General features: G+C 33.6%; 9 protein-coding genes and 3 non-coding genes across 18 annotated transcripts; 6 read left to right on the top strand and 6 right to left on the bottom strand.

Moving 5' to 3' along the window:
- Positions 1-24,160: 24,160 nt before the first annotated feature.
- Positions 24,161-32,198, top strand: LOC126712411 (putative E3 ubiquitin-protein ligase LIN-1). The gene is given in 19 exon segments (XM_050411731.1): positions 24,161-24,324; positions 24,916-25,886; positions 26,006-26,066; positions 26,211-26,618; positions 26,690-26,769; positions 26,942-27,612; positions 27,615-27,861; positions 27,863-28,201; positions 28,810-28,954; positions 29,069-29,326; positions 29,422-29,731; positions 29,819-29,943; positions 30,033-30,152; positions 30,278-30,409; positions 31,010-31,132; positions 31,220-31,330; positions 31,439-31,582; positions 31,693-31,944; positions 32,035-32,198. Coding segments are annotated over 18 exon segments (4,479 nt in total). The 5' UTR covers positions 24,161-24,324; positions 24,916-24,939; the 3' UTR covers positions 32,041-32,198.
- A 1,647-nt stretch (positions 32,199-33,845) lies between these two features.
- LOC126716200 (small nucleolar RNA Z105) lies at positions 33,846-33,917 on the bottom strand. Its single transcript, XR_007652019.1, has one exon. It is a non-coding gene; the product is annotated as a small nucleolar RNA Z105 (small nucleolar RNA).
- Positions 33,918-34,005: 88 nt separating this feature from the next.
- LOC126716222 (small nucleolar RNA Z161/Z228) lies at positions 34,006-34,106 on the bottom strand. The gene has a single exon (XR_007652039.1). It is a non-coding gene; the product is annotated as a small nucleolar RNA Z161/Z228 (small nucleolar RNA).
- A 4,504-nt stretch (positions 34,107-38,610) lies between these two features.
- Positions 38,611-45,506, top strand: LOC126712409 (uncharacterized). Of its 2 annotated transcripts, none has more exons than XR_007651109.1 (13): positions 38,611-38,860; positions 38,967-39,057; positions 39,137-39,329; positions 39,431-39,521; positions 42,521-42,556; positions 42,686-42,784; positions 42,881-43,011; positions 43,098-43,146; positions 43,227-43,316; positions 43,403-43,456; positions 44,417-44,496; positions 45,078-45,175; positions 45,254-45,325. XR_007651109.1 is itself a non-coding variant. In XM_050411730.1 (13 exons), the coding sequence occupies exons 1-13, from the start codon at positions 38,633-38,635 to the stop codon at positions 45,318-45,320; spliced, it is 1,293 nt and encodes a 430-aa protein (XP_050267687.1). In that variant the 5' UTR covers positions 38,618-38,632; the 3' UTR covers positions 45,321-45,506. The 2 variants fall into 2 exon arrangements, 1 of the variants encoding a protein (XP_050267687.1); XM_050411730.1 differs by having other exon boundaries at positions 38,618-38,860; positions 44,431-44,496; positions 45,254-45,506.
- A 1,580-nt stretch (positions 45,507-47,086) lies between these two features.
- Positions 47,087-50,188, top strand: LOC126712408 (tubulin beta chain). The gene is made up of 3 exons (XM_050411729.1): positions 47,087-47,593; positions 48,895-49,164; positions 49,255-50,188. The coding sequence occupies exons 1-3, from the start codon at positions 47,194-47,196 to the stop codon at positions 49,932-49,934; spliced, it is 1,350 nt and encodes a 449-aa protein (XP_050267686.1). The 5' UTR covers positions 47,087-47,193; the 3' UTR covers positions 49,935-50,188.
- Positions 50,189-51,072: 884 nt separating this feature from the next.
- LOC126716266 (small nucleolar RNA SNORD14) lies at positions 51,073-51,180 on the bottom strand. Its single transcript, XR_007652073.1, has one exon. It is a non-coding gene; the product is annotated as a small nucleolar RNA SNORD14 (small nucleolar RNA).
- Positions 51,181-60,813: 9,633 nt separating this feature from the next.
- LOC126712407 (uncharacterized) lies at positions 60,814-62,606 on the bottom strand. Of its 2 annotated transcripts, none has more exons than XM_050411728.1 (4): positions 62,055-62,606; positions 61,798-61,857; positions 61,576-61,650; positions 60,814-61,441 (listed from the first exon to the last, which is right to left on the bottom strand). In XM_050411728.1, the coding sequence occupies exons 1-4, from the start codon at positions 62,439-62,441 to the stop codon at positions 60,983-60,985; spliced, it is 981 nt and encodes a 326-aa protein (XP_050267685.1). In that variant the 5' UTR covers positions 62,442-62,606; the 3' UTR covers positions 60,814-60,982. The 2 variants fall into 2 exon arrangements, with proteins under 2 accessions (XP_050267685.1, XP_050267684.1); XM_050411727.1 differs by having other exon boundaries at positions 61,798-61,860; positions 62,055-62,602.
- Positions 62,607-74,641: 12,035 nt separating this feature from the next.
- On the bottom strand, positions 74,642-78,981 carry LOC126712406 (uncharacterized). Its single transcript, XM_050411726.1, has 4 exons — positions 78,570-78,981; positions 78,193-78,324; positions 78,014-78,084; positions 74,642-75,243 (listed from the first exon to the last, which is right to left on the bottom strand). The coding sequence occupies exons 1-4, from the start codon at positions 78,798-78,800 to the stop codon at positions 74,838-74,840; spliced, it is 840 nt and encodes a 279-aa protein (XP_050267683.1). The 5' UTR covers positions 78,801-78,981; the 3' UTR covers positions 74,642-74,837.
- Positions 78,982-84,627: 5,646 nt separating this feature from the next.
- LOC126694983 (uncharacterized) lies at positions 84,628-85,038 on the top strand. The gene has a single exon (XM_050391561.1). The coding sequence runs from the start codon at positions 84,628-84,630 to the stop codon at positions 85,036-85,038; it is 411 nt and encodes a 136-aa protein (XP_050247518.1).
- A 1,029-nt stretch (positions 85,039-86,067) lies between these two features.
- Positions 86,068-88,981, bottom strand: LOC126712405 (uncharacterized). Its single transcript, XM_050411725.1, has 5 exons — positions 88,652-88,981; positions 88,408-88,519; positions 87,626-87,693; positions 86,981-87,547; positions 86,068-86,389 (listed from the first exon to the last, which is right to left on the bottom strand). The coding sequence occupies exons 1-5, from the start codon at positions 88,853-88,855 to the stop codon at positions 86,252-86,254; spliced, it is 1,089 nt and encodes a 362-aa protein (XP_050267682.1). The 5' UTR covers positions 88,856-88,981; the 3' UTR covers positions 86,068-86,251.
- A 22,261-nt stretch (positions 88,982-111,242) lies between these two features.
- Positions 111,243-117,208, top strand: LOC126712404 (probable alkaline/neutral invertase B). 3 transcript variants are annotated; one of them, XM_050411723.1, is made up of 5 exons: positions 111,249-111,421; positions 111,649-112,152; positions 113,501-113,932; positions 115,638-116,196; positions 116,416-117,208. In XM_050411723.1, exons 2-5 carry the CDS (start codon positions 111,730-111,732, stop codon positions 116,709-116,711), a joined length of 1,710 nt encoding a protein of 569 aa, XP_050267680.1. In that variant the 5' UTR covers positions 111,249-111,421; positions 111,649-111,729; the 3' UTR covers positions 116,712-117,208. The 3 variants fall into 3 exon arrangements, with proteins under 3 accessions (XP_050267681.1, XP_050267680.1, XP_050267678.1); XM_050411721.1 differs by having other exon boundaries at positions 111,249-111,449; XM_050411724.1 differs by lacking the exon at positions 113,501-113,932 and having other exon boundaries at positions 111,243-111,449.
- Positions 117,209-118,972: 1,764 nt separating this feature from the next.
- Positions 118,973-124,637, top strand: LOC126712403 (uncharacterized). Of its 3 annotated transcripts, XR_007651107.1 has the most exons (8): positions 118,973-119,391; positions 120,412-120,611; positions 122,758-122,898; positions 123,212-123,292; positions 124,124-124,248; positions 124,332-124,433; positions 124,466-124,499; positions 124,532-124,637. XR_007651107.1 is itself a non-coding variant. In XM_050411720.1 (6 exons), the coding sequence occupies exons 1-6, from the start codon at positions 119,169-119,171 to the stop codon at positions 124,378-124,380; spliced, it is 819 nt and encodes a 272-aa protein (XP_050267677.1). In that variant the 5' UTR covers positions 118,973-119,168; the 3' UTR covers positions 124,381-124,637. The 3 variants fall into 3 exon arrangements, 1 of the variants encoding a protein (XP_050267677.1); XR_007651108.1 differs by having other exon boundaries at positions 124,466-124,637; XM_050411720.1 differs by having other exon boundaries at positions 124,332-124,637.
- Positions 124,638-126,727: the final 2,090 nt, after the last annotated feature.

The following is a 126,727-nucleotide window of genomic DNA, read 5'->3' as shown; positions in this document are numbered from 1 at the left end:
CCCATACCATGCTATCCAGCTTTTCCCAACCACTCTGACGTGAAGATTGATAAGACGAGTAATTGCCCCAAACAAGGAGAAACTGACACGTAGATGAAGAAGGGAAATCGAATATTAGTATAAAAGGGAAAAAAGGAGGAGAGAGGGGGGAGGAGGGGGAAGGCCCCCGGAGAAAGAAGGAAGAAAAAGGAGGAATGGTGAGAATGTAATGCTCCTCGGACTAATTCCGAGGAGTCAAAACTTTTCAAACTACATTGATGCAAGGCTCTGCTATACAGTCCAAAATCATCTTTGTATGATCGCTCATGAAACCGGGACCATACCGAAACCCAGCGCCCAAAGGCAGGCCTTTCCAAACCCACTCTCTACAAATCATATTGTTCGGACCCTTTACACACGAGCCCAACGTTATCCTTGGGTCGTTAAAAATCGTGTCCCTACAATTGGTGCTGTCTATGGGAAGGGTTGCGCGTCGGCGCAGGTGGCGGTGGAGTCAACTCTCTAGCAAACAGAGGTTCGCGGGGTTTCCTCCATCTCTGGCGACATGTAGTTGTTGCTCCGACATAAACTTCTGCTAGGGGCTACGCCTTGCAGGGCCAATGGCGCGGGCAGCTCTAGGGGCTTCTGGCCTAAAGCCAGCTCTCCCCGCCCTGGTCTAGGGGCTTACGTTCGAAAAATAAATAAATACAAAAGAAAAATTACAAGTTTTGGACAGAACCAAGGCCTTGCATGGTCCTCGGACTCAAGCCTATGGGGAAACCAAGTACACACAGAAAAAACTACAAGTTTTGGACAGAACCAAGGCCTTGCATGGTCCTCGGACTCAAGCCTATGGGGAAACCAAGTACTCAAAAGAAAAACTACAAGTTTTGGACAGAACCAAGGCCTTGCATGGTCCTCGGACTCAAGCCTATGGAGAAACCAAGTACACACAGAAAAAACTACAAGTTTTGGACAGAACCAAGGCCTTGCATGGTCCTCGGACTTAAGCCTATGGGGAAACCAAGTACTCAAAAGAAAAACTACAAGTTTTGGACAGAACCAAGGCCTTGCATGGTCCTCGGACTCAAGCTTATGGGGAAACCAAGTACTCAAAAGAAAAACTACAAGTTTTGGACAGAACCAAGGCATTGCATGGTTTTCGGACTCAAGCCTATGGGGAAACCAAGTACTCAAAAGAAAAACTACAAGTTTTGGACAGAACCAAGGCCTTGCATGGTCCTCGGACTCAAGCCTATGGGGAAACCAAGTACTCAAAAGAAAAACTACAAGTCTTGGACAGAACCAAGGCCTTGCATGGTCCTCGGACTCAAGCCTATGGGGAAACCAAGTACACACAGAAAAAACTACAAGTTTTGGACAGAACCAAGGCCTTACATGGTCCTCGGACTCAAGCCTATGGGGAAACCAAGTACTCAAAAGAAAAACTACAAGTTTTGGACAGAACCAAGGCCTTGCATAGTCCTCGAACTCAAGCTTATGGGGAAACCAAGTACTCAAAAGAAAAACTACAAGTTTTGGACAGAACCAAGGCCTTGCATGGTCCTCAGACTCAAGCCTATGGGGAAACCAAGTACTCAAAAGAAAAACTACAAGTCTTGGACAGAACCAAGGCCTTGCATGGTCCTCGGACTCAAGCCTATGGGGAAACCAAGTACACAGAAAAAACTACAAGTTTTGGACAGAACCAAGGCCTTGCATGGTCCTCGGACTCAAGCCCATGGGAAAACCAAGTACTCAAAAGAAAAACTACAAGTTTTGGACAGAACCAAGGCCTTGCATGGTCCTCGGACTCAAGCCCATGGGGAAACCAAGTACTCAAAAGAAAAATTACAAGTTTTGGACAGAACCAAGGCCTTACATGGTCCTCGGACTCAAGCCTATGGGGAAACCAAGTACTTAGAAGAGACAATACGGGGATTGGACACAACCTGGACGTTATATGACCCTTAGAATCTACCCCGCGAAAGAGTTCCCCATTGATAAGTGGGCTAATCCCAAGGCTGCATGGATTCCCCAGCCTACCCTCAGATCCTCGGTACCAGAGGAATTGGTGCGACTGCAATATAGTGCCATACGTTGTCAGAACGCAGTTAGAGTCTCTCACTGCTCGGTTACCCCCTCAGATGAATTATTTAGAGTTTATCGTTCTCGGACGGTCTCCTCGCACGTATTACGGAATATTCAGCTGTTATCTCGGTTAGTTTCCTGAGTTTAATTTACTATGAATTATCGTTATTATGCCTGGTAATGTCGGTAAATTAGAATTAGTCGGATTATGTTTCAAGGTTTTCTGCTCTAAGTATCATTGAAGAAAAACACACATGGAGCACACCCATTCACAAAGTAGTTGTTGCAAAAAAGAAAAATATTCAAAACAAGTAAATAAATTCCTCTTTTATTAAGACAAAGAAATAGTACAGCGTACAATGAAAAGCTGGAATAAGCTTATATTAAAGCTAACTACATAAGCGAAAAGAAAGATACAAGAGAATAAAGAGAAAGCCGAGGAAGTAGTACAGAGGAGAGGTTGGCTGCTGTTTCAAGACGTTGTTTAAGGAAAACCATTCCTCAACACTTTTACATGCCTATAACTCAGGCAGCCAAAGAACCCAACTCGGGGCCTGCACCATTGAAGAAAAGGCGTAGAGAGCCCGACTTCGGGCTAGCGGAGCTGAAAAAAAGGTGCAGGGAACCCAACTTAAGGCCAGCACCGTTGAAGAAAAGGTGCAGGCAGCCGGAAGTTGATGGGCCTTCATGGAACCACGCCTGCGGTATCGCAGACGGCGCTGATGGCGGAAAACCTTTCTTCTGACACACCAAAAATCTGGTGTGACCAGAACCTGCTTCGAATTTTGACTGAAAGAGGGGAGGGTACCGTTCCCACCATATCCAAGCGGGAGGACACCTTAAATCTGTGCCTCCCCTGCCCAGACCATACCACCTTAAGTCTTGGAAGGGTCCGGTGCCTCTGTGGCGGGTAAGGTTCCTCCACCCCTACCCAAGCCTCAAACATATTGCACCAAGGGAAGACGACCCTGGATGTGGGAACTGGTTATGGATAAAGGGTTATGATTCTGAAAAAAGCAGAAGGGTTTATATGCCAGGAGAATAACCACCTGTCCTACTTATATAAAGGGTAAGGAGGTATCATTTAATTTAATTTGAGCAGATTCCCAAGAAACGCTGCAGACAAGGCAGCTCTGGCACAATTTCCAACGCTATCTGCCACCACAAGATTTAAAGGTCCTCGTGAAGGCGCGCCTCGAATACTGAAATGACAAAGGGCACTGTGCGGATGAAGAATAAAGTAATGCCTCTTAATTCGGCACATCTCCCATGCAAATGGAGGAACACAAGCAGCAGTAAGGTACGGAACTTGAATAAGGTACGGAACTTGAACAAGTCACGAGGTGGGCTCAGCATCACCAAAACCCTTCTTCCCAACTAAAAAGTCGGGAAGCAGGATTTTGAGGGGCTATTGTGGGGCCTGAAATTTGGAATCCCGGCCCACTTCACATTAAGGGCCAAAAGCCCAAGCCGAGGAGCCCTACTGCCGAGGAGCCCTACTGCCGAGGAGGTATGAGGAGAACCCCTTGATGGCCCAATAATATAGCCGAGGACAACCTCATGCTCAACGCCTCACAAAACGCCTGAAGAAAAGGACAAACTCAGTATAAGAGCAGTACAAGTTAGAAAGCTGCCAACACCATAGCGTGGAGCCCAGCACCTGACAAGCCCATACCCCATACCATGCTATCCAGCTTTTCCCAACCACTTTGACGTGAAGATTGATAGGACGAGTAATTGCCCCAAACAAGGAGAAAATGACACGTAGATGAAGAAGGGAAATCGAATATTAGTATAAAAGGGAAAAAAGGAGGAGAGAGGGGGGAGGAGGGGGAAGGCCCCCGGAGAAAGAAGGAAGAAAAAGGAGGAATGGTGAGAATGTAATGCTCCTCAGACTAATTTCGAGGAGTCAAAAATTTTCAAACTACATTGATGCAAGGCTCTGCTATACAGTCCAAAATCATCTTTGTATGATCGCTCATGAAACCGGGACCATACCGAAACCCAGCGCCCAAAGGCAGGCCTTTCCAAACCCACTCTCTACAAATCATATTGTTCGGGCCCCTTACACACGAGCCCAACGTTATCCTTGGGTCGTTAAAAATCGTGTCCCTACAATATATATATGACAACACTAAAAGAAGTAGTCACCAACATATGCAATGCACAGGAAAGTTTGATAAAATAATATTTTATCTTGAAAATTTGATTTTCTCTCACTTTCATTTTGTATACAAATATGAAATTTGACAATTACAATAGTTATTAATAAAAGTTTATTTTGAATATGTTTATGTATAAAATAATAAATATGAAATTTGATAATTATGATAATAGATATTTATTATGATTATATCTTTATATGGAACTATTAAATATATAATTATTGTAATTATGAATAGATATTTATTATGTTGTGTTTGCATATAAAACTATTTATTCTATTATTTTAAAGAAATATGACGTGAAAATATTCTTGTAAAGACCAGAAAAACTGGCGGCCCAAGCCCACTTAGAATAGTGGCTAGATCAGTTCAACCGTGGCCCGAAACAATAAATTTGTAAGAGAGGGAAACAAACAACAAGAGGAAGGCTCTGCGGAGGATGAAAATAAGGAAGAAAAAGAAGATGTAATTAAATGGATGAGCTAATTTCTCAATACAAGCTGGCCTGAGGAGGCCACAATTATACAAGAAATGTTACTGTTCGCTCTCCTCTCCTAGTGTTCTTGTTTTTTTTTTTTTTTTTTTTTTTTCTATATCTTGATACTTGTGTCTCGATCCCTTTCTCTATAAACCCTCTTTTTCTTGTATACTCCTCCCTCCCTCGCATCTCAACCTTCCATCTTTACCTAACAAATCTCCCCTCATGACACTTGTCTCTTTTTACATCTGAAGAAGGTGGTAGAAGAAGTCTGCTTAGCTGTGACTTACACTGTTCAGGTCACTTCCTCATCAGTGCAACTAATAAAACTGTTGCCCACCATTTAATGCGGAGGCAACAGGTTACTCCAAACTGGAAACTTCCCCTATGATCACTGATTCTCTTTTTTCAGATCCTTCTTCCCACTTGGAGCACCTCAGAGTCCTTTGACTCACCCCTTCCTCTCCTCGAGCGACCTTCCTCCTCGGGCCCATGGCATCCCTACACCAATACATACATACATATATATACATATATGTGTGTGTGTGTGTGTGTGTGTGTGTGTATCTCTAAATATATATATAAAAGTAATGGTGAAATGGAAAAACTATAAGTTTTCAAAAGTTTATTTAGCAATATTAGAAGAGGCCAATAAAAAGTCAAAAACTCTTTATATGTAACTCTAAATATAAAATTAAACAATATAGTAAAATAATGATATAAAAAATGAGCTTTTAAAAACTTATGTCCTCTTATTATATAAAGAAATTAATAAATAAAAAAAATCAAAGACTTTTGTTGCAGGACGCGAAGGAATAAAAGGTGATGGTGAACCACCTCCTATTAAAACCCGGCAGGGCTACATCCGTAGCAGAACAAAGGAGAGGAAAGCAACCTTCCTTACGGCAAAATGTTTTCTTTGCCAGACTCAATGGCGACTCTAGAAATTTTTTTAGGGGGGTCATTTAGAAATTGAAATTAAAAAAAATTAATAAAAATAAAACCTAAATATATTTAGTTATCAACCCAAAAAAAAAAAAAAAAAAAAAAACAAAACAGTCGCAAATACATAAAATGTTACAATATCCTTTTATGAGTTTTCATATTTTGAAATTATTACATGATAATTCATTATCAATCGTTATTATCTATTTTCAATGTAGGTAGATATGACCATTTTATTTTATTGAGTTTTTATAATATTTTTGTTTTTATGCAATTGTCACTATCTATTTGTCATTGTTTTTATAAAAATATTTTAAACTAAATGGCAAAACCCATCCCACTTGTACTGTACGAATTATTGAATAACACAACCACACATCCATACATCAATAATACACTAAGTGTTTGCTTAACTAATCAAATGCTTGAGTCTTTCTCATGAATCTCATCGAATCTCTCTTCTCTATTTGACTATCTTGATATCTTTAATTCTAAGAGTAAAGAGTGAGTGCTTGTTAGTTGTGTGCATGTGTTTGATATGTGCATTATTATTATTTTTTGTTATAAAGTAATTTGTGTGAATTGTGATGTGTGTGAATATGTGCATGTATAGTGTAAATATAATATAACTTAATATAATTTAATAATCAGGAAATACAGAGGGTTTGATACATGTATGTGTATTGTTATCATGTTATAATAATTTTTTGTTATAAAGTTGGTGATTTGAGGAAAAGAAAATAGTAAAGTCAATATGTGATCAGGGTGTACAAGATTTAAGCCACGGTGTGTAAAAATATTTTTAATGATAGATTAAACAGGTTAAAATAATATTATATATATATATATATATATATATATTTATAGTGGGGGCCATTTAGTTAGGAGGTACTGTTAAGGCTGTACTAATTGGGCCTAAGGCCCAATCCGAGGACTTTGGACCATCCAAGGATGTTCGGATGAAATTGTAAGGGGAACGGAGTAAAGAGAAGAATAGAGATAATAAGAGATAAGTCCAACGAATGTCCGAGGATAAAAGCCATCTCGGTAACAAGTGTTCGAGGTCAGTAAGACTACCATATCATCATGGACCTTCTTCGAAGTTACATCGCAACTAAGGGTTGAACATTGGACCAGGGTTAAGAAAAGAAAGGTAAACAAATATCTTCAAAATCTGCTACCTTCGCATTAAATGCCTCTCAAGCAACTCTCTGGCCGCATTAATGTGAAAGTGATGTCTGAACAGTGATCAAGCAGCCTTACAGCTACTGGTTGATGGTTCTGGGAGGTGCTGGATGGGACAAGAAGGAGTTCCCCGAATCTAACCTACACGTGTGTAGTAAGGATGACACCAAGATTGTAGTATATAACATGGGAAGATGTACTAAAAAAGAGGATCAGAAAAAATCAAGTAATTTTGAGAAGAAGATTGGGAACTCTTGTATAATCTTATTGTTCAACAAGATAATATCATATAAACACCTCAAGTTACCCCGAGGACAGATTTTCTCATCTTACTTGTGCTTAACAGTCTTAAATTACCAAATTTAATCGTTTTTCTTTTGGAATAGATCTAGTTCTTTCATCCACGCTCTACAAATTTATTGTTTGGGCCGCTTTGGTTAGAACCCAATCCTATTTTGGGTCCAATCCAATTTCAGCCCTTACGTGTGTATATATATATATATATATATATATATTTAATAAAAAGTCAAGTTCATTTGAACCCCTTGAAATACATCTAGCGCAGCCATGTCGCCAGTCCTTGCTTTCAACAAATACATTTAGAATATGTAGCACAATACATCATTGTCATTTGGGTCAAGAGTGAGGAACGGAGGAGAGAAGTGAGGCGTATATATGTTCTAAAAAGGTTTGCCTTTATAGAACTCCTTTTTTGTGTAAAATATTTATGGTATTTTCAAATTTTTGGCATGGCTAAAAAACTTGGTTAGAGCGTAAAAGATTTTTTACGCTCAAAGAAGATAAAGCATTTAGAATAGCTAGAAATACAAGAGACTCAAGCCTTTTTGGTTTCCCTCTCCTCACAATTTCGATCTATTTCATGACAACCCCCTTCTGATGATTTTCGTTTTCCGGTGGCCACTACAAAAAAAGGGTTCTAACTCCTATAGCCGCGTTTACAAGCCTAGCCTAAACAGCACAGCAATAGGCCTATAGCCGCGTTTTTGTAACCGCGGCTAAAGGCTAGACCTATAACCGCATTTTTTAACTGCAGCTATAGACTAGCTTTGATTCGTGTTTATAACAGTGAAAACGCGGCTATAGGTTTTTAAAAAAAAAAATTCAGGGTTTTTTTTTTCCCAGAAAATTCAAAATTCAAATAAAAAAAAATTCAAAATTAAACAAGAATCCAAAAAATTCAAAATCAAACACAAACCCAGAAAATTAAAAATCAAACACAACATAATCACAATACAAACACACCTAGAAAATTCAAAATCAAATACAATGTGCTCCAAAATATAAGAACACAAACCCATGAATATCCTCTCATTCAACAAAACCAACCCAAATCTAACACTAATTCCATTCAAGGAACACAAAAGCACAAGCTCAGAAACACAAAAGAACACAAACCCATTTAAACATAAGCACAATATCAGCAACACAATAGCACAAATTCAAGCACAAATCCAAAAAATTCAAAATCAAAACTCAAATCCAAATCAAGACATAGACACAAATATTGCTAGAATATCCACTTCATTCAAAATTTTCAGCATCTCCTCCATTCTCCTAATAACTAAACACACAAAAACAAAAAACAACCAAAAAAAAAAAAAAAAAAGAGTTACCCAGATGTGAAGAAGGACAAATGAAAAAGAAAAAGAAAGAAGAACCTGAAAAATAGTTACGGTGGAATGAGTGAAGAAAGAAAATATGAAGGCATATGTGGGAAGCTGAAAATTTTTTTTTTTTTTTTTTTTTAAACGCGGCTATAGGTCACCCTGTAAAAAAATTTATGCCACTGGACTTATAGCTGCGTTTTTTGTGTTTTAAAACACAGCTAAAGGTTACCTATAGCCACATTTTAAAAAACGCAGCTATAGTTCATCCTTAAAAAATTTATTCGACTGGGCCTATAGCCGCGTTTTTTACCCTTAAAAAAATTTATTTGACTGGACCTATAGCCGCATTTTTTGTAAATGCGGCTAAAAAAACACACCGGGGCTTTTGTTTCACAAATACCTTACTTAATTATCTTCTTTGGCTATCTTCAATTTCCCTATTTATCAATCTTACTCATTTTGGTTGTTAAAACTTAAAATTTGTTGAAATAATTTACATCACGTAGAAAAATATGAAAGTACGAAATTTCACCTTTTCACAATTCCCTTTGATTGTTCATATTCATTGATCCTTTCCTTCACCAGAAAATTAAAGGACACAAAAATATACACAAACTTGTGGATTCCATTCAAATCAGAATACAGTTACACAATTAGTCCATTACAAATAGAAAACTACAAATCAAAAACAAAAATTATGATATTTCTCTAAACTATATTTGTTTTTTTTTTAGCAATTCTGTTTATTGGTATTAGTAATATCCGTCCCTTACATAAAAAACCAGCAGGGGATCAAATTATGGAGTTCCATTTGCTCTAAGAATTGGCTTCATGTTCAAACCTATTAGATTCACGTATATTCTTGGGCCACGGTATCAAAAGAAAATTTGAAAAAATCAAAAATTAAAATTTACCTTTATGCATCGTGTTAGCATGGCATTATAGTTCCATCTAATAGCAACTGATATTTTAACTTTGATTAAAAATTGAATACTTACACAGACATTTTCTGCTTTACACAGCAAATTATAGTGGTCTGAAGACCTCCAAACATTTTACCTTCTCTTAAAATATCTACCCTATACCAAAAATGTAGGAGCAAACATAATGTGGCTATAATCACATTTAAAACAAATCTACAATGATATATATTCCATCAGAAAGATTAGAATAGTATAAAGGATTGATGTGTTTGAACCACAAAGGAGCTCAAAAAAAAAAAAAAAACTGTAATTATGTCAAGCTTTACTTCTTGCAAACCCATTTTCACAGCCTTCGCAATACAAAACAATAAACCCCAAATCCCAAATCAAAAACACACAAATAGAGCACACATTACACTCATTCACATCTATATACATACATGGCCACATGCCTAGAAGAATAGCAATACCCAAACCCATGGCCAAACAACCATAAACACACACACACACGCAACACAACCGAGAGAGAGATCGCAAAAGGAAAAGAGAGGTTCTGACCTATGATGGCTGAGAGAAAGAGATTCTTGGCAGCGGCGGTGGCGTCGATTAGAGGCGGCGATGGCGGCATGGTGTTGAGAGTGATAGAGAGCGAGGGTTTGTTTGAGAGTGAGAGTGATAGATCGATCTGAATAGGGATTAGGGATTTTTTCCTCAATATATATACCAAGGCCTAAAGCTGCGTTTTTACATATAAACGTAGCTCTAGGTGCTTCTATGGCCGTGTTTGCCAAACACAGCTTTAGGACAAAGCCTAAAGCTACATTTTTACTCACAAACGCAGCTCCAAACACCCCATAAAGCCATGTTTTCCAAATGCGGATTTAGGACATATTTAAAAAAAAAAAAAAAAAAAAAAAAATCTCCTAAACGGGTCTATAGCCGCGTTTTAAAAACGCGACTATAGCCCTTCTCACATAAACGCAGCTGGAACATCAATAAACGCAACTCCAGATCAGCTCTGGAGCTACGTTTAGTAAACACAGCTCGGTGGAGCTACGTTTTTATTAAACGCGGCTTAAACCCGCATTTTTTGTAGTGTTTTGGTGGTGGTTATGCTTTGTTATATCCTCTGTAGGTTGGAATAGATTAGAGATACTATTGTTTTTGAAAAAATTTTTGTAGTAATTTCCAACAAATAGTATAAAATATTTTCAACCAAAAATAAATTTTTTAAAGATTTTTTTCCCCTATGGAAAAAATACGTTGTTGTTTTCTTCCTCCATATATTTGGTTATACTCTAAAAATGATCTTGAAAAAATTTGTTGGGTCATACGTTAGCTTTAATTGGCAAGTTTTTAGACTCGGGTTTATGAGAGGGAGTTGAATTCAAAGCTCCTTCATTTTTTGCTGCTTTAAGAAGGCTACCATTTTGTTCCCTAGTGAAAGTACAACAGTAGTACCGCTGCGCATCCTTGGTGCGGTGGTCACTCCACAAGTATAAATGCTTGTGGGGTGTGGGGGGTAAGGGTCGAGGTTCAAGTCTATAGAAGGGAGTTTCACACACATATACACTTAGATTAGGGTAGAGTATAAATTCTATCTTGTAAAAAAAAAAAAAAGTACAGTAGTAGTAAAAATAGGTAGAGGAGGCGATTTGAGTTGGCGTTTTCCATCAAAGTGTGACCATAGTGACCAAAGGAGTTAATCTTGTACCAAATGTTGTACTGGTTTGACCAGTGGAACAATATATTTTGGTACCAGTCAATACTGATGTACCGTTTTGGGTTTACCGCTATTATATATATTATAATAAAAATAAAACTTTACCATAAAACAATACCTCAATTCAGAACAAATTATTCATGATTTTAGACTTTATACTTTAGCATACTAAAAAAACAAATAATACTAATAAGTTAATGCAAATAAGTTATCATTCTGTCCTTACAAAAATTCAAAAATTACAAAACTGAAATTAAAAAAAGAAAAAAGAAAAAAAGAAGAAGCTTATTTATGTATTAGGCAGTACGGTCGGTATTGGCCAAAACACCCGCAATCGGCCAATATGGCCAGTATTTTAACTGATATGAAACGTTGACATTTCGGTACTGGTACATGTACTAGTACGGTACATACCGACAGTACACCTAGCCCCATCGAGAACACTAGTGAGCATGAGTCGAGAGCATAGAGTTATTTCCTAGGCACTTCCCATTGCGGGATTTGAACCTTAGACCTCCACCTCCTAAACCCTTAAGAGTGAACCCATAATTACTAGACCAACCACCCCGATAATGTAGTAAATGATAGTCATGATTGAGCAATGTGGGAAAGTAATATAAAGATTTATGGCAAGTGTTGGCGGTAGATTTAGAAAACCGAAATGGTTGGAATAGTATAAGGAAATTTATAGTATAAAAAAGTAAGGGTCATGCTAATGAGTGCCCTTAGGGCACTGGTTAAGAATCCAGTTAAAGAAAGTTTTGACATCACTTTTATGGGAAATGAAAAAAGCTGTCAAAACATTAAGTGTTTTTTTTTTCCCATAAAAATTTTCTTTAATTGGATTCTTAACCAGTGCCCTAAAGGCACTCGTTAGCATTTCCCAAAAAGTAATTGTAAGGACACAATTTGTAACGACCCATAATAATGTTGGGTTCGAACGTAAAAAGGCCCAAACAATATCATTTATAGAGCGTGGGTTTGAAAGGCTAGGCCTTGGTCATAAGACAGTGGTATTCCGTGGTGTTCATACATAATTAAATCGTGTTCGCTCTAGGAGTCTTTCTCCTAGAGGCTCTGGTTTTTGGCCATTTTTCCCAGCCTCTTCTCCCGGATTGCTTGTCCCTCTTTTTATATTAGCCTGTGTTCCATATCCTTCATCCACGTGTAGGATTGACTTTTCCAAGACTGATACTTGTCCCATCAGCCCATACCCAGAGTGGTTGGGGGTGGTTGTGAAAGTTTAAGTGCATGGCTCTGTCCTGTGCAGAATGCTTTATTGCAGTTTTGGCAGCCTTTTACTTGTGCTGTTCCCGCACTGTGATCACTTTTCCTTTTAGGGGCATTTATGGCATGCCGAGCAGGAGCTCGACCTCGGCCATTTCCTTAGGTCGTCCATGACTCTCATGATGCGTCCTCGGCGCAGGCCTTGGGCCTTAACATGAAATGGGCTGAGGTCACAAACTCTCTGTGTAATGACCCAAGGAAAAGCGCTAGCCACATCTGCACTATACCTCAAAAGGACTAGTCACAATTGAGGCTCCTTGCAGTTGTTAATAAAGCCCAGTTCAACCCAGTAAATACCCGATGTGGGACTCATCACACACCCACACACATCACACAATCAATCAAATTGGGGCATCATACTCTGACCCCACAATAGCCCCTCAAAATCCTGCTGTCCGACCTCTTGGTCGGAGAGGAGGATTTTGGGTGATGCCACGCCTTTATTGCGGTCTGCTTAGATCTGCCCTTCATCAATGTGGGTGTCTCTTCATCTATCTAGGAAACACACCGGACTACGAGACATTCTTCTGAATTCATCCACGCTGCGTTCCTGCCGTTTCATTATCCAAAACGCGCCTTTAATAATTTCCCTTTACGAGACCATTTAATTTCGACGGTTATTGACGACGTGGGGAATTGGAGTGGGTATATTCTCGTTTACAGATTTTCTTGGAAATTTAGATAGATTGAATGCCTCCCGTTTTTCCCTTCATATAAGAAGAAAGGCAAGAGGTTACTTCTCTTACACAGAGACCTTTTAATCCTTTTAAAGTCTGAAACCCTTAGCCTCCCCCAGAGTTTCCTTTATCCGCTAGTTTACACCTTGAATTGTGATACGTTCGAGATAGGAACGGGAATGAAGGGACCATACCCTTCCCAGAAATGCCATATTCTTCTGAAACTTAAAATGGCTCGGTCAAGGCAGGGATGGCAGAGACTCAAGATACTTCTCATCCTTCTTTCAACCAAAATCCGAAGCAGGGGCTCGTCGCGTCAAACTTTTGGTGCGACTGAGTTGGGGTCACCCATTATTAGTACCAGCCGCTCTCTTATGAGCATAGCTAACATGGCACCAGCGTGTTAGGAGTCAGGACTGATGCAGGGACAAAGTATCATTGCTTCTTCCTCTCTTCCTTCACTGGTGCCTCCTTTTGCCTCCCCTTCTTCTTCTTTCCCATCACCAGATCCATCCTGATACTTTTCCTTCTTCCTCTTCTTCTCCTCTTCTACCAAGGAAGGTCCTCCTCTCAATATGGGTGCTACTAGGGCAGAATTTGGAAAGACTTGGGAGCAGAGCTTAAAAAGACTTCTGGCTGTTTGTTTGTTTGTTTTTTTTTTTTTTTTTTTTTTAATTGTTTTCGTAATTCATTTCCTACATGGGCTTGTTTAAGCCCTTCATTGTACGCTGTAATACATCTTTATATTAATAAAAGTCATCATTGCTTTATTTCGTATATTCTATCTCTTCTTTTTGAAATGGTTATGCCGTGAATAGACGTACTACCCTGTGACTTCTTTTTTATTTTTATACTCTGAAAGATGCTTAGGACCAAAATCCCAGTTAATAAAAAGACCTTACTCTGTGCTTATTGAAACTATCCGACATAATAATGTCGATTTGAATAAATGATACTTAGGGCTGAAATCCTTACTAAGAAGAAAAGGAAAAGATATTATGATGAGCTTATTAGAGCTGTCTGGCATAATAATGCCGACCTGAGAAAACAATATTTAGGGCCGAAATCCCTTACCAAGAAAAAAGATGTCATTATGAACTTATTAGAGGTATCGTGTACAATAAGACCGACCTGAAAATGGGTTGTATACCCCAAACTTGAACGAGGTGATGGCTGAATGCTCGATGCCGACCTGAAAATGGGTTGTATACCCCAAACTTGAATGAGGTGATGGCTAAATGCTCGATGCCATGTAGGCAGTAATCATCCGAGGATATATAACCCAAAATGTACAGCCCCTGCAGGTCGCTGAATAATAAGGCGTTTCGCCATCTTCCTAATAACTTTCATAGCTTTAACCCTTTCTGGTATTTGGTCCGAGGACTGAGCGACTTAGAATTCTTCTTAAGTAGCTGACTTTTCCATAGGTTTGAGTCCGAGGACGATGCAATACCTTGGTTCTGCCCAAAACTTGATTTCTAAGTAGTTGGTTTCCCCATAGGTTTGAGTCCGAGGACCATGCAATACCTTGGTTCTGTTCAAAACTTGATATTTAAGTAGTTGGTTTCCCCATAGGTTTGAGTCCGAGGACCATGCAATACCTTAGTTCTGTCCAAAACTTGATATTTAAGTAGTTGGTTTCCCTATAGGTTTGAGTCCGAGGACCATGCAATACCTTGGTTCTGTCCAAAACTTGATTTTTAAGTAGTTGGTTTCCCCATAGGTTTGAGTCCGAGGACCATGCAATACCTTGGTTTTGTCCAAAACTTGATTTCTAAGTAGTTGGTTTCCCCATAGGTTTGAGTCCGAGGACCATGCAATACCCTGGTTCTGTCCAAAACTTGATATTTAAGTAGTTGGTTTCCCCATAGGTTTGAGTCTGAGGACCATGCAATACCCTGGTTCTGTCCAAAACTTGATATTTAAATAGTTGGTTTCCCCATAGGTTTGAGTCCGAGGACCGTGCAATACCCTGGTTCTGTCCAAAACTTGATATTTAAGTAGTTGGTTTCCCCATAGGTTTGAGTCCGAGGACCATGCAATACCTTGGTTCTGTCCAAAACTTGATATTTAAGTAGTTGGTTTCCCCATAGGTTTGAGTCCGAGGACCATGCAATACCTTGGTTCTGTCCAAAACTTGATTTTCTAAGTAGTTGGGGGAATTAACCCCTCGGCTATGGCACGGGACCTCTGTTTAGGGGGATTAGCTCCTCGGCCAAGCCCCTAGAACCATCCGCGCTGCTGACGCTACGAAGCGCAGCCCCTAGTGAAGAAACGTAGCCCCTAGTGGGACTTTACGCTAAAACACTACACCCGGCTGTTGGAAATGATGTGAGTGATTATCTCAAACCACCACCTGTGCCAAGACACAAGCCTTCCCACAGACGGCGCCAATTGTAAGGACACAATTTGTAACGACCCATAATAATGTTGGGTTCGCACGTAAAAAGGCCCAAACAATATCATTTATAGAGCGTGGGTTTGAAAGGCTAGGCCTTGGTCACAAGACAATGGTATTCTGTGGTGTTCATACATAATTAAATCGTGTTCGCTTTAGGAGTCTTTCTCCTGGAGGCGGGTTGGGAGGCTCTGGTTTTTGGCCATTTTTCCCAGCCTCTTCTCCCGGATTGCTTGTCCCTCTTTTTATATTAGCCTGTGTTCCTTATCCTTCGTCCACGTGTAGGATCGACTTTTCCAAGACTGATACTTGTCCCATCAGCCCATACCCAGAGTGGTTGGGGGTGGTTGTGAAAGTTTAAGTGCATGGCTCTGTCCTGTGCAGAATGCTTTATTGCAGTTTTGGCAGCCTTTTACTTGTGATGTTCCCGCACTGTGATCACTTTTCCTTTTAGGGGCATTTATGGCATGCCGAGCAGGAGCTCGTCCTCGGCCATTTCCTTAGGCCGTCCATGACTCTCATGATGCGTCCTCGGCCCTGTATCTCCTCGGCGCAGGCCTTGGGCCTTAACATGAAATGGGCTGGGGTCACAAACTCTCTGGCCCCACAGTAATAATATAAGAAAAATAGATTGCATGAATTGATAATAAAAATTAAAATAAAAAGAAAGAAAGAAAGAAAAAGGTGACTCAAAGAAAGAAAAAGGTGTTTAAGAGTCTTAACTTAGGTTGAATTTGAGACTCATTGTTGCATCTTCAAACTGGAACTAACCATATTTGCGAACATAATGCAAAGTAAGAAAGATGTGATAATTGTGGGGCCAGGGAACTTATGATCCGGCCCACGCTCTATTAGGGCCCGGGGCCCGTGCCGAGGAGGGTATTTGCTGAGGACGAATGGGGAAAGGCTGAAGTGTCGAGTGGAACAGCCGAGGATGATCCTGTCCTCGACACTCCAGGACTTCAAGGGGAAGAGCAATGTCTCGATGATGGCTGCCCCCAAAAAGCCCCCTGAGGGAGATGCGAGTAGAATGGGACCCACGCGGGGGTACGGTGCAAAACTGGTTCAGGGTAAATACGTCCCCCCCGCATTAAATGCACCCGCCAGCGTCCTGACCATGTTAATGAGAAAAGACGCCTGGACAGGGTGACTTCGATCATCGCAACTAACAGAAAGTAAGGAGGGACAGCTGATGGGACGGGTACAGAAGTAGGCACCTGCCTGATCAACAAGTGGAGGGCTAAGATCAACCGAGAAGGGCTATATAATGTGAAGGTTAATGCACCAAAAAGGAGGCTGGGAAAAATGGTCAAAAACCAGAGCCTCCCAGCCCGCCTCCAGGAGAAAGACTCCTAGAGCGAACACGATTTAATTATGTATGAACACCACGGAATACCACTGTCTTGTGACCCAGGCCTAGCCTTTCAAACCCACGCTCTATAAATGATATTGTTTGGGCATTTTTACGTGCGAACCCAACATTATTATGGGTCGTTACAAATTGTGTCCTTACAATAATCAATACAAAAGCATAATTGTAAAAGACAATATGAGTAAGTGGGGAGAGGAGCCATGACTAGTTGGTACAAATCAAAGTGTGAAAAGATTATGTTTTTTTTGGTGTCTTAATTGGATGCTTTAACATTAGTCTAGTGTAGTACAAAACATAATTGCAAGAAAGACAATGATGTTTAGGGGATAAGATTATGGTCTTAGATTGGTGAGAGTGGCAAAGAAATGACAATCAAATGGTGTTGCTTGATTAAGTAGAATCACTTTCAAACTCATAAATTAGGCTTTGTTTGGTTTGGATACTTGGACTAGGGGGGGACCATTGATGAAACTGCAGGGATGGAGGGATACTTTGGACTGGGGGGGGGGGGGGGGGACCATTGATGAACAGGGATGGATGGATACTTGGACTAGGGGGGGCAATGGTCCCCCCCTAATATATATATTTTTTAAATAATATATACATAGGTACTAATTTTAGTTGTTTTATAAAATCACATTTTGTCCCCCTTAACATTATCATTGATTCTTTTAAGAGTACTACTCTAGCCACAAACTTTTCTATAACATTTTTACAAACTGTTGAGGTAGTAAATTTTTATTGGTTTGCATCTGGACCTATCACTTACATCACATTTTTACTTACTAATAACCACTCATCACATTAATAATTTGTAAAAAAGTTTGTAATTCTAGCATTTTCCTCTTTTTAAAGGTCAGATCTAAAATCTAAAGCAAAATAAACAAGCCCAAAAAAATTATTCAACAAAAAAAATTACCAATAGTAAAGCTAAAAACAATTAAACTCAATCAATCAATTCTACCAAAAACAAACAACCCGACCCTTTAAAAAAATTTGTCCATACTTGGATGCACATATAAAATAAAAAATAAAAAATAAAAATAAAAACCATTAGTTGTTAAGCAACCGAGCCAAAAGCAAAAGCCGCCGCACGCAACCAATAGCAAAACTGTCTCCCCTAATTTCAAGTCTTGGCTCCGTCCTTGGATGAAAGTTGATTTTCAAAATATATTTTCTATATTTACAGGTGTTTGGAGAGATGAAAAATATTGGTTAATTGGAAATTATTTTACGCTTTCATTTTTTGTAAACCACTGTTCGTTTCAACCAAAACTTATTAACCAAACCTCTATCTCTCACCAAAATATTACAAAAGCCAATTGATAAGTAAACGTGTATTACAAGCACAACTCTAAACAAAATATTACAAGCCAACCTCTTAAAAACAAAGGAAAATGTTTTTAAATTTTTTTTTAAAAAAAAAAAGGTAAATAAGAGAAGGCTTTTTTTGAACTATTTATTCCTTAATAAGAACAAATAGACATTTTTTTAATGGTTGACCAAAATTTTATACACCAATTGATAAGTAAACATATAAACGATAAAGCATTACGTATACTTCATCTTCTTTACTTGAGATATAATCAATGCAAATATAAATATACCTGGAACTTTAATTAAAAAGAAAAGAAAAGAATAAAATAAATAAAAGACTTCGGAAGATTCCTGTATCATGTGATGAGAATATACCTTACTGATGACCAATGCGGTCAGAGCCGGATTTATAATATTGTTCCTTGCGTGGTCGGAGAGAAAGAGATGGGTGCTACTGGTCAGAATTGTAGTACCTCAAATTATTTCTATAATTCAACCCCTCTATAATGACCCATTGTTGTTGGCTGACATGTTTGTATGACATTAAAATGTCAATTCACCCAAAAATATTTGGACTTTATTGACATATTATGATGTTTTTAATGAAGAAATTTTGGATTCAAATCTCTCATCTTTGTTATAATTATTAAATTAAATGTATTTTAATTGACACATTCGAATATTTTCAAAGACAAAATTTTGAGTTCAAATATCTCATCCTTATTATAATTATTAAATTAAAAGTATTTTGATTGACACGTTTAAATGCTTTTAAAAAAAAGATTTTGGATTCAAATCTCTCATCTTTATTATAATTATTAAATTAAAAGCATTTTTCTGATTCACACAATCAAATGTTTTCAAGGAAGAAATCTCGGGTTCAAATCACTCATCTTTGCTATAATTATTAAATTAAAAGCCGTTAAAATTGTAGTAGGATGTTCTATATCTCTCTCCGTATATACAAAAATGCTCAAATGTTCACTGTTCCGCTTAAAAGGATCTAAGTCTATTTCTCAGTTAGATCCAACAGTAAATATTATAATGCCACATTGTCATCTTTAAGGGTTGTTTTTTTTTTTTTTTTGAGAAACTTTAAGGGTTGTTTGGTGGTTAAAACTTTGACGTTGGATTTGTCATTTTGTTATTTGTTTCCTAGTAAACTATCTAGCCACGGGGATACTCTCGTGGCATACTCTCTTTGAAATGGTTAATGGTAATGGAAATGGAAGATTCATGCTACTTATTGTTTTGTCCCTTTGGCCTATGCTCATAGACAGTGGATTTCGATCAAGGAGGTCAAGGTACGAATCGATTTTAAAAATATAGTAAATAAATAAATGACAAAATTTAGTTACAATTTTTAAAATTAGTTGTAGTCTTAGACTACAAACTTATTTAATATCTTTTTATGAGAGGCAGAGATGGTGTCAAAACTTTGAGCTAGGGGGCGGCTTTGTTGTTGGCTGAGTGTGATAGTTTTAACTTCTAACTTTGCTACTAATTACTAATCAGGCTTAGCTGTTGAGTGTTTTTTTTTTTTTTTTTTTTTTTTTTGTGGGTAAGAACAAAATTATTTTGGTTTATAATTTTTTAAAGGACAAGGTTATTTATTTTGGATAAAATTTGTTAGTTGAGCTTAATTTTTTTTTTTTTTTTACTATTGATAATTTTTGTTGTTGAGCTATTTTTTAGTTTTACTAACTTTTTTATAAATTACTGATATTATAAGTTATTACTAGTAGGTAAAAAAATGATGTAAGTGGTGGGCCCATTATGCAAATTAATAAGAATTTGCTACAAAACAATTTATAAGCTTATATATCATATAGTAAATAATATCTGATTGACACAAAATTTAACATTATATTAAAAGCGTAAAAAACATGCGATTCAACGGTTAGATTTTCAAAATATGTTGTAATATTTATTTTATTGAGTGAGTTTGTAGAGTTAAGTTACAACTAATTTTGTAATTAAACTTTGTCCATAAATAAATATCCAAACTATGTATTAACTATACATATAAAAGACACAAAAATAACTAATTTTTAATACATTGAAATGCAATTATATATTAAAATGAAATCTAACGATTGTTTTTGTAAGGGTGTGGTTTTGATTCCTAAGCCCAAATGATGAATGGGTTAAGGCCCAAATAGTCCCACACAATGAATTTGTAGAGAGTGGGCTTAAAAGCTAGACCTCGATGAACCAAACAATGTGCACAATGGATTGAAGATATTAAGACAGCAAAATAAAGACAAGTTCAAAGCAAGGAAATCATTCCTTGGCGAAGTCCGAGGAAAATGATTCTTGAATTTAGCTCTTTTGGACTTGGATGCAATTTTAGCTCTTGTTACTACAATGTGTTCTCTACAGATTTTCCGATCCCCTCTCCCTAGAGGGTCTCTTACATTATATAGCTCCTTTTAGATGATCTTGGCCTTTCATTTGTTGATCGTCCAGGCCCCTACTTGAGTGCTTGCCCCATCAAACTCCTTCTCAAGCCCCTTGTGAGTTGGGGCAACCAATACAGCACTGTTCAGAAGTCTTCTCCACATAAATGCAGTCAGGAGGTTTGGTGGGATGCATTAAATATGGTGGCAGCCACCATCCCTCCAGTCATGTCAAGGCTAACCCCCTTCTCGAAACTCTTTTTCTACGGTATGACCTCCTTTGGTAACGTGCCACTAATATGGCCTTACTATCTGAGTATGTGGTCTGCTCGACACGATAATGGACTCATCGGCTATGGATACGACACGTGGCACATGTTCCTTATTTAAATTCTTGTGCCTCACAGTTTTAAATTTTAAAAAATAAGTGATTTCATAATGAATGTCGCAAGAATTTTCCTTCCAATTTATAAAAATCAAAGAATCCATTAAAAACTCATCTTCTATTTTGACCTTACCTTTTGACAACATTCAGAACTGAAAACTGTCACTTTGTAGTGGCAAAAAAACTAGAAGAGTAAGCACAAGTATATCCACTTTATAAACAAGTTGGACGACTTTTGATTTTCTAGTCCTCAAAACCATTAACACAAACAAGAAATACTGACAATTTTTTAAAAATCTAGATGTTGAACAACATTTTGCACATATTGATGAAGTTCCATTTCCAACAGCCTTTGTAAATAAAACTCATTCACTAAAAACAATACCATTGAAAAGAATAATTTATCTCTTGAGTATCTATTATATTTTTTCTTTTTGATATATTTTATAGAAAAATTAATTGGTTATAATTATTTTATTTGTCAAATATTATTAAGAAAATATGAAAAACATAGAGAAAAATGCCTTGACACCTCTTGAACTTTAATGCAGTGGCTATTACAATTCTTAAACTTTTAATTTGGCCAATTTACTTCTTAAACTTCACACATTTTCTAAATAGATATTTCTATCACTTTGATATTAAATACTTAACAAAGTAAAGTAAGGGGTAAAGAGAAAAAAAATAAAATAAAATAAGGTGGTAGAAATTTCAATCAAAGAAGGGGGAAAAAGCATTACTATTCTTTGTGCAATAATTTGTTGTTTTTTTGTGAAAATTTGAGTATAAAATTATCAAAAAAGGATTTGAGTCTAGAGGAGTCAATTTTCCCCCCCTAAAAATATATATATAATTTACCCCTTTATTAAAAATAAAATAAGATAGATTATATATATATATATATATATATATATATTATTTTTATTTTTTGTTGATAATTTGATAATTAGAGAAGAATAAATTTGAACTATGAACGTTACATTAAAAACACCAAAGTCAAATTGTCAAATGAATTACATGCTGCAGACTCTTTTGGACTCAAATTCTGGCTGAACAATCCGGGCATAAATTTGTTTTCAAAGTCGGCTAGTAACTTTCATTCCTTAGACCGGAGTATAAAAATTAATCAAACCAAATAAGTCAAGCTTGGCTGACACAAAAAATGACTTTAAATGGGTTAATTCTAGTGATTCAACCCCAGGACAATGTTTTTGAAAGAACTGTACTTCATATTCAATTCAACCTATACCTAATAAATTAAATACATTGCACATAACTACATGATCTCCCTCAAAGGCCCTCCTTTCATGGGTCAATTTACACCATGCATTTGTAACTAGCATAGCAAGAAGAAGGTAACACACAAAGATAAGAGAATATGGATACTGCAAGCAAATATTGCCCATACAACTAGTTTTTTTTTTGGTAGTTTACTTTACATCATTAGAAGAACGACTTATAGAAGATTGACATTTCCGCGTTGTTAGCTAGAATGGACTAGCGGCCTAGGACTCGAATAAAAAATGTGGATAATTGACCAGTCAAAAAAAAAAAAAGTGACAATCATGAAAAGTGTTGAAAAGTGTCGTACTTAATTGCTTCATTTTTCATGCTTTTGCGGAAAGTTTTGTAATTGCACGGATACTTCCTGATTTTTCAACAAGACATCCCAGGCAAAAGTTAATTATTATTATTATTTTTTTAAATGCTAACTAATATCCTTAGAATATTGATTATTAATTTATTTAAAAAATTTATAAAAAAATAATATTTTAATAGTTTTTTTCATTTCTTATAAAAGTAGTGTCAAAATTTTCCTAAAATATATTATTAACCAATGCTTTAAGAATACTTATTAGTATGACCCTTCTTTTCGTTGGAATGAAAGATAGAAGTTAACTAATGTTCTAAGGATATTGATTCAGGGAATGATTTTAGAAGCTTTTTATGAGAAAATAAAAAAAGTAAATTATTTTTTTATAGCTTTTTATATTGAGAAATATTATGTCCATGACATTTTTTTTTTATAGTTTTCTATATTATTATAATGAAAAAGTAACTAATATCCCAAGGGCATTGATTTAGAAAGTACTTTTAAAAACTTTTTATGGGTTAATAAAAAAACAACTATTTTTTTTTTTATAGTTTTTTATATTGAGAAATGTTATGTTCACAACAATTTTTTAATAGTTTTTTATATTATTATAAGGAAAAAGTTAACTAATATCCTAAGTGCATTGATTTAGGAAATACTTCTAAAAATTTTTTATGGGAAAATAAAAAAGCAATCAAATTTTTTTGATAAATTTTTATATTAAGAAATGTTATATCTACAATATTTATTTGATAAATTTTTATATTATTATAAGGAAAAAGTTAACTAATGTCCTAAGGGCATTGATTTAGGAAATACTTTTAAATGCCTTTTATGGGGGAAAAAAAAAAAGAAACTGATTTTTTTTAATTGTTTTTTATATTGAAAAATGTTATATCTATAACATTTTTACAATAAAATTTTAAATGTCTAGTTGTTGTTGGCTGTTATGGGTGGGCAAAAAAATAATTTAATTATAGATTCAAATTAAAATTAATAACAACTTACCTCCTATAATTTATTATGAAAATATCATAAAAATATCTTGTACGAACAAAGATATAACTTCTCTTTTATATTTCGTCTGTGGTTATACAGCCTGCTGTCAGTTTTGGCCCAAATCTCCCAAAGTGAAATGTGGTATTGTTCGGCCTGGCCAAATTTCATGGGCTACCCAACCAAGTTACAGGTCCAACAAAATCAACTGGACCACAAGAATTGCATGTAGGCCCAAGTGATTTGATTGGCAATGTTAATGGGCTCAATCTCACTCACCTTCCCGCCAAAGAAAGTTGATGAAACCGCACACCAGGCAAAAGGCATTTTCGTCCCTCTGGAACACGATTTCAGGTAAACTTTGACCTGTTTCTAGTGTTTGTTATTTTAGACATGACCAAAGATTTAAGCCAAAAGCTAAATGCTCTTTCTTTGTCCATTTATCTTTTAATAAGATGCTCTCTTGTCCTTTACTAAACGACTATTCAAACCCCCCATTATATTCAATTATTTCATACATACATTTTTTTTATATTGCTAGGAAGCTATTTAAAATTTTAAAACTCAAAAACGTCACACTATTTGAATAGTGTATAGTAATATATAAAAAAAATGTTCAGTCTGCTTGTTTGCCGTAATCAACGCTCCAAAAATGGCCAAAGCCGGCACAGCTTATACAATCTCCAAAAGCCGGCTTTCTCACACTCTTTCTTGTGAAAAATATTGGTCATTGGCCAATCCATACGACCATAGCAGACTAGCTGTGCTGGTTCTTCAATACAGTAAGCACTTTTCTCTCTCTGTGTTTTTATTTTTCCACGTTCATTTTGAGTTTTCTATTATGGGATTCAGTCAATTTGCTGTTATTGATATCTATAGATTAGTAATTATTTTTATGCACTTCTTACTGTGTGGAGACTATACTTTAGAGTTGCTCAATTTATCTTTCAACCATTGGAATACTGGTTAAGCGATTAAATTCACCTTCGTAATAGTTGTAATTTATCATGTTATCAGTGCAATAATTTGAGTTTTTGCGACAGTTGGCAATTTATCATCAACATGGTCTCCAGTAAGGTTTATGAGGTTTTGGTGATGCTAGAATTTGTTAACAGTTTTGTTGTTGAATTGATAAGATATTTTCATTCTTTTCCTCAAGGCTATCACAATCATTTAATGTAGAGCTTTTTTTTACATAAGTGTTTGAGTTTTCTAAATGCCTGAGTTAATCTTAAACATGTGACAAGGAGAAAAATATGAAGTTGTTACAGTCACCTTTCCTATACTTTCTTAGCAATCAAGAAAAACCATTTGCAAACTGAGTTTCATGCTTTAGTTGTTCATATATTAAGTTTGGGAATTTGTTTGTCCAGATTGTCTTCACAAGACAAAAAAAAATGAACATGGATTATAGGTTTGCAATGGACCAGAAGGATATGGTTTGGTTATTGGTTGCCAGTGTTGATAATTTCACCCAAGAGCGGTTGATTAATAAAGAACAGAGAACCCAACACAAAGAACAGTGTGCAGAGAGATTGGCAACTGAAGATGTAAGCTGTGACAAAGACACAGAGGTTCGGTATTCGGATCAAGCAGTATTAGCAAATTTGGACTGGGGAATTGAAGCCCTTGAAGAAGCTATCAACACTTCAAATATGGAAACTAGGCTTGCAAGATTGGAGTATGCTGAGAAGATGTTGCAAGTGTGTGCCTTATTGAACTCTAATCAGAAAACTGCTGGTGTTCCTAATTTCTACCTCTCTGCTTGGGCTCATCTCAACCTTGCATACATGTGGAAATTGCGGAACAATGTTCATAATGCAGCTCTTCATATGCTTGAGATGTTCATCATAGACCCTTTCTTCTCGCGGATTGATTTTGCTCCTGAAATTTGGAAAGTCCTGTTTCTTTCACACATGAGCTCCATTGTTGGATGGTATTCAGAGGAAAGGCATAGGCTAATGATGGAAGTAATTCCTGACTGCGCGGATATGTCCTATACAGCTGATTTGGATCGATACTTCAATGAGTCTTTGATGTTTTCCATGGGGCCAGAAAAATTGGAAAAATTGCAGAAGCTAGATCAGCTTTATGGAGAATCATTGGATGAGAATACACGGCTTTTTGCTAAATACTATAAGGATTGCATGAACTCTGATTCAAACTCGAGCAAGAAGGTGGTTCCAATGTTGCCCATTGCGGAGCCACCAATGACTCCTTTGCATGAAGTCAGCCACTCAATTCCAGATCATGTAAAATTTGGTCCTATCTTGCCTAAGAGTGCTGGGTTTTCCCCAATTATTAAATCTAAGTTTGGTGAAAGAGAAACAAGAGAAGCAAGCAGGTGAGTAAAATTCAAATCTTACTAATACACTAATTAAATAACTTGCTATTGATTTTTCTGGAGAGAATGATTTGAGGCTCTTATTTACTTACATCTTTTGGTGATTTGGCTCCAAGCAGATTAAATCTAGGTTCTACTGCGTCCCAGAATCTGAAGGAGTCCACTAGATGGGATCCTCAGGTGAATATGGAAATTAGAGCAGTAAAATTCACAATGCCATGAGGAAGCTTAATTTTGGGTTTATATCCATATATTTTAAAGTTCTCTACTTGGGCATTTTAGTCTTGGAATAACATCAAGCTTCATTCTTGCTTACTATGCCAGGAGGGGTTGCTTGATGAGAATGAAGATCAAGATGAAGATGACTCTGAATATGAGCCTGATGATGGTTATGTGGATTCTCACTCTGACGATATACCTAGCAAAAGGGCATCTCCTAGTGGCATGAAGATGGCTGAGGAAAAGGAAACTGGGCCTAAAGCACAGACATCTAAAATGAAGAACCAAATACATTCTGCTACATTCTTTTCTCCTATGGATTTCCCTACATCTCCTTCTCCAACTATTTTATCTCCAAAACCAGATGTGCAATTTAAAAAAGAAAACCCTGTTTTGTTATGCTTATTATCCCGCCATATCCCAGATTCATCTGTTTCCAGCTCGTTGCCTTCATCTCCACCTGTGAGGAATGATCACAGCTTCAACTCAGCAGACTCTGATGGTGAAGTCATAGTAGGTTTCAGATTGAAGATGTACTTTTATCCAATTTTTTGAGCAGTGCTAATTAACTCTTTGCAATGTAGGGAAAGCTGAAATTTCGAAGAAAAATCAATAGCAGAACACGGAGTTTTGACAGTGAGAATAGCCAAGTATTAGAATATAGGTATCATCACTTTGTTTCCTTTTTATCATTATTTTGGGAATTCTCTAGTATTTGTACTTTTCTTTTAGCTTTGAAAATCGACCAGCATCTCTCCTACAAGGCTTGATTAAAGACATTATCATTCTATGATTTCTGTCCCCTTAAAATATTTGAATTCCTTTGCACTATGCAGTACTATTCAAGAAGTTGATGAGGGAAGCCAGAGCTACATCTCTCTCCCAATATCTGAGAAGCTGACTACTCGAACAAGACCACCTCAGGATTTTGTTTGCCCCATCACAAGCCACATATTTTTTGACCCTGTTACCCTTGAAACAGGCCAGACATATGAAAGAAAAGCAATCCAAGAATGGCTTGAAAGAGGAAATGTAACATGCCCCATTACACGGCAACCTCTCTCTGCCAGTATACTGCCCAAAACAAACTATGTTTTGAAGAGACTAATATCATCTTGGAAAGAACAGTATCCTGATCTTGCTCAAGAATTTTCATACTCCGAAACACCGAGAGATTCATTTAGATCCTCCACAAAAGAAATCCGCTTGGCCTCCACTCTATACAAAACAAGTGATATATCCTGTGATAAGAGCATAGATGACTATCTTAACTATAGGAAGAAAAGATTTATGCGTGCAGCAGTATCTACATCACCAACCAGTGTAATATCCCAAGCAGCAGTAGAAGCAATTATCAATAATTTAAAACCCTATGGTTCTTGTCTCTCTACTTCAGACAGCTTACAAGAATGTGAAGCAGCTGTGTTGGCAATAGCCAGATTATGGAAGGAATCAAAGGCTGATCCTGGGGTTCAGTCTTTTTTATCCAATCCAACAATTGTAAATGGTTTGTGGAAATACTGTCAGCTTCTCTGAGCAGAGAAGTTCTCAGAACATCAATTTACATACTCTCAGAGCTAGTATTTGCAGATGAAGGTGTTGGGAATACTCTAACAAGTGTAGATTCTGATTTTGATTGCCTAGCTGCTCTGCTAAAGAATGGGCTATCTGAGGCTGCTGTTCTTATATACCAGCTGACCCCAGCATTTGCTCAGCTTTCAGCTCATGACCTTGTATCCTCCCTTGTCCTGACAGTTTTTAGATGATATTCAGTTTGTAATGGAGCCCAAGGATGCTGCCATAGCATTGCTTGAGCAGATTCTAATGGGAGGTAATGAATGCAGCAGGTCCCTCAGTGCCTTCAGTGTTATTTCTGCAAATGGAATTCCAGCCTTGGTCAAGTGTTTGGATAGATTGGAAGGAAGGAGATCCATTGTTTCCATACTTTTATGTTGCATGCAAGCTGAAAAAGATTGCCGGTGCTTGATAGCAAATAGAATTGAATTGTCACCTGTTCTAGAATTATTTCATGCTGGAAATGAAAGTGTAAGAGGCATATGTGTAGATTTTCTCTCAGAGCTCGTTCAGTTACACAGGTACACTTCGCATATTAAATCTTCACTTCTCATTTATGATAAATCTGAAGACTGAAGTACACAATTTTTCTTACTTTGCAAATCCTTCTAATGATTAAAGCTACCAAATTTTGAAATAACAAAACTAAACACAAAACCTTTGAACTTGATTTCATGTTAACCTAATAAGGACAAGTCTCAAAACCTGTGAGTGTGTGTGTCTGGTGTCATTCATTCCAAATAGATGTTTATTCATGTAAAGAATTTTGATAGCAACTACATTGCAATTGCATTGATCAAACTAAAGTTGCTATTGTACCCTTCCCCATAAGAAGGTAAAACTAGGGTCTTAGGTTAAAGAATCATTTAGTGCATAACTTACTGATATAAAAACAAAGTTGCAATAGTACCTAGATACAGTATTTTCACCAGGAGTTATTTGGAGTTAGGTTCTAAAATGATTCCAATCGTACTCCTAAATGGTTCAGTGTATTAGACACTGCACACAAATTTACATGTGTGCTTCTTTTTATGGAGCACATGTACCTTTTGATTTATTTTTCCTTTCCTTGCTCAGTACCCTGCCTAACACCCTCAATGGAGATTCTATTCTTTCTATGCTGTCACAGGAGGACATTCCGCAACCAGATATTGCAGATAATTAAAGATGAAGGAGCATTTAGTACCATGCACACCTTTCTTGTGTATCTTCAAATGGCTCCTGCAAAGCAGCAACCGGCCATTGCTGCTCTTCTTCTTCAGCTTGATCTCTTGGTTTGCCTTGATTCTCTGAAATCAACATTAATAGTGTTAAATTTTTAAATAATGTTCCTAACATACACCACTATTACATCTAACTATAAATTCCACTGATTATCACTTTTCCAGGTTGAGCCACGGGAGATGAGCGTGTATAGGGAAGAAGCTATAGATATATTAATTGAAGCACTCCGGAGAAAGGAATTTTCTGATTCTCAAATGATGGCTCTAGATGCTTTAATATCTCTATCTGGGCGTCTAACTTCCTCAGGGAAGTCCTATACCAAAGCCTGGTTACTCAAGATTGCAGGGTTTGATCAACCTTACCATGCCTTGATGAAGGCAGAACAGCTGAGAAAAGATGACAATGATTTGATGGAAATAATGGTTTGCATATGTCTAGTTTTTGGTTTGTCATAGAGCATATTACTCATTATATTCAACCTTGTATCTATCCTGAATCTTATATACTTACTATATAGGAAGAGGAAGAGGAAGCTGCAAGCTCTTGGGAGAGAAGGGTAGCTTTTGTACTTTGCAACCATGAGAATGGCTCAATATTCAAAGCCTTGGAGGAATGTCTCAAGAGTGATTCCTTAGAAATGGCAAGGTCATGCCTTGTCCTTGCTACATGGCTCACGTACATGCTTTCTACTCTTCCTCATACTGGTGTAAGAGATGCTGCTCGCAAGTCCTTGCTTGATGAATTTATAAATGTCCTCCAATCATCCAAGAACCTAGAGGAAAAGATTTTAGTGACCCTTGCTATGAAAACTTTTGTCAGTGATCCATGTAAGTACAATGCATCAGAGGTAATGCTTACACAGAACGTTTTCATGCCTCTTCAAATAAAAATGAACTCAAACTCTCTAAATTTAGCTGCACTTGAAGCACTGGGGGTTTATGCTAAATGCATCTACAGAACTTTTAGAAAGCTTAAGAGGAATTCATTGGTGGTCAGAGATATAATGCAAGCCTTGATGAATTTACCATCTGTAGATGCAGTAAGTGGCGTGGAGGAGCATTCATGTCCTTGATTTAAAATAATATAGACAATTAGATAACTAAATCCTACTAATGTTGTGTTTCTTAGACAGAGTTATGGAGTTGTTCTGAAATGGTTGAGTTAGATTCAAGCGCAAATGGTGAGGTTCTGTCTTTGCTTCATCTAAATGATCGACTTTTAAGCAGCCATTCTGATGGAACCATAAAGGTTTGCACCTAAACAGAACATATTCAATCTTTTCATACCTGCTCAAGGATACATGCACAACTGCAATTATGTGGGGTTGTTTATTTCCTTCTGCAACAGCTAAGGCCACAATATCTTTCTTGTAGGTGTGGGATGTTGGAAAAAGGTTACCAAGGTTGGTTCAAGAAGTTCGTGAACATACAAAGGCTATCACATGCCTCTATGTACCATCTTCAGGTGACAAACTATATAGTGGTTCCTTTGACAAAACAATTCGGGTAAGCCATCACAAGTTTTCTTTTTTAAGAAAAATCGGTTTTGCATGCTTGTTTTGGCTATTTTAGTTGAAATGGGAATATGGTGGAACATTATTCACACACCAATGACCTCTATTACATAGGAAAGAAGTAGCTCAGAAATCGGAACTGATAATGATAGCCTTCAAATAATCAAATACCCTTTGGTGAGAAAATTATACATTACTCCCAAGTCCAAGAGCATAATAATTTCATACTCTCTCATCTCATATAAATAGTGTGTCCCACTATAAATTTAATTTAACTAGCATTTCTTAGAGTTTTTAATGGAGACGTTTGGAGTTTGAATCCCCCCTCGCCCACTTAATATGTATAAAAAACATATATAAGAGCTTCTTTTTTTCTTTGTTTCGATTGATTTGTTCTTGGTACTACACACTTTTTCATAATAAATAACATTAGTGACTAGATGATTCCAACAAAATGGTGAAGGCAAAAAACCACATGTTCCTATGTTTTATGTATTAGACATATGCTAAACAAACTTTCCTGCAAAATATAGCTACATGTTTGCTGTGTTAATTTCACTAAACAATTGTTTTATGTATTTCTTGACTATAGGTCTGGTCATGTAAACCTGAGGAAATTCACTGTATTCAAGTTCATGATGTGAAAGAGGCAGTATACGACTTGACAGCCAATTCTAATGTGGCATGCTATATTTCTCATGGAACTGGGGTCAAGGCAAGTGCTAAGTGTTTTATTTAAACAGCTAGGACAAATATGCAGCCCATAACAAAAAGAGCTTTGCTGACATTTGTGTTATCACAGGTGTATAACTGGTCTGGGACTCCAAAGCATATAAATTTCAACAAATATGTGAAATGCCTTGCCATGACTGGGGACAAACTATATTGCGGTTGTTCTAGTTACGGTATCCAGGTAAACTTCACAAAATCACAAAACATTGCAATCACGAAACACATCAATGTTAGATAACAGTCACAAAAGCTTATTAATAATTTGAAAGAAAAAACATATATATGGCAGGAGGTTGATTTGTGCAATTACACAACAAACACATTCTACTCTGGTACAAGGAAATTGTTAGGAAAACAAGTCATACATTCCTTGCATGTTCATAAAGACCTCCTCTTTGCTGGTGGGTCTTCAGTTAATGCTATAGCTGGAAAGGTATGCAACTCTCACATCGTTGTTATTATCAAGCATAATTAGCAACGACAGTTTGGCAGCAGAACTGATATTGTGCCATTTTTTTTTTTTGCTTGTTTTGCATATGGAAGGTGTTTTCGCTTTCCACCAAGGCAGTAATTGGATCATTCCCAACAGGATTTGATATCCAACGCATAGCCGTCAACAGTGACTTCATTTATACAGCCACAAAATGTGGGTTCATTGAGGTTTGGGTGAAAGAAAAAGTTAGAAAAGTTGCTTCTATCAAAATGGCTGGTGGTGGACATGCAAAAATTACGTCATTAACATCAGATATAAATGAATTAATGCTTTTTGCTGCTTCCTCTGATGGCAGAATCCAGGTTAGTACACAAAACCATAAACTAACAAAATAATGGAAGACTCAGATATTTGTGGTCATCACTCAGTTCTGATTTCAATTGTGGTTGCAGGTTTAGGCTCTAGACTAGGCTTGTGGTAAAAATGAGTGTAGACTATGTTCCTCTTGTAAATTAAATGTTCGTAACTTCTCTTTCTTTTTCCACACCTAGCATGTTTAAGAATTTATTTATGTCGAATTCAAGGTTGTTGAAAAGAGATAGAGGAATACTGTTAATGCAACCTATGTACACTATATTTTCTGTACAATTTGCCATACAGGAATGCCCATATAGACATAAAGTTGATCTAGGAAGATCCTTGATTGGGCTAAAATAAAAGACAATTAATGGGTCCTTGATTTTAGTCTCAATTAGGGATATTATCCTAAATATAACAAATACATGACAAATACTATACATGTGATATACTAACAAGTAATATCTTTGCTCAAAGTCAAGGTGGTGCAAAGGAAGCCATCTTAAGTTTGGAGATAAGCCAAAAGTCTTGTAACTCAGTAGAAACCTTCTACTTCTAGCACTTTCAATGGAGACATTTAAGACTCAAATCCCACATTCCCATTATTTCTATCAAATTTTCAATAATAAAAAAATGGAGCAAGTAACTATTAAACAGTAAACACCAATTTTTTTTAAAGAAGATAAAATAAATTTACCATAGACATGCAATAAACCAAATCAACCAAAGCAACAAAGATACGACACACAGATTTGGTCAAGAGGTGGAAAACCAAATGATAACCTCTCAAAAAGGAAAAGACTACAATTGGATGGGGACACAAACGGTCTCAGAAAATCCTCTAAATAAGGAACAATTACAATAGTCAATAACTCAAAAAAATTTTGTAGCTTATACTTCCTACTTCTAGTCTGATTAAATACCGTTTATGGCTTAAAAATACTGTAGCAATACAGTGGAACTCACATTTTTTCAGCAAAAAGCACAAACGCAGAGGTGCTCTCTGTTTCAGAGGAATCCAAACACTCACTTCCCATGCAATTTCTGCAAATGCTCCTTTGGAATTCTTATGTAGCAATTTCTTCCATGAACTCTTTTGTTTGCCACAAAGCCAGAACATCTGGCACTTAGTCATTGGAATATTTCTAATAAGATGGAGTGAGTGCCTAAAACCTTTTCATAATGTCACTTTGCCTCCAAGCTAATATCGAGTGATGTAAATCAATAATAATTATCTTAGTATGTAATTAGGATAAAAAGACTTTAATTTTTAATTTTTTTAGATTGTGACTAGGAGATGAAGCATTGCATTGTATCTATCTTATGTGTTGAAACGATGTACATTCATTCATTTTTATGCAGTATATTCATTCATTTTTATGATCTTGATTCTTTTCCTGAAACTGATTTTGGTTCTTCTTTGCTTGATTTAGATTTAAAGATCTCACATAATAGCTAATATCTGTTAATGTCTACTTAGAATTATGGTCATTGTTGTTCTTAATTCGAATGGGTTAAACTAAAAACTAAATGGGAATCATCTTGGCTCTCTGCTACCACTATGGGATTTACTTTACTAACTTGTGACTAGGAGATGAAGCATTGCATTGTATCTATCTTATGTGTTGAAACGATGTACATTCATTCATTTTTATGCAGTTAGCCGACTTCTTTATAAACAAGTAAAGAGGCACTCAGAATGAAAAGGACTTTATGCTTGATTATTGAGAATTTCATAGATTTTCAATCTCACACTTTTAAAATATTCCTCACAGTGCCTCATTATTCATATATAACACAGATTTAAATCAAAAACAAAAAAAAACACAAACCTAAAAAAAAAACCAAAAAAAAAAAGATTGACGAAGGTTGAGATTTTCGAAATCTGATGAGAGAGGCAAGCAATTCAGAATGAGTAGGAGGATATATATCCTGTCATGAATTTAATCGGACAATGATCAATTCATCATCATTGTGCCCCACTCATAATTATGAATAAAATCAAGAATAAAAAACAAACGATTATATAAAGAGAAAAGTAACAAGGGAAGAAAACACAGAGAAGAAACCATCAGAAGTATTGGATTATTGCATCAACTCCGACACTTTAAAAAGTGTCTCAGACGACCGTCGTGAGAATTTTAAATCCAAATTCATCACTTGATTTCACTATTTCATACAAAACAAACTAAAAGATATAGAGAGAGTAAGAGGAAGAGAACTACGGCTTCTGATAAGAAATCTAATTGTTTGGAGGCACAAAGCGATCTCTATTTAAAGGACACGGGCTTCGTCATTAGGGTTTCTGTAATTTATTTGACGATTCTACCCTCCTCAACCAATCGGGTAAGAATTAGGTTATTAAATCCACTAAAGCCCACTTCAAGATAAAAAGCCCGGCCCAATATTTGTACCAAGCGGCAGGTTTAACCGCAGCTACGACGCCGTTTTCCAAATAAAAACAGGCGAGCTGAATTGCAAACTTGCAAGATATCGTCCTCGTTTGGATTTTAACTACAATTTTATTTCATTTCCATCAGCAGCCATTTCATTAATATTTTTTATTTTTTTTATTGAGTGCCGCATATATTTAGTTTGTCCATTATTTATGTAGCCTAACAAAAAAATTAAATTAATTAAATAATTTGCATAATAAAAATGATTGATATTATTTTATTAGATGAACTAAACATGCATGACAAGCAATGTTATTAAACTCAGCTCGAACTAGCTGGTCAGGCCAGTAATCTAGTTACTCAACACATAGACCAATATGGGTCATCAATTGGATTAGATGTGCATAAGATCTGGTAAAACCTGGCAAGTTTTAAGCAAATCATGTGACCTAATTGGATTTTAATGACCCAGTTAGGTTTGTAAATTGTACAAAATTACATCAATAGGTCAATCTCATTGATTTTTTTATTGTTTAATGTGTAATAATGTGGTAATTTAAATAAGAGAAAACCTAAAGAGATATTAAAAAAAAAAAAAAAAAAAACCGTTCTCTCACTTCTTAGCAAATTCACACTATTCTACCCATCACTTTTCATAGTTCCAGTTTCCCAAACATGCAACTCTGCATCAATTTTTTGCTATGAACATATTATTTTTTAATTTCACGTAGTTGTTTAAACCTTATTCTCTCTTCTTTTGTTTACCTTTTTTTTTTTTTTTTTTTTGTCATATTTGTTTATTGCTTTAAGTTTAAGTCTTTAACAATTTTTTTTCTCTTTTTTATCTCCATCATTTGAGATTTTCTTTTTTTAATTTTATTTTAATATGCATAATTTAAAGACATTTAATAAAAATTTTATTTAGCAAAAACTTTGTTGCAATTTTATAACATTGGTTTATTATGCTTGTGAATTTTATAGAATTTTTAATGATAAACCTTATTTTGAATTATAATAGCAGGTTTAATTTAGGCATATGCCTTAGCATTTTCTATTTTCTAGAAAACTGTATCATTTTCTAGTGTTTGGTAACGACTTTAAAAATGAGATTGATAATTTTTTTGGTGTTTGGTATGCAAATTATTATTTTTATTTTTATTTTTTATATTTCTTTTGTAATTTAAAGCATGTGTTTTTATGTAAACCAACTAATGTAATCAATATAAATAAATAACCAAGAATGAATTTGGTTTTCATACTAAAATTTTGATAATAGATGCAATTAAAATTAGTTATCAAATTTTCATGATCTCTACTACTCATCTCGCTCATATATATGGACAGTAACATACATACATACATATATACAGGGCCGGCTTGAGATATTTTGTGGCCTAAGGCGACCATGTTCAATGGGGCCTCTTTTTATATAATTTAATAATTCAATTGAAGTAATTTTCATTTATTGGTAAAAAAAAAAAAAATTTAAACTTGTTTTATCAAAAAATCTAAATCATTTATCAGAGTGTCAAAATATTATATATATATATATATATATATATGATTGTATTTTAACCACTATCAACAGCTAAACAAATAAGCAAATTTACATCCAAAATCACCATTTAATGATAAAAATGAAAAGAAAAAATTTAGCTCTATCGAGTCTCCATTGTTCACAACACCCTAAAATTGTAGCAGTATTCACCAAGCTAATATGTAATAAAAGAGGAAAAGTAAAAAAATAAAGCTTCTTTTTTTTTTTTTTTTTTTTTTTTTTTTTTTTTTTTTTTTTTTTTTTTTTCTGTACATCATGTGGGTCACTTTGTGGCTGTGTGATAAGTTTAGGAAGGGAAATATTAAAAATACTAAACACTTGACTGAATAATGACTATAAATAAAAGGGTGAGGAGGTAACACCTTGACAGTAAATGAAGCTACTTTTTCAATATGTGGCTTCTGTTTTATCTTCTACCACTGCCATAAGAAAATGAAATTTTAGGAAGAAAAAGAAGTAGAGTGAGAGCTTGACACAAATCTGAAAGGTTTTTAAGAGCCAAACCTGAAGGGAGAAAGATCAGAACCATAACAAATTTCAAGCTGCTACATAAAATTTAAATGGGGAGAATGGCAGAGTTTCTAGCAATGAGTATAAAATCTAAGGTTTGAGATTGATTTTTTTGGGTCTTGTTTTTAGTTTTTCTTTATTGAGTTGTTGAGAGAGAAAGAAAGATTTTTTCTGTTTGTGTTTTGGGAGACTGAGTTGTACGCTCAAATCAAAACTCCCAAACAGAGATCGAACCGTCAAGAGCACAGCTCACGAAGAGATTTTTTTTTTCTTTATTTTTTCTTTGAGATTATCAATTCTCCTGCATAGCTCACAATTTTTTTTTTTTTTTTATGCTTTTTCTTTGATAAAAAAATTATTTATATGCATTAATTAATATTTGAAGCTTAATTAATATTTTTACACATAAAGAGATAATTTTATTAGTTTAAATTTAGGGGCCTTGTTTTACTTGGGGGCCTTAGGCAATTGCATCCATTGCATCTAGGGTAGATCCGGCCCTGCATATATATATATATATATATATATCAACCACACACACACACACATATATATCAACTATTTGTCTATATACATGAAATTGACATGAGAATACATTTTTAATAAGTACAGATAGCAATAACTTTTAATTGTCTATTATTTTTACTGGTATACTAATTGTTTACTATGGTCAACCACAAGTGTTTAATATTACTCAAAATTATGTATTCATATAATGTATCTACATAATATATTATCACTGCATAGTATTTGCATAATGTATCTACCAACAAATACAATTCCTCTAAACAATTATCATTTATTATATAACAATATTATTAATTTACCATAAAGATTATCTTATGTAAAAGCAATTTAGAGCCGTATAGGCATTATGTTTAAAATTTTCGTCTTTTACTTCATTCATTCTTACTTCTTCTTCTTTATTTTTTAGCACTTTTATGTGCAAAAAAGAACTACTTGGAATCCATCAAACCAAAAAATTCATAGAGAAAAAAATAAAATCAAGTTTGAAATTCAAAGTAAAGAATTGGGATTTTGGTAGAGAGGAATGAAATAATTACCGCTGCGAATATGTTCTCATTTGCAAGTTGGTAGATAGGAATGAAGTTTTTTGTAACCATCAAACAAAAAAAAATTAATCAATTTTTTTTATAGTTAGATCTTGAACTCCATATTTGCTACTCAATGAGCTATGAGCTATATGTTAAAATAAAATTTGAGATGTTGGGTGAGTTATAAAATTCTATGGTAACTTTTTAGAGTATAAAATAACAAATTTTGTAAGAATCCAGAAACTCAGAGGCGGAGACCAGTTTTTTTTGTGGTACCAAACACTGAAAAATGTGGAAAACTATATTTACAGAAAGTTTTCTAGCGAAACAAATAGAGCGATATTTAATTTTTAAAATCTTTTTATTTGACCCTATGGTTAGAGATGGCAATTTTGTCCTGCCCCACTTAACTCGCCTCTCCCCGCTTCGGCCCGCACGGGTTTTTCCCGCCTCGTAAAAGTAGTGGGACGGAGATGGGGTAAGATTTTAGCCCCACATCACAAGTCGGGGTGGAGATGGGTTTAGACTTTTTAGATCCACCCACCACACCCCTCCCCATTCCCACCCCGCCTCGTGTTGCTAAAAGGTTATATAATTGTAAATATATCAATATTACCTCATTTTATTCTATCCAATACGCTTCTTTGCCTTTATTTTGTTATGTATTATACTATGAGATTTTTTGTTTTTGCTTTTTTTTTTTTTTTTTTTTTTGTGATTGTCTTGTTAAACACTTGGATATATTATTCAATTTTTTCTAAAAATTGATTTGATTTGATGGGATAGATTTAATTGTAATTTCAATTATATTTTTATTAACGAAATAGGTTTAATTAAAAAAAATGTACTAGTTGTAAAGAAAATTAATAAAAAGTAGAGTTTTACGAGGTGGGGCGAGACTTTGGGGGCCCCAAAGGGCGGGGATGGGGTGAGAAAGTTTTCCCATCATGTGAGGCGGGGCGGGGTGAAGATAGGACATGACAAAACTATGCGGGGCAAGGACAAAGACTCCATCCTTTGGCCCTCTGCCGCCTCATTATCATCCCTACCTATGATTCGACCATTGACCTACTAGTTAAAATAGAATTTTTAAAATTCAAATTCTAAAACATCAATGTGTAAAATTCAAAAACTCCCAAACATTAAAGCCTAAAATTCAAACAATCCAAACTTTATGGTTGTAATTTGTAATTTAGTCAAAAATAAACAAATCTCAACGGCGGCGTTTCGCCATATATCCGATTTAACCGCTTATCGCTGCCGTCATCGATTGCCAAAAGGCCCAAAACCCCTCTCTCTCTCTCTCTCTCTACGAGTGACGACAATGGCTTCCGATGGAGTTCCTCCTATAATCGCTGCTCAGCTCAACTACCTTCTCTCTCACTTTCCCCTCAGTGTTAAGGTAACACTCTTCATCTTTCCCTTCCATTTTCTCGGAAACCAAACAGAGCTAAAAAAAAAAAAAAAAAAAAGCCTAGATCATACAAATTCATTTTATTCCTTTGCAGATTGAACATTTGTGGTCCGGTAGCAAGTTCTCCACTGGAGTCATTGACCGCTTCACAATAGTCATTCCCTATTGCCTTGACTTCATAAAATGTCAGTGAGATCTGGTACTTCCAAGTACTTCACTATTTTCTTCTTCGTAACCTAAATTTAGATTTGGTTGAACTTGTAGGGGATTTTATATACAATTCAGAATCGCCAATTTCTGCGCCGGATGTTATATTTGGAGCCGAAGATGAAAATTTTCTTTCATTTCTGGCAAGGAATGATGGAGTTGAAGGTAATGCAAATTCGGCGAAGAATTGTTTATCTGATTGGAATGGCAAGGACCCAACGCGGCTTATGGTTCTTCTTCAACAGCTTAGGTCAGTGATTTCTGTGATTAGTGTTTTTAATTTTTTGAGAGTTCATGTGGTTTAGCTAGTTAGGTTGAAATTTGAAATGCAATTGTTTTTTGGTTTTATAGGGATCAATATATGAACTATCAGAGAAAGCGTGTTGATGAAGTCGATGATGATAGGTTGAAATTTGAAGTTAGCACTATTGCGTTTAGGGAGGTAATGTACAGTTTTGATTTGAATGCTATAGATATGAGAAATAATGTTAATAGTTTTGATGGGAAAAATACGATATGTATGCATAATCGATTCTAAATTTGTGATGAATGTTATGGGATTATCGCGGTTGTACTTCAGGGGCTGGAATTAGTGGTTTACTTCTTCTTTTTTTAGGTGGTAATATTTTGAGTTCATTATTAAAGATCTATGCTTGTGTTTCTGACTTTGTGCAAGAAGCATAGGTGATCGCTTGCAATTGCGTTTCATATTTATGTTTTGAATGTGAAAACTTGAAGGCATCCTTTTCCACCTTTTTCAAGGCATTATATGGAAGAAACAAGGTGGATATGGTGTAAATAATCCATATTAGATTGGGAAATGAGAATGGGTGTTGAAGAGGAAAATGGTGAACAATGGCTTCATTTGTAACTTGACATATGATACGGCAGTGGTGTTGTGATCAAGAATGGGGAAGGAGCCAAGGGTAATTATTTTTTCGTAATCGTGATGCTATAAATGTACAAGGAATCAGTTATTTATTGAACACATAAGCTAAAGTCTGGGTCATTAACAGTGTCTATTCTTCTCTCTCTTCATGCTCTCTGAGTGGATGTTCAAAAATATGAAAATGAAGAAATAGGATTGTTGGGAATCACGGACTGGTCATGTAGGCTTGGCATGTGACCTTCCTGCTTGCTACATGGAGTGTTTTTTTTTTTTTTTGGTGGAGGGTGGTGGGGATGTTGTGTGGAAATACTAAAAGGAAAAATAAAATAGGGTGGGTTTTTTGGTATAAGATGGGAGTGTGACACCAATCATGTGAATTGGACCTTGTCTATATTAGTGAACCATGCTGATGTTGCTTCTCTGTCCATAGAAAGCTGATAAAAGGTTTACTTATGAGCAATTTTTTTTAACATGTGGTCTGGAACTTATTTCTTTTTCTTTAATAAGATACTTTCTTACTATTCTGGCAGTGGATCCAACTATTTTTTAGCCATGTGAGGGTTCTTTATTAATCTCTTTGTTAATTGTGTTAAAGTAATTTGTAATTATCAAATTTCTGCTTCTATTTTTTTTCTCCCCCATAATTTGGTTTTCAACAACATCAAAACCATAGTCCCAAATGTTATGTGATTGGCTTATGGATTCTGAACAAACTAATTGGGATCGTTCAAATGTTATCTTCTCCGTCATTTTGTCCTATTCAAAAGCATACTCTCTCTTTTCATTTCTTCCACTTGAATGAAATCATTCTTCCTCACCAGTACATTAATCAATCTCTTTTGCACATGACCAAATTGTATCAAGTGACTCTCTTTCTTTTCATCAATGGTAGCTGCCCTTATATTTATCTTAGTCTAAACTATTAACATGTATTCTTTTCCATCAATTATCCTATCCAAAATCATCCTCTCACACCTCCTTTTTTTTCCTACTACTGCTACTAGTGTTTTTTAGTTCTTCCCTAACTCTTTTCATTCTCAAGAGCTTACATCAAATCACTCTTCCTCATTGGTACTTTAATCACTCTCCTTTGCACTTGACTAAACCATCTCAAGTGATTCTCCCCTATCTTTTCATCAATGGGAGTGACCCCATCTTTAATTGAAGTTATTCGTTTGTATCTTTCCTTGTATTTCCACTTGTCCATTTTAGCATTTTCATTTTAGCTGCACTCATTTTTTGAAAATGTTGTTTCTTAGTAGCTCATCATTTGGTACCATATAGCATGACTGGTCTTATAGTAGTCTTGTAAAACTTTTCCTTTAACTTAATAAATATTCTATGATCACACAATACTGAGGATGCCCTTCTCCATTTCATCCACAATGCTTGTATACTATGTTTCACATTATCTTCAATCTCAAGCTCTCCACATTCTTGTGAATTGTTAATCCAAAATATCAAAGGTATTTACTTTTTGGTATCCCTGTACATAGGGGTTTTTAGTAACAAGATAAATGAAGATGGAACTATAAAATTACACTCCATGTACTTTGTTTTAGACTTACTAAACCCAGAACTTTTAGAATCTAAAGTTTCCCTCTAGATTTACAAGTTGGCATTGACTTCATGTCTAGTTCATTCACTAAAGCTCTATTGCCAGCAAAAAGAAAAAACACCATGGGACTTTATCTTGAATCGATCTAGTAAGTTCATCATAACCAATTCAAATCAATATAGACTTTAAAGCTGAACACAAACCTATCATTAATGCCACACATATTCTCATACATATCATTAATCAACTTGATATACTTTAGCTTAATATATTTAGGAGGAACTCCTTTTTTTTCTAAAACCTACTACATAACCTCCCTAGGTACTCTAGCATATGCTTTTCTTTTTTATATCAATTAAAACATCTTTATAGGCTTCTTCCATGTTTTGCTATTAAATGTCTAAGTAAGAAATTGCTTCCATGGTAGACTATCCTAGCATAAAACCAAATTTAGTATCTGATATTGTTGTTCCATGTAATGACCCAAGGAAAAGAGCTAACCATATCTGTGCTATACCTCAAAAGGACTTGTCTAGTCACAATTGAGGCTCCTCATAGTTGTAAATAAAACCCAGATCTACCCGGGATATGCTCGATGTGGGACATGACACACACACCCACACAACACACACTCATTCAATATCCAATCAATATGGGGTGTCACAGATTCATAAGTTTAATTTCACAATAATTTGGACAGTTTTGAATATTCCCGATAATTTGATTTCTTTTGTTTTATTTTTATGGTTTCTAATGATATTATTTTTTGTTTGTGTGATTAGCATTTCTATATTTGTGTGTTCCTATTCCATTTTATCGACTTCAATGGCTCAAAATTTAAAAGTTTGATGGGCTCGGTTAAGTTCTTCTATATGTGCTGTCTTCATTTAGTCACCAATTTTTACTGTTTAAGCCCCATTGTTCTATAGATTATGTCTTGAATGGAAAATTCAGCACTTGGAATTTTGCCTTAACGCCCATTACTATCCTACAGGGAATTGAAATGCATTTGAGTTCTAGTGCTGAAAAGGTATCAATTTTAAAGAACATGTTCACATTTTTTCTAATTTAGTCTATGAGCTGATCCATGGTGATTTTAAATACTTCTTATAGCTTTTTATTATATTTGTGGTTTTTATGCCTTTGACTTTTAGCGTAGCCAGAGGAGGTGAAGTTTGCAGTGCCTCTTACAGAAATGAACATTGATAAGATGGTGCACGGGTGCCCTTGGAGACATTCACCAAAGATATACTTGCAGGTTTTATTTTTCTTTCATTTTATCCTTATCTTTTTCTTGGCTCTTAATGTTTTTCTTTAGCATCTTGAACTTTTGTCTTCTTTTTGATTGATGAAGGTTATCTACCCTGTTGGGAGAAAATATGTATCTGCTTCTTCAGCACCTCGTCTGAAATTACTATCTACCTCTGACTTGAAGTCTATCTTTTCTATTGAAGATTTCAAACTTCCTCCATGGTTGGATGGAATGTATGTTATCATATCATTCTGCCTTCATACAAGGATGTGTGTCAACATATCATCATGTTCATAGTTTTTTTTTTTCTCCTCCATAGGTGCATGGCAGAATATCTTCCCCATCTGGAAGAATCTCTTGAGAAACAGGTCAGCTGCATAGTCTTCATCTAGTGAGATAGTTTGCACTTAAAGCATGAATTCATCATATAGTTGTTTTTTTATTGAAGATCTTGGAGGCAGTTTCACTTATTGATGTTAGAAGGCGCTTTATTGAGTCATTAGCCCCTCTGTTCGGAAGGCCGTTAGAAGCTGATCCGGTATGCATACCAGGCGTTATAATGTTTTGCAAAATTGTTTGAACCATTAAGACTTATTAGTTGGTTATCATTACTTTTCTTGACAGATCTTTTGCAGAAAGGCAACATTTCTTGCTGGCTCTGGGGCATTTACATTCCTGGTATAATATTATTTCCTCATTTTTTGCTTATATTATCCCATTGAGCCTTGAGGCCACACTGCGTGGCAAGGAGTTGATAAATGAATTATCCAAAATTTTTACCATAATAATTGCAAACTTCATGACTAATGCAATAGGTTGTGTGTAGTTTCATACACTAGATCTTCAGTTGAAATAAGGTCAAGTTCTGCAAAGCAAGTTGACCACACATTTAGCCTAGGGGAAAATGCAGATAGACAAAGATTAAGTTACAGAACATGTTTAGCATTACCTTGTAGAAAATTATTGGATGGTGTTCTCCATTTGCCTGTGTTGTATCTGCCTTGTTTCTAGTCATTTTTTGGCCATCCGTTTTACCAAAAAAAAAAAAGGTACTCTATATGCACTTAGCAACTAGTTGTTTTCCTAATTTTCTGTAGTTATTGCAATGGACTTTCAGTAAATTTCAATCCATTTATATTTTTGAGATTTTGAGTCTGTACTGTTTTATACTCAACAATTGTTGACATTTTGGAAATTTTTTTTTAATGGCTTATGAATTGTATTTAAACCGTCTTTCCTATCATTCTTCATAGATATGTGAGAAGCCTGTGGCTATTGTTGGACTATGGCACTATCATCTGTATGAGGGCACTAGGCAGACAAATATTTTTTGCAAATTCAGTGGTGTTAAACCTATTTTCTAACACACTGAAAGGATTCATATCAGTTAAATGAATGATAGTAATTTTAGATTCCTCTATGACTAGGGTATCATCTTATTTAAGCATAAATTGGATTGTGCCAGAAAACATCTAGTCATGTAGTGGTTGCAAACTCTCGTATTGGTATACAATTCTTTATTTTCTACCGTGGGTATTTTTATTTTCAAAGGGTTTTGGTATGAAACTTGTTTTATTTTGTGATGATTGATTCTATAGATTAATTTTTGTTATTTGCACGTGAACAAACTCCTCAAAGTCCTGTTACTGTAGGTTCACTTCAGCATTTCAACTCAGTTTCCAAAGCAGCAACCAGGTTTGATGCTTCAAAGTTCTCAGGTATAAGTTTTTCCCCTAATACAGCCATACATTTTAATGTAGCTATAAGAATGTGCACAGCCATACATCTTATCCAATTACATTGCCTGTTAATGGAATTGTTAAACCCCAAGTGCTGAATTATGCCACTTGTATGATTTCATAAACATTTGAATGGTATATGGTTTGGTGGTATCTTCATTAGCCCTACTGGCTTCTTTTTTGTTCATAGCAATAGGTAATTCCTATTTGCAACATATGTGCTAATGAGCTCTATCCCAAATGACACGCTCTCCCCTTCGTAGAAGGCACAGTTGTAAAATTTAGTACAAGGAGAAGTGTCTGACTTTTAAATCATGCACTTTCACATTTTGATTCTGTTGTTTTTCCATTTAGATCACTGTGCAAATAATATCAATAAGCTATTGAGTTTATCCAAAACAAAAGATCGATAAACTTTATAAGGAACCACTGGGCCTTTAAAGCTTAAAGAATGTATTAGGCCAATGTGTATCTGTATTGTTAGAGAAGGCTTTTCATCGGTGACCAATTAATGGTCTTCAAATCATCTCACTGATTAGCTTATGTCAATGTAATTGTAGCATATGAACTCCCACGGTGTACCAGCCAAGTCACCTCTTATTACTGAGTATCCATGGAGTCCAAGATGGGAAACATCAGTAATGGCTGAGAAAATCTTGTGAGTTATTTCAATTACTTTTGGTTCTAGCATTTGCTTTTCCATGCATAATTTTGCTGACATGAATAATTTTTTTAGTGAGTTTTTGGTGGATGAGGCTTTGAACTTCAAGAGGTACTGCAACGAGGCTCAACTACAACACTAGTGTGTAGTTACTGTTCTTTAAGCTCACTATCACTCTATTTGTGTAAAGTTTCTCCGTTGATATTCTTGTTTAATATGATCATATATTAAAGCTGTTGATGCTTATGTATAAGTTACTTCCAGTGCATGATGACCTGATTGTTTCTTTAGCTTGTTGAGGACCAAATTTAATGTGCCTTGCGTACAATGGAATGCCTATCAAAGTGAATGTCAGTGATGGAATCTAGAATAAGAATCTAAATTTCAGAGTTTTCTTGTGATTACTCTGATCTGTCTGATGCTATGAACCAATAGAAAATGCTGATATAAAAGAAAACCCAATCTTCATTGCTGGAACTAAATAATGAACCCTTCTGGCAATTGGTTGTTGAGATTCCTTGATAAGTGAGTTCTTAATTCTCACATGGTTCTTGCAAAGCATTGGGTTTTCAAGCAGCAAATGGAGATTAATAATTTCTTGAAACATAAATTCATTGCGTAAAACAGTGAAGCTTTTTAGGCTAACTGAAAACAGAACTGCCCAGTACTGATTGTATCTGCAATAAGTAAATTTTGGATTTCAATGGGATTCTAGCTTATCTGCAAGCTGGTCTTTCTAGCAGTCACTACTTGCAATTGCGAGCTTGCGCGAAGGAACGGGCAATCATGTTTTGCAATGCCAATAATTGAGATCCAGCAATTGTTCAAGAATACATTTAAAACAAACAAACAAACACAGGCAGGAGATCCACATGTAGTGTTTTTATTATTTTTATTTTTCCCTTCTTTATTAATATATGTAGATAAAATAATCAACCTTTGGAAATAAATTTAAAACAGTAAAAAAAAAAAAAAAACGGTAGGTGTTTACATTGTTGTCAATACGCTCTTGTGTTCGATTGACGTCTTAAATCACAATCAATAGTTTCAATACCTCGAAAGTCTCAAACCATCTCGATCAATACTATTCGCATTGCTGGTTTCAAACTGTTTCAGTCGGCTTTTGAATACTATTAGTTGCGATAGCTATGTCTTGTGAAACAAAATTAATTGAATGAAATTGCTAATTTTGTAAACTCTAAGAAAACTAATTTTAAGTTATCACTTGGTGGATTGAAAGTACAGACTGATTTGAAATTCTATCCTTGAATACATCACAATTTTCATACCAATAAGAAAACTAAGACGTTTACCCTTGAGTATTGACATTTTGGGTAATGTCTAATTTTTGATGAATCGTGATTTTGTGTGATTACCCGTCAACCATATTCAGTTTACACAAATTGCTCTCAGACTAATTGAAATAAAGAGTAATTCTAGAACAACATAACCGAACTAAAGGTATTATATTCACAAAATTTTTACAAAATTTTCATCAATAAATATTAAATTATTAATAACAACTCATATTTTAAAATTTGTTGTAAAAATGTGATCTGCATTTCATTTACCTAACCGAACCGCAAACAATATCCGATTCAGTAGCAGTAACAAAAAAGTGACGCACCGAATTCAACGGAAGAACAGGTTAAAAACGGTGGGACCCAGTCTTTTAACGTGCGCGCGAGACCCAAAACAAGCAAAGAAAAAAAAAGAGAGAGTTAGTTGGGAAGTTCGTACACTGTGGCCGTCACTCACAGTCACACACCCACACACAAAACCCATACAACCGATTTCAGAGAAGTTTTAACCCACTTCAAAAAAATAAAATAAATATAAATATCCCGCTCTCTCTCTCTTTCTCAAATTATTACCATCCTAACCTCCGAGTATATCTGTCTCTTTCTTTCTTCTTCAATATTAATACACACCACACCCACTCTCTTTCTCTCATAGCCTCATCCTCCACTCAATTTTCAACTACCAAACCCTAAATTTTCTTCTTTTTCCCAACAATGAGAGAGATCCTTCACATTCAAGGAGGCCAATGCGGCAACCAAATCGGCTCCAAGTTCTGGGAGGTTATCTGCGACGAGCACGGCATCGATCCCACGGGTCGGTACAAGGGAGACGGGTCGTCGGATCTTCAACTGGAGCGAATCAATGTGTACTACAACGAGGCCTCCGGCGGTCGCTACGTGCCCCGGGCGGTTCTCATGGATCTCGAACCCGGAACCATGGACAGCATCAGATCCGGCCCGTTTGGACAGATCTTCCGCCCCGATAACTTCGTTTTCGGACAGTCCGGCGCCGGAAACAACTGGGCCAAAGGTCATTACACTGAGGGAGCTGAGTTGATCGACTCCGTTCTCGACGTTGTTCGTAAAGAGGCCGAGAACTGTGATTGCTTGCAAGGTTTTCATTCTCTCTCTCTCTCTCTCTCATTTCGCTTCGCTTCAATTTTCACATATATACATAGAAATTTGTAGATCCTCTAATAAGTAATTACTGCATCAAATCTGATATTACTAGAAATGGTAATGAAGGATGAGAGTGATATTGCTTTGTCCTTTTTTGTTTTCTCACTTGTTTTTTATGCTTCAATGTGCTTGCTATATGAATTCATATACATATGTGTGTGTTCTTGAAATTAAGAAGAAGAAAAAAAAAAGGCTCACAGTGGATCTGATAGTCAATGCTTTATTGTTTAGCATTATTGTGGTAACTGTTCGATTTGCTTAGTTTTGTACTAATTTATGATTGATGATGATGACGAGGCTTAGTTGTTAGGGGGCCTGCTTTTTTGTCTGGCGTGGAGAACATGACTTTTTGGTGGTTTGTATAATCCAATAGGAAGATCTATTAGTGTTTTTGTTTTGATTATTTTCAATGATTGTGATGGCCTAATTAGATTTTTTATGCCAGCCGACATTGCTTAATTAGCAAAAAAAAAAAAAAACATTTACAGAGGCAGTAAATTTTATGGCACTCATTCGATTAGCCTTGTGGGTCCTTGTTTACAATGAAAAGGAGGAATCACATAATTAGGATTATGGGATATTAGCAATGGTAAAAGGAACATAAAGTGAAATTATAACATCTGCTTTATTTACTGGGATGCACATACAGTCATACACCCATCTTTATTGATGAAATGAATTAAAGTGCATCTGGATCTACATTTGAGTTAGTACATAGAAAAAGGATTTTGAGATGACAAAAGTGATAATTGTGTTTGATTGTTACTGTTTTGAAAATTAACGATTCATAATTAGTGATAATTTTGTCTCTTGTTGGCGAATAATGGCCTCTTAAAATTGTGTATTTTACAAGACACCCTTATATGTAGTGAACATCTTTCAATCAAGATGACACTGTGCATTATACCTTTTGAGTATAATGTTTGATGATAGCAACAACCTATAATATTTTCTGTAAATATACGAAGCATGACAACTTCAAGCTTTAGACCCGAAGATGTAATTGTAGCAAATTTGAGTTGTAACCTTGGATAGGTTTTATTTTTCTTGTATCCATAACCTTAAGGGGTAGCATTTGGTTGGTGATCACGCTCATGAAGCAGAGGTCACTAGTTTGAATCTCTTTCCCTGCTTAAGAAAAAAGACAAGTTCATTGGCTGGTAAATGGTGTTAATATTAGTTGCTGTATACTAAATTTGCTGGTTAAACTTAAACTGTAGTTTTTATTTTGGCCAGGTTTCCAGGTTTGTCACTCACTTGGAGGAGGTACAGGGTCTGGCATGGGAACCCTCCTGATATCAAAGATTAGAGAAGAGTACCCAGATAGGATGATGCTTACATTTTCCGTTTTCCCATCTCCAAAGGTCTCTGACACTGTTGTGGAGCCATACAATGCCACCCTCTCAGTTCACCAGTTGGTGGAGAACGCCGATGAGTGCATGGTTCTTGATAATGAAGCACTTTATGACATTTGCTTCAGGACACTAAAGCTCAGCACTCCAAGCTGTAAGTATCAAATTGATTTTTGGATTCAATGTCAATATTAAGCACTACCACAGTATTTAAGCTTTCCTTTTTGTACCTCTGGTTTTGTAGTTGGTGACCTTAACCATTTGATCTCTGCAACTATGAGTGGGGTAACATGTTGTCTGAGGTTCCCTGGCCAGCTGAACTCCGACCTTCGGAAGCTTGCTGTTAATCTGATCCCCTTCCCACGTCTTCACTTTTTCATGGTGGGTTTTGCACCACTCACCTCTCGTGGGTCCCAGCAGTACATCTCCCTCACTGTCCCAGAGCTGACTCAACAAATGTGGGATTCCAAGAACATGATGTGTGCTGCTGACCCCCGTCATGGCCGCTACCTGACAGCCTCAGCAATGTTCAGGGGAAAGATGAGCACCAAAGAGGTCGATGAACAGATGATCAATGTGCAGAACAAGAATTCATCATACTTTGTGGAGTGGATTCCTAATAACGTGAAGTCAAGTGTGTGTGATATTCCACCAATGGGTCTGAAAATGGCATCCACTTTTATTGGTAACTCCACATCAATCCAGGAGATGTTCAGAAGGGTGAGTGAGCAATTCACTGCTATGTTCCGCCGCAAGGCTTTCTTGCATTGGTATACAGGTGAAGGGATGGACGAGATGGAGTTCACAGAGGCTGAGAGCAACATGAATGATTTGGTGGCTGAGTACCAGCAGTACCAGGATGCAACAGCTGATGATGAGGGTGAGTATGAGGAGGAAGGGTTAGAAGAAAATTATGAGGACTAAAAAGTGAAACAACTGTGGCAAGTACCTTATAAGCAGAATGAATTTTGATGTGATCAGCTCCCTCTTTACCCGCTGATCTACTACTGGTGTGGCTATCAATGTTTCTCCTTTTTGTTAATTGTTTTGTTTCTCTATCCATGTTCACCCTTTGTCATTACTCAATTGTTTGATTTCGTATTGTATGATGATATATTGATATTGTTGGTTGGTTTTTTCAAGTGTATCAATAAAAATTGTCATATTGCCAAACTCCATTTATAGTGGCCAGTTCGTGATTATTTGTTATCCTTAGAAATGCACTCCATAGTGTCAAGTTTGAGGTGAACCAGAAACAAAATGGAAGTAGTATAGTTCATAAAAACATTTTGTAGTCGGTACTCAGTAGGTGCCTGCAGCTTTGCCATTGTCCAGACATAAGATTGAAAAATTATGAATTTCAAATTTTTTTTTTTTTGATATACTGGATGCTAGGAAGTGTCTACTTTAATCAACATGTTAAACTGTCATTGCTTAACCATATGTGCATGAGCATAGATAGGGATGACGTGGGGTTAAACTATGAGTATTATACACTTAGGGCTAAACAAGATCAAAGTCTTCCTATTCAGTTATTAGATCAAAGCGGTTCTAAATGTTGGGCAGGCTGGGCAACCACTCCAAGAGAAAAGGACATTTGATCAGGCTGGGCAACAATATTGTCAGTGAATACAACAAGGCAGCCTTCTACACCACACACCTGTAGGATATATTGTTGAGGGGTTGCTGTATAAACCTGTTTCATAAGATGATTTTTGAATTTTCACGCCAAACAGCCAACCCTTTTATAAGTCTTAAGACTCTAAGGGAAGGCCCAGAATAGCATCAAAGCCCATATACGTTTTAGCCTGGCAAGGATTTGAATTCTTGACCACAAACATCTGGCGTTGAACGGTCTTAATTTGGGTTTACAGCTGAAAATGGACAAAGCAACTAAAAAGAAGACTCAAAAAACAAACTAGTATCATTTTAAGTGCTTGAGCCGATGGATGCACCTATGGCCTATGTAGCCAATTGCAAATCAATGAAACTATAAACAACACCGGCAGCTACCTTAAAATTTGCTAGGAAAAAAAATGGTAAGCAAATGAGTTATAAAATGGGTTTCAGACATCCAAGGAAGGATTGAGCAGCACAACCTCTCAAGCCAGGCAAAGGCGAAAGCTCTTAGATGGACATTGCGAATGTTTTGAGTGTCTCAAAACAAGCCTTTGGATTTGTCATAATCAGCATCAATATTGCAAATGCACCTAATGTTGTATTTATCCTTTATTTTTACGTGGCCTAACAGTCGTTTTAAATGAGAATGTGGGCTTCTATTATCTCTCTTTGTTTTTTGGCCCATAATAGGATGGACCAATATTATGAACAAGAGGAAGCCCCTACTTTCACCCTTTATAAGTAGCAATTGGCTCGTTGAATTGTTATATCTCAATCTCTCTTCATCGAGTGTTAGGACTTAGGATAGATAGTAGTTCTCCTCTCACACAAGCAAGCACTTTTCTCTTGCGTAGCCACCATTGTTTGACAAATCAAGGGTTCTTTTTTAAGATTTCTATGAGGGCGCATCATCAATCTGATTTCTTCACAATAACATCCTACATGTGATTTCAGAAAGTGTATTTGATTAAATTTTTTGAGTAAATCATAGCTTTCTTGTATATTATTAGCATGAGATTTACATGTTGCACGTTTGGCATTAGAAAAGTCTGAATGACAAATTATTAGTAGTGTGATGGGAAGAAAGAAAACCATGTGATAGACTACGAGACAATATGACAAACCACTGTTCACGAGATAGACCCTCCAAAGACAATTATGACAAACCATTGTTCACCAGCATGTGTGAATAGCTTCCAGATAGATTTAGACAAAAAGTCACTCCTTGTGATAGACTATGAGACAATATCCTGACTGATTCTCCTTCTACAAGTGTCTACCGACAGATTAACTTGAGTTAACTTTACTTACTCAAGTTACTTTTGAAGACAAACCATGATTTATTTCATCTATAAAAGGATAGATGCAGAAGACGAAAGAGAGGTCAAGAATTTAGGTCTATTTCTATCAATTTTTTCATTATCTGATGATTCAATAATATCTAATACTATTATATCTTTTTCTATATCACTATTTATATTTCTTCTTTCTAATGGTGAATTTAAAGTTTATATCTTTTTAGTTAATTTGTTAAATTATTATCTTGTGTCTGTCATAGATCTTTCAATTGATTTTAGTTTCTTGTCAATTTCTTTCTTTAGTCTATCATTTTCTTTTGGACTATTATGTCTCCATTTTTTATTGACCGAGTCTATTAGATTGTCTTTTTTAATTTCTTTCATTATTATACATTTTTCTCTTTCTATATCTATCATATTTAACTTCATCCGTATTGCTTTCATAGAACTACTATTATCTTGTCTTTTTGCCTCTTTTCTTACTATTCCTTTCTTTATTATACATTTTTCTCTTTCTATATCTATTATATCATTTTTTTTCCTGTACCATGTGCATAGAACTAGGGGCTAGGGAGTTTAAAACCATTAAAAACACTTTCATATTTTATAATCGGAAAGAAGACCTCGGGCATCCAAGGAAGGAGGCATTTGGATTTGTCAGCAGTGAACATTATGTAACAAACTAAGTACCATAGACAGTCAAAACCAAAGATAGTCTAGCGAATTTAGCTTCAGAACTCACGGCAGAATATATGTTTTAGCTATTTAGAATAAAAATTCCAAAAACCGAAGAGTTTGGATGCTACTTTAAATTGGCTTAGGAAAATTGTTTTAAGACTTTAAAAAATACTAGTAGTAATCATTTGAAACTTAAGTTATTTAGGACTTTAAGACTTACAATTATAAGATCTTGGCCCAACGTATCTAGTAGTGGGCAAGGTTTCTGTAAACGCTGTATTTAATAAGACTTAAGTTATAATTACACAACGACTGGGTTTTACCGAATACCCGTGAGTGAAATGGGCCAGATTGGCCCATGTGTTAAGGTTGACCGTAGATTGAGAACCAATTTTCCAGAAACATTTTTTTAAATCCAGGATTGTAATCTCTACGATTTAGATGATTTTTTATTTTGTGAGTCAATCAAAGATAAATTAATTAACGTTGGAAAAAAAAAGTGAACAAATATCTTAAAACTACTCAAAAAATAATAGTATTTTTTTTTTTTAACTTTTTAAAAATGATCTATTATCCATTAACTTTTCAAGAACGATTTTTTTTTCTTTTTTATAAGACATAAATTTTATTAATTCAAACCAGAAGAAATCATATCCAAACGCCAATTATGATCAGGAGTTTACAGATGCCTATAAACAGCGATGTAGAATTAAACAATGAAAATTGGTAAGTAACCAAAATCAACAACATAAGAGAGGAGAGAAAGTAGAGTCTATAATATAACGGCAATTTGAGATTTAGTATCATGAAAAGCCCAAAATAAGTTCATTATAAAACATCTTCAAGTTTTAAAACGCTGCACAACTTGTGAGAGAAATCAGAAAAATCTACGAACCCAAAATTAAGGTGAACAATTACAATTTCTTCAAAAATTGATTTATTTTCAATAAAATTAAAGGGAATGAAGAAATCAAAGAAAAATAAATATGAGATGGAGAATAAATCAAAGGGACAGCATCAGAGTCATGGAAGTATAAGATTGGAACATCGCTCACATTAAAAAAATGTAGAGCTTCTCGAAATCCAACATAAAAATTCCTCATCCTTTGCAAACCCTTGATTGTAACAATCACAAAGAGAGTGAAACCCTAATATAATAGTATTTGACCATGGACCTAGGTTGAATTGTGTTTATGTCTTAGGTGGAACTGGAGGTTGCAGACTGCAGACTGCAGTGATGGTATCTCATGCTTCTATGAGGTTATATACAAAACAAAAGGGACAGCGTACTAGGGTTTTGAGTGTTTGGGAATTGGGACTACCTAGTACCATGGTTAACATAAAGTTCAAGAGTTGGGTTAAATCTCGAACTGACTTTAACTAAACAAAGGGATTAGGTTTGGTTAAATCACGAACTCATTTGGATCTTCGGTCAAGGTTTGATGTATCTGGAGATTTGTCATTTTGATGCTTACGTGCTATCAAATGGTTGGCTAACACGAACCAATCAGAGCATCTAGAATTCTAGGCTTAAACTTAAAGGCATGGTGTGACACGTACGCACCTTCGATGAATTGTGGGAGTGTGGCATTTATGCCAACTTTTTGGCACCTTGAATGGTATTCGGACTCGTGACGCCGAGGGCAGAAAGGTAAAAGAGGAAGATATTGTTATTTTTGGTCCACTATTTTAACGAAAACGAAAATTGATTTTTTTTTTTTGAAATGGTTTTACATGATTTTTTTTTTTTTTTGAAGGGAAATTCAATAAAATTTCATTAAAGATAAAACAGAGTGCATGAGGTAATTGGTGATCTAAAATGATTAAACATTTTTTTTAATTTGATTTTTTTGACGGATGAATGAGGTTTTATTGTTACATGATTATAACAATTGTAAATAAATATGACAAAATTGGATTCGGTGTAAAATTGGGTATAGTTAAGAGATTTTTAAACTTAGAGTATTCTCATCAACAATTGCAAAAATTTTAGCATTTACAATCTCAAAACACTATTTTTTCAATTTTAACACCTCATTTTACAATATACCAAACATCAAAACTTCTATTTTTTTTACAACTTTATTTCAATATTATTTCTTTATAATTTTTTATTCCTTTTTTGTTTTTATTTTTTTCATCCTCTCTCTCTAGTCTCACTATCTCTCTCTCTCCCTCTTGTTCTCACTGTCTCTCCCTTTCTCCCTCTTGATGACCCACGCCGATGAGATCGATCAAGTTGACGATCTACGCCAGTCAACTAGATGATCCACGTCGGTCACGTCGATGATCCACGAACGCAGATCCACAAACCCAAACCCATAAAATCGCCAGAACACATTAGACCATGACCCAAAACACCAAATTCATAACCCACACAACCACTGCTGAATCTAACATCAAATCACAAACTTAAATAAATAAATAAAAAGAAAAAAGAAAGAAAAAGAAACCACTGCGATAGAGATCAGCTTGGCTTGATGCTTTGGCCAGGGTTTCGTCGAAGAGGGAGGCAGAGACATTGAGCAGAGGGAGAGAGAGAGAGCAGAGAAATGGGAGCAAGAATGATAGACGGAAGAAACATAAATGAGAAAGAAATAATAAGAAGAAAAGAAAGTGGGCCCCACCTGAATAAAAAAATAATATAAGTTTTTATAATTGGTGAACAATGTGGTCTTAAATATGAGATTGCACTATTCATCAATGCCAAATATTATGGCATTTAAAACACTGATGGAGGTGGTTTTTTAGAGTTTAGTGTGTCAAATGTCAAATATTTGGCATTTAACACACTTGATAAGAATGCTCTAAAAAAAAGAACATGTTAAAATGACAGTTTGAGTTGAATTGGCCTACAAATCACACAGTCGACCCAAATTTATAACTCCAATTTCTTTAATTTTTTGTTTGAATGTAATATATAATCTATTTATAAAACAACTATGATTATCGGTTTTTAAACTTTTATTTTTTATTAATCCATTCATTATACACTAGAGTTATAGAATTACAATTTTTATATTATACGAATGAGAATAGGAATTAGTATTTTTTTTTATGAGATAAGAATTAGTATTTAAAGAAATAGTAAGTTTTTTTTTTTTTTTTGAGGAATGAGATAGTAAGAGTTAGAATGGAATAACTAATCATATGGGTAATCAATATACAACAATTTTGGGGGGAAAGCATTAAAAAACAAATTAGAAATACTCTTCACTCTCAGGGACAACTATTCAATTCTTATGCAATTAAGTCTCTTCACCCTTTGACTCTCAAAAAAAAAAAAAAAAAAGTCTCTTCACCCTCAGAGACTTTTTTTTGAGGGGGATACAGGGAGAGACTTAATTGCATAAGAATTGAATAGTTGTCCCTGAGAGTGAAGAGTATTTCTAATCTATTATAATAATAAAAAATTGAAATTGAGAATTAATCTTGACCTTCCGTTTAAAACAAAATGTTTAAATAAGCATCCTGTCTTGTTTATCATATCAAATTAATAAACATATATTGCAATAAAGAAAAAAAAAATGTAATCATTTACCTTATAAAGATGCTTATGTTCTCTTCCATCTTCACATATATCCTTAACTATATGTAGATGCTACTTGTTCATAGAAACCCTGTAATAAGTCGAAATTTAGTAAGGATTCAAAATCAAATAATATATTTTACCTACCGCATAGAGTGTGGTAGAAAGAATGATTTTCAGATCTAGAAATAGAGCTGCATAATTTCCATTATTTTATTCAATTCTCTTAACAATTTTAGAAAACTTTAAATAAAACTCTAAATAGGACATAAAATGCATGACCAAAAAAAAAAAAAACCTGGCTTTGTTTTTTTTTCCTCACCTTTTAATCTTCCATTTTAGTTTTTAGCACACAATCAATCAGAGATCCATGAACTTGCTTTCGAGTTGGAGATAATTGATTTATAGGATTAAAATTATAATGGGCTTATATATATATATATATATATATATATATATATTGTAAATTACAGATTAGAATCTAAATAGGAATTGCAATTTTACTAAAAATCACCAGATTTTAATTCCTACAAATCTTGCTAGATTTTCACATAATAAAAAACAAAAATGCAAAATATATGAGGGGAAAAAAAGGATAGAGATTACCTTGTTTTCAAAATTCCAAAGCTTTGGGTTCAACTTTTACATATTTAATTTAGAGAGTTTAAAGAAAAGAAGGTTTCAAAGAAAACCTTTGAGCCACCCAACAATGATTCATGAAGGGGAGAATATCCTTTGTGGGTTTTAGTTAACTCAGTTGGTAAAGTTTCTGATAGTTGAATAAGAGATCTGGGGTTCAATTCTTGCTTACACTAAAAACCGATTGGTGTCTTGGTTTGATGATAAAGAGCTATCATCAGGAACAGATACTATAGGTTGAAACTTTCTAAAAAAAAAGAGAGCTTTTAATAGATACAACATCCATTAGATGTAAAGACAGGTGGCTGAGTTCATCTATGCAAACATAACATATATATTTTATATTATCTCTTTGTTAAAATCATATTTATCTCTTTTAGTCAAATTTTATACCGTAGAAATCAAAAAATAAAAAATAAAAATTTAAGAAGAAGAAAAGTTGATATTAAATTATTAAGTTTTTTTGTCTATCAAACTTTATCCAAAATGAAAACTTGATAAGAACAAATAAACGGTTGATTTTGTCTTAAAAATTGCCGTAATTTGCTTTTGATTTTATCTATAAAAAGCTGCTATAATTTAGTGTAGTTACTTGATGTAATTACAGCTTCTACAAGATTGTTGTAATTTTCATTTTATTTTATACAAGATTGCTACAATTTGGTGTAGCTATGTAACGTAACCACGCCTTCTAAATCACATTTTTATTACATGGTATAGTAAAGTATATGATATTTATAATTTTTTTGGGGAGATTTTTGGAATTTTATCAAGCGGCAAATTTAGAGTCTATGAAGCCCAGCCCAAGAAAACCCTTGTATGGTTTTGAAAAAACTGATTGATAATCGGGCCTTGTCCATTCATTCATTATATTTTATCGTGAGAATAGGAAATATTTTACAAGAGAAATGCCTAAACCAATGAGGGGATTTTGTTTTTTGGCCACCCACCCTAAGATTTAATAATCCTACCTCATCCATTCCATGATCACATCATCATTAGTTGAAAAGGCTAAATAGTAAACAGTAAAACACGAGTCTAACGCTCTGTTTGTTTTGCTGGAAAACTTTCTATAAAGATAGTTTTCCACGTTTTTCAGTATTTAGTAACATAAAAAAAAAATTGGTCAATGGAAAAAAATCTTTAGCCAACGGAAAACTCTTATAAAAATAAGGCTTATTTTCTATAGGTTGTTTTCTAAAAAAAATATTTGGAAAACAATCTCTCTCTTATGTGACATATAACTCCTATAAATATTATATTCTTTTTACTCAGGAAACAATATTTTTTTTCGCTCATTCAGCCTTTCTCACAATAAAATCTCTCATTTCTTCTCTTCCCTATGGCCTCTTCTCTTCTCACATATTTCTCTCTCTATCTGTCTCTCTTTTTTTTTTTTTCTCCCTATTTCTTCTCCCCTCTATAACACTGTTCTTAAATAAGGTTTTTTTTTTTTTTTTTTTTCCTCCTCAGAGACCCGTCAACAATTCTATAAATTTTTTTGGTATTTATCAAACTATTTGTACTGGATTAGTTTGTCGGAAAAACTATTTGGCATATGTGGCATTGAACTATTTAAAATGGAACTTATGGGTATAATGGTTATTTTTCTCTTGATTTGTGCCACTATTGTACACTTCCAGTGTACCTTTTTTTTTTTTTTTTTTTTTTTTTTTTTAAATAAAAATTTTTACGTTACTTATCAAAAATATTGTTCATATACATGAACAAGATGAGCATTTGAGATCATGAAAATTGGATAGCTAATTTTGATTGTATCTGTTGTCAAAATTTTAGTTTGAAAATCAAATTCATTCTTGGTTTTTTTTATTATTATTATTTATTTATATTGATTACATTAGGTGAGTTTACACAATACACATATTATACATGTTTTAAATTATACAAGAAATGTTTTAAAACTTGTGGATACCAAACACCAAAAAATGTTCTTAAGCCCATTTTCAAGGTTGTTACCAAACACGGGAAAATAAGATAGTTTTCCAGAAAATGCTTTCTAGAAAATAAACTATTTTCTAGAAAACGTTATTGTTGAAACAAACAGAGCGTAAGAGACAATTTTTCTTCGCAAATATTTTCACAGCTTTGAGATATTAAATTGTTGAGTAATTATTCATTACATAAGACCCATTATCATGTGAGAGAATAGAGTACCACCATATTGTACACAAAATCAGGAGTATTACATAATCAAGAGTATTGAATAATTTTTCTAATAAACTGCTGATGGAGGATAATAAAGTGGTGGATCATATGAGCATTAGTAACAACTTACAAACTCAATAATTTCGAAAAAAATTGTAAAATGATAGTGTAAGTAGTATTGCTAGAAATCAAATCATTAATCATATCAAAAAAAAATTGTTAATCAAAATTATGTTGTAACTAAACTAAAGTCTATGTTTATAACTCTAGATAAAGACAATAGTGTAAAACAATAGGTATGATCTCTTGATAGCTAAGGAAATGATGTAGGACACGGTTTAATTTTTAATTTTTGTAATTATTTAATTTTAGTATTTTTCATGTAATTTTTATTATGTTAGGTTTAGGTTATTTTTGGGTTCCAATTAACTCAACTAGTAAAATCTCTGATGGTTGAATAAGAGATTTGGGGTTCAATCCTCGCCGACACCAAAAACTGATTGGTATTTTGGTCTGATCATAAAAAAATATAATTAGAAGTGGATGTTATAGGTTGAAACCCTCTAAAAAAAGAGTTTAGGTTATTTATTTATTTCTTTTTAGGTGCTTTTAAATTTTAATGTTGTTTAGTCAAATTAGGGTTTTATATGCTTTCGTAACTGCCTTGGGGTTTCTAGTTGCCTTAGATTTTGTTTTTACTATTTAAACGCATTGTAGCCTTTAATGACAATTCAGTTTTCATATTATTATTAATAAAATATAAAATTTTTGTTGAATTTTTTCTTAGGTGGATTCTTTTTTATCACATTGTGGATTTAAGCAACCTTTCTAATCCTTACTACCTAGAAACTGACAGTTTAATTTCTGTTCATAAAAAAGAGCATCACATGTGTGTTTTTTTTAGACTGCTTGACATCAAAAAATCACTTAAAAGTTAAAACACAACAATTTCCTTCCACAGAAACTGTTAATTCAACAAAGTGTTAAATTAACAATTGCAATTTGCTCTAGTGTTCTAAAATTAACAATAATTACAATTTGCTTGGGGTTCACGACACAGCTCTTAACAATAGCAAAGTCAACTTGGATTCATTTAAGATCTATAACTACCTGCTTCCACAGACTCCGCAGCCAACATTTTTAAAACAGAACAGTACTATAGCACTATGCAATCGTTAAGTACGTCTTCTTTCACTTTTTTTCCTCCATCAATAATTTAGTAGAAACTAGCAAAAAAGGATAAAAATTCGAACAGAGAAAAAAGAAGTAATTGTGCCTTTACGATTTTTTTTTCTATAAATAATTTATTTGTTTATTCAAGGCTTAAAAGTTGTAACTATATATATATATATATATATATATTTTTTTTTTACTTTCCTTTTTTGATGTCAAACCATAATTAATAGGCCAAACTAATAGAGCTTCCACGCACTATAGTAGCCTATTCAGGTATTGAAATAACCCACAACCACATTCTACTATCCATTCCACCAAATATAACCACAAGCCCCCCTCATTGTCATTGTTCCCTCAGAAAACACAACCTACACGTGTTAGAGCATTCCCAAAACTAGCAACCACCAAGAAATCATATTAGAATCTTTATGCAATTTTGGACCTGTTAAGGAATTCCAGTAAGCTCAATTACTAAAAATTTTTTACGTCAAATAAGAGTTTTAAGAGTTTTAAGATTTGATCTCTAGTATACCAAATAACTAATTGGTGTATTGGTTAATGATATAGAACTATCATTAGAAGCCTCCAGTTATTAGGAGTGGACATAATAGATTAAAACTATTTCTAAAAAAAAAAAAAAATTCTCAGCACTTGTTATGTTTTAGGTCATCAAAATGAGTCAAATGAGAAGAAGAGATTTTCCAAAACTTTCATACCATTATATTTATAGAATAGAAATATTCCCTCAATAGAAAGGAAACTCCCAGATCTCAGCTAATTTTTACATTTTAGATACGCAATTAACCATATATATATAATACGGTAAATCAAAAAGCAATAAAGAAAAATAAAAACAATGTCTTATATTAGCGGCACTGGAGTTTCTTGACCCTACAGATCTGTATCCTTCTCTGTCTAGCTTGTGCTGCCATAGCCTTATATGAAATCCTGTTGGCCACTGTGAGATCAAAAGGTCCAGAAGAGCCCGCGCCAACAGTGTCCTCTATAGAAACGTTAAGATCAGGAAGACTAGATGGGTCCACATCGTTCTTGACCACGTAGCCAAATCCAGGACTAGTTGGCAGAGAGGAGTGCATTTGGTTAATTGGGTGTTGAAGTTTCTCATCAATTTCTGATCTTTGAACCCTCTGATTCACAATGAACAGTTTCTGCCTAACCACACTGTGAATTTGCTGTTGATGATCTTGATTTTGAGCATTGATGAGAGAGTTGACTGTGGGTTGCACTTGAACAAAACCCTTTGCAAGCTTGAACCTTTTGCCATCTTCCAAATATGGATTTTCCTTCATATGGCCATGACAAAACTGTACAAAACAGTAAATTCGTTAATAAATCATGATTACACTAAAAGGGACCCAAGCCCAACCCCAGAAAAAGTAATGAACAGAAAAAAGTACATCTTATCAATCAGATTATCAGAAAAAGGAAATAGTAATACCTCATGTTTTCTTGCTTTCAACTCCAAATTGAAAGCCTTCAGCCCATCGTAACAACGCATTGCATTCCCTATCTCCTGTTTGGATTTCACAATGGATGTTAGAGAAACAATTGCATCAAACTTTGTTGAAACAAAAACTGAAAAAAAACAAAATTTTCATGGAAAAGACAATTTAACACCCACAAGAAAACAAAAACCTAAAAAAAAAAAAAAAAAACTCACCCTCTTTAGATAATCCCTGCTCTGAGTTAACCCCTCCGTAATCTCCAACCAGTCCTCTCTCTTCTACAACATCAAGAACAACCAAAGCACACACAAATCAATAAACAGAGCATATAAATGACAAACTATATATTAAAAAAAAAAAAAAAACCCTCAAATATAAACTTCATAGCAATTGAAACTAGGAAGAGAAAAAGAAACAGAGAGAGACATAACAAAACCCAGTAAGCAAAAGTCAAAGAAAAATTGAGACATACCCTTTTAACGATTTTGAATTTCAGAGCGTTCTTGGGCTTGTCATCAGATTCACTACTGAGAGAGAATGAAAGAGGGGTCACGGGGCTCAAAGTTCCAGCCTTGACCGCCACAGTTGGAGCCTCAGTCTTACATGTAGGACTAGAAGTAGGACCCACTTCAACACCGCCATGAGTAAACGCCGGTGAAGAAGACAAACTGAAATGAAAACAGCCCAATGATTGTCTGGGAAGTCTCTTAGATCTCCGTTTAAGGCCGACCCATGACTGAATTTGTGGGTGTGTTTTGAATTCAACGAATTGTTGATGAAACTCGAGCATGGTATTAGCAGTCTCAATCTCCTCCTCAGTGAAGCCACTGAGTAAAGCGCTTTTGCTCTGTTTTGCCATTGTTTCTTTCTTTCTTTCTTTTACTCTTTCTCTCTAAAGGACTTTCTCTGTTTCAATAAATTCACCATATAAAAAGAGGACAAGTTGCAGAGAAAAGCGGTAGAGAAAAATAGAGAGAGAAAGAAAAGGGATTGGGTTAGAAATTGAGAGAGAGAAAGAGAGCGTGTGTGTGTGTGTTTTTGTTGCTTGGGGACGGGGATAATTGACACGTGTCGCACATAAAATCTAGGGTTTAGTAGCGCCTGTGCACACTCACTTTTAGTTTGTTCTGTATTTTTTATTTTTGTAATGGCAATTTTTTTTTTTTTTTTTTTTTTTTGGGGAAACCAATAGATTTTATTAAAAGAGCTATTCTGCCCAAAGAGGCTCAATACAAAGTTTGTTTAATTACAACCCGTAATGTCAATTTTGTCTCCCGGTCTTGTCCTATCCAAATTCCAACCCAGGTAAGTTTTCCTTGCCTTTGTGGCTAGAATAGGCCATAGGGTAAGGATTTTTTTCCACGCTCTAAGGGCAGGGCAGAGATGAATTTAGCCTTTTTAGTCCCGCAACACCCCCATTTGATTATTATTAAAGACTTCATTTGTATTGTTAAGTATTTAAATGCATGATATTAAGATTTTTTGTTTTATTGTGATATTTTCTTATTAAACAGTTTGAATAATATTATTTAGTCCTTATTAAAAATTAGTTTGATTTGATATAATAAATTTAGTTGTATTTTCACGTGTTTTATATTAATAAAACAAGTTTTAAATATAAAAAAAATTTAATTTTTAAATATAAAAAAATTAAATAGGTGTGAGGCAGGGTGTGATAGATTAACATGAAATAAAGTTTTGCAGGATAGGGGCAGAAATGAGGTAAGACAAAATTATGCGGATTAGAGGTGGAGACCTCATCCTTTGGCTCTATCCCATTGCCATCCCTAAGCTAGGTGTCTCCAAGAGGCAATTCAACCATTAAGCCATTTAGGTAATCGCCTAAGACCTCCTAAAATAGATTATATTATATCCATTTGTCTTGTTTATTTTTAATTAAGAGCCAAAAATTTAATAAATAAAAATTATTTTTAAAATATTATACTCTTTCAAATATTCAACATTTTATTAATACATTTCATTGTGTTTGTGGTAGTTTAAGAGTGTAACATTTTTTAAGGTTGGATTCTTTTTTATAATCTGTGTATCTCTTATAAAATATTAAGTAACAATATATTTTACATTTGTGTTTAGCTGGCCCTAAACTAGGCCCTATTTTTATAGACTATTAATTTGAGCTAGGTTTGAAAATAATTTGTTTGAAACTAAATTAATGTATTCAATAGAAATGATATTGTTAAAAATTTACAAGTTATAAAAATTTGTTATTATATATTTAAAATACTATACACATGAAAATTTTTCATAAAAATGTGACCATATTTTGCATGAAAGACATTTAACATGCTAATAACATTGTTAATATTTAATGATTTTGGCATGATCATAATGGTGTTAGTACAAAGGAAACCAATTCAATCGTGACTAAAGTTGTTAAAAAAATATATCAAATTGATAGCTTTTTGCAAATAAATGTTCAACAATACTACCATTAGAATATTGGAAGAAACTAATAAATTTTCATAAAATGGCTCACTTTAAATTACTGACTTAGTCTACAAAATGTGTTTATTTGGCCGTAGTTGTCTCCTACTTTCCTCTTTTTTTGGATACTTGAGTTCCAAAATTCCAAAACACATAATTTCTTCAAACGGATACGCTAAGGAACTAAGACATATAGAGGCTGTTTGGATCATCAATTTCCATAACTCATAACTCTGTTTCCATAACTCATAACTCAAAAATGGTGGAACCCATACCTGAGAAGTCCATTTGGCACCACATAACTCTGTTTCCAGTTTTTTGTTTCCATCACTCAATTATCTGATTTTTGAGTTATGAGTTATGGAAACTGAAAACACATTTTAGCTGTTTTCAGTTTCCATAACTTTGTTTTCAATGACATTTTTGTAGTTAAACACACATAGAGGGACCCACTGTTAGGGTCAGCCGTAACTTTTGACCATTTTTTTTCTTTCTTCTTTCACTGGTCTCCGTTGGCTAGGTTCTTTCTTTCTTTTTCTTTTTCTTCTTCTTCTTTCACTGGTCTTCATTGGCTGGTTTTTTTTATTTTTTTGTTCTTTCACCGGGTTCTTTTTTTGGCTGGTTTCTTTTGTTTTTCATCAGGTTTATGGGTTCAGTTCTTTCTTTCTTTTTTCCTTTTTTTTTTTCACTGGGTTTAGGTTTCTGGGTTTTTTTTTTTTTTTTTTTTGTTCTTTCACTGGGTTCTTTTTTTGGCTGGGTTTCTTTTGTTCTTCATCGAGTTTTTGGGTTAAGTTCTTTCTTTCTTTCTTTTTCTTTTTCTTTTTTTTTTTCCTTCTTCTTTTGGGTTCGGTGAGTTTGGGTACTGAAAAAAAAAAAAAAAAGCTGCACCGAGTGACAGGTATGGGGCCCACAAATAGTGTGAAAAATATTGAGTGATGGCAAGTGAGTGATGGTGCCAAACGGACAGAGTATTTTAAAGTGATAAGTGATGAGTGATAATATCTTTAAATGTTTTTTTTTTTTTTGAAATGGGGTTTTGATTAATGGAAGGTTAACACGTGTTAGAAGGTAGAAATATAAGGTTTATATATCGAAGCAGAGTATGCCGGGCAATTCCTACTTTACATTTTTCTTAAATACTTGTAGTAGGTTTGATTTTGATTTTTAATTTTTTTTTAAAAAAAATGTTGATTTTATTTGTTTTATTTTTAATTTTTAAAATAAAATAAAATTATAACGTTAATTTTGTTTTGGCCGGTTGGTGGAAATTATAAATCCTAATAATAATAATAATAAAAAAAAAAAGATGTGAAAGAGGTTGGATTGAGTTTTTTTTTTTTTACAATGACGGTTATTAACCCAAGCCCAAGTATTCTGAAATAAATGATTGATTATTGGGCCTTGCCTATGCATTTACATTGTTTCCCTAAGTTTTTTGGGCACTCCACTTTAAATGAAATGTGTGTTTTTTTTTTTTTTTTTTTAAGTGTGGATTCACTATTTTTAAGTGGGCTATTAATATAATGAAATGACAACAGTAGATGATGTACTTTAATTTAACAATAGATTTAAGATAACCCACAGGTGAATTCTAATATCCATTCCATCAAAAATTGATTGGGCCCATCATTGCTCGCTGTAAGCCTGTAAGTTTCAGAAAACACAAGCCAATGAGCTATACGTGGCTAACCATTCTCACATCTTGGACGAGTTAGGGGTGTGCATGGGTCGGGTTGAGGGGAGTTTTTGACCCAACCCACCATGGTGGGTCAAAAAAAACCCAACCCAACCCAACCCATCACATAAGTCCAACCCAACCCAACCCAACCCACATGGGTCGGGTTGAACCCATGGGTTTGAAATTTTTTATTATTATTATTAAATTGAGTAGAAAAAAATATATTAAAATATTAAAAAAACCTAAAGATTAGTATCAATGTAACTCCTTCAAGGCAAACAACATTAATGACTAAACAACAATAGTAATTTATTAGGATTTGTGTGAACTAATTGGCTTTTATATAGGATAGGAAGAACTGGCTATTTAAAAAAATTTATTAATTATATAATATATTATATATATATTAAATTAGTATTAGTATGAGAAACTAAGGAAATGCTGCTATACAACTGTTTTTTTTTTAATTATTAAATATATAATATATATTTAAATATATATATATATAAATGTCCTACAATTGATTTAAAAAAAATTATTAAATATAAAAATATATATTAAATATGGGTGGGTCGGGTTGGGTTTGGCGGGTTTGTAATTTTATGACCCAAACCCAACCCAACCCGCCATAAATTTTTTTTTTGTAACCCAACCCAACCCACCAAGCCTTAAAAATCGACCCAACCCGGCGAGTCGGGTTGGGTTGGGTCGGGTTTGGCGGGTCGGTGGGTTTTCTGCACACCCCTAGGACGAGTTATTTTAGGTCCTCAAAAACTCTAAATAAGCGATTTTCCAAAACTTTCAAACTATTATAAAATAGAATTATAGAAATAATCCTTCAATTAACCAAACTGTCAGACCCCTCCGCTAATTTACATCTTAGATACGCAATGAACAGAATTGTTATGTCAGAAAATCAGCATGTAAGCAGCCAAGTTAATTAATATGTGATAGCAAAACAAAGACCTAATATGTAATTGAAGAAATTAAAAGCAATCAAAAGAAAACATTTTTGTCATCTTTGCATTCTTTGATCAATCTTGAATTTCATGTAAACATGGTGAAGAAAATAACAATATGAAGTGTTGAAGATCATTGATTATTAGGTCAAGCATTAATATGGCTTGCTAATAAAGAAATTCAAATATACACATAATTGTGTATATTTAAGGTACATAATTTTTCAAATAATTTACACAATTATATATGTTGACAAATGTGCACAATTTTTTAAAAAATGTACAAAATTATGTACATTTAACATACACAAATTTTCAATTTTGTACATTAAATATATACAAATTTTTAAAAAATTGTACCAAATTTGTACATTCAATGTATACAAAATTTTCAAAGAATGTACCCAATTATGTATATTTAATGTATCCAAAAATTCAAATATGTACAAAATTTTGTACATTCATTGTACATATTTTTTTTCAAATAATGTACAGAAATTTATAAATATAGACAATTTTTAAAAAATGTACATTATTTTTTAAAAAAATTTACACACTTTTTCAAAAAATGTACTCAATTTTTTCAAAGAATATACACAATTTTGTATATTCAACTAACACAATTTTTCAAAAAATACAAAAATGAAAATAATAATAATCCAATGTTCAATTGGTCGTTTTATTTTATATATTAAATGTCATATGTATCACATTTGAGGATTTAAATCAAGTCGATCTTCCTCCAAAATAAATAGTTTATGCCCGTTAATGTAAAATTAGAACATAATTGATAAGATTAATTAGCAAAAAAATAATAATAATAAATAAAGAAAGAGTCAACACGATTATATATGTCAACTGTCATGGGATAATTTTTTTTTTTAAGACAAAGTTTAGTTACAAAATTGGTTGTAGTCTAAGGTTACAACTTTACTTAATAAAATAAATTTTATTATATATTTTTGAAAATCTAACCGTTGAATTGCATGTTCTTTAATACACATGTTAAATGTTGTGCCAATCGAATATTATTTACTATATAATCTACAAACTTATATTTTATGCATGATTTTAAATTATAAAAACTTACAATTTAATTAATTTATTGATAATATAGCTATCGATCTTTAATTTTTTATCATAAATTATGCAAGTATGGAGGATATAAGAAGAAGATGTAATCCATAGTGGATTTGTCAAAATTCATCTTCAATAAAAAGATATTGAGTAAGGTTGTAACATACTAACATAAGGATACAACTAATTTTGTAATTAAGCTTTGTCACTTTCTTTATTAACACTTAGTGTCCGTTTGGAATTGCTTAAAAAACCAGCTTTTTTTACTATTCAACTTATTTTTGCTACTATTTATAGATCTCATTATACTATTTCAGCTACCTTTTAACTTTATCTACAATATTTTCAACAAAAATTTTTCAGTTTCAACTAAATAAGTTATTTCCAAATAGACACTTAAAACGACAACCCAACGTAACAAAACCTACGTCTGCTTTTCAGGCCCAGCTATGTACCTGTTTCATCGACTGAAAAAATACTGGCGAATCAATTTTTACACTTTAATCAGCTATGTGCGAATCAATTTCCCAAATGTTGCTGATTTGTACAGCTATGATTAACAACTGAGATTGTTTGATGGGCTATTGTATTTGTGGTTTCCTTGATGATGAGCTTTCGAGGTTCAGTGGCAGCAGGTTCCATTATTTTAAGAGAGAGACTCAGATGTTCACCTGAATTGGACTTTCCTTTGTACAGAAAAGGCTAAAAAAAAAAATGCAAAAGAAATTAACTACAAAAATAAATATAAGGACACAATAGAATATGAATTAAGGAATTAGAGAGGAAAAATTACCTCTTGTTTGCGTGCTTTCAGTTTCATATTCAACTCTTTTAGGCCTTTTAAGTGAAGTTTTACTTTGTTTATTGACTGGTAGAGCCATGCATGACAGAATGAAAAAGTTAATAGTAAGAAACACCAATAAAGAGAAGGGTAAAGTTCAAGGAAATACTAGTTACAAAGAAATGCAAATTGAATGGAGATTTCACCTCTGATAAATCATCTTTGGTTTTCATCATATCAGCCACTTCCTCTTCTAATCGCATCTTCAACTAGGAAATAGATGGCACAGGACAAAACAAAATTGATTATTGCCAACAAAACTCAAACTAAAGAAAAGAAAATGAAATTATGAATGTCATGTTTTATGCTATCTTGGTTTCTATAGAGTATGTGATACCCTGAACTGTTATCAGCAATTAAAGTGATTGCTTTAATTATCTCACATCCCCGTACAATCTAAACTCAATTTGTTTACTTTCTTACCTATCCTCGCTAACGTAACTCGGTTAGACAACTTTCCCAACTGTTGTATTGTAGGAAAAGAATATATAAGAAGATTCATGCGTGTAATTAAAAATACCTACCTGTTGGGTTCTATGGGGAGACGCTTTAGAATTTTAAGGTTTTCGATGAAGTATAACTAAAATAGAGTACAACTCGACACTCAAAAGATACCAAACAGAGAAAGCTTTAGATATTTTGGATCAATAATTTATAAACATTGTGAGATTAAAGAGAATGTAAATCGTGCAGGGTGGATGAAATGGAGAAACTCGTTAGGAGTTTTCTTAAGTTAAAAGGGAATTTTTTATAAGACTATCATAAGACCAACTATGTTTTATGAAACTGAATGTTGGGTTGTTAAGAGAAAACATAAATGAGAGTGTTAAAATAGATAAGTGAAAATACATGGCAATAAAATCTTTGAAATGAGGAAAATTCACTTAAAAATGGGGGACCTATTGATGAAATTAAATACAATGGAGAGTCGCAAGAGATGGTTTGTTCATGTTCAAAGGAGAGTGATTAATGTACCAATAAGAAATATAAAGTTAATTCAAGTTGAGGGAACCAAAAAAAAAATGTAGAGAAAGACACAATAATGTTAGTAGAAGTAACTAAAAGTGACAATTAAATAAGTAACCGAAAGTATGACTTTGGATAGAATGGATAATAGAAAAAGATATATATAGTCGACCTTGACTAACAGGATTCATAACCGACCCCAAAAATTTGGGATACAAGCTTGGTTGTTATTGTTTGCAATTTTTGTCATTGATATACTTATACAATGTGTATATTCCTTGCACTTTCATTTGTTTGAACGGAAATCTAATTCATCCAAACAAGAAGGGGGAGGACCTATGGGCCTTTTTTTTTTTTTTCATAACTTGTTAAAATGATATGTTGTGATGATTGCATAAGAAAAATGATAACAATGACTCATGTAAAAGTAATATTGTGCCAATAATAACAATCACCTCAACAAATTATTAAAAAAGGTTTTATACTTAGTATTGCAGTGTAGACAAAACTTAGGTGTAATTCATTACTTGTTATACTTAAAATACAATAGATGAGAAATTATACCTAAGTTTTATACAATAGTTAAAACAAAGTCTTAGTCATAAAACTTTTGGGTCGGCTAGCTAGCTATAAATCCTCAAACAGATTAGCTAGGATTGGCCACATAGAAGTAGATCTATTCTTAATAGAGTGACTAAATTGTAGTCTGATTGTTCCGCAACCCTCCTCCTTTTCTTAGGTTTGGGACTGACTATTTATAAAATATATATGACAATGTTAAACAGACACTTTTCCTAAGTTTTATGGTTGCAAATATATAGCAAGTGTAGTTCCAGTTCTTTACGCGGAATCTATCATAGTGGTTTAAATCTAGAGGTGTTATGGGTTGGATTAGGATAGATCACCATGCATGTATGCCCTCCATGACCGCTAGGTTTCCCTGATCATGAAGCATAGGCATCATGTCGTACCTGTTATGATGTAAGATGGTGGCGACTAGGGTTTTTTTCTTTATTAAAAAAAAACTTTTAGATCTATTGATTTTGGATGATTACTAGCAGTTCAATTTTTTTACCGCACCAGTTTAACCTTTTATCTGGGTTGATAGTATACAAACCACACTAAAATTAAAATTTGGCGAAGAATCAGATTAACCCCCTCCAAGTCCAACAAATCAGAATAAAAAAAAAAAAATAAAAACAGTAAAAAAAAAAAAAGTAAACGAAATACCTTTTTGTTGTTGGGTTTTTTCATAGGCTTCAAGTGCAAGACCAAAGAATTGGGCTCTCTGTGACAAACAAGATTAGTTGCTCCAGTACTAAATAACCCATCGTTTGAAGGAATAACAGTGCGTAGAGGTTGAGCACGGAGACACTCATCGTTGATTTTCATGGTTGTATTTGTATAGGAGTTTGATGGAACACTGCGTAGTGGTTGAACTCTCAGAGGCTCAGAATTATTTGGAAAAGTAGCTGCTTGGGTAGGAGAATAGGTTTCATCGAGTACAGACCTCTTTCTCTTAGCACCCCATACTGAAACTTGTGGACGAGCATATTCGTTAAGTTGATGATAAAACTCCACCAAAATATCAGCAACCTCTCTCTCTCGCTCATCAAAGTCATTGGAATCAGTCCAAGAACTTGTATCTCGACATGGACTGTGCCTCTGCTCCATTATTGTTTGTGCTTCTGTTTCAAAACACCGTGATATTTGAAAGAGTTCAGAAAAATACTGAGGGCTTTCTAACGAGGGGTCTAGCTTACCTCAAATATTTTTTTAATTGAAACTTTCTTTTATTTTAATGCGAAATTGTCATGTCACCCACTAATTAAATAAAATGTAGAGATTAAATAAAATGTAGAGATTAAAACCCACATTACCCCTTACACTTAAAAAAGTACTGGAAGTAAGCCAAACCCTTCTAGGAAAACTCAGGCGGTGAAAATATTTAATTAAATTTTAAAAAAAAAATATCTGGAAAATTGCCACATCATCTACTAACTAAATAAAAGGTAGAGATTAAAGCCCACTACCCATTGCTATTGTGTATTTAAAACAAAATAACATATTCAATTAAAAAAGTACGAAAGGTAAGCCAACCCTTCTAGGAGAACTCAAACGGTGAAAATACCTAATTAAATTCTGAAAAAGAAAAAGAAAAAAAAAGAGAGAATAATTGGGAAATTATCACATCACCGACTAACTAAATAAAAAGTAAAGATTAAAACTTACTATCTCTTACTATTGTGTATTTAAAACAAAAAAGATACCTCCAGTTAAAAAAGTACTGGAGGTAAACCAAACCCTCCTAAGAGAACTTAGGCGGTGAAAATACTTAATTAAATTCAGGTAAAAAAAAAAGAAAAAGAGAATAACTAGGAAAACAGGAATCTAAAAAATAAAAATCAGAAAAAAGAGAACTAGCGTTAAAGAGAAAAACTAGGAAAACAATTGTATATAAGAACTAGTCTAGTTTAACTAGGAAATCTATACTTAAATTCTTTTCTTTTCCTAAAAAAAAGAGTTAAATTCTTTTCCTTTTTATTATATTAAATTAAATTCTTTTCCTTTTTATTATATTAAATTACAAAATCTGTGAATATGTGATTGTGCGATTCTTCTGGCACAAAAAATTAAAAAAAGTTCTATAAGAACCTTAAAGTATGAAACATTGTTCTATGCCTGTGCATTGCGCGAATTAATTAAAATTTTAATGTAAAAGAAAAAAAAAATTAGTGAGCTACTTATAATTCTAAATTAACTATCGTAATATGTACATATATAGTGTACAAGTTTTACCATATTAAAATACAAAATTACGAGAGATAATTAAAATAAATATTACATTTATTTTAAATGTTTGAAATTTTTGGTAAAGAATTTTAGTTGGAGTAAAATTGTAAATTTCTTAAAAACTTAGATAAAATAATTCATATAAATTATACTATCCTATTAATAAGATATAAATAGAGTTTTAATTGGAATACAAGTTTAATTTCTTGAAACTTAAGTTTCTAAAACTAAAATTTTATCATATATGAGATTGGTAATTTTGGTACTCATTGAGTAATTTGTGTTGAATGTTCCATCCTGTCAAACTTTAAAAAATAAATTTTGAGGATTCTTTAATATATATATATATATCCATCACAATTTCCAGTTTCCAGCAATTTTGCGTATGATCATCAGGTATAAAATCCATTGGATCAGTATGTAGTCCTATGCAATAAGCAACAATCTATTAGATAGAGAATTCTCAGTAAAATGGTGGGATAGCTTCAAAATTGATCTAATCATCAATCAGTTAAATAAGGATTTCCCTCCTCCAGTCTACAATGCCATTACCCATAAGACAAGGTCTCAATCTAGCCTAGAATTCTTCTCAGTTGCGAGAAAATTTAGCAGAGAATTAAAAGATCTTGCTGATCAGTTGCTCCTCCAGGCTTCTCAGTTAGAAGAAGAAGAAAAAGCTTCTCTTGCCTCCTCTGAAGTATCTACCAATCATCATCCATTTGATCCCTTCCAGGATTCTCAAAATCCTTATGAGGGCCATAATTTGGATAGTCCCTAGGCTATTGTAGTAGCACCAATCACTACTCAGAATAGCTCCAAACAGCTCCTGATTTGGTCACTATTCAGCACAGTTTTAGCAAACAAGATACCATTCATAAACATCACCAGCCGACACTAGAAGACGAAAACAGTACTAGCCGACACAAAAAGACAAAAATGAACAGTCACGCAGCTTCGCTGCACTTTCGAGGGTCCCGTCTACTTTAGGTGGAAAAGGATTTCACCCAAGGTACCATATTAGTGTGCAAGAATGATAGCTATTTGCTTTTTTTTTTTTTTTTTTTTTTTGGGGGTGGGGGGGGTGGGGGGGGAGGGGATGGTAGTTTTTGGGTTAAAAAAAATATTAATTATATTTAAAGTAAAGAAAATATTTTAGTAATATCATTGAAACTATCTTAAAAATTAGTATCTCACTTGAGAGAGAGAGAGAGAGATAAGATTTATTAAAATAGAACACAAAATTATGATATATAATCAAAATAAATAATAGATTTTATACTTTTAAGTTTTAACTCTTGGTTTTATAATTTTAGTTTGAAATAGAATTTTTTATTTTTTGAAATTTAGGTGATAGACTTTTTTTTATAAGTAAATTGTCTTAACAATAAAAAGTCACTAAATATTTTTTTTTTCTCAAAAATAAAAGTCACTTAATATTTTGATAGTAGAGTTTAATCCAAGTTAAACTATCTTAACAATAAAGCCACCCTTCCAACAAGAGACTGGGGTTTAACTGTTTGTGAGACCTCGAAATCTTGCCCTCCCAGCCAAACTTGATTGGCATTTTCTTATTGAAGAAGAGTCTCTCCACGGGCCCGGGTGCTTAAGGCTATATAGTTAGTTAACCAGTCTTCCCTTTCTCATTGCAAGGTCAGAAGTTCCTGGTTTAGAAAAGGGCTGCTTGTAGGGCAACCAAACCCATACTGTACAAATGGTTTAAGGAAATCATCAACTCTGGCACTTTTACCTTCTTTATTTTTTGGAAAGATCATTAGCCTTCATTACCCTCTACCATTGTAAAAAATTTAATTTTGAATCGGAGTCCGGCTCAAAAGAAATGACTTAAGCTATAGCCACAGCTCTTTTTATAATTTTATTTTAGTGAATAGCCTAAGGAATTATTTTCCTATTCCCAGCTGCACTGATTTTCTTTTCTTTTCTACCTGCTTTGATTTTCAGTAAATTCAAAAAGGAGATTGCCAGTATGACAGACATTTAAAAAGAAGAAGAGAAATATCTTCGTAGAAAATAGCATGAAAGATAATTGAGGCACTATAGACTTTGGAAAGGAGTGTTCTCATGCAATTCAATTTTGGTTTGAAGTACAACCTAGAAAATGGCCTGCCCAACATTCAAAAATAAAAAGGGCTCACAGGTGTGGTCACTACCCCACACTATTTAGGCATTGCGTTATGGTACGGTACCAATCGGAGCACTAATGGGCCTTGTCACAAACCCACAACTCATGAGCTCATAGGTATGATAGGTCATAAGGGCTTCCTACCACTAAGTCACCGCCCTAGGTCGTAAAACCATCATCTCAATGAGGGCATTGCATTGCCACTATTAGTGTTTACAGAAGTTCAATCAGCAAAGATATTAACAAGTGACAGTAAATAAATGTGAGAGGTCCTAATCAGTTCAGGTTAAACATAATTCAGCTGCTTGAGGCTGCTTTCTCATTTGTTTGGACACATCAAATTTAAAGCTATCATCCTATTCATCATCAGAACTTCCATCAACAACCTTTTTTTGCTTAGACTGCTTCAATAAAGCTTTGGAGACGGTCGTCTTCTTTTTATTAGAAGAAACTTGGGAGGATAGTTTTTTCTTCTTGTTAGCCAAAACAAAGTCATCATCAGATTCATCCTCAGAGCTTCCATCTTCAATCTTCTGTTTCTTAGACTGCTTTGATGCAACTTTTGAGTCTGTTGTCTTCTTTTTGTTCGAAGAAGCTGGAGAGGATGGTAATTTTCTCTTAACACTAACAGACTTAGTACTCTGCTGTAAAGTAGCTACAACTTTGGCTGGAGAACTGAGCTTTTGCTGAAGACTCTTCTTCTGCTTCTTCTCATAAACTTTCTTTGCCTCTTCTTTGGAAAGCAAACCAGATTCCATCATCCTGCAACCAAATTGAATACATTTCTTTTAAATATGCAACCCTAGCTATAATTATATTGCAAATAACAGATACAAACAAGTACATATCAATGCAAGAGGAAGAATCAACCCAATCACATGGTATGGCAAACTAATCTCTAATGAGCAGAATTACTAAATCATGTCAAAGTATGTCTCACATTATAATGAGCATTAAAAGAAGCACTAAATTTGAAAAAAAGACAAGGAAAGAACGCACAAAGATCTAAAAGATGGGGTTGTGCCTGATATGTATGTAGGAAACTAAACTTATCCATTCCAATACATGGAACTACTATGCAAGTCCATAGTTTACTAGTGCTTTCTCTCTGTCTTCTTTTATAGTTAAATAGTAAAAGAACTCACATAGAGAGTGGACTGGAGGTTGAACCAGGTGATCTGCAATATGCATCTACTGACCAAAGAAGTGGATACTATTTTCTTACTGAGGAAAGATATGGTGACTATGATAGAGTACTTAAAACAGAAGCATTTTTTTTCTTTTTAAGTCCAGATTATATATAAAGTGATCCAATATGACATTTTAGAAAAGGATCAAATCATCAAAGATGAAAAAATAAATCACCCATTCCTAATGCAAGATATTCATATCATCCATCTACACTAACATGATTACATTTTGAAATCACATATAGCCAAAATTTCCTCCTGAGGCAACAACAGCTGCTCAACCAACTAGTCCAGCAAGCAGATTGCATATTGCAAAATTTAAGCCTTAACTAAAACCTAAGCATATATATAGCATTATAGCAAGATATTTAGTTTAACATGAGCAGAGATTATGGAGAATTCTGATTGCCTTCCATGTAACCTTTGTAATAGTTTATGTGGACTTGTTTGTTAAATGACAACAATTTTTGGTTTTCAAGACTTTAGTCACAAGGTAAATCCTTTTGTTCCTGAATGCATTAATGGCACTATATAGAGTTTTTGACATCCGTATAGGGCTTGAAGTAATTGAAATGTTATGCTTACCCGTGCCATGATTTTAGCATTAACATTGACTGTTCAAGTTCAAGGGCTGCTATATATTTGCTAGGTTTTAGCTACTGCTTAAATTTTTCAACATGCAATCTGCTTGCTAGACATAATCTCGAACATGAAATTATAGAGGAAGTGAGGGATAAAGGTACACCCACCAAATACAGCCAGATCCATGATTAAAGATGCTCCCTTGCTTGGAGCAAAAAGAGTGACACCATAACAAAGGGCAAAGTGGTGAAAAGATAATTGATCATTAAATCATATTTGTTAACAAATCAAAACTTAGTCCACCCCAAAATATAATGCCTTGAAAGTGACTAAAATGTCTAGAGCAGTCCAAACTACTTACAGCTTGATATACTAAATGCTAATATTAATATCAATCCATCCCTTATGGGCATGCAGCATATCAATAGCATATACACTGAAAAGTTGTGCTACTTTGAAAATCAAAACCTGTAAGAAAGTTTCTTACTCAGCGTGTGTTTGGCATGGATTATTTTTGTCAACTTATTTTACTATTCATCTTATTTTTGCTACTATTCATAGGTCCCACTGCACTTTTTGGTACTATTCATAGGTTCTACTATATTATTTCAGCTAATTTTTACTTTTATCTACAGTATTTTCAGCAAAAAGTTTTTAGTTTCAGCAAAATAAGTAGATCCTAAAGTGTCCATTTAGAAATAGCTTATTTAGCTGAAACTGAAAACTTTTGCTATAAGTACTTTAGATAAAAGTAAAAGTTAACTGAAATAGTATAGTGGAACCCATGAATAGTACCAAAAATAAGCTGAAATTGCAAATAAGCTGAAATTTTCAGCTTATCCCAAACAGACACTCAGACACCAAAAATTACTCATATTTTGGTGTACCATAAAAATAATATTAAGAAGAACTACAAAATAATCTTATTACAGGTACAAACAATCAAACAAAAACGAATACACCAAAACAAACATCAATGAAACTAAAGACAAAAGGATTGAATCAAAAGCAAAGTCCAAAACCTACATATACACATACAATTGGCAAGTTTACAAAGACTCAATGATATGCAGAGTGATGTGTTGCATGATATGATCATTAATTCTACACATACATACAAACAAAGACTTTTTTTTTTTGTTCTTTTGGTAAAAAAGAAGAGGGGGGGGGGGGGGGGGTTGCAACACAAACGAAAGAATAAATAGAAAAAATCTTTCTGCAATTATATATAATACAGAACCTATCCTCTCATATGTCACCCACTAATAGGGTTAACCAATCCAAATTATCAGATAAAGCCTTATACATTGGATACAGCTCATCAAGAGAAGTATCCTATTCTTCATTTCATATTTATAGGGAAGTGACTCGTTTGGGTTACTCATCCTCATTCTCATAATATGTAAAGTGTGAACTCATATGGTTTCACTGCACTCCTCATGCTATTGGTGTTTATCATTCATTCTTAACCCCAACTTCACAATTTTTTTACTATTTGTTGAGCTCGGTTAGACATTGAAGGCTATCCTTCCTCTTCACAAGTACTAAACACCCAATTGCTCTGACTAATTTAAGAAGAGAAGGTGAAAAAGGAAAGAAAAACATGACACATATGTTCTTTTCTTTTAGGCAATCACTCTTCTCTTCTTTTTTTACATTCTAAAAGCCAAGCAAATAATAGAAGCAAAATGAAACTCAGCGTCAAAACTGCATGTCACACTACTAAAAAGGATTTTCCCAATTGGGGCAAAATGACTCACCAGAACTGCGCCATTTCACTGTTCGGGCTGTGCTTATAGAGTGTCTCATAAAAAATCCTCAGTGGGTCTCTCTGAAATTCCACAAAGCAACAATCCCATTACTTAAAAACCCTCAAAGTAAACATCTTGAAAGCTAAAAATGAAAACCAAGTGAAACAAAAACAACATTGTATTTCTACCTCCTCAGGAGGGTCTCGCTTCTGACCAGGAAAATCATAAACTTTCTTCTCCCTCTTCTTTTTCTCTGGTGCATTTTCTACCTCCTTGCTCTTCTTCTCCACCTCCTTTGTTCTCTTCTTCTTCTTCGGTTCCTTCCACAAAAGAAAACAAAACCAAACCAAACCAGACCCATTACTCAAAAATAAATACCAAACAAAACCTCTGGTTACTAAACAAGCACAACATTAAATATTAATCAAACCCCATTTTTACTATATTAAACAAAAAACACCCATTGAATGAAAATCGTTCCTTTCCTATATATAACCAGAAAGCCTATACCTTTTTTTCAAAATTTAAGGCCAAAAAAGAAAGAAAAGGTAAAGACTTTGAAAACCTTGTCGGGCTTAGAAATAGAGTTCCGTTTGGCGATAGGCTTGTCGTCTTCGTCATCGTCTTCGTCTTCACTCTCTTCCTTTTTCAGTTTGGGTTTAGATTTGGCTGAACCACGAGCGCCATTTGCATTTGAGAGTTTCTTCTTGAGGCCATGGAATATCGGCTTGTCATCGTCGTCGTCCTCGACCTCTTCTTCTTCCTTCTTCGCGAGCTTCGAATCCTCCGACGGCATCTTCTTCGGAGAGTCAAAGAATCAAAATAAAACAATTTTGGTGAGAGACAAAAGACAATGCAGATTATGTTTAGGGTTTTTGAATTTGTTAAAACCCTGCTTGTTTTCGAAGGACAATTTTTTTATTTTTTCGTTTTTCTTTTTAGAGGTCTCAAATTTTATTTTTTCGTGTTCAGTGAGTTTTCAAAATCCAACTTCCGGGATATCTTCTTAAAAAAAAACGTCAGGATACTAACCTTTTATTTTTAAATTTTAATTTATATTTATATCTATTATAGCCGATGTTTAAAATTTTTTGAGAAATGATATATCTACAATATTTTTACAACAAATTTTAAGTGGCAAGTTGTTACTGCTTGTTATTGTTGGGGTAAAAAAGTAATTTTAGTGGTAGGTTCAAATTTGAATCAATAACAACTAACCACCTATATAATTTGTTGTAAAAATGTTGTGGACGTAGAACCTCTCAAATTTTTTTGCTGAAAGTGTCGAAAAAAAGTTGAATAGTATAATGGAATCTATGAATAGTATCAAAAAATGTTGTAAGATTCATGAATAATAGTAAAAATAAACTAAAGTTACATATAAGCTGAAAATTTCAGTAAGACCCATTGAATACGTACAGTAATTATGTAATATTCATAAAAAGTATTGGTAATTATATAATACATTAGTTGCATACCCAAGTGATGAGTGGGAATAAATAATTATTTTGTATTGTAATATAATGTATAATTTTTTCTCTAAATTTTTTTGAAGACAATTTGTTCTCCCTAAAAATGAAACAATTTATATTTGGTCCAATTAGGTTTACTTTGATCCAATTTTGCCCACTTGCTTCAATTCAGTCCACTTGGTCAATTTCAGTCTCCCTTCAGTACATTTTAAACTAATTGGGCCTTAAATTAATTCTTATGTAGGTTTTCTTTTTAATTTTTGCTCAAAATTTCATTTTTTCTTAATTTTTGGGTTGAAAAGTATGAAATTTTATTATATTTAGGCTAAACTCTTTAGTTTTGAGTTAAAAAAATACAAAGAAAATACAAAAATAGATATTAGAAATTAGAAATATGAGCCCTAAAAATGCAATAAAAATTATAAAATTCACAAGTCTTATTTGATCCACTTTGATTCTATTCGGTCCATTCTATCGTCTTTGGTTCAATTTCATCCTATTCGGTCCTATTTGCTACATTCTGCCCATTGAAGTTCTATTTGGTCTATTCAATCTTATTCACTCTACTTTGGTTCGATTCGGTCCACAAAGGTCCTATTCTGTCCACTTCAGTCTTATTCGGTCTATTCTGTCGAACTTGGTCTTATTCGGTCCATTTTTTCTAATTTAGTCCTATTCGGTCTATTATATCCACTTCTGACCTATTTCGTCCAGTCTGTTCACTTCAGTCCTATTTGGTCTTATTTTGTCCATTTGGTCCACATTGTTCCATTTAGTCCAATTCAATCCATTTGGATCACTTTGGTTCATTTTGGTCCACTTCGATCTATTTTTGTATACTTACATAATGGGAAAAGATGTGTTTGAGTTGAAAGAACCTAATCTAAATCCAAATTTATTAAAAAATATACAAATATCAAATTTGTAATATCTAAAATTTTAAGCATAACATTTTTGTCAACAAATAAACATGAAAGATCTTTTTATTGAGTCAAACCCAAACTATTTACAAATGACTTGGCTTATTTATGTTGTAGATATGTATGTGTGTCATTGCATTTAAACTTTCAAAAGATGCTATAAAAACATCTCATTCTTATTTTTATTATGGAAACATATCCCTTAATTTTAGGAATCCTTATAGTCCTAGCCTTTCTTCATCATCTTTTTTTATTTTATTTTATTTTATTTAGTGGAAAGTTACACATACATCCCATGAGTTTGAACTCATGACCTCACCCTCCATCCTATTATTACAAGAAGAGGAAGTATTAGTTGAGCTATGACTCATTAGTAATAGTAATCATCATTTTCTTCTTGGTGGAAGAAATCATATATAATATATTAAAGTCAAAGCACAATTATAATCCGAATTAGTTCTAATTATAGTCTAATTTTTCATTAAGTGTCCATTTTAATTTTCTTAATTTTGGTGTCAAGTAACTCATTCATAATACTTAGTACGAAAGCTGAGATAACAACCTTATTTACCTAAGTAAGACTACATCAAACATCACCACTGTTAAATGTTTGTGCGTGTAAGCACAGCTATACAATGGTATTTGAAATACAGCTCCCAACTCTCTTTACAATTTTCTCTGTTGTACTTGCCATTCCTTAAATCTATGCAATGCATGTGAGTATGTCCAAAGTGATACAATTTGGAGCAGCTGCTAATTCTAATTTCTAACAAACACATGGCCAAAAAATCCTTCTTTTATTATTTGACTGCAACCTATCCTATATATAATCTTAAGAGCCTTGCCCTTGCATGCGATTTCGTAGGGAGGGAGGGGGGGTGAGGTGGGGAGGGGCTCTGGATTGACAAGCTGGTGAAGGTGTTTGAGCTCAAGTAGGAAAACCTCAAACAGACCATGTGAGCTAAGCTAGCGTGCATCTTCACTGATTTATTACTTCAATGCCGCAGAAGAAGTGACAAAGTAATTTTTATATATTAACAAATTTTTTCTTAGCTTGATCGGTTATAAGTATCAAAATTTTTCTAGAACAAGCTCACGCATTAAATCTTCTGGAGCTGAAAAGCAGTTCAAACAAAATAATGATTAATGCTCATGCTGTTGGAATTTAACCAAAAGAGTTGAATCTAGCATGTGAACAAATTCAACAATGATATATTGAAGAATAAAATGGTTAAAGCTATGGAGAATGATTCTCTCCATTTGCTTTGACATTAAAGAGACAACCTATTTCATGATGAAGATTTAGTTTACATGCAGTTAAGGTGTACATGGTGATGTTACTTTTATCATTTAAAATTTTCATTCTACCAGGTAAGAAATGATATCTGATTTTAAATGAATTGGTTCCTTAATTACTAAAAGAAATAAAGCCCCTCTTGTTAAATTAATAAATCAATGGTTTGACATAAGAGGAGGATTGGTACCTAAGCCACCAGTGAACAGTCTGAATTGGCCTAGGGCCTGTCTGATAAACGTGTCCACTCCACTCACCACAATTGCCTCAACCTCTGCACCTCTTGTAAGAGCTGTGTATTTCTAGGTGTATAAAGTATAAACCTTATCAAAAACCAGCTCATATGCTCTCAAGGCCTCCTAAACAAGCATGACTAGAGGCAATACATTGTTCTATGTGTTCTTCTGAGTTATTATCTATTTGCTCAGAAAGAGTGAGAGAGAGAACCTTTGAGACAGGAGTTTGATCAGTATTTGGTTCCATTCCAACAGCAGAAGCATTTGCAAGGATCATCCCCTCATATAGTAGAGCTTCCCCTGAAACTGCACCTGCAAGAGCCTTTGCTCTCTCTTTTCTAATTTTTTTTTTGACAAAATAAACAAAGTACCTTCTCTGTCAAGGACAAAACCTGTGTAAAGCACACTTTAGTGAAGAATGAGACTTCAACCACCACAAAGCATTTCCCATAGTCATTTTGTGAAAAGAAACATGAAGAAGAAATCGGGGATGGATGAAGATGTTTCAATTTCTATCTGCGGAACAGTAGTACAGAATGAGATCACCGACATTATTATTATTATTAATGAGGAAGATGAGGCTGCTGAAGAATTTGAAAGCCGTTACCTCAAAGAGTCGAAGGGGTATGGATCCAACCAAGGTTGTTTTCACCTCTCTCCAAATCAGAGCTCGTCACTTTGAGGGCTAATTTCTTCTGGCTATTTTTTTTAGCAAAATTTTATTCCTCATACTTTCTCTTGTATTATAGGAACATTGAGATTTCACCTTTCTCAAAATCAGAGTTGGTCACTTTGAGAGCTTGATTTTTTCTTGCTTTTTTTTTTTCTTTTTTAACCAAAGTTTTACACGTTATACTTTTCTATTGTATTATTTGGAACACTGAGATAGATGACTTTGTTGTCTCATAAAGGGTTGAGTTTCAATTGGTTCTTATTTTGGTGCACTCAGTTAATAATGCTATTTTCATTACCAACTAGTGGTCTCTATATCTAGTTTTGATTATGTCATAATATATTGCCATGATTTCTTCAGAGTTTCTGGAAACAAGAAAATAACAAATAACAAATAACAAATGCAAATAATATATTTTTAAATAATGCATGTACTTTTTAATTTACAAATTTTACATTACATTCTTATATATATAATAATTATATTACATTTTTTTACATATTGCGTGGATTTGTGACTAGTTCTTTTAACTTCAAATAATAAATTTATAGATTAAAAAAAATCTAAAATTTTGAGAAATGTTTAAATTGGTCATTTTGTCACTATTCTATTCACAAGAGTGGATGGAAAATGCATCTCACGAGGATCACATGATTTTTTTTTTTTTTTTTTTTTTTGAGAATTAGGACACCTGATTTATTTTAATAAAATAATTATTTAAAGTAAAATTATTAAATGTTTATCTTAAAAACTATTTGATTTGTTTTAATGTTTTCTTTTCTCCTCCTCCTCTCTATCGCCACACAAGTCGCAACCCCACCATAACCACCTAGTCTGGCAACCAATCCACCTAGCCCACGTGGGTGTAATTAATATTCCATGCTGTTATTGAAGTTTCTTCAGTTGGTTGACAACACCCAAATCCTTTGGTATAAGGCATATTGTATGATTGAATTTAAAAGTTGCATGGAAAACATTATTGAAATTAAGGTTATATTTGGTAATAGCTTTTGTTTTCTATTTCCAAAAACTTGTTTTTGGGGATATAAAAAAAAGAACAATTTTCTTGTATTTTTGAAATAAAAAACATGTTTGGTTAGTTAAAAATAAAAAGAGAGTTTTTTGAAGAAAAAAATAGAAAATACTAAAATATATTGCTACTAAGATTTGAATTCTAATGTTAACTCATTAAATGAGATAGATTTATTAAATCAAATGCATGTTTTCATTGATTTTTGAAAATTAGAAATTGAAAACAGCATTTTGCATGTTTTTAGTTTCCTTCACAAATTGAATTTTGAGAAAATTTTTTGTTTTCTGTCCATTTTGGGTTGCCAAAAAAGTTTTTTAGTGTCAAAAATAAAAAAATTGTTTTCAGAAACAAAAAATAAGGAAAAAAAAAATTACCAAACATACCCAGCTTTTACACTTTGTATACAATGCCCACCATTCGAACTAGGTAGTGGTGTCAATAAGCATAATATATAGTTATATACTGATTTATTTAATTATTAGTATAGATTTATAAAGAGGTTGAAAAATTTTAGTTGTAGCATTTACTATATATATAAGATTTTTTTTTTTAATTAGTTCAAGATTGTCATGGTTAAAATAAAATAAAATGATCAATCTTGAATTCATTGGTTTGTGTACAACCCTTGTTACCAACCTAATTAAGTTCCAAACCTTCCACCAATCAAGGCTTAGATTTGAAGAAAATAAATTTAAAAAATGAAATAATAGAGAAGAAAAAAAAAGTAAGAATATATTCCTTCATTCTATATTCGTCTTTAAGAAAAAAAATTAAAAGACAATGAAGCTGTATATTGGGTATCAATTCCAACTCAGTGCGATGGGCATGTCCAAAAAGAAGGTCGGTTGGGGATGGAATCTAAACGCCAGAATTTATGCCAAAGCAAACAAAGAAACAACCTTTGCATCACTTCCACTATATTAATAAACCCCATTCTCACAATAAGAGAAGCAACAAGCTAGAGAAAAAGCTTTGAGTGAGTGAAAGAAAGAAAGATGGGCTGGTTTTTTAGGGAAAGAAGGGGATGGAAGCAAGGGTGGACAGAGCAAACACTAGCCTCTGTGTCTGCACCTCCTATGCCTCTACTTGCTATAGCTGGTATCATTGTTCTTTTAATGGTGCTCTCCTCTTACACAGGCTACAAGTCACAGATGCACAAAAACCTCATCAACTTTAAGATGTTCCTCTTCGTATTGCCTGTGCTGCTAATCTTTGTCATGCACTCGGTCACCAAATATGGAAGGATTGTAATTATTGCCCCAATTACAAAGACTCCTGTTGTTCATCAAGCTCAGAGCTTGCCTTGGCCCCTGGCTTTGTTGCTGGTTTTGCTTTTGGTTATGGTCTCTTACCAGCCTTATTTTCATTCCAAGTGGTGGCCACCAATTTGGGGGTCATACTACTAGTTCTAAGAGTGCATTGAATGGCCTAGAAAGTCAAAATGTCTTAATTGATTAGTGTAAGAACCTATAATTTTATGGTGTTACTAGTTCTTGAAATTCTAGACGAGTAAAAGATTAGTTAGTGTTAATGGTCTGTACCTTGTAATGATTGGTGAGAATATATAGTGATTGAAGTACTTTATTACAAACGATAAATCACAAAATTTAGTTTTCTTTAAAGATGATATCTGTCTGATTTGGGGGACAAAGAAAGTAGTAAACTTTCCTATCGTTTATCCATGAAACCCCTTTTAGAGCATGGATTCAAGATTCAATTTGGGTCCCAGTCAGTGGCTTCTTCATCACAAACTATGATGCAATGACGAAGTCTTGGATCATAGCCTTCAGCGCCATAACCCATGCAGGTTAAATGGAGTTGCTAATTTGCTAATGATTAATTAAAAGTAAAACATGCATTTCTCTGAGTGAATGCGTAGATTGAGATTGAGTTGGGTCTCCATAGTCCACTATGTTAACATTGTTATGAATATGAAAAATTAACTTTTGAGACAATCTCCAACACATGGGTCCCACAAGTGTGTGAGGCCCACCAAATGCAAGAAGACATTGCATAAGCCGGTTTCAAAAGAAACTATCTCCAAAGAATATGAGTCCCAAAAATCTTAACCGTTCTTCTAAAAAAGACCACACTATTTATCATAATTTGCTAAAGTTGTCAACTGTGATTACTAAACAATCACTCGCATCAATTCATCATTTTTTCTCTACCATTCACGGTCAACTGCGGTAAAAGTTGTGCTAGACTCTCTCAAATAAGCACCACTTCAAACATATCAGGAGTCTAGAAACATGACCTAAGCCATAGCATAAGAAAACTCCGTTTGGAGACCCAATTCTAGTACTAGATTGGGAAGCAGGACATGTCAGAAAAATACTGTGTAATAGCAACTAACTGGGCGTTGCCACTTGAACGACATTTATAAAATCAGGAATTACTCATGGAAGTAGAAAGAATGACTAAAAGAGATCAAAGAGAGAAAAAGAAGAAAGAATATTAACAGATGAATCTACATTACGTTCATTAGAAGATATGAACAAAAAACTTTCCCTAGACTAAAGCTAAATTACATAGAAAGCAAAAGAATATAAGAATTACAACAGTAGCCACTAGTGAACCTCAACAAACCATACAAGTATGACTGCTACCTTTTTCAGTTTAAAGCTGGGGAAAAAGTGGTATATTTTCATTTGCACGTGTCTTCAGCTTGGGAACCTTGAAGTTGGATGAGAACAATTTTGGGAGCTCTGAAATGGGAGCAGAATAAACACCTTTCCTCTTTAAACCTCTGCTTCCCTGGACAAAAAAGAAAGAGGGGTTGGGGTATGGTAGCTTTTCATGTTGTTTAAAAATAGGAAGAATAGAAATATCTTCTATTATTTTTGTATGTATGCTTGCATGCATGTGCCTCATCCTATGGACAAATTACAAACATAAATGTCAATGAATTAGAGAAAAAGATAGGTACTCATCATACTTTAAAACAAAGATGAGTGACTGAGCACTGTAAAGTTTATAACTTTCTAAACAGATTATTTAACCTTTAAACTTTATAAACAAATTATTTAAATTCAGAGATTGCAGTTTTTATTCAGGATATTACAAGGTATTGTCAAATTGCTTCACATATAATTTATTCAAAGTAGGAATTTGTATCATGCACCATAACCTTTTCTTGCTAGTGAGAGCTATTTAACTCAAACATTTTAACAAGATCTTCACAAGCAATCAATAAACAATGCTTTTAGTCAGCTCTAATCATGATTATCTATGACATTTGCAGTGAAAGGTTTCTGTGTCACATGAAGCAGATGAATTATCCAGCAGTTGCAGCAAGATATACTAATTATAGCTACAATGTGGCAAGGAAAACTAATTCTTGAGTACCTTTTCAGTGTCCTTTGCAGAACCAGGGGCTTGTACAGCGGATGATTCCTTTTTGACAATAACATTACTTCTATCCCTGCTGCTGTTCTTGTCTCTCAAACAAGAAGGTCTTGCTCCTACCGGACAACGATTTAACACGGGTGTGACTGGAGCACTTCTAGACTTTTTTAACAACTCCAACTCCTTGGAGAGTCTCGAATTTTCTTCATTCAACTTACTTGAGTCAGCCTCCATCAACTTCACTTTATCTTTTAATCTTGCAATTGTTTCATCCTTTTCATCATTCAGTGACTGCAGTTGCTCCATACTGGCGAGAAGCTTCTTTGCCTTCTCATTTGCTTGTTCAACTTCAGAATGCTTACTCTTTAATTTACTGGTGTAATCATTTTCCAGTATTTTATACTGATTCCATACAAAATTTTTCTCTGCCAACAGTGCAGATATCTCAGAACTCTTCTCTAAGGCAAGCTTCTCATATTCATGCTTTAACCTCCTTACTTCAGCTTCCAATTTCTTAGAATGCCACTCTCCTCCTGGCATATCACTTCCTTTACTCAGAGAAAGATCCTGTGAAAATTGGAACCCCTTAACAACATTAAACAGAAAATACAAAATATATTTCAACAAAATTAAGGCAGAAGATACCTTTGGGGATTTAAGAGAAACATAGTCAAGCAACGCTTTGAAATCTTCCAACTCGCTGTCTGCATCTTCTGCAATAAAAGAAAAGGAAATGCACATGGAGCATACTCAAGACAATAGACATAAATCTCAAACCCACAAACAGTATACTGCACAAAATTTGACATTTATCAAAATTCACCACCTACCACACTGTAAATTAAAGAAGAAAGTCACTCCTAAAAATAAAAGATTCGCAAATCATTACATAAGGAGAGCAGTAAATCCAAGAGTCTATGGAATAACACGTGTGAATGTGGTGGACACAACAGTATAAACTGACTCAATTTTTGAAGTAAATTTACTTAGTGTTTTTATCAAACTTAAATTAAATACAGTAGGCCTTGTGCCTATCATAACTTAGAATGAACCATTCTGTTTGTGTGTGTGGGTGTCTGTTCCATGCAATTCATGTAAAACCCATGTCAATTTAAGTAGGCACAGAAAGACAAAAAGCCAAAAAGTTATGTTTGTGTAAGAGTATATTGTTATTATTTTTCCATTCCAAGCCTAAATTAGTCAACTAAAATATATTAATGTTGCATTTTAATTGCTCAATAATCGAAGGAAGAGATAATAGAACTTTTTTTTTTTTGAGAAACGAAGAGATAATAGAACTGGTACATTCTAAACACAAATTTTATAATTATATTTGTCTGCCACAACAAGCCAGAAAATTTGTGCTTGTGTAATAAAGCAAGAAATCCCCATTAACATATAATAAGAAGAAGAAAAAAAATACTAACCTGATATCAATTTCTCGAGAAAAGCCTCTCTGTGCTTCAAACTCATAACCAGATTTGATTTAAGAATCTCGAGCGAGTGCGTTTTCTCTTGCATTACCAAATCCCCCTTCAACTACAGAAGAAATTACAAGAAAAACCTCAAATTTTGTATTTTTGGTCTCCCAAAACCCCAAACCCCAAATTTCTCGAAAACCCTAATTTCAAAAAAAAAAAATCAAATCTTGGACGAATTGAAATAAATTACCTGAAAAATATGATCTTCGTAGAGGCTAATATCGGAGACCCATCGTTCGTGTTGCATTTTGATACGATCTTCGAGGAATTTCCGATCGTTGACGAGGGTCACCAGCTGTGTTTGTTGGGTCTTCAACATTCGCACCAGACCGTTGAAAATCTTGTCCCATTTTTGCCTATCGGATGAGATTTCAGAGAGTTCTTTCGTAACCATTGTGAATCGCAGAATAAGAACAATAATAAAGAAGACGAAGAAGAGAGTTTGGATCTTTCAGAATTCAGAGGCGGAAAGCAAAATAGGACCGTTGTGATTTGAATTGAAAAGAAATCTAAAAGTGGTTGCAACGGTCAACTGGGGCGTACTTATAAGGAAAAAAAAAAAGCCGACGCTCGTATATGATTTGTGGGCTTTTTTTTTGGGCCCATGATTTTTGTGAAATCTATACGACTTGTGGAACAAAAGGTGGGCCCACGGGTACGATTCTTTTTTTTGAGATAAGAGATAGACACGGGTACGATTCTAAAGAAATATATGTGGTGGGCTAGTGGCCTATTTTAGAAATTGAAAACAATTATATTTTACCGTGTAAAAAATAAAATAAAATTCTAGAATTTTCAAAAGTAAAAAAAATTAGGCCATATTTAGTAACTGTTTTGGTTTTCTATTTTGGTTTTCTTGTTTTCAAGGGAAAAAGGAAAAAATAGGCCATGTTTAATAACTGTTTTTGTTTTCTATTTTCGTTTTCTTATTTTCAAGGGAAAAAAAAAACAATTTTTTTTTCTGTTTTTAAAATGAAAAACATGTTTAGTTAGTTGAAAATAAAAACACATTTTTCAAAAACAAAATTCAGGAAATTTGCTTGGTAGTTGTTTTTGAAAAAGTTGAATTTTGTTTTGTTTGGTTAATTTTTTTTTAAAACAATTATATTTATTATAATTTAAAAACACATTTGCTCCAAAGTATAATCCTTACACCTAGAGGAATTATAAAATCATAGAGGAATTATAAAATCATAAGATACAGCATTATATAGAATTTATGATGGAACCCAAATAGAATTTATGATGAATCATTCAAATTACTAAATCAACATGATACTGCATTATCTATATGTTTATAGTGACTTCTTCATGCAATAAAATCATAGGATATAGCAAACAGGAAATGAGCAAGGGCCCCAGTAACAAACTGTGCTATATGCACAAGCTAACATGCTCCAGAAAACAAAGGCACATCAGATTACGTAAAATACATACCAATGATCTAGCAATTTCGTAATAATCCATAAACAAAGAAAAAAGGAAAAGACCCATACCTTTGAGTGATTGGGTCCCAAAAATTATGAAGCTCTTCAAAAAATTTGACTCACACACACACACACACAAAAGAAAAAAAAAAAAAGAGAGTGAGATAATGAATAGTAGAATCTGATGAAAAACAAAAAGTAGTCATGAAGGACAATCTTGTGAAGACCAATCACTTACCTTACAAGTGGTTCTCTAAATCAAGGTTTTCCTTGTGAGGAAGATCGAGGCACAAAGGTAGACTGAGGAAGTGGAGGCGTAGAGGAAGATATAAGGGTTCGTTAGATATGATTTAGGCACTAAATATTGAGTGAAAAAAATGGAAGCACGGGAAAAGTTTTTGTTAGTCATGTGGATCGAATTAGTGTGCTAGTTCATTAATAGGCCATGTAAACTAGTGTGTTTTCTAAGAAGAGTAAACTCTGAAAAATAAAAATAGCTCAAGACCTATTTTCAATTTCTTTCACAATATGGAAATTGGAAATAGTTTTTGATTTTTTCCTAAAATAAGTTACCAAACAAGTTTTTTGCCTTAGGAAATAGAAAATTGAAGAAAAAAATAGTTACCAAGCATAGCCCTAGATCTTAAGGTTTTTAAAAAGTAACGATTAACAAATTAAGATAAGTTAAAGAAAAGTGAATTTGGTGGCTGGTATGATAGCTTCTTATATATTAATTATTCATTGTCAGGGGTGGCTCTATGTTGTAGTCAGGGGGTTCAAATGAACCCCCTGACCTGAATTTTTTATTTTATTTTATATATATATATATAATATTTTTATTAAAATTTTTTTTGAACCCCCTTACAATACAACTTTGCACCCCCTCACCTTCAAACCTAACCCTTTTTATTTAAAGCCCAGCTTAAACTCTTAAAAGAACAAAAGAAAAAAAAAAGTCCAATAGAAAATTTTGGTCTTTAATTTCAAAAATACAGAGCCCATAAATAAAATTTTGAAAAATCATAAAAAAAGGCCAAATAAAACCTAGTAGTTGCCGCTGCATAGCCTTAAAAACTCCCACTATCCTTCTTCACTCTCCAAACCCAAAGGAAAAAGGCTACCTATGCTTCACACACAAAATTTATCACTGCTTAGCCCCACGATCTGCCGCCGTTGCCACTTAATTGCCGCCTGGATCTGGTTTTGACAATCTATGTTCTTAATCGCCGCCTCCATATCTCTCTCTCTCACTGTGAGTGTGTTTTTGCTTTGCCTTTATCTTTGTTCACGTGTCTTCTTCGAAGCTCCACCTCTTACTCACATGTTTGATGTCTTGCCATATGGTGTATATGGGTTATAGTGTTTTTTATTTTTTAATTGAGTTTTAAGCCATATAAGTGTCTGATTGTGTAGTCACTGTTACTATAGTTTCTATGAATCTATGTGTAGTCATAATTAAGTTTCTCTTTTGCACTTTGACTGTTTGACTGAATTTGTGACTTGTGATTAGTTGTTAGCTATGTGGGTGGGTTAATACATTAACACTAAAGGACAATAAAAATATAAAATATTTAAAGAATTGTAAACTTATAAATTAAAAAATTGCAAAAAATCAATTAACAACAATAATTAATATGTTTATTACATTAGTAAAAAAATATGCCAAATGATCTTATAGTTTATTTTTTATTCTTTTGCTAGAACTATGGACAAATTTGTAATAAGTAAACTCCGTAGGCTACAAAATTCATCTAGCTCTTACTCAAGATTTATCTTCTACTCAAGTTTCTTATTGATCCCCCTAGACAAAAATCCTGGAGCTGCCCCTATTCATTGTTATTATTTTATGGTAATTAAAGGCTCATTGTTAGAATTTACTTTTACATGAAAGATATGTTATATTGTTTAATTGATGCGTTGAGTTGGCTTTCCAAGTTTAAAAGGGTATCAGGGACGAAGGCAAATATCTTCCCCCCCCCCCCCCCCCCCCCAATTTTTTAAATAAAAAATATAGTATATATATTAGTAATTTTGTTCAATAAAATTACATGTTGCCCCCCTTAACAATATCATTGATCATTTTTAAAGTAATATTACGTGCACAAACTTATCTGCAACATTTTTACAAACCGTTGAGGTACAAATTTTTATTGGTTCGCATTTGAGCCCACCACTTACATAATTTTTTTATTTACCAATAACCACTCACCATATTAGCAATTTGTAAAAAAATTTGTAGCTCTAGCATTTTTCTCATTTTAAAGGCCATTAAAAAATTTATTGATCTAAAATGTAAAACAAAATATACAAGCCCAAAAAATATAGCGCAATAACAAAAATTACCAATAGTAAAGTTAAAAATAATTAAGCCTAATTAATTAATTTTACTCAAAACAAACAACCAGCCCTTTAAAAAGTTTAAACAAAAATGATTGTGCTTTTACCTAGCAGAAGACGCATGCATCAAAAACTTAAAAAAAAAAACCTTAGCAACTAAGAAGCAGCAGAGCCAACGGTTATAACCCCCAACTTCAAGTCCCGGCTTTGTCCCTGAAGGATACTTTCTCAAAAAGTTTAATAGGGTATGTTTTTGTTTTATAGATGATGACGTCTGAATATTCCTTGAACTTTATACAGAAAGTGAGATAAAGTTTAAGTTTTTTCTTTTTTATTTTGGATAGGTTAAAGTTAAGTATTAAAATATCAATAAGTTTTGTTTAGTTAATTAGACACGGGATAAAGTTTGACAACAAACTTGGTTGTATCCTAAAACTACAACTTCATTTAAAATCTATTTATTGGATATGAATTTTGATAAATCCATCATTGGATTATATTTTTTTCTTATATACTTTATGCTTGCAAAATTTCCAAGATACAAAATTAATAGCTATATTATCAATCAAATGTTTAAAATTCAAGTTTTTGTAGTCGAAAATTATGTATAAAAAATAAGTTTACATATTAGATAGTAATAAGTAATAACATCTAATTGGTACGTATTTGACATGTGTGTTAAAAACATAAAGAATATGTAATTCAATGGTTAGATTTTCAAAATATGTGGCCGGATTAATTTTTTTAGTAAGAGTTGTCACCTTAAACTACAAGCAAGATAGTAGCCAAACTTTGTCCTCAATCATATTTATTTTCTCTATTTTATATGATTTTATTGAATGAATACCCGGTGTTTCTAATAAGGACAACGTTTGGCTACAAAATTGGTTATAGCACAAAATTACAACTTCACTCAATGTATTTTTATTGGATGTGGATTTTGACAAATCCACCATTAGATTACTGTGGGGCCAGAGAATCTGGGCTCTTGGCCCACTTTGCATAAGGGCCTAAGAATCTGGCCGATGACGATCTTATGCTCGGTACCCCACAGAATGCCTTAAGGAAAGGACGAGCTCAGTGCAGAGATGGGACAAGTGAAAAAGCTGCCAATACAGTAATAAAGGACTCTGCGCCTGACAAGTCCATGCTCTTCACCATGCTGTTCAACTTTTACAACTGCTCCCAATCACTCTAGGTATGGGCTAATGGGACAAGTCTCCACCCCAGAAAGTGAAACTGACACGTGGATATTGAAAGGAAAGTGAATACCAGTATAAAAGGGAAGAAGAACGAAGGGAGAAGGGATCCCCCCCCCCCCCCCCAGAAAAAGGAAGTCCTGAAAGAGGGAGAACGAGAAGAGCATTAAGCTCCTCGGACCTGTCCGAGGACTAAAGCCCTATAGGCCGCATCGATGGAAGTTTTAGCTAGTCACGCCATGCCCACCCTCACATAAACTTCCATAAAAGCCACGACTAGACCGCTGTCTGGTGACCAAGGCCTAGCCTTTTAAACCACGCTCTACAAATTGCATTGTATGGGCCCCTTATGTACGAGCCCACTGTCATGTGTGGGTCGTTACAAATTGTGTCCTTACAATTGGCGCCGTCTTTGGGAAAGGCTTGTGCGTTGGCCCAGGCGGTGGAACGAGAAGTCCTTCTATTACTTCCCGCAACCCGCTGCCGTGTCCAAACGTAATGTTCCACTAGAGGCTACGTTTCGAAACGTTAGTAACACGGACGGTTTTGGGGGCTCTCAACGTCGGATCAACGTCTCACACCTTGACTGAGGGGCTAAGACCCCTCAAACTTAAAAGAAAAACTACAAGTTTTGGACAGAACCAAGGCCTTGTATGGTCCTCGGACTCAAGCCTATGGGGAAACCAACTACTTAAAAGAAAAACTACAAGTTTTGGACAGAACCAAGGCCTTGTATGGTCCTCGAACTCAAGCCTATGGGGAAACCAACTACTTAAAAGAAAAACTACAAGTTTTGGACAGAACCAAGGCCTTGTATGGTCCTCGGACTCAAGCCTATGGGGAAACCAACTACTTAGAAGGAAAATACTGAGTTTTGGACACAACTCGGACATTGTATGGTCCCCGAACTCTGTCCCATGGAGGGGTTACCCATGAATAATTGGATTAATCCCTAGACCGAATGGAAGTCCCGGTCTATCCTCGGATCCTCAATACCAAGGGAACTAATGTGAATGTGTTGGGGCCGGGTACAACCATACCTCAGTCCTCGGATCAAAGGCTAGGTGTTGTCAACACGGCCAAAGCCCTCACTACTCGGCAACCCTCTCGGATGGTTTATTTTGGGTTTCTCATTCTTGGACGACTACCTCACGCGCATTACAGAACACTCAGCTGTTATCTCGGTTAGTCTCATAAGTTTAATCTACTGTAGGTTAGTAGTATTATATTTGATAGTCTCAATAAGTTCAAATTAATAGCTTTTTATTACAAGGTTTCCTGCCCTAAGTATCGTAAAAGAAAAATACACATGAAATACATCCATTCACAAAGTAATTATTGCAGAAAAGAAAAATATTTAGAATGAAACAGAATTATCTTTTATTAAGACAAAGAAATAGTACAACAACGTACAATGAAGGAGCTTAAGTAAGCCTATACTAAAAGCTAACTACATAAGCAAAAAGAAAAGATACAAAGGAGAGAAGAAGAAGCAGAAGAAGGGATGCAGAGAAGAGAGATGCAGCAGTTCCAAAATGTTGTCTAAGGAAACCCTTTCTCAATACTTTTACATGCCCATAACTCAGGCAGCAAAAGAACTTAACGTGGGATTAGCACTTTTGAAGAAAAGGTGCAGGGAGTTGGGTGTTCGTAGGTGGCCACACAGGAAGTTGATGAGCCTCCATATTAGCAGCGCTCGCGATAGGGCGGATGGTGCTAATGATGGGAAATCCCACTGCTGTCGCATCAAAAATCTGACGCGACCAATACCTGCTTCGGATTTTGACTGAAAGAGGCGGAGGAATCGCTCCCACCTCGTGAAAATGGAGAGCTGTCCTGAGCCTCTGTCTTCCCTGCCTTGACCGCGCCATCCTAAGACTCACAGAGACCCAGTGCTTCTGGAGCGGGTGTGGTTCCTTCATCCCCATTTGTGCTTCAAACATCACTCTAAGGTTTAATTGCACTAGCAATGAAAACCTTAAGCACAACTGAAGGATTAGGAATTTGAAGGGGGTGAAGGGTTTGTACGTGAAGAGAGTAACTTCCTATCCTACTTATTATATAGAGGGCAGGTTGGTGGCATTGAATCTACAAAGATTTCCAAGAAACACTATGAACGAGACAGTCTTCGCTCAACTCCCAACACCGTCTGCAACCGTAGAACTCGGGTAGCCTCGTAAAGGGGACATCTTAAAGACGCATCTCAAACAACGAACCGACAGGAGCGCATCGTGAGTAAATGTGGAAGAATGTCTCGTAATCCGGCGCAGCTCCCAGACAAGAGAAGAGACACTGATATTAATGAAGGATAAAACGGGGCGAGTCATGGGTTAGGTCCGACATCACCAAAATCCTCCTCCCCAACCAAGAGGTCGGGCAGCAGGATTTTGAGGGGCTATTGTGGGGCCAGAGAATCTGGGTTCCTGGCCCATTTTGCATAAGGGCCGAGGACGATCTTATGCTCGGTACCCCACAGAACGCCTGAAGGAAAGGACAAGCTCAGTGTAGAGATGAGACAAGTGAAAAAGCTGCCAATACAGTAATAAAGGACTCTGCGCCTGACAGGTCCATACTCTTCACCATGTTGTTCAACTTTTACAACTGCTCCCAATCACTCTAGGTATGGGCTGTGGGACAAGTCTCCACCCCAGAAAGTAAAACTGACACGTGGATATTGAAAGGAAAGTGAATACCAGTATAAAAGGGAAGAAGAACGAGGGGAGAAGGGACCCCCCCCCCCCCCCAGAAAAAGGAAGTCTTGAAAGAGGGAGAACGAGAAGAGCATTAAGCTCCTCGGACGGGGTCCGAGAACTAAAGCCCTACAGGCCGCACCGATGGAAGTTTTAGCTAGTCATGACATGCCCACCCTCACATAAACTTCCATAAAAGCCACGACTAGACCGCTGTCTGGTGACCAAGGCCTAACCTTTTAAACCATGCTCTACAAATTGCATTGTATGGGCCCCTTATGTACGAGCCCACTGTCATGTGTGGGTCGTTACAAATTGTGTCCTTACAATTACATTTTCTTCTTATATCCTCCATACTTGCTAAATTTCTAGACGATAAAAAATCAATAGCTATGTTATCAATTAGCCGTTTAAATTGCAAGTTTTTATAATCTAAATTATGCAGAAAAAGTAAGTTTATGGATTATATAGTAAATTACATCTAATTGACACAAAATATGACATATATGTTAAGAGTATAAAGAACACGCATTTTAATAGTTATATTTTCAAATTATGTAGCAATGTTAATTTTTTTTATGAGTAAAGTTGTAGTCTTAGGTTACACTCAATTTTGGAACAAAACTTTTTCCTTCTAATAATTCAAACCACACTCGTTCTAAACTTACTTCCCTATATATGTATTGAATGCATTTTATTGTTCCATAACAGTGTGCTGTGATGACATCTATCTAATCTCTCATCACAACATTCCCATCTGACCAACTAAGCATGTAAATAAACAATGATGACTGCATTCATTGTGACATTTTTTTTAAATGATAAATTTTGAAAGGGATATTAATCGTAAATCTGTAAAATAAAATAAATTGATCGTAATATTCTTTAAAATATTAAAAATGCCTTAAATGCATTCATCGTGACATGTTTTTTTTAGATGACATGTTTTACTGTGTGCATTCCATTGTAGTAAAAAAAAAAAAAAAAAGCTAAAATATTAAATTGACCCTCTAAGCTTCTTCAGATTTTATTTTAGTTTTTTAATTTTGCTTTCGTTCATTTCAATTCTTTAATTTTAAAGTTTATTCAATTAAAGTTTTTTTCATCAACTTTTGTTATATGTTTTAGTTATTTTTTCAATTTTTTTTTAAATTTTTCTTCAAATTTTTTAAATTTTTCTTCAATTTTTTTAAATTAAAAAATTTAATTAATGATTGAAAAATATTTTCCAGATTTTTTTTTTTCAAAAAATTTTAACAAAAGTTGCACAAATGCTTTAATTGAATAAATTTGAAATTTAGAGGACTAAAATGAACAAAAACACAACTAGATGACTGAAATGAAATATAAAGTGTTGACACCCTATTTTGCAACCTGTATTTAACCTCACATGGAGGATAAAAGGGTAATTTCACATTGGAAATATGCATCTTGATTCTGGTCATTAGATCCTTAATCTCATTTCACCAAAGTGATCTTGATATTGTAACGATTAAATCGACTGGTCATGAGCCCTAATCGGACCATTAGATTGAAAGTTATCATCAAATCAAGTTTTAATGGCTGAGATGCACTATTACAAATTGAGTCCGACTATATGTGATTATGAACAATTGATTTCAATTGGTTATAAATATAATCAATTTGAGATCGATGATGTGTCATAATTTGATTGGTTAGGACTACATTTTATGGTAGAGTCGCACACACCTAATTAACTAGATAGTTAAACATTAATTATTCAATGAGTAATTCGTGCAATTATCTTTTAGTTAGAGTAAATTTAGAACCAATTAAGTCTGAAATGGGAGTGATTGGAGCCATTTAGTGTTAATTGGGAGCTAATTTGGAGACCTATTAATGTTAATTGTGCTGAAACCATTTTCTAACAAATGACCTCTACTCATCATTTCATCGATATCTCTCAGAAAACTTTGAATCTGTGAATGAGGTTAATTTTTCCAGAAACTAGACATCCGGGGCTTCAATTTGAGCACAAGAATGAGACAATTCCGATCAGAATTGAGGTAGATATTATTTTTTAAAGTTGGCTCTACAAGCTGTTACAGCAGTTACGGGAAAACCAAACTTTGCTTGCTCTTCACTCTCATCAATCTCCACATTTAATGCACCAGATTTCCCTAAAGGCTAAAATGAGGTCTAGGCTCATGATTCCTTGTCAACCCTCATTAAATGATCTTCCATTCATATTTCCTCCACCACTACTATATAAACTCCCCCTCTCCTTCATTCCAAAACACACAAAAAAACCCCCCTCTCTTCTCTTCTCTTGAGTTTTAGTGAAGTTGAGTAGTCTTGTCATATCTTGATCTTCCTGAGACTCAAGGTATTGAGTGAGACTCACTCTCCCTCTCCTAGCTCTTTTTTTCCTCCACCCTTAGGACCTCCATCAAGAATCTCCTCCTTCATTATATGGATCTTGCATGAAGGTATAATCCTCTTCCCTAACTGTTTGTTTATATTACCATGATGAGAATTTAAGATTAAAGCATGATAATTCTCTTGAATATGTTCGAATGTTCTTAATTGTTATTATGTGTTCTTCACATGTTCTTAGTTGTTCATCACATGTTCATGTATATCACTAGATTTAATATTAAATTCACATAAAAAATATGAACATGTTTGTTTAGTAATTCTTTCAAATTCTTGAATCTAGGTTATCACTATCCACACACATTCATTATAATTTATTTTTCAATCCAAATGCCATGCTTAATAAATTGAATTAGGGTTTATCACATGCACACATATTAAATTCAACATACAAATTGATTGACATATTTGATGATGTAATATGAATGTTGGCCACCATAGTCTAGAAGACCGGTTTCACCGGGCAATGCGGGTGCCTAACACCTTCTCACCTTGTAACATAGCCTTCGAGCTTAGATCAAGGGTTAGTAGATCAAATGCTTATCCATGTAATTTTTGATTTTTAGATTGTAACTAGGAAACAAAGTCATATACTTTATCTTAGATTGTATCTAGGACCAAAGCCATGTAATTTTCCTATGATTAATGTAAATTCAATTTCAAATTAATAAAATGAGGAATTTTTCATTCATGCTTTTCTTATTTTTCCAATAATTAAATAAGTGGCGACTCCATTGTAAAACCCTTAATCTAAAGGGAAAAATATAACTAGTCGAATCTCCATTTTGAGAGGTAATAACACGACTCCACCCATTCACATGGGTTTGGCCCAACATTCCTATAAAAACGGACCGGGGGCGCGGTCTCTCACATAAAGAAACTTAGAGCGTTAGTTTTGTATTTTAGTCTAAAAATAATTTAAAAATAAAATAAAGTAATTGAGCATGGTCTCAAAACCATGTTATGAAATAGAATGTGAAATCGATCATAATTTTTTTTTAATACCTAAGCAAAAAAAAAAAAAAAAAAAACCCATAGAGTCATTAGGATCACATACTTCACTAGTTTTTTTACATAATCTTTATCCTTATTATTAAGAACAATGAATTAGTCTTTTGGATTATATTAAAATTTTTTTTTTGAGAGAAATTTAGTTTATGGCGTCATTTTCTGATAATCCAAGATACAAATAAATTTTTAGTGTAGGCAAGGATTAAACCTTAGATTTCTTATTCAACCATAAAAAACTTTACCAGTTGAGCTAACTGGAACCTACAGATTATATTTAATTTGTTTAGAAAGAAAACACAAATCTACTAAAAATGTTTTCTCCCATAAATAAAAAATAAGTCAAATAGTGCCAAAGATGTTATTGTGGGGTTATTGTGTCTGACCAGCAAATTTTAGGTACAATGACACGAAATTAGCATTGAACTATTGAGAGACAAGGATCATATTTGAGAGAATAGTAAAGGATGAGACAATTTGACATTTTGGAGAAAGTTCAAATTTCTTTGATTTCTATCAAGAACCTTGTTGAGATAAATTTTCCACACCACATGGCTTCATTTCATTGGCGACTCGCACCACGTCAAAATTATCATGGATTTTGGGAAAAATATATTTTAAAACCCAAAAGAGTCCATATTTACAAAAATGATGCCGAAACCCATGGTCCAAAACTCATGGCAATATAATCTCATCAAGGCTCATAGTTCGAGCTCATGGCACATCTCATTTTTGGCGCATGATCCAAGCTCATGAGTCTCATCAAGGGAATTTGGGAGTCGTGATTTGGAGGGCCAAAAAGTATGTTCAGTAAAGTTTCAGTGGTTCAAAGTTGATAAAGGAAAGCATGTTGCTTAGCATATCTTCCCCAATTCCCTGAACTCTAACGGGTCAGTGTGCAATAGGTAACATTTGGTAAGCCTCTTATATAACATAATACTTAAAATGATAAAACTCTCTTTACATAAAAATTAATGTCCATCATATAATATGAGTTTTAAAATATAATTATATCATTTCATATTAATTATATTATTATTTTCATATAAATCAATTCCAAGCATATGGCTAAATATACATTAGTATCTCATATCTAACATTAAATGCTCTCTTTACTCTCCAAGATTTGGTTAAAATATAAAAATACCATATTTATATCTCTAAGACTTCATCAAACATCAACCAACTAGTCTATTACTTACCAAAATTATATATGGACTAAACATATAAATTTTCAAGAGAGGAAATTTAGCCAAAAATACCAATAACAGCTCCAGAGGAAGCTACAATAGCTTATGCATAAGCTGTAACAGCTTCAGCAGAAGCTACAACAGCTCCAGTGGAAGCTGCAACAGCTTCTGCAGAAGCTGAAACAACTCCAGCGAAAGCTGTAAACAGCTCTAGCAGAAGCTGTAGAAGCTCCAGCAGGAGCTGTAGAAGCTCCAGCAGGAGCTGTAGAAGCTCCAGCAGGTTGACACATGTCCTAAAATGATGTCATTTGCCCATTAATGCCCAATCCTAGCAAATGGCTGTCAGAAACAAGAGGATTCCATAAAGAGTATCTTGCCATTTAACCAAACCATGACTTTAATGCCAAATATTTTTTCCTCCAAGTAAGGTGTCATTTGGATGACATCTTTCAGCTGTAACAACTGTGATTGACAGCTGTTACAGCTATAACATTAGCCTTAAAGTCTTTACCTTTCTTCTTTTGACTAAAAAACAAAGTCCCACCAATGAAACCACTTACTTTGCCAATGATTTTTCCTTATTTGCTAATTTTCCCTTCAACTAAGTTCTGATTTAGTTACATACTTGGCTCTATATAAAGAGAACCAAGCTACAAATTAAAGAGGGCACCATCCATCCCTCTCTCATCTTGAATATTCTAAAATTTCATTCACCTTGCTGCACATACCTCTAAACTCCTCCATACTTCTCCATCTCCCTTACAAAGATATCTCTTCTTAGATAACACTATTACACTACACCTATCACATCACACCATTATCCGTTACCCATCTTTCCCACACTTCATTATGCTGAAACTTCATCATTTTTGCTGCCCAAAACACATCTCCATCTCATTCTTTATTTCTCATACAAAATGTCCCTTCTTAGAAAGCAACATAACCCATAACACAAATAATCTCATGTACTTACTATATTTAACCTTCATATTATCTATCTCACACTTCCATATGTTTTACAAACACATTTCTCACAAAATACCCATACACACCTCTCATATATCTTTAAACTCCATATTTCACAAAGTATACATATACAAGATCCATGTCCAACAAAGTATCTACATATAATTCCTATACATATTACAAACACCATATCTCACAATATATATATATATATATATATATATATATATATATATTTCTTACCATCTCCACACATCTTAAAACACATCAAGCACTCTTCCAAAAACACATTACAAAAGCCATTTCTCATAGAAGGCATATGAACATCAATACTAAGGCTTTTCTCTTTAAAGACACAAAGACTTCATATTAGAGTCATTCTCATTGAAGACATACATTTCTAATACTTATGAAATTAAAAACCCTTCTTATGAAGGACAATATCACTCATGTTTGACTAAAAACTAAAAGAGCATTACATGGGGAAAATAATTTAAGTGCATGATTAAGGAGACAAACTTAACCAACCAATGCACACGGCTGGACATGCTTTTTCTCTCTCCAGTTGCACCCATTTTTCCCTTTTAAACATGAAATCACCATGAGAGGATTCACTTCACCATGTTGCTAAAATGCTAAGTCCACTGATGTTACAGCTGGAGTTGCAAAATATGAAAGTTGCTGAAATGCTAAATCCACTGATGTTACGGTTGGAGCTGCAAAATATGAAGATAAGTCATTATATTTTATCCTCTACTTTATATTACTAAGTATATTTTATTTATTACCATTTTACCGCTAGATGCAAGTTATTTTAATATCATCTCATTATTTAATGAACATGATCTCACTAACACTTCCTTAATGAACATACATATTAATAAATCGATCTACCACCAACACACATATATTATTTGGACACGAACCACCCTTGGACACTTTTTTTTTTTTTTTTTTTGGAAATGAACTACCATAAGACATATATTATTTGGACATGGACCATTGCTAGACATACCTTATTATATTGAACATAAACCATGAACCACAACTAGACATGGACTATTGAACTCATTCCATTGTTGGACATTTGACACCTAATTAATTATTTTTTAATATTGAACATCACTTAATATACATAATAATAACGTATCAACTCACCATTTAATCAAAGCTATCATGCTAAGCATATTATTTATTTATTTCAACCATTATCATGATTCTTAGACTTTGGGTTTCATCTATTTTGTAGGCTTAAAAATACATCGGAAGCCATTGGTCTATGCGGCCCAATGTTAAGTTCCAGGTTGAACTCCTTAAAACAAATTCGGGCTTAGCAAAGTCACACTTCCAGCAAGAGACACGTGGTTACGTGCAAAAACCGCCCCGAACAAACCTTGTAACTCAATTGATTTGTACTTTCTGGTATTTTGAACTGATACATTTAGGGTTTAACTCCCATTTCCCATTGTAAATATCATTTTTTTATTTAAAAAAAAATCTCATATTTTTCTAAAGGTAGGATTTGAGTGGACTTTTTAGGGAAAGCAATAAAGTCCATATCCCAAAGAAGTGACCAAGGGTTGGCCTCTAAGTTTTAACATGCCATCCTCGAGAATTTGAATGGCCACTTGAGTTTAATGTGTTTGTTTCGGCTGTAAAAGGAATACGAAAAATATTTTACACCACGAGGATTGTTTGGATTGGCCGGAAAATTCAGTCAAACGGAAAATGATTTCTGTTGACCGTAAAATATCAACCCCTAAACTCCAGCATGACTCCCAACCCAACCTTCGCCATCGCTGCTGCCGCCTCAAGCTCAAAGCCGTTGCCGTCGCGTTTCAGACTCAAGGATGCTCTTTCTCTTCTATCTTCCTCTTTGATCTCTGATCTACAAACCGATCTCGTCGCTGTCGCCTCCTTCAGACCCACCTACAGATCTCATCGCCGTCAGACCCACCCGCCGATCTTGTCTCCATCAGACCCACCCACTGATTTGTGGTCCTTTACCTCTCCTTTTCTCTCAATCTCTCTCTCTCTCTCTCTCCCTTTCTGACGATCAATGCTTATTTGTTAGAAAGATTGAATTTTTTTTGTTATGTGTTTTTGTTGATTTGGTTTATATATTTGGATTTCCTATTATAATATTTGTTTGGAGGCTGAGAAAATGTGAGAGAATGTGTTTTCTAGAGGATTTTTAGGAACACAGCCAAACACCTTAGAATATTTTCCAAAGCATTTTTTGTGATGAGACCAAACACCTGAAAATATTGTCATTTCTGAAAAATATTTTCACATGAAAATATTTTACATTGAGCCAAACACAGCCTAAACTGGTAGTTTTCCATATGACCTTTCTGAAAATACCTTTCACCCGTTTTTCTCATCAATCCATTTTTTTTTTAATAATCATAATTATTTTGGGCAAATGATTTATGATTTTAACTCATGACTCATGACTCATGAAACTTGCATAAAGAAAATAAACAAAGGTGAACTTTTAAGAAAATAAGTAATTTATTCGTATTATTTTGGATATATATATATATATATAAAAGAAATGTTAACAAATAAGGAGTAAGGGCTAAACTTGACGTGGTATAAAAATAAACTGCACAGAGCTGACTTTATAAGGATGAAAAAGTCAGGATCTTTCAAAAAATGAATTCCTATTCGAAGAATGCATAATCGCATGAAAAAACTCACATTAACCCGCCAATTTAGGATCTAATTCGAAATTTTCCTTGATAGTGGGAAGAAATTGGAATATAATAATATCTATACATATACAAAAGAAAAGGTTGTCTATTGACCAGTTAGATTCATAAATTTCTTGATAATTAATATTTATAGATTCTAATAAAAAATTGTCTAAAGATTTGAAAAATTAAAAATGCATGGGTTGTGAGTCAAGCCACACACGAATCATGCAATCGCGTGACAATCTTGCTAGCGTCCTATAAAAAATAAATAAAGAATCTTGCTAGCGCACGGAGAACTTTTCAAGTTACCAATTAACAATATTAATTGGTAATATAATAGATTTGACGACCTGACGGGCGGAAAATATAATATTATATTATTTACAATATTAATTGGTAATGTTTCAAAAAAAAAAAAATATTAATTGGTAATTCCATCCGAAAAAATTACAGAACTTTTCTGAGGAAGTTTTGCAGTCCATTGATTCTCAGCTTCCCTCAAATTTTTATGATGTAAGACATGTATTATTTAAAAATCAAATTAAAAAAATAAGGGCGTGATGTCCCATGACATTTACAAGGAAGGTTATGGGCCCACTTCAGGTGAAAAAATTATTTGATATTTTCAGAATTAATGTTCTTTTCACATGAATTATTATAAGTTTAACTAATTAAATTTATGGTGAAATATACCATTCATACATGAGCAAGAGGGAAATATTATATTATTGTACTTTCTTTAGGATTATTAATTAATTACTCATTTACTGAGGTTGAGTTTATACATATATATTGAGAGAGAGAGAGAGAGAAAGAGTTACAGTACTATGTTCTTAACATACAATATAGATTTTGTGCTAATAAAATGTTGTTAATCATGCCATCTATCAAATATTTAAATTTCAAGTATTTTGTATTCTAAAATAATGCATCACAGTAAAAAAAAAATGCATGGAAAATGATTTATGGATCCAATATTAAACAACATTTAATTGACGTGAAATTTGGCATGAGTGTTAAGAACATAAGGAACACGTAGTCTAATAAAAATTTATTAGTGGTGTAATATTGTTTAAAGTTATACTAGGTGTCACTTGAACATAACTCTCATATTATATCTATATATATATATATATATATATATAAATTTTCAAAATCTACACACACACACACATATTAATAGTCAAAATTGAAAGAAAATCCAATAAAATTCTAAATTGAAGTCTAATTTTGTGCCACGTGTTTCATCTAATTTTTAAATTTGTGTGTCAAGTGAATTATTAGGTGCAAAAATAAAGAGTCTAAATTCAATTAGATTCTAAAATATATATATATATATATATAGCCAAAGCTGAGACAAAATCTAATTAAATTCTAAATTGGAGTCTAATTTTGCGCTATGTGTCTCATCCAATTTTTAAATTTGTGTGTCAAGTGAATTATTAGGTACAAAAATCAAAGAGTTTAAATTCAATTAGATTCTAAATTGAATTTTAATTGAAATTCAATTTTGTGCTATGTGTTCTATCTAATTTTTTAATTTTTGTGGTAAGTGAATTATTGGGTGTAAAAACTGAAGAGTGTAGATCCAATTAGATTTTAAATCATATATATATATATATATATGATCACGATTGGTTTTAAACATTGTTATTAGTACCGTTTCGGACTCCGTTCCAATTTGTCTAGTGGAATGGAATATTTCGGTACCGACCAATTTCGGCGTACCGTTTCAAGGTGTTTCGAGGTTCCTAAAAAATAATTTATATATATTCTTGTAGAACATAAAATTGTCAATTCTAATAAATAAATAACTAAATATCAAATAATACAAATCATTTAGTCTTAACTCTTAAGTCTTAAACATCAATTTAACATCACACAATAAGAAGATTTACAAGACAATAACTAAATATCAAATAATACAAAACATTTAACATCAATTTAACATTTATGTGAAAATATTATATTAATAATTGTGCAACTTTAATTTAATTTTTATTTCTATACATTGTCTTACATGACAGCTGACACACAAACATTTCCCTTTTTTTTGTCCTCTTTTTTCTCATCCACTCATTTCTTTCACAAGTCCTCTGTCAAACTCTTCTCCTTCTCCTTTTCTTATTTTCCACCAACGCCTTGTCTTCTTCTTCTTTGACCTCTCTTTCTTTCTCCATGTAACCCCAAAGCAGCTTTAGATCCAGTAACTGAGGTCTATGGCTATTTGATACAAACACCTCTCTCTCTATCCGTAGACCCAAAACCAAATCCAATCTCCCTTTCGGAAACCCAAAAACCAATTTTAATTCCTAAACCTTACATGAGCCAGATTATTTTATCTCCGGATGATTTTTTGTAAGTATTTTGGACCTTTACTGTTTTTTTTTTTTTTTTAATTTTTAAATAATAGGCCAAATCTTGTTCCGATCGAAATTTGCATTTCGGCCGAAATTGACCGGAATGACCAGAATGGCCCGAAACTTTCCGAAATTTGACCCGAGGTGGAACGGGGGGGTATTCTGGTACCGGTTTGCATACCGGTACGAAAAATTCCGGCCATTCCGGCCGGAACAGAACAATATCAATAACAATGGTTTTAAATGTACCAGTGCATATGCACGGTGTTATACACTAATTTATATTTAAAGTTAAAGCTCTAAGAAAATTTGATTAGATTCCAATTTTGTGCCACGTGTCCCATTTAAATTTTTGTACCAAATAAGTTATTAGTGCAAAACTTGAGGAGTTTATATAAAAAAAAAAATACAAATACTATTAGTGGCGGCTCTAGGATTTCTTTTTGGGGGGTCATTAAGAAATTTAAATCAAACAAAATTTAATAAAAGAAAACTTGAATATTGAGTTATTAACAAAATAAATAAATAACACCCAAGCACATGTCATTTTATTATTTCCTTCTACAAGTTTTCATATTTTAAAATCATTATGAGTTTATGTTATTTATTGTCAACGTGGGTAGGTGTAACCATTTTATTTTGTTAAGTTAATATAACATTTTTTTTTAAAATTTTTATGCAATTTTCATTATCTATTTATTATTGTCTTTATAAAAATATTTTAATCTGAATGACAAAACTCAACCCAACATGCATTATATTAATTATTGACCCAAAGAGCCACACCCATTCATACATATATAAATAATACATCATGTATTTACTTAACCAATTAAATGCTTGAATAATCACTAATTTTACTAAAATTTTTTTTTAAATCAATAACTTTATGACAAAATGTTATAATAACATGATAAATATACACACATATGTAACAAACCCTCTATATTTTTTAATTATTAAATCATATAAAGTTAAATTATATTTATACTATACATACACATTCACACAAATTACATTATAGCGAAAATAAATAAATAAATAAATAAATAATGTACATAATCAGTGTCAGACACACATATTCACACAAATAATATATAAATTTATAATAAAAAAAGATACACTTACAACTCACAAACACTTACTCTTTACTCTTAAAGTTGGAGATACCGATAGTCAAATAGAGAAGAGATTAATAAGAGAGAGAGATATGTGATTTATGTTGTTAGTTGGTTTTGGAATGGACTGATTTGTATTTAATTTTTTTGGTTTGGAATAATCTATGTTAGAGTGTGCAAAAATATATTTAAAAGTAAATTAAACTAATAAAATAATATTTTATGCGTATAAAATTTTTTTAATCAATTTAGGGGGTTCATTAAGTAATGCGGCCCCTTAATACTATGCAAAACCCAAAAAGTTGATGTCAAAAACTATATAAATGCTGCAATGGAGAAACTAGATTGTCACAAAAGCTAAACTCTTTGAATTCTCTCTCTCTAATGGAAACCATGAAATTGTTGATGAAGTTTTAGAGCAAAAAATCAAAGCAAGTAATCCTCTCTCTCTCTCTCTCTCTCACAGAGTAAATAGCTCTTTATATTCAATTTTTGTCTCTGGATTTGTTTGTTTGTTTCCTTCATTTTTTTTTTAAATTTTATCATTCTCACTAAGGTTCATATCTCTCTCTCTCCCTCCCTCTCACCAAATTTCCCATTTAGTTTTGATTCCATTATTTGGAATACAAATGGGGTTGTGTCAATTTAGGAATTTTGCAACTTCAATAGTTTAATTTTTATTGATTTTCATTAATTTTTATCAACATTGTTTAATGTTCGTGTATATAAACATAGGTTACAAGCTAGTTTTTTATAATGATAAATTGTAATAAATGTAACATCACTTTACATTTTTTTTTTCCACTGAGAATAACATCAATTTACATGGATTTACTAATAATAATACTTTTATTATACCCTGATCAAAGCACACTACCTTAAAGTTGTGAAAAAGAATTACGAAATTTTTGTATAACCAGTGCAATATGCACATGAAAATTTGACAATATTATATTTGTTTACTTAATAAGAATTAATAAATAAAAAGTGAAATAAAAGAATTTGTAAAAGAAAGGAGTTATCTAATTTAATTATAGTTTTTTTGAGAAGATAATTTAATTAGAATTTGTTTAGAAAGAGTGTAGTCTAGTTTAAACTAACACAGTTTAACATTATTTGTAACTTTAAATATCAAAATTAAAAAATATACTTATAATAATAATGTGAAAATATGTGAAATTTAAAATGCATAAGTGCTTGTGGGGTGGGGGGCAAGGGCCGAGGTTTAAGTCTCAAGGAGGAAACTTCACACACATATACATTTAGATTAAGTTAAAGTAGAATTTCTATCTTGTATAAAAAAAATGCATATATATATATATATATTATGAATCTTATCCAATTAATCACAAAGCACAAAAAAAGAGAGTTAAAAAACATTCATTTTATGCTATGAGTATTGTAGTTTAACTAGTTGGCACCATGGACAGCACCATGTCCAGTTCAAGGGCTTCAAATGAACCTCCAGAGCTGGAAATTTTTTTTTATATATAATTTTTTTATTTGACCCTTCTAAAATAAAATTTAGACCACTTTGACCTTATTTTTTTAAATACCCACTTGAAATAAGCTTAAATATGATATTCTTAACAATATTTTGGTCTTTTTAAACACAAAAAAAGCCCAACAACAAACCAATTTTATCTAAAATATGGGGGAAATAGTAAGTCCAACAACAAAAATAATTTTTTTTCATCTTAAATCTCAAAAAAAAAAAAAAAAACCATTTATATCTTAACAAAATTGAAATAAACTAATGCAAAATTCATAGTTTACATTGCACTATCAATATAAGATTTTCATTTTTTTCTAAACAAATGTGTACAATATTGTAATTTTTTTGCAAATGTGTATAATATAATTATCTATAATGTAAATCTTACATTGATTCTAGACAAATGTGAACAATATAATTGTCAACAATATTAATCTTACATTGATACTAAAATGTAAACATATAATTGTCCTAAACAAATAGATATGTTAATAATTAGTATGTTAATTGTATTAATCAGTAATAATTAAAATTCACTTAACAACAACAATACTTAATATGTTCATTGTATTAAAATAAAAAAAAGTCTAATGAACCTATAGTTTATTTTTTATTTTATTGCTAGTACGTACTATAGACAAATTTGTAATAAGGAAACCATGCAGACTGTAAGATTCATCTCTTACCCAAGATGTATCTTCTTATTAACCCCCTTAGAAAAAAATCCTAGAGCTACCACTGGTTGGCACATCCTAGTGTTTCCAAAACACTTGAGTTCAAATGTCCCATTCCCATCGTAATTATTAAAATATAAATTAGATTTATTAATATTATTCCTTCTAGAAATAGGGTTGTAAACGAGCCGAACTTAGTAGAGTAGTGCATGTTCAAGCTTGACTTGTCAATAAAAATTAAAAACTCAAGCTTGGCTCGAGCTTGAAACAAGCCTAAAATAATGTTTGAGCTTAAGCTCATGGGAAAAGAAAAAAGTTCAAGCTTAATATCAAGATCAAGCTTTTGAGCTTGAGATCCAACAAAATTATATTATCAAATGCTTAGATTTTCAAAAATCAAGTAAACAAAAATAAGAAAAATAATATACTCATTTTATCATGCTGATAGTCTCACCTCTGATTAGCCATTATTCAAATTACAATTTTATATAATTAAATCCATCAATTCATCATTTCTTGTTTGTAGTTTCAAAAATTGTTTAATATATAATTTTTACATTCACATTAGATGGTGAAGAACTATAAAAAGACTGGTTTGTAACTATTATGAATCAGAAATGAATAACATGTTTTATAACTTTACATTAGATGATGAATACGAAAGGACCATACGTGGCCCACTCATAAATAAAAAAAGAATGCAACTAAAGTCCAAAGTGGTGCTTGGTCAATTTAAAGGAAAGTAAAAAAAAATTAAGATATGTGTAATGAGTTTATTTAGCAAACGCATATCAAGTCTATAAATGAGTATATACTCTGCTTGTTTTGTATCAAGTCTTATAGCTAACAAACTTGTTCTTAGAAACAAAATTTTTAGCTTGGGCTTGGTTTATTTATTAAACAAATCTAAAATTAAAGTTCAAACTTGACTTTTTTATAAATAAACAAACATGAACGAGTTGTTTATGAATGACATGATTCATTTATTGAGTCAAGCCCGAGTTATTTATGAACGACATAGTTCAATCTAGAAATAGTGAGTTGACTGGAACAAACTCCTCGGAAAATAGCCACGTGTCATCTAGAGGTCTGGTAGACCGTACAGTGCTTTCCAAATTAAACAAGCACAAGTACTGCATGGTACATGCCATCGAACCGGCCTACTTTCACACCATCAGATATTCCAAGATCAAGACGACCACCTTGTCAGTCACCTAATCCCATACGATACTACAACTTTACCGCTTTAATCAGTTTGGTCACATTTTCTAACAGGCAAAATCCGGTTGTTTCTAATTGGCAATATACACATATTAATTATAGTATTAATATTAATCACATATAAAGTGCCACACTTGCAAGAGACGTGATTCTTTCCGCTCATGGTCGGCTCTTCCAAGGTCTCTGTTCTTCATGTTTTGGGTTCTAGTAAGAATTACATATAAGCTTATATTGTATATCTTCTATCCTGTTAATCATTAATGTTGTGTGTCTAAGGAATTTGATTGCATGAACTAGCTTAACAATTTCCTTCTTTGGCAATGTTAATCTCGTTGCTTATTAGTTATTGGTGAATTACAATATGCTTGTTCTTGCATATAATATAACAATCTTTCACTGCTTGTAGGTTTACTTCAAAGTGTGACTGTTTTACTTCTTGTAAAGCAGACTTTCTGACCCTCATATTGTTGTTGTCGAGATTTCAAGAATGGCTATGAATTTCACGGAAAATATGTACCAAAATGGAAGTAAGAAAAGTGTTGAGAATTCAGGCTCTATATTTGAAATTGAAGATATTTTGAAGATATTGGACAGACCAAGAACGATTAATATAGAAAGGAATAGATCATTTGATGAAAGGTCAATGAGTGAACTATCAAATTGTCTATCGCCTCGTCAATTTTTCAAAGATCCTGAGTATTCAGTTCATGTGGAACATCTTGAGTCTATATATTCTCCGTCTAGAAGGTCTGTTTTCAACTCCCCGAGAGCAAATGGTTACTTTGAGTCACATGCCATGGTAGCTGATGCATGGGAAGCTTTGAGGCGTTCTATGGTTCATTTCCGTGGGCAGCCTGTTGGGACCATTGCTGCTGTTGACCATTCTGTCGAAAAAGTTAATTATGATCAGGTGAACAACTCTTCATTATTTGTGCGAGTCTTTTTGTGTCATCCTAGTCATAAGTTGGTGATTCCAGTTACCTGAACAATTATCAATCTTCATATAAACATAAATAATTCTATTGATCCACACACTTGTACACTTTTATAAGCATAAGCGACAGGAAAAAGTTTTTACTGTGTTATCAATTTTAGTATGTAATAAACTGTGTTGAAACTTGAGAGGTCGTAATCATTAGATAGGGTAATGATTTGGTTCAGCTGGTGTATATAACGAGTTATGAAGTATCACATGACCAATTAGGCAGAAAGTGGTTTCTTTATGCATCACCAGCTTTCTTATGGTATTTGTTAGAAAGCGAAGTTGTTTGATCCATTAAAAACCAGTTCTAGTTACCGATTCTAGCTCATTTTCCATTTCTTTTTTTAACACTGTACAATTCCCTTGCAAAAGTACTTTGCACTACCTTCATTTTAAGCACTAAAAATAGTTTAACTTCCTCCGGCGGCGGCTCCAGGATATATTTTTAGGGGGGTCAATAAGAAGATGTATTTTGCGTAAAAAATGAATCTTGCAATCTACGTGATTTCTTTATTACAAAGTGCTATATTTACAAAATTTTAGGTGATAAGTTGTTATTTGTTCTAATTTAAACTCACTAATGAAATTACTTTTTTTTTTAATTTTTTTTATTAGTAACAACCAGTAATAATCTATTACTTAAGATTTGTTATGAAAGTATTATGAACATAGCGTTTCTCATATAAGATAAACTATAAGTTTAATGCATATTGTTTACTAATACGATTTTTTTATAATAATTTATTAATATGATGAGGATACTAATTGCTAAGATTAAATCTTGGAAATCATCTATTGTTTTTAAATACAATAAACATATGAATTATTGTTGTTAAGTAAACTCCAAGCGAGATCTAAATACAATAAACTTTTATGTATTAGTTTATTTCAAATTTTTTAAGATCTAATTGATTTTTTTTTTTTTAAATTAAGAATAATAAATTTATACTTTTGTTGTTAGGCTTACTGTTCCCCCATATTTTAGGTAAAATTGGTTTGAAATTGAGTTTTTTTTTTTTTTTTTTTTTTTTTTTTTTTTTTTTTTTTTTAAATTGTAAAGACCATGATATTGTCAAGATAATTATAATCAAGTTCATTTCAACTAGGCTTTAAAAAAATTTAGATCTAAGAGGTTCAAAATTTTATTTTAAGAGTGTCAAAAAATAAACTAAAAAATTATATATAATTTTTTTTTTTTTTTTTGGGCCAGCTCAGGGGGTTCATTTGAACCCCTGAACTGTTCCTAGAGCCGCCCATGACTTCCTCTACTTGGCAGGTCTTTGTTAGAGATTTTGTCCCAAGTGCCCTGGCTTTTTTGATGAATGGGGAACATGAAATTGTCAAAAATTTTCTTTTGAAAACTCTTCGCCTTCAATCAGGGGAGAAGAGGATAGACAAGTTCAAATTAGGAGAAGGAGTTATGCCTGCAAGTTTTAAAGTGCTCCATGACCCTGTAAGAAACAATGAGACTTTGGTTGCAGACTTTGGTGAGAGTGCAATAGGAAGAGTAGCTCCCGTAGATTCTGGATTTTGGTGGATTATACTACTCCGTGCATATACAAAACATACAGGGGACTCTTCCCTGGCAGAATTGCCTGAATGCCAAAAGGGTATGAGACTTATTTTGAGTTTGTGTATCTCAGAAGGCTTTGACACATTCCCAACCCTGCTGTGTGCTGATGGATGCAGTATGATTGACCGCCGAATGGTTAGTTGTCTTCTCTTGATTTGTGATATGGCCAACAATTGACCTTTAAAATAGCCTTTATCAGGTTATCAAATGAATATAGTTTACATGAACTGCTTCAACCTCTTTAATCTAAATTACCAATTCTCTCAAAAGTTTAAACTGTTAAGAAAAAGTTTATTTAATTATTTAGCAATTACTCTAATACGTTTGGTGTATGTAGCATAGTTGCTTGGTTTGTTTGTATTGAACTCTACAGGTTTCCTTTGAATAACTTTTTCTCATTCATAAAATGAAGAAAAAAAATCTACTCAAGGTTTTGTATGCATTGTATTACAGAAATTTTCCTGCCTTCGATCAGTGCTTAATATTCTGAACTTGACTTTGTTGTTTCTTGCATTTGGTATTAATCACATGATTGAGCAACTTTCAAAGGTTAGCAACTCATGTTGTGGCCAACTCTCTTGTTAAACCATGTGTTGTCACGCCTATCCAGTGGCGGCTCTAGGAATTTTGTTTAGGGAGTCATTAAGAAATTTAAATTAAAAAAAAATTGATAAAAACAGAACTTGAATATATCGAGTTATAGACCAAAAAAAAAAACATGAATTTTTACAATTTCCTTTTACAAGTTTTCAAATTTTGAATTGTTATACGATAGTTCATTATGCGTATTTATTGCCAATATGGGTAGCTATGACTATTTTATTTTGTTAAGTTTGTCTAAATTTTTATTTTTATGCAGTTAATATTATATATTTGTCATTGTTTTTATAAAAATATTTTAAACTAAATGACTAAACTCAACTCATTGGCTTTATGTTAATTATTGATGTACACAACCACACTCATTCATATATAAAATAATTCATTACGTGTTTACTTAACCAATCAAATGCTTGAATAATCACTACTTTGCAATTTTTTTTCTTGAATTTTTCTAACTTTATGACAAAAAGTTATTATAACATGATAACTATACATACTCATGTAACAAATCCTCTATATTTCTTAATTATTAAATTATACAAAGTTATATTATATTTATATTGTACACACAAACATCCACATACACATTATTATTCACACAAATGACATTATAAAAAAAAAGTAATGCACACAATCAATATTAGACACACTTATACACATATAATAAAAATTTATAATAAAGGGTAACACTTACAATTCACAAACACTTACTCTTACTTTAGAGTTAGAATTACTTGTAATAAGAGTGTATAAGATTTAAGTTAGGGTGTGAAAAATATTTTTAAGAAAAAATTAATGTTTTAAACTAACAAATTTTTTTTTTAAAATATATATAATTCTTTTTTTTTTTTTTTTTTTGAAGTCGGGTTCATTTGAACCCCTGAACAAAGGGTAGCGCTGCCCCTGCACCTACCTACCTGTGCTCATGGACTGACTGTAAGTCTGTAAGACTACTTTACGTTATGGCTCTTTGACAAAAATATCTGCACTAGGCATAGCCTAATACTGCAGCAGGACAACTTCTTTTTTTTTTTTTTTTTTTTTTGACAAACATGAGTGTTTAGACCTCTTCAAGCATCTGATTATTTTCTCAGATGTATGCAGTTCCCCATCCCACATGTACCAAGTTATTACAGGGAGGATTCCCATGGGGTTGTATGTGTTTCGACATTTGTCTTTTCCTAAGATTGTATTCTTTGTTATAGTTTGATTGTTAATTTTTTTTTTAATCATTCAGGGAGTATACGGGTATCCTATTGAAATTCAAGCACTGTTCTTCATGGCTTTAAGGTGTGCTTTGCTTCTACTTAAGCAAGATGATGATGGAAAGGAACTTGTGGACCAAATAGTTAACCGCCTCCATGCTCTAAGCTTTCACATGCGGAGTTACTTTTGGCTGGACTCAAAGCAGCTCAATGACATATATCGTTATAAAACTGAGGAGTACTCTCACACTGCAGTTAACAAGTTCAATGTTATGCCTGATTCTCTTCCAGATTGGGTGTTCGATTTCATGCCAACTCGTGGGGGTTACTTTATTGGTAATGTGAGTCCTGCAAGAATGGATTTCCGTTGGTTTTGTTTGGGTAATTGTGTGGCAATTTTATCATCTTTGGCGACACCTGAGCAATCTGCAGCTATAATGGATCTCATCGAAGCACGTTGGGATGAGTTGGTGGGACAAATGCCACTGAAAATTTGTTATCCTGCCATGGAAAGCCATCAGTGGCGAATTGTAACTGGGTGTGATCCAAAAAACACTAGGTGGAGTTACCACAATGGGGGCTCTTGGCCAGGTGAACTTTCTTAACATCTAGACAGAACGTTGCACATTCATGTGTGCTTGAGAAAGTTTCCAAATAGCTATTGGACTTTTTACATGTTTTGATATACAGCTTAAGCTAACGTGAATTCCAACAACTAGTGTTCTACATATAGTCTTCAATACATAAGCAATTTTGTTTTCATGTAGAATCTACCAAGAGATATAATTTATGTAAATGTTTTTGGTACAGTACTTTTATGGCTACTCACGGCTGCTTGTATCAAGACTGGACGTCCCCAAATTGCAAGACGTGCCATTGAACTAGCTGAAAGCCGATTGTCCAAAGACCACTGGCCGGAATATTATGATGGAAAGCTTGGGAGATACGTCGGAAAGCAGTCTCGAAAGTTCCAAACTTGGTCTATTGCAGGGTACTTGGTGGCTAAGATGATGCTTGAAGATCCTTCTCATTTGGGAATGATATCACTTGAGGAAGACAGGCAGAATAACCAAGTTATAAAAAGATCTGCCTCATGGACCGCTTGATTCTTCCTTGTCTACGTTTGAGCAATGCCTCAGATATGTCAAATGGGGCAATTGAATTCATAACCTTTGAAGGTTGATAAATTGTTATATTTGTTCTCTCAGTAGAATGTTATGCTATTTTTCATATTGCTGTTCGAGAGGAAAGTTGATGTGTTGTTTTGCATCTTCTTTCCTTTATTCTTGACCTGGACAAATATGAAGATGTGTAACTCAATAAAACCAGATTGCATTGGGGTCTTAACTCTTAATGCAGCGTCTAGTTTATGCTCCTGGAGCTTCTTTTTTTTCGCCCAGGGTCTCTTAGTGGTCTCGGGCCTCGCCCATAAAATTGCTCGTTGGGCCTCTTTTTTTATAATTTGGAGACTTCAACCCATCAGCTTTATCCCATTTTGGGCCTTTATAGATGATGACGGGCAGGTTTTCCTAGTCCACTCATTTTCTCTGTTCTATAAATTATCTTGTACTTAATAAAAAAAAATCATTTTATTTTTGTTTTACATGTTTGTCATCTGCTTAATGATATTCTTATTCAGGATTTATTGACTTTTTTTTTTTTTTTTTGAGAAGAAGGATTTATTGACTTTGTTATGGATTACTCGTAATCTTTTTTTTAATGGCACCACTATTGGTATAGGTTCTTTACCTTGAAATTAATGATAACGGTGCACGGATTGTGATACATGGAACAAACTACTGGCTTCAATTTAGAAACGAAAATCAAGTAGTTGGTCATTGATCCAACAAATTTATTTGATGGCTACAATGGCATTTATTGTTGCCGCACCGATACACCCACCACTCCTGACTCCACCCACTGAATAATAAATTAGAAAATAAAGGTATTATTATTATTATTTTTTTCTATCTCCTACTTATTAGTATATTGGAAGATGCTGTGTGCTTTTGTGTTAGAACCACTTTCTCTCTCTTGTGTGTGTGTTTGTTTCTCAAAAAAAAAAAAAAAAAAAAAAGTATATTGGAGGCTTTAAACCAACTCATGGCAAATACACAACAACTTAAATTTCTACTTCTTACATCAATCTTAAAATGGAAAATAAAGGCATGGGTTCTAAAATTCTATAGAGACTTGTAATAGCATCTTAAAAACTTAGGTTATGTTTGGTAACCGTTTTTGTTTTCTATTTTTAAAAACTTGTTTTTAGAAATATAACGAAAAAACAATTTTCTTATATTTTTAAAATAAAAAATATGTTTAGTTAGTTGAAATTAAAAAAAATAGAAAATACTAAAATATGTTGTTAGACTCAAAAATAGAAAATTGTTTTTGAAAACATAAAATAAGAGGAAAAAACAGTTACCAAACATATTTAGTGGTTCCACCTTTAATAATAGGTTATTAAATGGCAATTTAGAATCTCATTTAGAAGCCGCATTTAATTTTTATTTTAAATGTTTAGCTTTTTTGAACTTCATTTTTTTTTTTTAAATTTTAATTTGAGCCGTTTTAAGGGGTTCATTTTTTGAAGACTTGTAATACCAACAATAATGCCTTAGAACCGTACTTGAGAGTTTCCTATCTCATCTAACTCACCCGTCAATTTACAAATGTACCTTAACAACCTCAATGACACCATATAATATTGCAATTTATAAATGGAACGTGACTTTTTATTTATATTGACTATAAATCATTGTATTGCTCTCTAAATCTAGGTAATTTTTAGATAGTCTTAAAGTAATGCTGTTGACTCTTACAAAAGAGGTGAGACCCATACGTGAATCCCACTAGAAGGCCCATATCCTCATTCCTTTGTGAGAAATCCGGAGCATTATGGTTCGAGACTACCTATATATATATATATATATATTTTTTTTTTTTTTTTTTTTTTCTCGAACCTCTCCTCCCACTTGGACCAAATAACCGGGGCTAAATGATGGGACAATGTTTTTTTTTTTTTGATAGGACATTGTTTGTACCCTTAAAATTCAAAATCGTTAAAAATGAACATTGGATATTCCATTCCGATATTGATCCCAAAAATCTCACCGATGCTACATCTGTCCTGTTGTGGCAGCAGTAAAGTCCACTTTTAGATGCGTGTCCATGAACTGCTTTCATACATTAAAAAAACAGACTACATGGGTTCAGTGGGCTGGGCACTACAACTTAGAAGTAGTTGAACACCCAATACCCAACCCCTAACTAAAACTAAAACTAAATCCCGCTCCTCCACACGTGTCCCAAACTCAACAAATCCTCCCAGATTTGAACCCAAAACAAAAAACTAAAAACAAAAAAAAACAAACGCACTAGTACTACTCGTTCACGGTTCCTACACGCATCAAACAATAACTAATAAACCAACGTGTACACGACGGGAGTCAGAGAGAGAGAGAGAGAGAGAGAGCGAGAGAGAAATCAGAGTTTCCTAAAATAGAACAAATACCAAACTACCGCATCAGAGCGAGAGAGAGAGAGAGAGAGAGAGAGAGGCAATGAAGGGAGCGAAGACGCCGATCCACTCGGTGGCGATGTGGGTACGAAGGCAACCGCCGAAGGTGAAGGCGTTTCTGGCGGTGGTTTCGGGCATTGCGGCGCTTGTGTTCCTGCGACTGGTCGTACACGATCACGACAACCTTTTTGTTGCCGCCGAGGCTGTTCACGCTCTTGGAATCGCCGTCCTCATTTTCAAGCTTACCAAGGAGAAGACATGTGCTGGTAACCAACAACAACAACAACAAAAACTAAAACCTTAAATCTCTTTTTAGACTTTTTTTATTTATTTAAAATTTTGCAATTTATCGAATTATTCGCTTGAGTTTTCTGTCGGAATTTCATGGTTTGGTTTAAATTTTCGTGATGGCCAAGGTAATGAAATGTGGTTTTGAAAGCTAGTACTATTATATCTTTGGCACTAACAAAAGGGGAATGTAATATTATACTCTAAATTAGAATTTGGTTTAATTATGGATTTCAGAACCATCATACATTAAGTAGAAGGAAGTCTAGCTTTGATTGGAGACTTATTGAAATATTTGAATCTGATAAAACGCTTAGAAAGGTGAATTTGGGTAATATCCTTGTAGCTCAATTCGAAACTCCTGGTATTTCCAACGAAGACGTCCATGTTTAAAATGTTAAAATAATAAAATGCACCTCCTCCATTATTGTAACTATTAAATTGTAAAATTTATTAAAAAAAGAAAGAGGCCTTGAAATGTGCACCCCTGGTTGGTTCAATTACTAGGGAGATTGAGAGAAGCTCAAGATGCCACTCTCTGGATTAATGTAACACGAGTAATATTACCATCTTAAGTGTTTGTGCTTCCTTGCCCGACCGAGCCACTTGTTACTGGTCACTGGTAATGTCAATTGGTTTAGCTGCATTCTAAAATTGTATGGCTGCTATTGATTTCCGCTCTTAGTTCTCTATCTTTTAACATAGAAATTCTTTTGGTATTGGTAATGAAATTGTTTGTGAGTCAGAGTATAGTAATCACTAGTACTAATTTCATGTCCTTTGTGGGCCTTTATTTTGAGAAAGATCCATTTCAAGTGAAAAGTAACAATTTGGTTTTTTAAGGACAAATATTTTTAAAGTTTTTCTTCTTTATTTTGCTGTTTTGCTACTTTGCTTTGACATCAGTTTCTAGCTTGGAAATTGTGATATATCTTGTTAAGATTATGCCTTCTATTGTTTTAATGCCTTTTGACTTCATTATTGTTAATTTTCTGCAGGGCTTTCACTCAAATCACAGGAACTAACAGCTATATTTCTGGCTGTTAGACTCTATTGCAGTTTTGTCATGGAATTTGATATACACACACTACTTGATTCTGCAACATTGGTGACAACCCTCTGGGTTATCTATATGATTCGTTTTACATTGAAGTCTAGTTACATGGATGATAAAGACAACTTCAAATCTTACTACGTGGTGAGTCCTCAATCATTTCACAGCACATAGATAGCCTGTCTTTTTGTATGCTCACATTTCAATTGTCCATTTGTTTGTTAAAAAAAAAACACACACACAATTTTGCCAAAACTGGTGTAAATTATTTCATTTATGAACAAATTTAACTTGATTTTTCTAGTTTGTGAAGTGCCATCTTCCATTGCCATTTCATTATGCTCTTGCTTATTCATTTATGACATGTTGAGCTGTCAAGAAAATTTCTTTTTAGCTTTTTAAATAATTTACTTCTTTTTTAAGTTCTATAACCTAACTGGCTCTTTAAGAATCACCTCAAACCTTTAATAAATTAGAGGTTGAGGCCTATGAGGAATTGACGATACATAGACTTGCCAAAATTGGACCCAAATCTGTCAACCCTCCCAAACCTGAAGAGAAAAAAAAAAGGGTATGGGTACAATTATTTTATTTTACCCCTGAAGAAGTGGGGTGGGTATGGGTTTAACCCAATGACCTGACTTGTTAAAACACAAATTTGTCCTAAACATATCGGAAAACGTTTGGCAAAAGCTTCTTTGTGTGTCTGTATGAATATTTTAGATATTTTTCACATTTTTGGTTGTAATTCGTTGAATTTATTTGAATTAAATGGTTGTAAATTGTATCAATCTTGTGATAGACGATAAATAAAATTTTATTTTGTGCATGGTTGTTAGTATCATACAATACTTATTGAATTGGGTTCAAAAGATGTGTATTGTATTGGGGGTGCTCATATATTGTATGATACATGTGTAATATGGATTGTATTGAATCAATCTTTGGGTATCATTCGATTCATAGACGTGTGAATTCATTTTGGGCCAATGTAAAATTTATGAGATTGGGCTAGATCTTGTTGAGCCCAACAACTGAAAATATAACTTTTTAATTGTTATTTTTAAAAGAATCATAAATGATCTTTTTGTTTTGTTTTTCTTTTCATCCCTTTTATTTGATTATCCCCTCTCCTTTTCTTTTTATTTTCAGAGTTTTTTATCATATGACCCAAAGATAATTGTTTAGTGTGACAATTTAATTGTAGATATTATAAGTACATTTCTAATTGACATTTTATTTTTATTAAATTTGTTAAAAAAATTATTACATAAGTGATGATAACATAAATTATTAATTGAATATGTCCTAATTTTGCAACAAATATACTTAATATATTTTATAATTTTTTATTTGTAAATTTTATAGAGTGTTCATGTATTTTATGATACACGGTACGATATAATATATGGTACAAATCGATTTACAATATTATTCACATTTCACAACTATTTTTTGTAAATATTCAAGACCTTCTCATTTTGGTTGTATTTTGTTTAAATTATTTGATTTGAGTTGTCCTAAGTTGTACTAATCCTGTAAAAGACAACCTACTAATTGGGATATTTGATGTTTAGTCATTTACATGTTATTAATCACGAATTGATTATAATTGATTTTTAATATTTAGGGAAAAAAGAAAGAAAGAGAGGACCCGTAGATCAACTCAAACCTGTGTAGGCTTGTCACTGGTCTAAAAAAATAGTGATCCATTTAAATCCAGGTAATTTAAACCCAAATACAAGCAGGTCAAACCCGACCTTACTTGACCTTACTTGACCCATTACCAAGTCTATGTAGAAGTCTGGCTTTCTTTTTCAACCTCTCCAAAACTTGGGGGTAAGTCTACTAATCACCTCTTCCAGATCCCATGTAAGCAGAGAGTCTTGTGCCATATGTATGACCTTTATGTGTAGATGTTGTTTTATTCTATCTTGATAATTCAAAATGGTTAGATTTTTCATTGTATAGTGTTTAGGGTGAGAAATTGAGAAAACAGTTCAAAGCTTCAAAATCTGATCAATTGTTTTATATGTTTTTTTATTGATGTTTCTTTAGTATAGTTTCCTCCATAAATTTTATGGATTGGTAACTTATCAAAAAATAAATAAATTTTGCTGATTGATGAGGTCATTAAAGTTGAATATCTTGTATGACATAATGATTTTTTTTTTGGCTACCAAATAGTAACGGTCACTGCACTAATTTATTATGATTATTCAACTTATATTTGATATTTCCCTTCTGGTATTTTCTTAATTGATCTATGTTGTGTTTTTCCTTGATGCAGTTGCTACCTTGTGCTGTGCTATCATTATTAATTCATCCCACAACGCAGCATCATATCGTCAATAGGATTTTATGGGCATTCTGTGTTTATCTTGAAGCTGTTTCAGTGCTACCCCAACTGAGGGTAATGCAGAATACAAAGGTTTGTTTTAAAGTAACACAGGCATGCCCTATTAGTGTTTATTTATTTTTAAGTAACTAGATAGATTCAAGACTGTTAGTTTTTCCATTCTGATGGTGCGTCATCCATGGCAATTTAAGCTTGTTTTTTTGGAAAAAAATAATGTCAATAACAATAAATTTCGTAAAAACCTTTTTATAACTTTGTTTTTTGATAAGTAATAATATTTAGTAAAAAAGAATCAAAAAGAACACAGGAAGTAACTTTGTTTTTTTGACAAGTAATAATCTTTATATAACTTTGCTTCTCATCTTCATTTTTTTCCAATTCTCAGATTGTTGAACCATTCACAGCACATTATGTATTTGCACTGGGAGTTGCAAGGTTCTTGAGTTGTGCGCATTGGATTCTCCAGGTTCGATAATGGAGCTTAAAACTGCTATAGATTCCATATATAAGATATTATTTGATTCTTTGTGTTCTGGTAATTAAGTAGTAGCTCAATTTAACTGAAAGCTATTGATATTACACATTGTGGGAGTTACTATGTCTGACACTTGCCTGCTCAAATAGTAAAGAAAAAACTGCTATAGATTCCATATATAAGATATTATTTGATTCTTTATGTTCTGGTAATTAAGTAGTAGCTCAATTTTTCTGAAAGCTATTGATATTACACATTGTGGGAGTTACTATGTCTGACACTTGCCTGCTCAAATAGTAAATAACTGGAGAGGCTAGCCTACAATTTACCTGTCTATTTCAAATTGTGTTAACCACCATGTCTAATTAATTGGCTGAATGACTGAAGGTTTTTGTTTTATTTTGTTTTTGTTTTTTTTGTTTTTTGTTTTATTTTTCAAAATATGTTAACCATCGTAAGATTAAGACTTAGGTTAGGTACATTAGGTTCCCCGACTAAATTCAACTTAGGCGGATTGATTTTAATTATCCTTGAAAAGATAACGCTGCTTGTATTTTATTGGTCAATGCAACCAGATCCTTGAATTTAATTAGGGAACCTAATGTACTGCATCTAAGAAACTGTATCTAAGTTTTATCCTTGTTATAATGGCTACTTTTGAAAAGAAGTCCTCTATGGTTCTTCATGCAAATTTCCCTCATAGTGTTTGTCTGTTGGGGAGTTTTTGTATAAAAGTTCTCGTATGATATTTGCATCACTGATTGGTAATTATTATGAATACATTTTTAAATTTCGAAGGAATGATCATCTTCTTCCGCGCAGGTATTGGATACTCATGGCCGCTTGCTGACTACTTTGGGTTATGGTTTGTGGCCTTCTATGGTTCTCCTCTCTGAAATTGTCCAGACTTTCATTCTTGCAGATTTTTGTTACTACTACGTCAAAAGGTAAATAACATGCTTTTATTTTGCAAAATTCCTGCATTATACTTTTATAATGAGCACACTGTAAAGGTTTCCTCTGGATGCAGCCTTGTTGGTGGACAACTTGTTCTGCGCCTCCCCTCCGGAGTGGTGTAAGCTTGAAATGCTGCAATCTTTTTTATATAAATATGTAGTTCAGTTGAATCATTCTACCTTGGCAAGTTGACCATGTAATGTCATTGATAGTATTTAGCAGTTAGTAGGAGGTTTAGATAGTTTCTTCTTGACATGATGTAAGTTTCGTGAGCTATCCTCACTTTTTTTTTGGTTCAGTTATTTGTTCTGATTATGAACTTCACATAAAAATGTCAATTCTCTATGATTATATGACTAATTCTGTCAATTATAGTTAACTGAGATGGTGGTAGTAATTTGGACAATTTTTAAACTTCAGTGGCCGATAATATAAAACCGATAGCATGGGGGATTAGTTTGCAACTGACCCAAACCTCAGAGATCTTTTTGCATCCCCTTTTTTAATCTCTCACTTGCTAGCTTCAAATCCAAATGCAAACCATGGTTAGTAAAGTACGTGTACTATACTATATATTACATATGCGTATGTATCTTTTAATAAAGTATGCATACTATAATGTATATTACGTGTAATATATTCTAAAAATACACTCTTTTATTATATATAATGAAACCTTTTAAATTTTTTCGTATTATACTTGAACAAAAATACTTCAATTTAATTGAACTTCAATACTTTTATCAAGAGTATAATTGTTTATTTTGTTAAGACATATTATTATATATAAATATTAAATTATTAAAATTTATTATTTTAGCATCGTGTTTTATTATTTATATTAAATATTAAAATTTCATGTTTATATTATAATCTTGAATTTTTTTTCATCCCTTCAGATTTTTCTATAATTTTAATGATTATATCTTATTGTCATATATAACCTATATACTAGATTTAAAATTTAAAAAATAAAATTATTTGAAATCTCAATAACATGAGACATTAAGGGTTTGTTTGGATATCACTTATTTTGCTGAAAACTGAAAATGGAAAACAATATAGTAAAATAATTTTCAAATGTGTGAATAGTATTGTGGGACTTAGTTTTTTTTTTTGAATAAAGTACTTGTGGGTCCCGTGAACAGCATAGGACCTATTGAAAAAGCAAAAAAAATGCTCTTCTCTTCTTGCACGGGACTCACAGTGCACATTCTCAAAAAAAAAAAGAAAAAAAAAGAAGAAGAAGAAGGCCAAAACGTAGATACTTGGTCTGTTTCAACTGTACCCAAACAGGTACTAAATACCTTTTTTTTAGGGGCTAAGTAAATGCATCAAAGAATATATTAAACATTATTTGATTCATTCACCCGTTATATATTTTTCGTAAAAGCACAATTAAATTTTTAGAAAAATGTATACTAAATTTAATAAATTCTTAATTAGTTGAATTTTTATAACACAATTAAGATAATGTAAGTATGCTACTATAAAGAAATAATTTAACATATATAACTGTAAAGACTCAATTTGTAACGATCCCAATCTGGTATTGGGTTCGTTCGTTAAAGGCCCAAATAATAAAATTTGTAGAGAGTGGGTTGAAAAGTTAGGCCTTGGTCATCGGGCAGTGGCAAGTCATGGTGTTCATGGTGGTCGCACAGAGATGAACTAAGTTTGTCCATGGACCTTGTCCGTTGAGCTTAATGTTCTTATTATTCTTTTCACTTTTTTTTTTGGGTACCATGGTTCCCCCCCCCCCCCCCTCTTTGGCGCATAAGACCTTACATTATATAGCCCTTCTCAATTGATCCTGACCTTTCATCTGTTGATCAAGCAGGTAACTACTTGAGTACCTGTCCCATTAGCCGCCTCTCCCCACTTTCTGTTAGTTGCAATAACCAAAACTACACTGTTCAGGAGTCTTTTCCCATCAATGTGGCTAGGACGTTTGTTGGCGCATTCAATGCGGAGGTGACGTCTTTTCCTTGAACCATCCCCACACCGCATCCTCGTGCGAGTCTCATTCCACTCGCTTTTTCCTTTGGGAGCGCTTTGAAGGTTGTCTTTGATGATGTGCCGTTATTCCCTTTTAATCCTCGGGATGCCGAGGACAGGGTCATCCTCGACTGCATCTCTAGGCCATTTGGACTTTCGCTACTTGTCCTCGGCAACTATTCTCCTCGGCGCGGGCTTTGGGCCCTAATGGAAAGTGGGCCGGGACCACAAATTCTCTGGTCCCACAATAACCTTTATTTTTGGTCCTTAAATTTTTATTCAAATTCGTGATATATCATAATTTAACATATATAACCTTTATTTTTAGTCCTTAAATTTTTGTTCAAATTCGTGATATACCTGTACGTATGTACATTTATTTTTTATTTTTTTGTTTTTTTTTTTTTCATTTTTGTTTGTTATGTTGTATTTTTTACAATAACAACAACAATAATAATAAATCTTGAGCCG

The sequence above is a fragment of the Quercus robur genome, chromosome 2 (genome assembly GCF_932294415.1).
Source record: "Quercus robur chromosome 2, dhQueRobu3.1, whole genome shotgun sequence".
In the NCBI taxonomy this organism is placed as follows: Eukaryota; Viridiplantae; Streptophyta; class Magnoliopsida; order Fagales; family Fagaceae; genus Quercus; species Quercus robur.
This window is presented reverse-complemented; position numbering and strand designations above follow the sequence as displayed.

Excerpts from the sequence above, each read along its gene's own strand:
- LOC126712409 (XM_050411730.1), top strand. The coding sequence starts at position 38,633 with ATGGTTGTAATTTGTAATTTAGTCAAAAATAAACAAATCTCAACGGCG. Across the intron at positions 43,457-44,430 it reads CTGGGGCATTTACATTCCTG|GTTCACTTCAGCATTTCAAC; the intron begins GTATAATATTAT and ends CTGTTACTGTAG. Across the intron at positions 45,176-45,253 it reads GTAATGGCTGAGAAAATCTT|TGAGTTTTTGGTGGATGAGG; the intron begins GTGAGTTATTTC and ends TAATTTTTTTAG.
- LOC126712408 (XM_050411729.1), top strand. The coding sequence starts at position 47,194 with ATGAGAGAGATCCTTCACATTCAAGGAGGCCAATGCGGCAACCAAATC. Across the intron at positions 47,594-48,894 it reads GAACTGTGATTGCTTGCAAG|GTTTCCAGGTTTGTCACTCA; the intron begins GTTTTCATTCTC and ends TATTTTGGCCAG. Across the intron at positions 49,165-49,254 it reads AAAGCTCAGCACTCCAAGCT|TTGGTGACCTTAACCATTTG; the intron begins GTAAGTATCAAA and ends CTGGTTTTGTAG.
- LOC126712407 (XM_050411727.1), bottom strand. The coding sequence starts at position 62,441 with ATGGCAAAACAGAGCAAAAGCGCTTTACTCAGTGGCTTCACTGAGGAG. Across the intron at positions 61,861-62,054 it reads AATTCAAAATCGTTAAAAGG|AAGAGAGAGGACTGGTTGGA; the intron begins GTATGTCTCAAT and ends TTGATGTTGTAG. Across the intron at positions 61,651-61,797 it reads GCAGGGATTATCTAAAGAGG|GAGATAGGGAATGCAATGCG; the intron begins GTGAGTTTTTTT and ends AAATCCAAACAG.
- LOC126712406 (XM_050411726.1), bottom strand. The coding sequence starts at position 78,800 with ATGCCGTCGGAGGATTCGAAGCTCGCGAAGAAGGAAGAAGAAGAGGTC. Across the intron at positions 78,085-78,192 it reads AGCGAGACCCTCCTGAGGAG|AGAGACCCACTGAGGATTTT; the intron begins GTAGAAATACAA and ends GTGGAATTTCAG. Across the intron at positions 75,244-78,013 it reads AGTGAAATGGCGCAGTTCTG|GATGATGGAATCTGGTTTGC; the intron begins GTGAGTCATTTT and ends ATTTGGTTGCAG.
- LOC126694983 (XM_050391561.1), top strand. The coding sequence starts at position 84,628 with ATGGGCTGGTTTTTTAGGGAAAGAAGGGGATGGAAGCAAGGGTGGACA.
- LOC126712405 (XM_050411725.1), bottom strand. The coding sequence starts at position 88,855 with ATGGTTACGAAAGAACTCTCTGAAATCTCATCCGATAGGCAAAAATGG. Across the intron at positions 87,548-87,625 it reads TTTCTCTTAAATCCCCAAAG|GATCTTTCTCTGAGTAAAGG; the intron begins GTATCTTCTGCC and ends CAATTTTCACAG. Across the intron at positions 86,390-86,980 it reads CTGCAAAGGACACTGAAAAG|GGAAGCAGAGGTTTAAAGAG; the intron begins GTACTCAAGAAT and ends TTTTTTGTCCAG.
- LOC126712404 (XM_050411723.1), top strand. The coding sequence starts at position 111,730 with ATGGCTATGAATTTCACGGAAAATATGTACCAAAATGGAAGTAAGAAA. Across the intron at positions 112,153-113,500 it reads AAAAAGTTAATTATGATCAG|GTCTTTGTTAGAGATTTTGT; the intron begins GTGAACAACTCT and ends TCTACTTGGCAG. Across the intron at positions 116,197-116,415 it reads CAATGGGGGCTCTTGGCCAG|TACTTTTATGGCTACTCACG; the intron begins GTGAACTTTCTT and ends TTTTTGGTACAG.
- LOC126712403 (XM_050411720.1), top strand. The coding sequence starts at position 119,169 with ATGAAGGGAGCGAAGACGCCGATCCACTCGGTGGCGATGTGGGTACGA. Across the intron at positions 119,392-120,411 it reads CAAGGAGAAGACATGTGCTG|GGCTTTCACTCAAATCACAG; the intron begins GTAACCAACAAC and ends AATTTTCTGCAG. Across the intron at positions 123,293-124,123 it reads GTGCGCATTGGATTCTCCAG|GTATTGGATACTCATGGCCG; the intron begins GTTCGATAATGG and ends TCTTCCGCGCAG.